This window comes from Eublepharis macularius, chromosome 5 (assembly GCF_028583425.1).
Source record: "Eublepharis macularius isolate TG4126 chromosome 5, MPM_Emac_v1.0, whole genome shotgun sequence".
NCBI classification, from domain to species: domain Eukaryota; kingdom Metazoa; phylum Chordata; class Lepidosauria; order Squamata; family Eublepharidae; genus Eublepharis; species Eublepharis macularius.
The window spans coordinates 104,841,707-104,945,260 of NC_072794.1; the positions used below are offsets into that span (position 1 = coordinate 104,841,707).

A 103,554-nucleotide genomic window follows, 5' to 3' on the forward strand; every position below is an offset into this window, starting at 1 on the left:
GAGGCAGGCCTCTCCCGCCTTCCCCTCGATAAGCTGGGTCGGCTACAAGACATCATCTCAGGTGCTCTTGTCCGGGAGAAGTGCACTCTCAGGGAGTTGCAGGCCATCATTGGGCACCTAAATTTTGCCTGCAGGGTGGTCGCCCCAGGGCGCGCCTTCTGCTCCCGCCTATCCAGGGCCTGCAGGGGGGCATCGGCGCCCCACCATCATATCCGCTTAACGGCGGCAATCAAGGAGGACCTCAGGGTGTGGCTCCAATTCCTGTCCCATTACAATGGGGTCTCCCTGTGGCAGACACCCTTATCCCCGGGCTCCGGCCTGCAGGTTCAATCGGACGCGGCCGGCAGCCTGGGGTTTGGTGTTTACTTTGAGGGTAGGTGGTGCGCCCAACGTTGGCCTCCCACCTGGGCCGGCTCTGGTATCCTGAGAGACCTCACCTTCTTGGAATTCTTCCCCATTCTGGTGGCAGTGACCATCTGGCGGGAGCAGTTTAGGGACAGGCGCGTCCTCTTCTGGTGCGACAATCAGGCCGCCGTGCAGGTTATCAACAAGCAGTCCTCTCGCTCTGAGCGGGTCATGCGTCTCGTTCGCCATTTCGTCTTATGCTGCCTTGACTTTAACATTTCCTTTTCGGCTCGCCATGTAGCAGGTTTGGATAACGGCATCGCGGATGCACTATCTCGCTTCCAGATGGAGAGGTTCTTCAGCTTGGCTCCCGAGGCCAGCCGCACACCCGACCCATTTCCAGCAGCTCTGTGGGCATTTGGCAACGCACCGTGATGGAGGGGATCCTGAATTCAGTGGCACCATCAACCCGGCGAGCCTACACCAAGGCCGTGACACGCTACCTGGCCTTCGCCGCAAGCAACAGCAAGCGGGCCCCCTGGCCGGCGTCCCGCACGTTGGTGCTGCAGTACCTGGCACACATGCGGGGCCAGGGCCTCGCGCCCAGGACCATGCGGGCGGCCCTGGCAGGCATCTCCTTCTTTAGCAGGGCAGAGGGGCTCCCAGACCCCTGCGATTGTTTCGAGGCCCGCCGGGCCATAGAGGGGTGGGGGCGGCTTTCCCCTCGCCCCCCCCGACCAGCGGAGGCCTATTACCCTCCCCATCCTGGGAGCAATCCTCAGGGCGGTCCCCAGCATGTGCTGGTCCACCTATGAGGCCCTGCTCTTCAGGGCGGCCTTCACGATGGCCTTCTTCGGGGCCTTCCGGGTCAGCGAACTGGTGGCGGGTTCTCGCTGGGACACCTCGGGTCGGGCAGTTGCCCTCAGGGACGTTTCTGCTTCCAGGCACATCGTGGCCATCACCGTGCGGAGGTCAAAGACGGATCAACAGGGCCGGGGGGTTACGGTGCGCCTACGGGCCCTGCAAGGCCAGGCCCTGTGCCCCGTTGCGGCGGTCCGGGCCTACCTGGCGGTCCGCCCCCCCCTCCCAGGCCCATTCCTGGTCCACAGCGACAGCGCCCCGGTCACCCGTTTCCAGTTTGTCTCCATCCTGCGCGCAGGACTTCATGCCGCTGGCCTTCCCCCCGCAGAATTCGCCTCGCACTCCTTCCGGATCGGGGCCGCCACTGCAGCGGCAGGCCTGGGTCTCCCCGATCGGATTGTCTGCCGACTCGGGCGCTGGAGGTCCAGGGCCTTCCTTTCCTACATCCGCCCCGCGCGGGTCCTTACTTGCTGACTTTGTTTTGTGTTCCTCCCGCCTCCAGGTCACCGAAGGAGGGTGTGGATTTGCGGCCACAGCATCGTTCACTGGGCCGGGAAGTACGCAGCGACGTCTGGATGGGGGCCCCACCTTAGGCTGGACGACGCCATCGACATCCGCTGGATGGGAGCCCGCGGCATGCTGTGGGAGGCGCTGGTACCCACCTTGGTCCACCAGGCACGCCGCCTGGGGCCACCCGACGCACTCATCATCCAGCTGGGCGAAAATGACCTCGGACGGCGGGAAGGACCAGAGCTCCAGCGGGCAATGTGCAGAGACTTGGACTACTTGCGGGGCCTGTTCCCGGGGACTTTCTTCCTCTGGTCGGACCTGCTCCAGAGGCGGGTGTGGCGCCATGCACGGCATCCAGAGAAGGTTGATGGAATCCGCCAGAGGGTGGCCCGGGCCATGACGCGATACATCACGGAGGGGCAGGGCCTGCCGATTGGGCACCCGGACATTTCTTTCCGGTTGGAGGCGCTCTTTCGCCCAGATGGGGTTCATCTGTCTTCCTGGGGGCAAGACATCTGGCTTCAGGACCTGAGGGATGGCCTGTTGGAATGGTTGAGGTTGTAGGAGCGTTGGCGGGAGCCCCTGGGGTGGCTCTGGTGGCGGTGGTCATGGGATCGGATCTCTTTGCGGGGATCAGGGCACGCCCTGGTCCCCTGGAAGGGGATCCCCTTATGGGATCTTGGGAGTGGGCCGGAGGTGCATGCCCAGCTCAGGGGCTGTCAGGGCGGCCCCACTCCCAGGTGGCAGGGGGGATCATGCAGGGGTGTACACCCAGATGATCTCCCCTCCGAATGCCACTCCTGGTTTACCCCCCCTTCAGCACGGGTCTGAAGGGGGAAGGGGTCATCGGCTGGCAGGCGGGCCAGCCGATGCTTTTGCGGGATCCGATCCTCATGACTGCCAATGCTCCTGCGTTTGCTGTTTTGTTCCTGTCAATAAAATTTGGCCAGTTTCCCATATGTACTGCGTCTTGGTGGTTCTTGCCGCGCCGCTGCACTCCTTGAACCCTTAGCAATAGGCTGCAAGCGCGAACGCCCGACTTACCGGGCGTGGAGTTTGCTGCCGAGGGGGAAAGGAGGGCGGCGCGGCTGGCTGCCTGCGGGGCCGGCCGGCCCAGCATGCAAGGGGCCGGCCGGCAGCCAATAGATTTAAACCCAGGCGGCCAATCAGGGGCTGCCTGGGGGGGCGGGGCCCCGGCCGGACCTGGGGGAGGTAGTCTTCCCTCAGGTCCGGCAGTGGGGCATATATACCGGCGCCGCCCCCTCACCCCCGCATTCGGTCTCGGCGGCGACAACCCACCCTCCGCTCCCCTATTTTGTTGCGTTTTGGTTTCATGCTGTGTGTTACAAGTGTTCGGCGGTGGTCATGGGATCGGATCTCTTTGCGGGGATCAGGGCACGCCCTGGTCCCCTGGAAGGGGATCCCCTTATGGGATCTTGGGAGTGGGCCGGAGGTGCATGCCCAGCTCGGGGGCTGTCAGGGCGGCCCCACTCCCAGGTGGCAGGGGGGATCATGCAGGGGTGTACACCCAGATGATCTCCCCTCCGAATGCCACTCCTGGTTTACCCCCCCCTTCAGCACGGGTCTGAAGGGGGAAGGGGTCATCGGCTGGCAGGCGGGCCAGCCGATGCTTTTGCGGGATCCGATCCTCATGACTGCCAATGCTCCTGCGTTTGCTGTTTTGTTCCTGTCAATAAAATTTGGCCAGTTTCCCATATGTACTGCGTCTTGGTGGTTCTTGCCGCGCCGCTGCACTCCTTGAACCCTTAGCAATAGGCTGCAAGCTCATCTGATTTGTCAAAGAAGCTCCGTGCAGATATAACCTAAATGTCCTCATGGCCAAAGTTAATCAGTTCAGTGCCTGCTGCCGCTTATGCAAGTCCTCCTCACCAGTGCATGCTGAAGGAATGAGAACTCCATGGACCTGATTTATGGATACCTTCAAGCATTCATGATTCTCTCTTCTAAAACTATGGGATTTGTTTGAGAAACATGGTCTCCATTTTGTTTCTTTTTTCAGATTTCTAGCCCTTTTGAGTTGTAGAGAAAGGTTGCATACAAGAGGGTAATATGTGTTTTTCTAGGCTCAGAAAGCAAATAAGAAAGGATGAACTAAGATTCTTCACTTTGCTCAGACCCAACAAAAATAAAATGTTCAGGGTAGCTGGGACTATCTTAGTTTGAGAGAATCTTGATAACATAAACTGGGTGATATGGCCAGATTAGATTGAACTAATTTATCCTGGGATTAAAAAAGGAGTGCAATGGAAGCAAGGGGGGGGGGAACTAATATATGTGAACAATGTAGAGTTGTACTTTGATACACTCACATACAGATGAGCTAGACTTAAATGCCTTCTATAGAAAGTGATATAGATTCCACTGGAAGGTGGCAGTGACAGCATCAAAGAAATCTTATTTGTTGGCACTGGCTAGTTCCCAGTCAGCTCAGGTATTCAAGGTATTTTGGTATGTCTAGGTCAGAGTTCTAACTCCCAGGAAGTTAGTATTGTGCGAGTTTTACAAAGTTTTTGTTCTGACAAAATGTCTCAAATATGCTCTGTTTTGGAGAATGGTTATAATTAGAGATGGGCACGAACCGGGAAAAAACCGAACCATGTGGTTCGTGGTTCGTCAAATTTCACGAACCACGAGCTTTCACGAACCTGCTCCTGGTTCGCGAATGATTTCGTTTGGTTCGTGAAAACGTCATGCCCAGGTCAGAAAATTGTCACTTCCGGGCCAGCAGAAGGTCACTTCTGGGCCAGCAGAAGTTCTCTTCCAGGTTAGCAGAAGGTCTGCAGGAAGTCCATCCTCTGTTGCTTAGGAAATTGATTGATTGGCACCAGGCTGTCTGCAGTGATGAACCAAAAAACGAACCAAACAAACCAGCCTAAAAGTTCATGGCGATTTGTCAGAAATGGGATCTGACGAACCGTGGTGCGCGAACCACAAACTGGCCTGGTTCATGCTTAATTTTGGTTCATATTTTGGTTCGTGCCCATCTCTAGTTATAATACATTCCAGGCAGTTGAAGCATCCACAGTTTCTGGCCTGTTTGTGGATTATTTCAACTTAGTTACCATGTCAGATATTGACAGGATATTGGTGGTATGAAAATTACCCCCTGTACTCTTGATCCATGTCCATCTTGATTTCTGAAGTCCAGCAAAGAGTAGATAAGTGAGGTCCTGTTATCCATCATCAGTCAATCCCTGATCGAGGGTGTGTTTTCCTCAAAAGGAGGCAGTTCTTTGTCCATAACTTTAAAAAATCACTAGTGACTAGTAGACACAGTAGAGACTACTGTGGCCAGTTATTTTGCAGTTTCAAATCTGCCCTTTCTGGGCAAGATAATTGAGAGAGTGGTGGCAGAGCAACACCAGATCTTCCTGGATGACACCTCTGCTCTATACCCTCTCTCTTGACTAGTTTCAGACCTGGCTATGGGACAGAAATGGTATTGGTAACTTTAATTGATGGAATTTGTTTGAATGTAGATAAAGGGTGTGCTTCTTTACAAATTATTGACTCTATCTGCAATCTTTGATATATATGGTGGACCATGCAATCCTGCTAAATTACCTGGAGGCAGAAGTAGGTATCAAGGGTTGTGCTCTAGAATGCTTTTAATTGTTTTGTAACAGCTATTCCAGTGGGTGGTGCTGTTGTACATCTGAGTACTTGTGCTGGTTCTATATTAGCTCTGGTTGTTCGGTGTTCTGGGGAAGTTGACTGTTAAGACGGTTTTAAGAGCTGTGCTGGAGGTTGTGCAGACTACCTGAAAATCTTTATTCCTTAAATAAACGTGTGTTACAGTTCCTTGAGGACAGGGCTTGAAGGTTTTCTGTTGGAGACCAGTTTCAGACTTGACCTCTGGAGTTCGACAAGGCCTAGTTTGATCACCTATAAGATTTTATTTGTATGTAAAGCCCTTGGGAGAGATCACGCATGACTGTGGAGTCCGGTGTCATCAATATGCTGATGTCACCCAGATCTACATTTCTTTGTCTAGGCTACCTAACATAGGTTTAGCTACCCTGAGCAAATACTTAGTTGCTATGATTAAATAGCTAAATCCAAACAAGTGGAAACTGAATCCAGACCAAAAAAAAAAAGGTGATGCTACCTGGGAAGGCTTGGGGGGCATTGTACTTCCCACATATAATGAAGTTCAGTTGCCCCTTGCTGGCTCAGTTAAGAGTCTGGGAGTTATACTAGACCCAGCATTATTGCTGGAGAAGTAAGTTAACTTTGCTGCAAAAAATTGCTTTGTTCCATCTTCACTTAGCCTGGATAAATGGATCCCTGCCTTGACCCAGCTGATTTGGCCATGGGGATCCATGCCACAGTAACCTCAACGCTAGACTGTGGCCGTTTCCATACACGCTGCAAAAAACCATGGAAGATAGCGTCTTCTCGAGCAAGTTTTGCACGATGTCGCACAAAACACGTGCGAGAAGATGCTATCTTCCACGGGTTTTTTGTGACGTTCTGCAGCATTCTGGATTAAGGTAAGTGGTGTGGAAACGGCCTATTATAATGCACTCTACATGGGTAGAATGAAGACAACTCTTGAAAACAACTCAGAAATTACAGCTGATTAATGCCACAGCTTGTTTACTATCGGGAATTGGGTGGGGTAAGCACATTACATATATTCTGCAGCCACTCTTATCAGTTAGTTACTGATTAATTTCCTTAAGTTGAATGTAAGGTTCTGGCTACTGTCTATAAACCCCTCCATGGCTCAGACTCACTTATCTACAGGAAGGGTTGCCAATTCCAGGATGGGAAATTCTTAGAGATTTGGGAGGGTGGAGCCTGGGGAGGGCAGGTTTTGCAGAGGAAAAGGATCTCAGCTGGGTATAATGCCATAGAGTCCACCCTCCAAAGCTGCCATTTTCTCCAGGGGAACTGAGCTCTGTGGTCTGAAAATCAGTTGTAATACAGGGGATCTCGTGATAGCTCCCATGTGGTGGAATACCCTGCCTGATGAGGTATGAAAGGCTCCCACATTTGTATATTTTGCAGTTATTTTGTAACTGTTCAGGAGGGCCTTTAAACAGATGGAATAGGCGTGCAGTAAAATGGAATTGTGCAGGAGGGCAATTTCCCTACAGGTAATAAAGTTCTTTCAATTGCCTATGACATTGTTAGACAACCTTCCATTCAGTTTCTACGGCTTTGTTTACTAGATGTATTATACTGTCTGTAGTTCAGCTTCCTGTCATTGTGAAATCCAGTTGATTGGATTTTGGTTCTCTAATTGTGAGATCCAGTTTATATAATATATTCTATTGTTTCTATGTCATGATACTTAAATTTGTGTAATCCAGTTTTATTACATTATTCATGATATGCAGTATACTGTATTCATTCCCTTGTCTTAATTCACCTTGAGTCTTAACAAGAAAGGCATATGGCAAATGAAGTAAATATGTCCCAAAGTGTCATATTACTGATGAAAGCTGTTCACACAGTTCTCCCCAGCAAGAAACAGCATTTGCAGGCAGTAATGACGGGGGGCGGGGTCACCATGTTGTGAAAAGAAAAGTTCAAGTTAGATTACTCTTGTCCATCAATCAGTTCAGGAAGATAAATATATTTGTGTAAAAGACAGCTTCCCCAGCAGTGGTAGTACCAATACAGGAACCAGAATTACCTCAAAGAAAAAGTACTGATTTTTGCAGTGGTTTGGCACTACTCTTAATTGTTTTGCCCCCTAATGACTTGGCTATTTGTGCTGATCCTGCTAATTGCCAAAGTCCTCTTACATTTCTCAGCTGCACCACTTCAGTGTGTCTGACTCTCACAATCTCTTAGCTACAGTCAGTAAGAATCATGAATTTTAGACGTCCTCAGCCATGGAAGACAGGTAGCTGGATTTGTCTTCACAATTTGATCTACTATTATACTAGGGAGTAATCTTCTCAGTTCAGTGTGTATAACCCTTGAAATTCAGCTAAGATAAGAAAGTCCCTGACTAACCCTCTGCTCCCTAAAGCAGGAGGTTTTCCTCAATCAATCTGAAGATGTGTCTGTCTCCCACTTTCCTTTTATCTTTGGCCCTGTCTTATTTTAGGTAATTGGACTAGTATTTCAAGAGACAATTATATCAGACACCATAATATCTTTGGGTATGAGTACTAGGGGAAGAAATTTGAGGACATCTAGATGCACAAGTCTTTGATGTGGCCAAAGTGCATGAACAGAATGGTTCTTGTTCCTTAGTTCTTAGCTTGTAGCATGTGTCCCTCAGGGAGCCAGGCTGTGTTTCTAGAATCAGTCCAGGATGTTGCACCCTTGTACTATATATATTTTTCTGTTTGTTTAAATTTAATTTTTGTGTTTATTTTGTAAACAGCTTTGAGCCCCTACTGGGGGAAAAATTGGGGTACAAATGCTCAAGTAAACATACAAACAAATAAAACACATGCTTCAGTGGGAATACAAATATAACCAAGAAAGGACTCATTCATTTATAGCCCTGCCCAATAAAAGTAGCAGAGATAGATACACAGAGATGAGCATAGAATGGAATCTGAGCAACAACCAAGAGAGACTGATGCTTTCCAGTGCCTTTTGCTAGCAATGGGTGCAACATCTATCAAAAACAGAATGAAGTGGAAGAAAACAGAGGAGGAGTGAACCATTGGTTCTGTTGTATTCATGGGTTGTTATTCAGAAATGCCTAATATTCTAGGCATGGGTGTAAAATAAAGGCCTACTAACCCATAAAATGCTTTTCAGTCTAACTGCATCATGGGAATGGATGCAAAAGTTTGAAAATATGGCTGTGGTGTGCCGCCGATACACAACAATATATTGAAAATGTACTTTGATGAATGGAGTTTTGACTCTCAAAAGTTCCTACCTTGGAAATCTAGCTGGTCTTCAAGGAGCTATTGGACCTTGATTGTGCTCATAGAGAAAGACATCTGGCAGGTAAAGGCATATAGCTGATTATATATTCTGACAACAGAATATTTATGCAACAAGGACAAATGTATACACAGAAAAATCGAGAGTGATGGTGATGTCTGGATCTGTTTGGATCCTTGTAAGGTACGACACAAGGACAGGAATGGTTTTTGCTCTGGAAGAGGTTGACAGCTGCATCACTAGGGGAAGGAGAAGAGAAGCGGGTGTACACCTTTAATGACTTTCCTCATTGATTCTGTATTGTTTTGCTTGGTCCCGGCAGATGCCATAGTCGGTGTTGGTGATGCTCCCCACAATTGTTCTGTCAGCATCACAAGTCAAGCCGTTCTCACAGAGACACCTATAGTAAACCCCATAGATATGCTGCAATGGAGACAAAGATAGAGATTAGAGCACACTCCCTTTTCAGCCTAAAGCCTAATATGCAGCTCCTCCTCTGCAAACCTTAGACACTACACTGTACCCTTCAGCTTTTCAGAATATTTGCTATTAACTTTCTGATACTGTTGATTCTTTTCTGATCAAATTACACATCTCTAGGGTTGCCAGTTCTGGCTTGGGAAGTTCCTGGAGAATTGGGAGTAGTGCTGGAGAAAGAGCTCAGCAGGAATGTGATGTCACATCCAGGTCAAACAGCAGCTCATCCAACACCTCCCCTTCCTGTAAGGTCACTTCCCCCCATCAACATTCAAATTTTAAATTTGACTTCCGGTTTGGCATCCATGGAGGTCTAACGCAGCTCTAAGAGCTGAGCTGTCCGTGCCACTGTTTGGAAGGCTGGAGGGGTGCAAGTTGCCCGCAGCCACCTGTTCTCAGGCAGAGAACAGGCGAGAACACTCGAGAACCTGAGGGCACGTTGATCTCGGGTGAGGAGGGGTTCTACACAATGAACCCCCACCCGCCCTTGAGGTCCCCCCCTTAGAAAGGTTGCTAAGATCTCTGCAGTGGCTCTGGAGTCAGATTCTGGCATAAGACCTACATGCCCAAGCTTCAGTAAAACAGCAAAGGGATTGGATTCGATTAGACAACAGAAGCAGCGATTACAACCCAAAAAAAACGCTTAAGAAGGTAAAGATTGCTATCTGTCAGTATGGGACAGATTACAAAAAGAAATAAGTGGCTAAAGTGGACTTAAGAACTGCAACAGACTAGTTACATAAGGGGGAAGATTCCGGCAAGAAAAAATTTGAAAAGGTAATTTTGTAAAGAGAAGTTAGCGTGGAAATTGGATTATTGTTTACATACCTGCGGCGGTGAAGAGATAATGGACTGTGAGAAAGTTTAAAAACTGCGAGAACTGCTGTGCAACGTAGGGGAACAGGAAGTACGTCAGGACTATAAAGAGAGTGGCGAGAAGGGCCCTTTTTTTAAGCTCCGGAAGTAGGGTGACGCCATTCTGAAATAGGGCAAGTGGCGACTTCAATGAAAACGGAAGTAGGCCATCTTTGAAGAAGGTAAGGGCGAGTGCTTCAGTATAAAACCATAGAGAAAAAACGCCCGACATTTTGGACTGTTTAAAATAGCGTGTGACAAAAATAAACTGGATTTGGACTTTTAAAAATAATAGAAAGTATTAAATCAGCGCCATGGATTTAAGGAAAAGGGCGGACTCGTGGGAGCGAAGCAAAGCTAGCCCCACGATGTCGAAGAAAGAGTGGCAAGCTACGATGGAGAACTTGGATAAAAAAGTTTCAGAGGGAAATAAAGAGCTTAAGGACATGATGCAAGAGATGGCAAAAAAACTAAAAGACTTTAAAGAGACACTTAAATCGGAAATGGCAGAACTGACAAAAGGCATGGATAAAATACAAAATGACCTACAAGCTACACAGCAGAGAGTCAACGTAGTAGAGGAAACGGTAGAAACCCTAGCAGATGTGCAAAAGACTGAAATGAGAGGAATGAGAGGGAGAATGGCTGTTGCAGAATGCAAACAGATGGAAAAGCAATTAAGATTTCGTGCGATCCCAGAAGAAGAGGGAAAATCAGCACAAGACCAGATTACAGAAATTTTGGCAGATTACCTGGGGAAAGAAGAGGAAGAAATTGCAGCTCTTTTGGACGTGGTGTACAGAATTAATTCCAGATTTGCAGCCCAGAGGAAACTACCAAGGGATATGATTGTGCAATTTACGACTAGAAATACAAGAGAATTAATTGTGAGCAAACAGTTCCAGGATCCATTAGAAGTCGATGGAAAAGAGGTGAGAATTATGAAAGAGCTCCCCAGATCGGTGCTTTTGGAGCGGAAGAAATATAGAGAACTGGTTCAGATGCTAAAGGAACTGAAAATCAGATACAGATGGGAAATACCAGAAGGACTGGCTTTTGATTTTGGTGGAGTAAGAAAGAGCATCAGATCTGGCCATGAGATGGAGACTTTTATTAGGGAAAATGAAAAGGACTTACCAAAAAGTACAAGAAAGTGATCATGGAGTGTAAAATTATATCTTGGAATGTTAATGGACTAAATTCACCTTGTAAACGTAAGGCTACTTTCCACTGGCTATCAAAACAAAAATGGAATATAGTCTGTCTGCAGGAGACACATATTAGAAAGCAAGATGTAAAATATTTGAAATTTGCTAAATTGGGAAAAGAATTTGTTGCCGCTTCTAAAAAAGAAAAAGAGGGGAGTTGTATTGTATATAAAGGATGAGTTGCAGCCCAGACTAGTTTTAAACGATGCAGAAGCCAGATATTTAGCAGGGGAAATTATTTGGAATTCTAAGAAGACATTGATGATTGGGATTTATGCACCTAACGGTGCAAAAGAAAAAAATTTTAAGGACTTAGAGAAACAATTAGATGAACTGTCCTATGATCACATAATTTTGGCGGGTGACTTCAATGGAGTTACAAACTTGGAAGAGGACAAGCAGTCCAAAGTTGCTCACAAAAAAAGAGGACTATTGCCAAAGGCGTTCTTTACGCTTAAGGAACAAGAAAGCCTAGAAGACGTGTGGAGGAGACAATATCCTAAAAATAGACAATACACATTTTACTCTGCAAGGCATTTTACACTATCAAGAATAGATATGATCTGGGCCTCTAAAGAATTGGCACTATGGACTAGAGATGTGGAGATAATGCCTAAGGTAGGCTCAGATCACAATCCAATTATGTGGAGATTTGGGAAAAATAACAAAAGAAAAAGATGGAGAATAAATGAGGACCTGTTACAAGTAGAAGAAAATATTGCTTTGCTGCGAAGGGAGACCAAATTTTTCATACAATATAACCTGAATAAAGAAGTGCCGACTAATAAGGTATGGGATACATATAAAGCGGTGATAAGAGGCATACTAATGGACTTGAATGCAAGAAGCAGGAGGAAAAAGGAGGAAAAGATCTGAAATTTTGGACAAAATAAAAGACAAAGAGATACAGCTTAAGAAAAGATCGGGGGAAAAGAAAATATATCAGGATATTAAAATTCTGCAGGAGCAATTGATGGCAATGGACAATAAAGAATTAGAGTGGAATTTAAAGAGGATGAATCAGAGGTCGTTTGAAGGTGCCAATAAGCCCGGGAAATATTTGGCGTGGCAATTAAAAAAAAGGAAGGAGAAGAAAGTTATAAGTAAAATTCTAGAAGATGATAAGGTGTTTATGGACCAAGCTGCCATTAGTAGAGCCTTTTTCAAATTTTATGCAAAATTGTATAAAAAAAAAGAAGTGAGTAAGCATTCAATAGCGGAATATTTAGAGAAGATGAAAATTTCAACAATTATGGAAAAATGGAAAGAGAAATTAAACAAGGAAGTGACGGAAGAAGAAATAAAGGAAGCTATACAATCAACGAAAATAGGAAAGGTGCCAGGACCAGATGGACTAATGGCAAAGTTTTATAAAGTGATGGCCAATGAACTGGCGCCCTTCCTGAAAGATGCAATCAATGGAGCAATGCAAGATCAAAGGATCCCTGACTCATGGAATGAAGCCAATATATCACTGATTCCGAAGGAGGGTCAAGACTTGACTAATGTTAAAAATTATAGACCAATCTCGTTGTTGAATAATGACTATAAAATATTTGCAAAGGTGTTGGCAGAGAGATTGAAAGGATGGATGTCGGTATTCATTGCTGAAGAACAGGCGGGATTTCTACCTAATAGACAAATTAAAGACAACTTGAGGACAGTAATAAACGCTATCGAATACTATGACAAGCACTGTGACAGAGAGGTTGGTTTTTTCTTCGTAGACGCAGAAAAAGCATTCGATAATCTGAACTGGGACTTTATGTTTGCTACCATGGAAAAGCTGCAAATGGGAGAAAAGTTCATACAAGCGGTTAAGGAAATTTACAGAGATCAAAGTGCAGCAATTATAGTGAATGAGGACTTGACCAAAAAACTGAAAAACAGCAAAGGAACTAGACAGGGTTGTCCTTTGTCTCCATTGTTGTTTATTTTGATTTTGGAAATACTGATGATCCAAATACGTGAGGATGATACAATTCGAGGTATGAAAATAAAAGAGTTTTCCTACAAGGTCAGGGCTTTTGCGGATGATATAATGTTAATAGTAGAGGATCCAATTGAAAATATGTCAAAGGTAATACAGAAAATAAAACTGTTTGGAGATTTGGCTGGATTTTATGTGAATAAAAAGAAGTCAAAGATTTTATGTAAGAATATGACTAAACAGAAGCAGCAAGAGCTAATGGAGATAACAGACTGTGAGGTAACCAACAAAGTAAAATATCTTGGTATTGAACTGACTGCGAAAAACATAGACTTGTTCAAAAATAATTATGAGAAACTGTGGATACAAATAGAGAGAGATTTAACAAAATGGAACAAATTGAATTTATCATGGCTGGGAAGAATAGCAGCAGTAAAAATGAATGTTTTACCACGTGTGATGTTCTTGTTGCAAACTATTCCAATTATCCGAGACTCCAAGCAATTCGATAAATGGCAAAGGAAAATTTCAGACTTTGTGTGGGCAGGCAAGAAACCACGAGTGAAAATAAAAGTTCTACAAGATGCGAAGGAAAGAGGTGGCTTGCTATTGCCCAATATAAGACTATATCACAAAGCAATATGTCTTGTATGGTTGAAAGATTGGATAACGCTAAAAAACCGTAAGTTGCTGGCCCTGGAGGGACATAAAAAAATATTTGGATGGCATGCATACATGTGGTATGACAAAGTAAAAGCGGACTCTATGTTTTTGCATCACTACATTGGAGAAGCCTCTTCACGGTCTGGAAGAAATACAAGGTGTACATGGAAGATGGAATTCCTTCATGGGTGGTTCCGTATGAAGTAATAGATCCAAGAACTGTTGATAACGAACAGCAATGCCTAACCTACAAGGAGATTACACAAATACAACATTCAAAGCTGAGAATAAAGACAGAAGAAGAATTGTCTCCTTGTTATGGATGGTTTCAGTACAGACAGATCAGAGATCTTTATAATGCGGACTGCCTGAGAGGAGGTATAAGACTGGAAAATTCGGAGCTGGAGGAAGTGATATTACAAGAAGGCAAGAAAAAAATATCTAGGATTTATAAATTACTTTTAAAATGGTTTACGGTGGACGAAACAGTAAAAGTCCAGATGGTGAAGTAGGCAATACATTTTCATAAAGAAATAACAATGGAGGCGTGGGAGCACCTATGGAAAAATACAGTGAAGATTTCAACTTGTACGAACATTAAAGAGAATGTGTACAAAATGATTTACAGATGGTATTTAACACCAAAGAAAATTGCGCTAGGAAATACTAATATGTCAGACAAATGCTGGAAATGTAAAAAGCATGAAGGATCATTATACCATATGTGGTGGACATGTGAAGTAGCTAAGCAGTACTGGGGAGAAATAGTCGAAGAAATTAATGAGATTTTACAAATTCAAATAAATAAGAACCCAGAATTATTGCTACTGAACTTGGGAATGGAGGCAGTTCCAATGCAGTATAGAACATTATTTTATATGACTGCAGCGGCAAGACTTTGTATGCGCAGAAATGGAAGACACAAGAAATACCAACTGTAGAAGACTGGATTTATAAATTGCTGTACATGGCGGAAATGGACAAAATGACAAGGAAACTTAAAGATCTTGACCTAGGACAATATATTGTTGACTGGGGGAAACTGAAACAATTTTTGGAAAAAAAATGGGATGTGAAAGGAGAACTGTGGCAGTTTGAGAATTTTTAAAGAACAATGTTGTAAAGGGAAGAGAGAAGTGATCTTACCATTTAGGGGGAATGTAATTATAATCTAAGCTAGTATAATACTTAGGGGAATTTTACTCAGAATACATGGGACAATGAGAATAGTTAAACAGATATATTAATGTGGTATATTATATACAATACATTATGATGGGTTAGTGGATCAGATTTTATACTATACTATGTTGTTGTGTTATATTATGTTGTGTGCTGTGCTACATTGGTGGCATAGCATACAATATATGTTTTATAATATATACTGTATTGATAGTATATCTGATAGAGTATATGTTTAAAAGAAATAGAATATGTTTAAAGTAAGAGATATTGTGATCCTTGCTATATATTATACTACATTGTGTCATGCTACATTGAGTGGTATATGATATACACTATATTGATAGTATATTTGATAGAGTTTATGTAAAAGAATTAGAATGTGCTTAGAGTAAGAGATATTATGATTTATAGGTGGTAGGATAATATAAATGAAATAGATTTAAGTAATAAGAAGGGTTAAGGGTTGGAAAGCTGTTGGAAGTCGATAGGGAGGGGGAGGAAAAGGGTGGGGGATAGAGTAAGGGGAAAAAATGGGATTATATGTACTAAACTTGGAAATCTTTCTTTTTTTCCACTCACCAATAAAATTTTATTTAAAAAAAACATTCAAATTTTAAATTTAAAATCCCCACCACAGACAACTTCTCTCTCCTGCTTTTTTCTCCCTCCTTATATCACTTGTAGGCTTTTATATGCATATGTTCTGAACGTCATACTAACGTTTTTAATCCTAATTATTTGTGCTGGTGTCTGTTTATCCAGTTATGTTCCACTCAACCTAAAAAGCTCTCAAAATCCTGTTCAGGTTTTTCCTAAAGTTAAGGAGAAAAATCTACTCTGAAGACCCATAGGATGCTGCTAGATGACAGCAATTCCACCCTTCTTCTCAATCACCAGCCAGCCTCTTGCCTTTATTGTGTTTATAAGCAATGATCAATTTTGCCTAGTGTCTATGGTACACCCTTAGAGAAGCAGAAGTCCTAGAGCATCCACTCTCTGTAGCCACTCTGGGACCTTCAGTTTCCCTGGACTCTGTGGTAGACTGCCATTTCTTCCAGGGATCTGGAAGAAAATCTGAAGCAGTTGTAGTTCCAGGAAAACTCCAGGCTCTACTTTGAGGTTGGTAATTCTACTTTATGGGCTTCCTTTTTCTTCTTAAATGACCATTGGTGTTTCTACCAACTTTCTTCACTGCTGAATATGAAGGCCAGCAGACCCTCAGTCAACAAGTGCTAAGCCACAGGAAATGACACCTACCTTGCGGGAACACTCCTGATTCTCAGCTGCTTTACATGCACAACGAGCAAGACTGAACGCATCAGCCCTGTGGCAACATCCACTTTTGCACTGGTAACTATTGAAACATAACTCTCCATTATCCTATAATGAAAACACAGTTAAATTAGATTCAAACTATAGGACAGGTGTCCTACGTGCCTTCCTTCTTTCATTCCCAAGGCAGAATTATTTGATTATTTTTAGTTAGTAAAATGCCATAAACTATTTTCATTTTGGGATGTAGTGATCAATATACCAGCAGCATTCCAATACATCAGCTGCTGAAATTCTGGTTTAACACTTGGCATTTTGAATGTTAGCTAATTCATTGTCATGATTCAGTTACTATTATTTTTGTTTGACAAAAGCAAAACTACCTGTTTTATAACCCTTCGATACCCTAGATCTAAGTCCTACGTGGGAACTTATGCTGTTTCATAGTCCAAAGCCTGGTTTTTGCTCTAACTGCTCCAAACTCAGGATAAATAAAAAATGGGCACAGCTGCATCCCCAAATAAACCTTGAACCACTATCAATCATAGAACCAAAGGATCCCCAGACTAAAGCCTAGTTTGAGGGCCAACAGCTTCATGAGTACCCCCAGCAACCATTTTCAGTTGCATTCCTGATGTCTTTTAAGGGCAGAAGAAACTCATAGAAACACCAATCCAAGTAACCTTACCATTCTTGGGAAGACCTAAACTTCATTGGTACTCTCTAAATTGGGTCCATTGATGTCCTGGATAAGATAATAGAATGTGTTTGTATGCCATAGCTATAGTAGTGTGCTATTGTGCTTAATAAACTTGTTTGATTCATAAACTGACTGTGTGTAGTTTATCTTGATCCCACTGTGTGTGTTATGTGCCATCAAGTCTCTTCTGACTTATGGTGAGTATGAATGAATGCCCATAGAACCCTGGAGACGTGTGTTCAATTCAGGGCCAATTCACACATTACAAAGTCTGTATGCCCCCTAAATGTGCTTTCTGCAGATATGTTCTCTGCATTCCATGTTTGGAACTTAATTCCCACATATGTGAGGGCCTAATTCAGGACAGGACGACAGCAAGAGAGGGATAAAACATTTAAGCTGCCTCACCCTGTCCCATTTTCTAAACCCGAAATGGCCTCAGGGAGCTGCTATTTGTCCCACTGGAGACACTTGTACACTTTGGTTTCCCCAGTAAGTCAAATAGTGGATCCCTCTGGCATTTCAGGCTGGGAAAATGGTATGGGGAGAGGCTTAAGCCTTCTTTCTCCGTGTGCCAGGCTTCCCATCTGAATCACATCTCCAAGCACCTGGGAACTAAGTTCTGAGCACTGAAGTCCAGGTACATGTATCATCCAAAGTCCTTAAGGCAGCCTTATGTCTCCTATGTGTAGGGCCAGCCCAAGAGTTTTTGGTGCCCTAGGTGAAGTATGACTTTTGTTCTCTCTCCCATCCAGCATACAGAAAAAGAGATCTAGAAAGAGCTTTCACCTTGTGATGTGTCCGCCCCACCTTCTCCCAAGCATTCATGACCCTACGCTGCACAAAAAGCTTAACGGTCCAAATAAGACTCTCAATAAATCTCATTTACTCAAGTAGAACAACTCCTCTTAACTAACTGCAATGCCATTGGTGATCCAAGGATATAAAGAAAAGCCCACCCAATATCATGAGCTCCCTTAACAAACCTGTTTGCCTGAACATGCATCCCTGCCTTAAGCTGAAACCATCAGTCCATCATGATCAGCATTCCAGGATCTCAAATAGAGGTCTTTCATATCACCTCCTACTTGATTCTTCCACATCGGAATGCCAGAGAATGAACCTGCAACCTTCTGAATACCGAACAAGTTCTTTAGCCCTGAGCCAGAACTTCTCCCACTCAAGCCACCCAGCTCCACACCAACTGGTGGGTAGGTCATGTAAAGGTGACCTAAGCCTTTACATAAAAGTGAAAGGCTAAAAGGGAACTCACAAAATCCTGTGCTCCTACTCAAACCTTCCAAGATGAGCGAGGTGGAAGGACAGCTTGTCTGTCTGAAACTTTTAGTTGGAGATGCCAAAGGACTGAAAATCATTGAAACAAAAGGTATTCCCTTCACATCCTGAAAAAAGCTGGAGTTAAATTTCTGGTCTATCGACATTATGAATGGACAAAGGGACCTGGAAAGTTGAACACATAGCAGGAGACAAAGCCAAGCAATGGACACTAGACTAAGCTGGGACTCGAATGCACATCTCATGGGTCCAAATCCAACACTATCTACTGAATGGATAGTATATCACTCTTATTTTCATAAGTCTCAGATTCAGCTACTTAGCAATGCTCCCTTTCCAAGTTCTCTCATATTAGTGTTCTTCCCTGCAAGTTGAGAGATCAAGAACTTAATTTTTTGGATGCATTTGCAAACAGAGTTTCCAAGGGCAACAATTTACTCTGACATATTGATATCTACATAACCTGGCTTGACATATACTTTTCTGCCTCTTATAGGTAGAATTATACCTTGTGTGCCCTGCTTTTCATGTTGATACCCTTGTGCACTGTGAAGTTCCAAGCAAAATCCTACTCCTGCAGTGAACTGGAGTGCCAAAATATCTTTGAAATACATTGACTCATGCTCTGATGGGAGAAAAAAGTGCTTATACACAATTTTCCTCTGGGCAACAATCCTCACACTAAAGAGAGAGAAGATCCTGAGTTTCCAGCTACCTGTCCTCCTCATGAGGGTTTTCCTTGGTAAGTGTACTCTAAGAGCCAAGCTACAAGTGACGCCTGACACCAGTTGCACACTTGACAGCTTCCCTCAAGTTTTGATGGGAAATGTAGGTGTCCTGGTCTTGCAGCTGCAATGGAGAACCAAGCTGAAAAACCAGGACGCCTACATTTCCCATCAAAACTTGAGGGAAGCTGACAAGTGTCCAACCTGTGTAAGGCATCACTTGTAGCTTGGCTCTCAGAGAGCAATCCAAATGCAGAATCCTACTCAGGTCTATTCAGCGGGGCTTGTTAGAAATACATTCTAATGGAGGCTAGGAGATAGGGGAGAGGTCATAAAACTCTGCCCATCAACACATAGTCTATACTGTTGATTCGTTTTGAGCTCAGGTACTGGGACAGGGCTGTAGCGTGCTTTGAAAACCAGGCTGCAGCTCGATTGATCACAAACCCTGCCCTAGTGTCAAGCAGGTGCCACTCCCAAGCAGCACGCTCACATTCAAGCACCCTCACATTCACACTCACCAAAAGCCAGGTGAGAGCAGAAAGGTGATTACATGGGGCTGCATGAAGTAATTTCTTAAGCTGCTTGTGCATTTTATCAAATGCCAAATTTTCTGTCCTGTTGACTTAAACAGGAAGCTGAAGTGAACAGCCAGCCTGGGCAGCTTTCTATATGATGAAAAGATACATTATTAACTTCTGCTTTTTCAGGCTTCACATTGTTTCATCTATGAGACACTTAAAAGCTTGACAAAGTTTAGCTGGAATACATTAACATGGTAGAAATCTAAATTTAGTCCCAGAAAAATGTTCTCAGGATTGCATAGTAATAGTTTTCTATCTTACCAGATTGAAGATGATTCCCCTTGGGCTAGAACTGGGCTCTGCCAAGGCAAGTGGGAGCAGCAGCAAAATCAAAACTCTTTCCATTAGTTTTCAGGTGTCCACTGAGTCAACAGATCTGATGTTTTTAGGATAAGAATCCAGAAATACTGGTATGCTGGAGACTTATAAAGTATGTCATCAGAGTCACGTGAACCTCTCCTTCCAGTAGCATATGAACACATATTCCTGCTGTGGGTATGGACACAGCAGCTTGGGTTACCTGCAGCATTGGAGGCTTCAGCAAGCTAAGGAGGGGTCATGAGTCCATGTCTCTTTTCCTTCCCCAGGGAGCAGCCCCGCTGGCATCTGTTTCCAATCTCTGTTTATTTAGTCTGCGTTACAGATTAGTAGTTCAGCTCTTAGTTGCCAGGAGCAGTTTGTCACAGAGTCCCAGCAGGTGGCCTTCCCTCTTATCTAGGGTTGCCAGGTTCCTATATCCTCCTGGCAGGAGAGGGGGGCCCCGGTACTCACAGGGACAATCCTCCTCACGTCCACACAATCCTGGGGCTGATGCAGTGACATCACTTCCAGAAGCGACATCATTGCCTCTGTTGGGAATGCATGTTCTGCTGTTATGCCTGGGGTGCTTGCTGGTGGTGGGCAATTGCAGGGCAGCTTGCAACCTCCCACTAGTTTCCAGCAACTGGCAGGAAAGCAAGCAAACTGCTGGGAGATTGCCTATCACCAGTGGGCACCTGGGATCCCTACTCTTGTCTCCTTCCTTGTCCACCCTCACTGATGCCCAGGCCAGTTCTTTAATATTCTCCCCCACTTCTGGACTGACCATCACCTCCTTTCTCCATGCTTCTCATCCTGAGGGCAACACCCTCCAACCCAAGGATCCTCAACTTTTTTGAGTCTGTACCTTTAGAATTCTAACACAGGCAGGTCCCCCTCATGGGTGGGCAAAGGGTATACCTTACTGGGGGCCAAGGGGTTCAAAGGGCCCCAAACCCAGGATTCAATCCCTATTACCATGAGGGGAAAAACTGAGGTTAAACTGTAGATTGTGCTTGATAATATATATAGAAACTTATTTTCTTGAATCTGTGTATCTATTGTCCAGATCATGTCAGATTTGCTGGAGCCAATCAAAATCAAAGTTAGCTCAGCAGTCTCAAACAACATACTGAACTGCTGGGCCTCTTGGGTCTATCATGTCAAGAACTACAAGTCCCAGAGTTCATTTTGCGCAGGTGGGAAAGGGAGGGGTACCCGGTGGGTAGTGTTTCCAACCTCCAAGAGGAGCCTGGAGATCTCCTGGAATTTCAACAGATCTCCACATTTCAGAGGCCTGGTGACCTAATCTCAAGCAGAAAAAATGGCTGCCTTGGAGGGTGGATTCTTTGGCATTATACCCTGCTGAGTTCCCTTCTCTCCTCAAATCCTATCCTCCCCAGGTTCCACACGCCAAATCTGCTGGGAAGGGCAAAGCAAACCATCATGAGATAGTGAGAGCAAGTGCTACTGCTTCTGATAAGATTTGCAGGTCCAAATTATATCTAAGTGTCTAATTCTCTCATAGTCACAAACACATGTTCCATGTTGCCATGTCTGGAGGTGGGTATAAATACAAATCAGGCAGCCAGAAACATGAGGAGGTAAAAAGTAACAAAAGAAAGTAAAGGACACCAATCTATACTTCAATTTTTTAAATAAAAAAGGCAATAATTCAGTAACTAGGGAAATGAATAAAATCAAGATTAAAATTATTTAAATCTAGAGACCAAGTCTGTGGCAACTAATTTTCAGTGATGTGTGCATAGCTGTATAGATTCTTTGCATGATACCAGTGACTGTGGAAGAAGCTGAAAGAAGTTTCAGCAAGCTAGCACTCATCAAAAACTGCAGGGACAAGAATGGTTAAGCCATCTAGTCATCTTATCTATTGAGTGTGAACTTACAAGGGGGATTGACTTTGGGTGGCCATGATTTTGGAACAAAAAAGGCCAGAAAAATAAAACTTTTGAGTTAATTGGCCCAGTCTTTGTATCCACATTGGTCCTTTGGAATTTTTTTTAAAAGACATTGGCAGGATATATCTGTTTTTAGTGATCAAAAAGCTACAAAATAGTTAGCAAACTTGTAGGACTTTAAGGCTGGGCATTATTTTTATTAAAAATTGGCTTGCCAACATCCAGGTGGACAACAAAAGATCTTAATCCCAATAATTAACACAATACACTAACTTTCTCTTAACAAATGTTAACATTTGTTGAGAGAAAGTTAATGTGTATTGTGTTAATTACGGGGATTAAGATCTTTGTTGGCTGCTGTTAACCCATAATTGCCCTGTGTGCTAGTAACATCCAGGTGGAGCCTGGAGATTTCTCAGAATTACAACTGATCTCTAGATGACAGAGATCAGTTTCTCTGGAGAAAAAGGCTGTTTTGGACGGTGGGTTCTATGGCATTATATTCACTGAGATCCCTCCTTTCCCCAAAACCCTGATCTCCCCAGCCCAGCCTCCACCATCAAAACTCCAGGAATTTCCCAATCAAAATTTGGCAACCCTAGGTGTTGGATGGGTGGCCATTTTACCAGTTTGTACCAGACCCCCCAAAACGTTTAGGCCATGGACAGCAGGTAGTGGGTGCAACCACAAAATGGCTGCAACATAAGGCACAGCTATCCACAAAATAGCTACTGCAGGTGGGGGCAGCCTAGGGTTGCCAGTCCCCTGGTGAATGGGAATCCCTGGCTCCCCCCCCCCACCACTCACCTGGTTGTCAGGGGGAAATGGGAAGGAATGGGCCTCCGAGGGAGGGAGGGGGTGACACAACACTCACCTTTAGGCTCCCAGCACCTACACAATGATGTCACTTCCAGGTGAAACTGTTTCCATGCATGCAGCCTGTAGCCCAAGTCCCAACAACAACATCAGTGGAATGCTGCTGAAAGTAACTTCTCCTTTCTGATATTTCAGTTGCTGAATGGGGAAATTCTATAGCTTGGCCAATTCAGACACACAAAGTATCAGGAAAACTCTACTAGAGGTGTGTCCTAATATCCTGTAAATTACCCCAACTTCCCCAAGAGACTATGTGTGCTATGTTAAGCTACATCCATTGAAGAGAATATTTCCATACAATAGCAGAAACGTTTCCAAATGTGAAAGTTCTCTGAACCTTTGTAGAGAAATCTGCTAGCCATGGAATATCAAGCACCATGATGGGAGGAGGGAGATACTGCAAGACAAAGCAGATTGTAGCTCCCAGCATCTGTCTCCAGCACAAATCTATGCAGGCTGACTCAGCTTCTTCATTCTCTCCTCCAGAAGTCCAATTCCAAAATTCTACCATCTAGTCCCCCATCACTCCCATGGGCATATTGACTACCATGTTCTGGTCCAAGATGTCACATTTCCTGACAACTCAATGTAGCTTCCTCAGGAAGAGGCATGGAAGTTAACATGCCTCCTATTCATTTTAGCACTATTTGCAGCTGTTAAAGGTTTGACTTGTGATCTCATGTGTGTGTTAATACAAAGGAGCTGTGACTCCGTTGTATTGGTCCTTTTGTTTAAGCTGTATCTTTGTAACTTTGGGAAGAGCTCAAAGATTCATTCTGAGTGCATTACAAGCCCTCTGCTATCTTCTGGGTTCGAGGGACTTATACTTTCAGAGGAAAGGGTTACTTAGCTCTAAGGCAAAACAACAAAATGTACTGGAGGATTTAGAATCTTTCTCCCTTAATCATGTCATGGTGTTTTCATCCAGCAAGTCTAGTAGGGCTTTCCACATCATGAAAAGTGGGCAGAGTATAACAACAAGTGTTAAATTCTCACTCTTTTCCAGAGGTGTTACTCAGACAGCTAGAGATATGAGACCACTTTGACAAATAACAGGTGCAGCTCATTGGAAATTTCTTAGGACATGAGTGTATCTCAGTAACACCATGAACTGTGTGGTATACAAGGCCAGCTGCAGATGATCAGTGAGAGGAGTTGGCTGGATACTCCTTGTGGCCTGAAGAGTTTCATTGTAAGGACTTGGTAGCTCCTTGGTAGTATCTTGGTGCTCATTTTCAGGTGAACTTGGGTTTTCTGACATTCAATGCATAGGTCTTTCAGGTTTGATTTAAAACTCCCAATATAACCCAGCCAGATGCCATTTTAGAAACTATCAATCTTAGGAGGAAATACTACAAACCAAGTAATGTTTCTCAAGCCTTGACTTGAGGCCCAATTAAAAGTGGAGCTGGGCATACAGAAACAAAAAAGAAACTGCATCACTTTTGTGGGATATCACATGGCACGCATCACATGCCAATCATGCAGGGATGTGCAAAACGATTTTGGGCATTTGGCATTTTAGAAATGGGGTTTGAGCCCACCATGAACATGTTCCACTAGCCTTCCACTGATGTAAGATGGTCTTCTGCTGGCGGAAGGCTTCTTGCATTGGAAGAAAGCATCATCAGCACCATAATGGATTTGCAGGATGTACTCCTGTGTAATCTGCTTTGAGTCTCAGTGAGAAAGAGGGACTATAATAACAAATAACAATAAGCCCCTGAACTGGATTCTTTAATGGTGAATTCAAAGCTAGTTTTATAAGGAAATCATTCTGACAGTCATTTGTACTGATTTCAATGGGAAACACAGCTCGGTCCCCTCCAAGTCTACAGAGTGAGCAGGGTGCTTTTCACCTATCGGCATGAGCAAAATCAACCCTTTGCTTCTTTCCTGTGCGACAGGTGGGCTTGCTATCACAGGGCAGGGCAAACGAAGCCTGAGGCTTAGACTCCATTTCTATCCTTCCTCCTCTGCCTTGCCTTACAAGGTCTGCAAGCAGTGTGCCTGCTCCTGCCTGGCAGGTACAGCCCCAGGTAACAAAATTGCTCATGAAAACATGATGGGTGTTTATGTAGAATAAGAAAACCTTCCCAGAGCTAATGAGACACTATGGGTATTGGCAAAACATGGAAATGCTGTATATATAAATGCAAGCCAGAGTGATTTTTCCGATGGGAAGATGGGCTACCTGTTCTGGTTGGGAAGAATCTGTCAGGAACATCTCTCTCACAGGCTGTCCTCCCACTACCCAGGCTATTTCAGACCAGTCAGTGAAGGGCCAGAATAGCTCAAACTACGAGGTTTCTCATCACCCCCAAAATAATCCTGTTTGGATTCAGAATGCTTATTATATTTATGCGTGAACATTGGGTTGGATTTTGACTTGAACATTTCTAACTGCACACCCCTAATTCCTGCAGCAGCAGCAGCAGCAGCATGCCAGCATGGCATACATCTGGGCCAATGATCCCTGCTTTGCCGTTGCTGTGGATGTAAAACAACTGGCAACAGCACAGTGCTCTGGGCATGTACCAGTTGCATGAAACTAGAACCCACCCAGTTTTTTAAATAGAATTGATAAGAAGTATTAGCTCTTGCTGTTTCTTCACTTTTTCTTTCATTTCTGGAGTTGGCAATGCTCAGCTGCTGATGTGTGTCTTTTATTTGGCTGGTTGAACACCTGACTGCCAACATTGCACGCAAGTACAAGTAAAAAAGAATTATTGCTGCCTTTGGAACAACTCAGTTAATGAAAATCTATGGATGAAGGCTAGAACCTCCATTCTAAATAGCACTATCTATTCAATGAAAATACGAGATAGTCTTATATGGCTTCAGACCATTGAACCATCTATTCTTTTATTGTCTACTATGCTAGGAAGCATCTCTCCAGGAACTTGGGCAGAGTGGTTCCCAACTCAACTGCCCGAGATCCTTTTGAGTGGAAGAATTTGAAGCTGAACCTGTGTGTAAAGCCTGTGTTGTGTCCTCTACTCTGAAACCCCACATTCTCATTTTGGCCTGAATATTGTGACTTCTCTCCAGATTTGAGTTTCTTCAATGCGGAGAAGGAATCCTGGGAAATCCGCTCTATTGGTTTTGTTCCTCTGCAAACTACACGTTTTGTTATGTATGTCTCTGCTGTAAAAAATGTCTTCTTTGATGGCAATGGAATGTAAATAAAAAAGCTACTTGGAAATGATTGGAGTGAAATATGCTCACTTTTGACACAAGAACAGAAAGCAAATTCCCTTCCTAATTAGATGCTGTTAGATAATAGTTATTCCACTAGCAGTTAGGTGAAGCACATCTATACCATTTGAGGGTGTGTGTGTGTGTTTCTTTCCAGATCAGATCACCTGTTCCTTGGATCACTTCTTAGGTAAAAATAACCAGGAACTCCTGGTCAGGGGTTGAACAGATGTGGAATTTCCCAATGCACTTAGAGATCAAAACAGAGTAAGGCTTTGGCTTGTACTGTTTAATCAGTTGCCCTTGCCTTGAGGAGGGGGAATGGTTCTGTGGTAAAGCACGTTCTTTGCATGCTGAAGGTCTGAGGTTCAATCATTGACAACTCCAGTTAACACGATCTTGGGTAGCAGATGCTGGGAAAGACCTTTCTCTGTCTGAGATTCTGGAAGCTGCTGAGCTAGATGGACCAATTTGTCAGACTTTGTTCTATGACGTTAAGCAGGTGATAGCAAGATGGAATCCTTGCTTTGATGAGCTGTCTCCATTACATAACAAACTGGCCAGGTGGATGGGGTGCCCAGGAGTGTGGTAGAATTTTGGGAAAGTGCTCTGAAATGATAAACGTTGTTGTAATTATTGCTGAGACTAATGAACATGGGGCGTTTTGAAGGCACTAAAAACGTTCCAAAATACTGAAAAGCTTGACATGCTAAAACGGTAACGTGAATTTATTCTTGCGGGCCTGTTTGGACTGATAATCCGCAAGATTTTTCAGTCCAGGAAAAAAAATCTGGGAACGGCAGTAGTTCTTGCAACACGCTTAACTGGACTCCAATAAGTCCCTTTCCCCATCTATCCCACCCCCCGCCCCGGGCAGTTCCCGCCTGCCCTCTAACGCACTCCCCCCCCCCGGTAACGGAAACAGCCTCCACCCTCTCCGCCCGCCTCCTCCCCCTCCTTTAGTCTCAGATCTCGGTTTCTTGCCCAGCTGCTGTCCGCGGTGCTGAAATAGATACAGGAGGTCGCTGTTCTCTAACGTAGCCTCTTACCATGGTGAAGGGATCAATGCCCATAACGAATCAGGAGCGGCTTCACCTCGAGAAGGCGGAGGCGGCGGCGGCTACACGGCAAGCGCCAGTATCTGGGAGGAGGAGCCACGGATAAGCCCCCTCCGGGCGCTGACGGCCCCTCAAGGACCAGATCAGAATGCAAACGGAGCAGTATTCTGAAGAGCCAGCAGTTGAGCCCGAGGCAGGTCTCAGTGTCTGGAACCGCTTCCTGTTACATCGGATACATCTGCTAATAAGCTAAATGTGGAGTACAGAATCCCTCCTGCTCTTCAGTGTTTTCCCCAGAGCAGTGGAAAGCTTGCATTCTACTCACTGCTTATGAACTCCTACTGCTTGTGCTCCATGCTGAGCCTCATCACTTTCCCTAGAAGAGACAGCTTGACCTCAGTGACATCATGGCGAAGATGCTCCCAGCACAGGAGGCGGCAAAAATCTACCACACTAACTATGTGAGGAATGCGCGGGCCATGGGGATCTTATGGGCACTCTTCACCCTTTGTTTTGCTGTGATCATGATGGTGACTTTCATTCAGCCCTATTGGATTGGAGACAGCATTGATACACCACAAGCCGGCTACTTTGGCCTCTATTCCTATTGCATTGGCAATGCCCTTACAGGAGAGCTCATCTGCAAGGGCAGTCCTCTGGACTTTGGCACCATCCCCTCAAGTGCCTTCAAAACAGCCATGTTTTTTGTGGGCATCTCCACATTCCTGATAATTGGCTGCATCCTCTGCTTCAGCATGTTCTTCTTCTGTAATGCAGCCACTGTCTACAAGGTGTGTGCTTGGATGCAGCTGGCAGCTGGTGAGTTGCACAGAGAGAACCTAGGGGAGGGGTTATAACACCTACCTAAGAGTAACCCTTAAATTATAATTACCACAGGCCTAGGGAGCTCACTAAGGTCCCCATGATTATCAGAAACCCCCTGGAGGTATGAGAAATGAAGTGGAAAACCATCCCAACCATTGCTTGGGGACTGATGCTGGTGGAAACAAACTAATGTTTAAGGCCAAACCTGCCACTTCCTTTGTGGCAAGCAGGGACAATACAAACATCCAACATCATACCTATCCCCCTGCTGTATTCTCCAGATCTGCTCTGTAAAGATCACTTGTATAAAGGTTAAATAAATTTCCCAGTGGTCACTCTAGCTGGAAATTCATTAGCAGTATAAGGCCACGCATAGAATAATTAAGTTTTCTCTTGAGACTCCCTCTAAAGACATTATAAAAGAAAAAAGTGTGATAAAGGGGTTGCAATGTTCCTGTGTATTCAAGTTGTTAAACATTGGCCTAAATTCCCTAGAGAAAGTGATTAATACTTTGTCCTGAAATCATATTCTAATGACAATAAAAAATGACAATAATAACTTGTAGCAAGCTGTTCTTGGCCCATGGTGTTGGCTACAGAGTGTTTGATTGTCTGTGTCTAAGGCTCTACACAAACATAAAAGAAAGTAAAATTAAAAAACAACAATAAATCCATGCCTAGGCATCTCACAATCTAAACAGATAAGGAACTCAAGGGAGAAGAGGATATGAGAAGAATTATGCAATAGTGCTTGAATATGGAACTTTTGAAAAACCCAAACAAATCACTGCCTTCTATTGCATCCCCTCAGAACATGTACTTTCTTTATTACAATTATATCTCATTTTTCTGCCATATTGACATGCTAAACAGGATTCGCACAAGTTCTCGTATGCCAGATCCAGACCTGCTTGCTGTATTACGTGCCCAAAAACTCTAATACTCGTCATATTATGGAACATGCTAAGCCATTCCAGTTACAGATGAGGGAATCAATTATTTTAAAACAGAATCAAAGGAATGAAGGGAGAAAACAGGTAAGGAAGAAATGATGAGGTGGTTTGTTTTAAGGAGCTGGCTATCAGCAGCCAGAACATTTTGAGGCTATACAGAAACTTTTTAAAAATAGGGACAGAAATAAGAAATTGAGTGAGAAATTTGATGCCTAACAAGAAAAGAGGAGAGCTGGAATACACAGAGAACTATTGGCACTCCACAGTGGCCCAGCTGTGAAACGTTTTAAATAGCAGACACACAAAACAGATATTGAAAGATAATACGCCCCAGTCTGAAGCAGTTTCCAATTACTAAAAGTAAAGCTGGGACAGGGGGAAGATGAGAAAAACAACTACATCAGCAATGAGAATATCAAGCGATCAGAGTCTAAGAACTGTCTTTCGGTTCAATAAATAATGTTCAGGTGCACCTGGTGCACTCACCGTATTCATTGCACAGCATTTCAGCTCTAGTCATGTAAATGAGAGAAAGGAAGAAATTAAAAAGCTAAAATGGGCAATATATAGCTACAGAGTCAATCCGCTAAGGAAAAAATAGAACACATATTAATACTGTGAATCTAATACAAGAATGGAGTGCCCTATTTATCAATATTAAGTAAAAGAATTGTTTAGGAGAGATATTTATTATACCTATATCATACTTGATTTCTACCATGACACTCAAAGCAGAATACACAAAGTTCCCAGGAGATATTCCATTTAGACATAGATCAAACTCAGACCTGCTTATATTCAGCAAGGTTGCTTTATCATGTGCCTTTGGACCTTACTCTATCATCTATTATCTGTCTCATTCAGAATTGGCTTAATACGATATAGGCCAACCAAACAGAAATTAGTGGTGTGTATGGTACATCCAGAGTGATGCAGTGGTCAAAATGTTGCTGTAAGATCTGGGGCACCCAGGTTCAAATCTCCACTCTGCTAAGCAGCTCGCTGAGTGAACTTGGGCCTGCCATACTCTCTCCAACCATTTAGAACCAAGGGTGTGCCCCTGAGTTACTTGGGGGAAGGGCAAGATTAAAGGGTAGTCGATTGGTATAGATTGCTAAGAGAGAATTAGTATGTTTTAGGTACTTCAGAAGAACTAACATAGAAAGAGAGGAAGAAAATTAGTTAGATGTTTTTAAATATAGGGATGAGATTAAGATAAACAGATGATATTATCAAGCATCTAAACAGTGGAAAGAACTCCACAGGGACAGGCAGGAAGCCATATGAAACCCAGTTTGAAAACATTTCAACTTATTAGACAATTCATTTCAAAATGGGAAATTCATTTTGGGTGTGTGCAGTTAGGTATTTTTTCTCCTGAAAGACAAATCAGTTGCATTATTTAATGCATGTGATGGCATAGTGCTTAACCTATATGACTCTGGTTTATGTAAAAAAACCCAAACATTTAAATTAGGGCATGTACTCTGTGGCAACTTTCCACTTTGCCTAAGATATTCTGTTTAAGTTGGTAGTAGAGTAACTGTCTATGCCCTGTACATAGTAGCAAAATTCTAAGACAGGGCACAGCAATGAGCTTGTGCAGTTTTTGAAGTTCTGGGTATACCTGGGGAGCCAGTGTGCTCCACAGGGAGGTGATGTTGAAATCCAACAGAGACACCTAAAGCCACTTCAGTTATTCATGTCAAGGAGAAAGGCGACTGCCTTCTTATGTTGCCAGCATTGGTGTGTGTGTGTGTGTGTGGGGGAATGGGGCAAACCACTGTCAATATAAACTGAAAATGAAACTGCAGCAGCATTGACTTAGCATTTTAAACAAATCAGAAATAGAATAATCCAAGAACTGTGTTAGTCTTTAATTGCTACTGGACTCCTGTTTAACTTTACTACAACAAAATTATTCCAGCATACACTTTCATGAGTCAGAGCTCACTTAATCAGATGCATGAGTGTCTATCCACTGTAAGTCCAGCTGGTTCAAAAGGACAAATGAAGCTTAGGGTAAGAGGATTGAAAAGATCTCCAAATAGCTCTCACTGCCCAAGCTATAAGGAGCAGATGATCAGTGTAAGATGGGCTGTGGGTAGATGATTTCTTGAAAGCAGAGGAAAGCCACCAAATGTGATATGAACCACAGAATTCAGCAGCCTAGGAAATTCAGCATTCTTTCTTAAATACTTCCAATAGTTTCCACAACAAAGACTTATAATTAAAAAATTATGGGTAATGCCTGGTCAAAGTTGAAGCCCAAAGGGGGACTTTTTAAAGACAGATTTTTGTCCTTTTTCCTTTGCACAATAGGTACTTTGGTCCCCCTCCCATTGCATAAATATCAAAACTGCTTGGACCCTCCCTACATTTCAAAATTTGTTTGTCATGTGGCACAGAAAGCGTTCTGGCCAGAATTTCCCTGGGTGTATTAAATTAGTTGTGTGGGTCTTTGTTTCCTGATTGTAATGTAACTAGGAATTCTACATTAGTCTTACAGATTTTACTACCATAAATATAAAAGGGAAAACCAATATGTCTAAAGGAGCCTAACTTCTTGATCTCTTCTATTTCCCCTCCCCCCAGTTTTCTACCATTCTTTCCCTTTTTCTTCTCCCTTCAAACTAGGAGGGACTGGTATTGCCGTGGTTTTTTTTGTGCTATTTGATAGACATATTAACGAGATATAGATTATTACATGGTCTCTCCCTGTTTATCTTTAGCCAATCTGCCTCTAATGAAATAAAGGATTTATCTCATTAAGTTAAAAGGGTTTGTCTGCAGCCCAGAGGTTCCCTTTCCCTTTCCTTACCTGTATATCAGGGCAAGGTAATGGTGACTAAGCACACTAACTGCTTTGCATGTGACAGACAGCAGACAGGTAAAGCTCCCCCCCCCCGTGCAATCCCATTCTAGAAATTAGGACCGGATTATGCAAAGGGTTTTTTTTTCCTTTGGGGGGGGGAGAAACCCCTTTTCCACTTAGGCCACTTTTAAAAACACTTTCCAAGTATAATTTAGAGGCTGAAGTCAGCGGAATCAAGAATGCCTGGCAAGATCAGGAACTCGACTCGGCTCTTTTCACCCTGATATAAATGATCACATGAGCAGCAAGTAGCAAAATTGTAAGCTTGGGCAGGCAGACAAGAGAGTTCCATAAAGACACAAAAATAATTCAAGCTGGGCAGGAAGGGGTGTGAGTCTATGAGAAGCTGTGATCTTATTTTGGTAAGAAGTGGTTTATTCTATCACATAACAATTCTTGCAGTTGTGCAAGCAAACTTGTATGCTGGGGTTAGGTGGATGCTTGTAACCTGAAACGGTGTAATTAGCATCTGGTGAAAGAGAGCTTGTTGCATGATGCATAGCAAATATTGTGTTACAGAGAGGCTAACAAGTACACTCCAGGTGCCATCTCCCTCAAATTAGTTTTTCTACAAGGCCCAGGAGTCTTGAATAAATACTTCCTTTCCAGGCTACCATCAGTGTAGCTCTTGGAATAGTGAATCATACTGAAGTCACCTAAGGAATTCCATGGATACTGCTGAAAATACTGGATGACTGTTTACTAGCTGGTTAACTCTCAAAACCCAAACCTTGGACAAAAGCACATATCTAGTCATTGCTGGGGGCCAGAGACATCACTTCCAAAAAAACTAAGTGAACATTTGCAGAAAGGAATGACTGAGCCAGAGCTGAGAGTCAGCATGATATATTGTTTAGGGTGCTGGTATGCAATTTTGGATACCCTGAATTGAATCCGAACTCAGTCATGGAAGCTTGCTTAGGCCAGTTACACATACTCAGCCTAACCTACCTCACAAGGGGGTTGTGAGGATTAAAACAGAGGAGGGGAGAATGATGATGTAAACTACTTTGGGATTGTATTTGGGAGAAAGGCAAGGTATAAATATCAAAAGGAATCACCCACTCAGCAAACTTCTAAAAAAACCAGTGGTATTTATTTATCCCTGCTACACCACCAACATGCCCTAAACCAATTAATTGTACAGTCCTCAAGTTTAGGAAGTTAACCTTGTTCTTGTCAGTTATTTGTTTTATTCTGCAGTTCTCTTTTGGTCTAGAAGACTCTCCTTTGATTGGCTTGATGGATTCCTATTACTGCCCCTTCGGAGCTTGGACTAGTTACAGCCCTGTGAACCTAGTATGTACTGTTTCTGGCTGTGGGGGTGGGGGCGGGAGTAGCTAGGGTAACTAGTGAAAAAAGACAAGGAATGAAGATCATCACAGAGAAGTACAGATCAAAATCATCAACCAAATGGAGATGTTTTAAAGAGATTTCTCCCATTTAGATGAACTACAATAATCCATCTTTGGGGACCAAATATAACACAAAAGCGCTATATTTAATAACTTGCTCCCCAAAGCTGTTGTCATGTTAGTCTCAGAAAGATGCAAAAAAATGCCCTTGATGAAGCTGATTACCATTAATATAGGAGGTTAACAAGACTGTTTGTCTTTGTTTTGATTCTTAATTTTACATATGAACCCACTGAGCCCAAAGGAGCATGAGGGTAGGCCTGCTTACTATAACCAGATCACAATAACCAGAACTGCTGGAGTTTTGTGGCTGAAGGATGGGGCTCTGACTGCAAAATAGAGAGCATTTATATTTCACTGTGGTCTGAAAGAGAAAATCATATAATGGCAAGTTGTTTCCTTGCTTTAATATCTCTACATCTGCTAGTTCCAGCAGGGACAATAGCTAAGAGATATAAAACAGGAGACAGAGATTTTGTCAAGTTACTCAAATGAACATCTCCGTTTCTCTTCTCATTTCACACTGTGACACTTTAAAAAGACCATTCCAAGCAAAGTGCTAACAAAGCTATAATCATATGTTGAGGCAGACTATGTTCTAAGCTGGTTGTTGGGGGTTTTCCGGGCTGTATTGCCGTGGTCTTGGCATTGTAGTTCCTGACGTTTCGCCAGCAGCTGTGGCTGGCATCTTCAGAGGTGTAGCACCAAAAGACAGAGATCTCTCAGTGTCACAGTGTGGAAAAGATGTAGGTCATTTGTATCTACTCAGGAGGGGTGGGGTTGAGCTGAGTCATTCTGTAAGAGTTTCCCAGGGTGTGGAATGCTAATGGCGGGAGGCTTCACTGTATCCTGAGGAGGTTCTTTTTGCATATGGATTGGTGTTTGATGTGCTAATCTTCTCTGCAGGGCTATTGTCGGGTGTGGAGTGTTTTGTTGGCCTGGTGTTTTTCAGAACTGGAGCCCATGCTCTGTTCATTCTTAAGGTTTCTTCTTTCCTGTTGAAGTTTTGCTTATGCTTGTGAATTTCAATGGCTTCCCTGTGCAGTCTGACAAAGTAGTTGGAAGTGTTGTCCAGTATTTTGGTGTCCTGGAATAAGATACTGTGCCCTGTTTGAGTTAGGCTATGTTCAGCCACTGCTGATTTTTCAGGCTGTCCAAGTCTGCAGTGTCTTTCATGTTCTTTTATTCTTGTCTGGATGCTACGCTTTGTGGTCCCGATGTAAACTTGTCCACAGCTGCAGGGTATACGGTATACTCCTGCAGAGGTGAGGGGGTCTCTGCTGTCTTTTGCTGATCGTAGCATCTGTTGTATTTTTCGGGTGGGTCTGAATACTGCTTGAAGGTTATGCTTTTTCATAAGCTTTCCCATCTGATCAGTAATTCCTTTGATATATGGCAAAAACACTTTTCCTGTAGGTGACTGTTTTTCCTTGGTTGTTTGATTCATCCTGGGTTTGATTGCTCTTCGGATTTCATTTCTGGAGTAGCCATTTGCCTGAAGTGCGTGGTTTAGATGATTAATTTCCTCATTGAGAAAGCGCGGCTCACATATCCGTCTTGCACGATCCACTAATGTTTTCATTATGCCTCTTTTCTGTCGGGGGTGGTGATTGGAGTTTTTGTGTAAGTACCGATCAGTGTGAGTTGGTTTCCTGTAGACCTTGTGACCTAACTGAAAGTTTGCTTTGCGGATGACCAAGGTATCCAGGAATGAGAGTTTTCCCTCACTTTCTTTCTCCATTGTGAATTGTATGTTCAGGTGGATGTTGTTGAGATGATTCAAAAACTCCATCAATTCTTCCTCCCCATGGCTCCAAATGATGAATGTATCATCCACAAACCGGAACCATACACTGGGTTTGTGGGGTGCTGATTCTAGAGCTGTTTTTTCAAAATGTTCCATGTAGAAGTTTGCTATAACTGGGCTGAGTGGGCTCCCCATGGCCACCCCATCCATCTGTTCATAGAATTCGTTGTCCCATTGGAAGTAACTGGTTGTCAGACAATGATGGAATAAGGCTGTTACATCCTCTGGGAAAATCTGATTAATCAGTGCAATAGTGTCTTTTACTGGAACCTTGGTAAACAGGGATACAACATCAAAACTGACAAGTATGTCTTGTGGATTGAGTTTCAGAGAACTGATTTTGTTGATGAAATCTGCTGAATCTTTGATGTAAGACGAGGTTTTCCCGATGTGGTCCTGCAGGAGATCTGCCAAATGTCTAGCTAATTCATATGTCGGTGAACCAATGGCACTCACAATGGGTCGGAGTGGGACTGAATCTTTATGTATTTTGGGGAGTCCATATAGTCTAGGTGGCTGTGCTTCAGTCTTGCATAATGAAAACATTAGTGGATCGTGCAAGACGGATATGTGAGCCGCGCTTTCTCAATGAGGAAATTAATCATCTAAACCACGCACTTCAGGCAAATGGCTACTCCAGAAATGAAATCCGAAGAGCAATCAAACCCAGGATGAATCAAACAACCAAGGAAAAACAGTCACCTACAGGAAAAGTGTTTTTGCCATATATCAAAGGAATTACTGATCAGATGGGAAAGCTTATGAAAAAGCATAACCTTCAAGCAGTATTCAGACCCACCCGAAAAATACAACAGATGCTACGATCAGCAAAAGACAGCAGAGACCCCCTCACCTCTGCAGGAGTATACCGTATACCCTGCAGCTGTGGACAAGTTTACATCGGGACCACAAAGCGTAGCATCCAGACAAGAATAAAAGAACATGAAAGACACTGCAGACTTGGACAGCCTGAAAAATCAGCAGTGGCTGAACATAGCCTAACTCAAACAGGGCACAGTATCTTATTCCAGGACACCAAAATACTGGACAACACTTCCAACTACTTTGTCAGACTGCACAGGGAAGCCATTGAAATTCACAAGCATAAGCAAAACTTCAACAGGAAAGAAGAAACCTTAAGAATGAACAGAGCATGGGCTCCAGTTCTGAAAAACACCAGGCCAACAAAACACTCCACACCCGACAATAGCCCTGCAGAGAAGATTAGCACATCAAACACCAATCCATATGCAAAAAGAACCTCCTCAGGATACAGTGAAGCCTCCCGCCATTAGCATTCCACACCCTGGGAAACTCTTACAGAATGACTCAGCTCAACCCCACCCCTCCTGAGTAGATACAAATGACCTACATCTTTTCCACACTGTGACACTGAGAGATCTCTGTCTTTTGGTGCTACACCTCTGAAGATGCCAGCCACAGCTGCTGGCGAAACGTCAGGAACTACAATGCCAAGACCACGGCAATACAGCCCGGAAAACCCCCAACAACCATCGTTCTCCGGCCGTGAAAGCCTTCGACAATATGTTCTAAGCTATTGCAGTTTCTAGAGTTAGAGATCAATTGTGTCTGCAAGAAAAGAAGACAGAAAGAGGGCAGCAACTTTTTAATAAGCATGAACTATGGCTCTGCAGCAGAGGCTACAGTCACAATGCACCAGCCTGTAGTATATTAAGCTTAAATAACTATAAATGTGGCTGTTTTAAGGCATCAATTGCTGTATGTCACCAAAACAGTATTGAGAATGTAGATTAACAGTTTCTTACTGATTTTTCCTTCTACCTGCTTATCAGTAATGATGGGATTACTCCAGAAGCACTTAGAAGTTCCATTCAGAACTGGGTTGCATCTATCTGCCCCTACACGAATATTGAGCAATGACTACTTTGTTTTCATTTTGACTTTTTTGGATGTGATCTTTGTTATGGACAGATCTGTATGCGTTATGAAAGAAACAGATCTGTCCTGTTTAGTTTGCAGCATGGCATAAAATGCCATTTCACTGAGATGGACGTAACACACATATATATCTCAGAGGGAAGAGAGAGCACAACAAACAGATGTTGTATCTTAGTCACCTGTCACAATACTTTGTCCGATTAGTGGGGGTATCAATGAAATATTTTCAGTCTTAACACTTATCCATTCCACTTTGTATACTGCTTATACACCACACCATTTAGGATTCTAAAGGGAAATGTTTGATTAAATCCTTCTTTGGTGGGAGTTTGAGTGGCACCCCACTCTCTGATGAGTGCAAAAAGGAAATTGCCAGTCCATTAATATTCCAGAAATAGAGGCCAAAAAGGTGTACGCCTTTGTCATGTTTTGCCAAGTCCAGAAGCCTTGCTGGGATGTGGTGTGCCTGATCTCTCTGTCTCAGGTGGAGAGATGCCTGAAGATTGTGCTTAGTCAGGTAAAAAAAACGTGTTTTGTTTTCTGTAATTCTGTAGAGTTAAATCTTTATAGCATTGTCCAAAGTATCTATACTACCCCACTAGTTTTGACTGGTAGAGGACTTCTAGATTAGCTTCCCCATGCACAAACATCCCAATACATGCTTTCATATAAACAAGGAAAAGGCAGGTAGGGAACTAACTCACACAGATAAAATCCAGAAGCTGAGTTGGAGCAGTTTAGCTTTGATAGCTTTTAGGTTCAACTGTAAGTGGTGGCAGGCACATTACCAAGGTTATATCCCTTGGGTCAGAGAAACACAGGGATCTCTATGCAATGGGTCATCACATTAATGCACAGCACAGGAGATTAGAATCCTTTACTGTCTTAAGCTCATTGTTCTTTAATAGCTCTGTACGAAGTATCTGCTCTTCCCTTTCAGATTGCATAGAATGATGAACTGCAAAAGCTTAATTAATAGCTGGATTAATGTTGAAGCATGATAGATTTTTACTTTTGGTCCCATCCAACTCTATGATTCCGTTTTTAAATTACAATTTTATATCACTTCAATTTTCATGTCTTCTCTCAAAGAGTCTTGGAAGTTGATGTCTAAGAAATATTAGATTCCCAGCCACTTGTTACAGAACTGCAATGCCCAGTGTACCAGAGAGAGACTAGGCTAGGGCTGCCGTGAAAATATGCCCAAACAGAACCACTTTAGTAGCCAGTGATAACTCTCAACAAGATGAACTCCTTAAATTAACTAAAACAGGCTGTAAGCACATCCTATGCAGTGTTTTAAAAATATGCATCTACAATTCCGCTGTGGTATTTTGAATTCCTCTTTGGGCCAGTTCCTATGTTGGAAAAAGGTGCCATGACCAATCCTACCAATAGCTCAAGCAGTTCTGCAGTGGGACATTTTCCAGATACAGACAGTTCGGAAATTGTTTCTAGGAGGATGCTGTTGTATCCACCAAGGCATTGATCACGCAGCTTTCCATGTGAATGCATCTCCAGGGACTGATACGGCACATCTTACAAAGTCTTTTTGTAATGTATGATGTACTAAGTTTATGTATGGCATAGCAGGATTTCAGGTATTTGGGGCAGAGAGGGCTGTTATGGATAACTGGAGTAGCCCCAAGGGAAGCCACATTTGCAGTAAAATTACTGTTGCATATTCATAGCAGAACTGACAGGGGTTGCCAAGGCAACATCTAATATATGCCATATAGCCATTTCTAGCAATGCAAGGTTCCAAACAATCCAGGCTCTTTTATTCTCATCTTCTGGGCATGGAGCAGGGGTCACATAAGGGGTGTGGGGGTTAGTTGTGAATTTTCTGCATTTTGCAGGGAGTTGGACTAGATTACTTTGGAGGTCCCTTCCAACTCTATGATTCTGAGATGTTACACATGCCCATTACTTTTTTAAAAAGAGAGGCATGGCTAGTGCATAAAGTTTATGCTCAGGAACAGCCTGAATAAGTAAAAGCATGAGAGACTGTGCTCCAGAAGAGCAAGTGTTATTCCAAGGAGGCAATGGCTTCCTTTTGAACTAGCAGCCTCCTCCCTAATCTTTGGCACGCACAGAGTGTGGGTACTTGGTGCTGAGGGAAAGGTGCTGCCACTGAAAACATCACACACACACTGGCTCAAAACAAGGTGTGCTTGGGCAGGGAAGAGGTTGCACAAATTCAGATTACTATCTGTCCAGCTAAAATGTGGGTATGAAGGCTGTCCTGTGATGATCATCCCCATAATCAGTTTTTACATATGAAGGGAGAGTTGCAGCAGATGCAGCAACACATCCTGTCAAAGCTGGTGAAACATGGGCACAAAACTCCACTTTCAATCTGCTATCCACCCCCTCATCTGCTTGCATTGCTGAGGGCCTGCCAGCACAGCTAGAATTACATTCACAAACCCTTCTGTATAAAAGTTATCTCCCTTAACCAGGCACCTGTCTTACATACCACATAATAGGTGTTAACTGTCATATAGTATAATAATTAAACCATCTTCCTCTGCAGCTACAGGTCTGGCAATAGGTTGCCTGCTTTACCCAGATGGCTGGGACTCCCCAGAGGTGAAACGTATGTGTGGAGAGAAGACTGACAAATACACACTAGGAGTGTGCACAGTACGCTGGGCATATATCCTTTGCATTATTGGGATCCTCGATGCTCTCATCCTCTCTTTCTTGGCATTTGTGCTAGGCAACCGGCAAGACAATCTCCTTCCATCTGATTTCCAAGTAGATAACAAAGGTAATAAATCCTCATTTGTTAATGAAACCTTCCTTTCTCTGCACTGTCCTATAGTGACTAAAGCCAAATGCTTGGTTATACCCACTCAAGGAGGACAGCCCTCCACAGGCCCTGGTATCAGAATATTAGGCATATACTGAGAACAGTAAGGACTGTGGAAGAGGGCATGAGTTAGGCATTGTGCTCAGTCAGAATTGTATTATAATCCAAAGCAGCACTCAATCTTATAGGTTCTACCTGCCTGGCTTGTTAAGACTAGTGTTCATGTAGGACTGGGAGACATAAAATACAAAATACCTGGGGATACGGTTGTGCTTAGCTTCACTTGTGCAATTAGCATTGGCCATACAATGAGAAATTAAGCATTTAATGCTGAAGTCTTACTTATGGGGTGTACCCGTCTGTGGGGTGTACTCATATTTAAGAATCACTGAAAACAATCTTCAGTATAGTACTTCACAAACATTTTTAGATAAATGTTTTTCAGCACTTGTGATTATAACAAAGGACTATGAAAACTATATATAGTTTGCAAAAGATAAAATGACATCTCTACATTAGCACCAGGAATGTGACCACTGCCCTACATCCCTTTCTAAAGAGGCATACAATGCCATCAAGCCCAGTCAGCCTGATACACAGGCCCAAAGCAGTCTTTACTGGCACCAAGAGTATTAAGTTGCATTCACTGCCTCTTAATTGCAAATGCAAGGCACAAAGGGCTTTCACTATAAAGCTGCAGTGTAGACTGCTATTCACCTCTGCATCCATACGGATGCATGGCCAATAGTGGCTTTCAATTTAGCATTGGAAGGTCAGGAGCTGTGTCACTCAAGTGCTGGTAGATTCTACTCCATGTATATTATATGGCATCATGACTTGTATTCCTGGAGAGTCAGATGGTAAACAGGAACTGTTCCCCAAACAGCAGCCATGTGACCTGGGGCTACCAGGGAGAAACATCCTCATTCCTTATTTGCAAAAGTCATCATTTGAATATGTTTTGTCTCACAGAAGGAAATGAATGAAGATGAAGACTGAAGGAAACAGAAGGCTGTTGGACATTACAGCACCAACACCCATAAAATATTTGATCACAAAGACACAAGAACAAACAATGACCTCAACAAGGGAGGACTCTTTTTGCAAAACTGACTCTTCGTTCTTCAGAAAAGCCTAGTTGCTTTCACAAAACTTTTCCTTTGCTAAGAATGATATTCTGTACAACAATCAATGAGTTGGATCCCATGCTGCACCCTTCCCCAGGACATGGAATCATACTTTTGAGGAAGACAAGTTCTGCTGCAAAAGGGTTCCACGGTTAGCAGCATGGATTCATAGGCTCCAACTGTGTTAGTAAAATTATTTTGAACTGGGACTCAATCAAATGGAGTTAAACAGGGAGCACAGACACCTTTATATATACACATATGATCTCTCTCTCTCTCTCTCAGGTCTTTTGGGATCAAACCCATTTCGCAATGCCTGTGTTATTGACAAATGATATAATGCATTTAAATATGTGTAACTACACAAAGGATAACGTCTAATGTCACCTCGTATATTTTGTTGCAGTAACTGGGGGGAGAGGACGCTTTAAATTAAAATCTTGATTGTGATCAGTGTTTATCCTGTTAACCACAGATATATGTGATACTTGGTTAAAGGAATGAATCTTGCTTATTAAAAAATACATAGACATGTTGGCACTTTAAAAAAAAGAACGATGAATAAACAGAACCCTTGCTCATGTGCCAGAAAACTGAGAAAAAACACAATATCCATTAGACCCCAGTAACTTCCAGGTATGTTGAGGGGAACAATGTCTCTCCATCTTTGCACACGGGCACTGTAATCTGCCCTGCAAACTGTTTTTGAAACTCCCCAAACTTCCAGATTAATTTGCTCTGAATCAGACAGCACAGAAAGTTTGGGTGAGTGAATGTATACTTATGTTCACCATTTTCTAGATCTGAAATGTTGTTTTATTCTGCTTTTATGTTCACTTTTGTCTACTAAAGCTTCCCACAAAGTTAAGGTTAACAAAACCTGTATTCAAAAATATCCAGAAATACTAGTTCTCTACATTAACTGTTCTATCAACCAGCCTCAGAACTTTACCATCCTTCCCTCTTCTCCTCCAATCCTGCCCAAGGACAGTTCGGATCATCAGGAACAGGCACCATGAAAGCCACAGGATAAACTGGATTTGATTTGACAATCTATGGCAATTCTGCAGATAGTACAGAAAGGACCTTTTCCAAATACGGAGAAGCAGGCAACAGTATCAACTCAAATGCCAAGTCAGCCTGACAGAAAATATTTACCTTGAATCTGGATATTAATAGGGTTTCTCTTCAGGGGCGAGAGTCTGGAACAGTTCTAACAATCACCACCAAGATCTCCCTGCTTTTTAAGGCGAGTATTACAACAAGATGGCAGCTGGCATTTCCAAACTATTTCAGTAAAGTGTATTTAACCACATTGATTTTGATAATGCAATACCTGATTAACAACTCATCATGGTTTGAGCTTCTAAAGATTAAGTCAACAATTTTCTAGAGCATTATGAACAGAACCATAATTTCCAAATTAGTCAGCAAAATTCTGTGTGCTTCTTCCTACCAATAGAATAATTACATTACCATGTTATCCTCCTCTTTCCAAAGCAATTATACTAGCAGCAACCATTTAATTTGAGCTGCTTGCTATCCCCACAGCCCATAAGAGGCACTACAATATAAAATCTATAGATGAACACAGTGTATTAAAAAGTGCCTGTGGATTTATTTAATAATTTGTTTATTGTGCTGCATTTACAAAGAAAAAAAGACAATGCACACAATAGAAAGAATAAAAATGTATTTTTTCCTTCAGGTTTCAGGCCGACAAAACAAGTACAAATCTTAGTGAGCACTTTATGGCAATTTGGAAGTCGAGTGAACCTGATGTGAGCACAAAGTACTTAGGCAATCTTGACAAGTTCTCTTGTACTAACCTGGAACTGCTTTTGTAGTGCAAGAGAGGCAGCAGCAGCCTTCTTCTAAGGAGGGGAACTTATATTTGACTCAAGAGATGGATATCTCGCCCCCCACCCCACACACCTATAAGCATTTTGCTCCATTTGGGTAGTCAGGATGTTGAAGCAAAGGTTATGTTGACACCAGAAATTCAATTCTCCCTACCAGCAAGTCTTCACAGTATTCAAAGAGAAAGCATGTACTATACATTCTAGTCCCATCTTAAATCTCTCTCTAGATAGGCACAGAAGTGCTTTTGGAGGTTAAGAAGATACTCCACATAACAAGAGAATCATTACACTTTTAAAACTTTTTTTTCTTTTCACCTTAAGATTGTGCATAGAGAATTTTACTTCAGATTTCTTAAATAGACATGCAGCACAGATTCTGCTAAAGGCCTAGTCAGGCATCAAAAGATAGCATGGCCAGACTGGAAAGGAAAAAGGAGTACGATGGTTACACCAATTTTTAAAAACAAAACAGAACCAGATTTTTTTAAAGAGGGGAAAATGGAGTTACTATTAACTGGGATTTCAAAACGTACAAAAAACAACAACAGTGTCATGCTGCTGGCAGCTTTTGCAATGGACTGTCTCCAAGCCTGAGGCCTCCAGCAGTTTATAGCCATGGAGAATGTTCATAATCTCAAAGGCCAATTTGGTCCATAGTACAGAAGGGCTGTTGGGGATACCAACTTCTTGCAAACCTTACATTAGAGCAGGAGGAAGGGGATTTTTAATAGCTTAGGGAAGCTTAAGAGATACTCACTGTCAAACTACCAAGTGTTCCATACTTTTGACCTTTCTATTTAAAATAAAAAACCTACAAGAGTCAGTCACAACTAATCCTCTTTCCCTAGGAGTTTAAAAGCTTACATTTGCATCTTGCTGAGCAACCATGTTTGCAGTGATTCTAAAATAAACAAACAAAAATTGACACATTGTGTCTAAGGGGGAAGATGGAAATTACTCCATCCCCTATATTATTTGCCTTGGTGTTTATACTGAAGAAAAGCAATGCTATTAAGAAAGGTAATGTCAGCAAGAGTCCAGCAACTCAGACAGGGCCAGCAACAGCCTCAGAAAATATGATGACTGAAAGTCTGGGCATACAGCACTGCTGAAAAGGCAGTGCTTTTTCCTTATTGTTAAAGGGTAAGAATATATTCAATACAGAAAACTAACTACTCTCTACTGAAAATACAATTTCACGCAAGGCTGACATAGTGCTATTAATGGCATTAGACAGACCAAAATAAAAAATGGCCTGCTAGACGCTGGTTAACTACCCTGCTTTTGAGGTCTAATTTGAGTGACAGAAACCCAAATAATCAGCAAGCACCTACTGACCCAAAATACATAGCTGGCAGGCCACATACTGCCCCAGGCAGTATGGTGTAGAACATGGGGACAACCTGGCTGCAACTCCACAGCCAACAAATACTTAGGTCTGTCTGGTACAGACTGTTACTTCTACTAATTCCTGTTGTTTTCATCCCTCTTGCAAAATGTATTTCACATTCACATGCTACAGCATGGGAAAGCAGCTTATTTTACTGGAGTCAGAAACTCTCCAGAATATTGTGGAAAAAATAGTACTAAAATATGTTTCATACAGGCTGCTCCAAAAGATTCAATGGCTAAAACTAGAGAAAAAGCATGTCTGGGGGAAAAAAAAGATTACCCAAGCAGCAGATCAGACACCTAAGGAATGAATAGAGAATTTAGAGTTCAGTGCTCCACATGGAGCTACCACCTTGGTGCCATTTGCTATTTCTCCTCTTACTGTCAGCAACTGGATGTGCACTAGGAAAATGACTCCCAGAGTCAGTGAGCTAAGGAGGGATTCACAGCTCTTCACATCCCCCTCGGGATGTCTGCAATATAGTTAAGGGAGGATGTCCCAGTGGAGATTTCCCCACACTTTCAGGATAAGGTACTTGAGCAAGGAAGAGAGTCAGGGGTCATTTCACATTTCTGTAAAAACTCTTTGGCAAACCCCAACCACAGCAAAACAAATTGGACACCCACTGGCTGACAACAGTTCCAACAGAGCCAAGTACACAAACTCACATGAACAGTTAAGATTTATCTAAAATCTCAAAAGCCCTCGAGGAGAAGCTTCACTCTGAAAATCAACAGGGAAAAAATTGACTTGGGAAAAGGGGGGCCATCTAGGTGTGTGTATATTATGCTGCAAACCCGATTATAGGGCCATGGTGTCAGGCTGGAGCATTTTAAGAGTTAAGCCAGGGGTGCCTGAGACACTGCACTGCTGTGGCTCTCTTCTCGGGATTCAGCTCCAGCATAGGTAATAAGAAGTCTGTGAATGCAGCTGCATCATCTTGGGGCCACTCATATTTTTCCACCAGAACTTCAAAGAGACCCCATGGCTTCAGTTTAGTGATGTGCTTCAGATCACCTAAGAACAAGGACAGGGAAATTAACAGGATGTCATTAACATGAGCAGGAAGGTCAACTAAGCAGATCGCATGGCTTCAGTGCAGTCTTACTAACTGATGCTGCTCAACAGAAAAAAAGGTATTTCCCCCTTCTAAAGTTTCACTCCCATCATGAGATAAGTACATATATTAGAGGTTTTATCAGAGCAAGAACATCTAAATCATATTAAGCCAAATATGAGATATTGCTTGCTCAAGGGATATTGCATTTATCCAGATCATTTTTTTAGACTCCAGTTTTAGTATTTCCAGACAGCACTTTATAGCACGGCACTCCTAGTCTGGAGGTAATTGGACTATTCTATCAGAATACCAAGAAAGGACAACCAGTCCAAAAAGACCATCTAGTACTTATTTTTCACAGTCATACAAATTTCGTTAAACAGTTGGTGTACACTTTAAGAATCTGATCCACCAATTGTTAATGAAATTTGAAAAGAAAATAGTGTAAATGCTGTAACTTTTGGTGGATCAGATTCTTAAAGTGTACACCAACTGTTTAACGAAATTTGTATGACTGTGAAAAATAAGTACTAGATGGTCTTTTTGGACTGGTTGTCCTTTCTTGGTATTGTTAATTGAAGACCATTCCCTCATATAGTTGTTCTACTCTATCAGAAGACAAGCAAAATGCCAATCAAGCTATGCAGAATATGTCCAGACCTCACACGATTCTTAATTGTGATTTGGAACTGAAAAAATCCACAGAAAGCATAATAATCTCTCTTCGTTACAATACCTTTAGCTCCTCTTACATGCTGCTATTTTACACTCAAGGACTCTAAAAAGTTAAAGCTCATTTGAATTTTTTAACTGAATTAAAACAGAGAAGTATATAAAAACTGTGTAATTGTGGTTAGACTTAATAAAATGTAAAACACATCATGTGTGTTTGGATTTTTCTTTGGACCAACATGGCTACCTGGCACCAGAACCACTAACAAGTATTACAAAAAACTTTGATCAGTTGTATTAGGAGAGTAAAGAGGCACTTTCTTTTCAGTGGTGAAGAACTAGATACCATCAAGCACATCTCTGGATTAGAGCCCTTAAATGTTCAACCTCAGGTAACAGAGACATGAAAGTTTCTTTCCCCACTTACCCTTTTTGGTGAAAAACTCTTTGGAGTATTTTCCAGCCACAATCAGTTTGCGAGGTATTTTCCCCAGTAGTTCTATGATCAATGCAATGTGGTCTGCATGTCCCAAAAGAAAGAAGTAAGTAATGAACCCATGGCCCATGGTCACTTTGTGAACTTGGATGTGATACACAGTGGCTGGAAATCGTGGACTGAATCCAAACTTAGTCTTCATCAGTGAAGAAGGGCAGGTCAATTTTTGCCAGTTCCCCCTTCCCATTTTGTCCTCCATGCTGTTTTTGAGAACTGCCTGTCCCCTAAGAAACAGCATTTTGGAAAACTCAATACACTGCAGTGGGAGGGAGGAGGAAATTTTCTGTTCTATCAGTGCATTATGCAGCATGATTTTCAGACTGTTCCTATATTTTAAAGGTTATTCACTGGCTATTGGTTTAACAACCAGTGAATGGTTTTAACAGGATGCTGACATGCAAAAATTTATGTATGTGTAAACTGGACAAAATGGAATTTTAATTTGCCAGGTGAATTCACTCCATTTATACAGAATACACTACTGCCAACTAGCCTGTTTGTATTATTTTTTGCCTCTGTGGCAATGTCTTAGAAGTACCAAAACTGCTGGCAAGTTTAGCTTAGATCCATGGAGCTTTTTTCTCTATTTCCTATTTAAAAAGCTGCCTGGAAGGCTATGGTGTTCTACAAATATAGACACAATTCAAAAGAGCTGAAAGCGGTAGTGATTAAGCACATTTTGTGTTGGAATGTGGGCCTGTGTTCTTCAGAAGGACACTAACAGTAAAATTCTAAGCAGAGTTACTCCAGTTTAAGCCCATTTACTTCAATGGACTTAGATAGGAGTAACTTTACTTAGGATTTCACTGAAAGTATCCAAGAGAAAAGTAGGCTGGACACGCCTCACATCCTGTGTAGCCAAATTCCTCTAACCACTCTGAAGCAGGAAAAGTGGTGTGAAAATGTTTTTTAAAAACCAAGCACACCGGCTACATGATACCTCAAAGCACTCATGAAACCTACTCAGACAAATGAAAACAATAAAAATACTCCCTGCCTCAACTTCCTTTCCCATGAGATCAATAGGCCAAAAAAAAAAAATCTAACCCATTTGTAATGTTTACCTTCATCTCGTGAGTAGTCTTCACCAGAGTGAGGCTCAAAGAGATAGTCACCTGTAGCCAATTCAAAAGCCTGGGGGAAAAAGTCAGGCATATTACTTGGAAGCCTGGTGAGAACACCTTCCCTGTCCTCCTCCGTAAGCAGAAATTCTTCTGGTGCAGGAGCAGTGGAAGATGGCTCCACATGCTTCTTTACACACATGCTATGCTTCCCATAGGATCCAAGCCATGTATTTTTATCAGTACGTAAAAACCACTTGCACGTGCCTGAAAGATAGCATCCTGTATCATTTCTGGAAGATCTGCATATTTGGGCTTTCTGGGCCTATGACTGAGGAACCTGGGGCCCCTGCAGCAAGAACATCTCTCTTTAAGAGTCCTGCTGTTGCAGTACTATGCAAGGAGGACATCTCCAGGAGGTTAACTAATTAGCCAGTGCAAATGCTGAATCACAGATGAAATGTGCTCTGAAACCCCATCCTATTCCCAGGTGATCAATGACTGTCAGCACTAGTTGAGAGTTACACTTACCCGTAACTGCTGTTCATCTAGGTCTTTGTGCAGGCACACATGTGGGACTGCGCAAGCGCAGGCCAGCCATTCGGAACAGGAATTCTATAGCTTTAAGGCTCTAGGAGGGGATGACCTCCTTCAAACGGGCTTTTCCCACCAGCACGGCAACACAATAGAGTAAGGTCGTCCCCACCTTCCCTTAGTTCTTCTGTGCTGCCGCAAGCCCTCAATAGTTGGAACTCACAACCCAAAGAGCTCACAGCGGGGCAGGAGGGAGGGATTGTATACCTGCACGAAGACCTAGATGAATAGCAGTTACAGGTAAGTGCAACTCTGTTTTCATCTATGGTCTTTGATGCAGTCCCACATGTGGGAGAATAGCAAGCTACATACCATGGAGGCGGGGTGATGTTCTTAGTCAAAGAGAGAATGTAAGACTGCTTGTCCCACTGCTGTCTCTCTTCTAGAGTAAATGTCCATCACATAATGTTTCACAAAAGTCTCTTCAGAGGACCAGGTAGCTGCTGCACAGATGTCTCTCAATGGCACCCTACGAAGGAATGTAGCTGAAGTTGCTTGTGCCTTGGTCGAATGGGCTCATACAGTAAATGGACATGCTACTCCTGCAGACTTGTAGCACAACCTAATTGCCAAAACCACCCATCTAGAAATTGTGTGTACTGACACTGCTTTACCCTTGTTAGGACCTGAATGGCAAATGAAAAAGGATGTATCCTTCCTGAAAGACTGTGTTCTGTCCATGTAAAATAAAATTGCCGTTCGTACATCTAACGTGTGCAGAGTCCATTCCTGCTGTGTTAGGGGTTAGGAAAAAACACTGGGAGGGATAAATCCTGAGAGACATGGAATTTCAAAACTATTTTTGGCAAAAACTGCAAACTAGAGCACATAATAACTTTATCAGGATAAATCTGAAGAAATGGAGGGTCTACCCTCAAAGCCTGGAGCTCGCTCACTCTGCGTGCAGAGGTGATGGCCAGTACAGGGCCATTTTAAAAGACAAAATTGATAGTGGACAGGTCGCCATTGCTTTGAAGGGCTTCAACATCAGGCGTGACAACACTAAAGATAGTGACCACTGCGGAACGACTAGGGTCCTTGGGGGATTCAAGTTATATAACCCCCTCAGGAAGAGCTGGGACAGGCGATGAGAAAAAAACATTTTCCCATCAATATTTGAATGGAAAGCAGAAATTGCTGCCAAATGTACTTTGATGGATGTTGACGCCAACCCCGTATTACGTAGATATACCAGGTAATCAAAAACGGTGGAAAGAGAACACGTGTCTGGGAGCACACCTTTCATGTTGGCCTAAACAACAAATCTATTCCACTTAAGATTATAGGAATGCCGAATAGATGGCCGGCAGGCATTCAGTAGTATATTTGCTACTTCCTCTGAAAAATAAAGTCCTAATGCTCTAGAAGCCATGCTGTCAGACGCAACCTCGCCAGATCGTGGTGGAATGTATGATTGTAAGAAATCAGGTCTGGGACCAGTGGGAGGTGAATGTACCTGTCCCTCGCTAGGTGTTTGAGAGTATGGAACCAATGCTGACGAGGCTAGAAAGGTGTTATCAGAATGCATGTCGTCTTGTCCGCCTGTATCTTGCATAAGACTTTGTGTATTAGAGGGATGGGTGGAAATGAATAAAATAATGCCCCCATCCACTGGATCTGGAAGGTGTCCCCTAATGACCCCGTGTCCCTGCCTCCTCTGGAGCAAAACCTTTGAGCTTTGGCATTGTCCCTTGTTGCAAACAGATCCACTTCCGGGAACCCCCAAGTTTGAAAGATTCCCTGTATGTACTTGTTTGCCAGAACCCATTCGTGATGAGTACTGCTTTTCTGCTAAGCCAGTCTGCCCTGACATTGGCCGTCCCTGCAGAAAGCACAACATTGTGTTCAATGGCCCACTCCCACAAATGGATGGCCTCCAAGCAGAGTTTTCGTGAAGCTGTACCACCTTGCTTGTTGATATAATATACCGTGGTAGTATTATCCGGTAAGACCTGTACCCATCAGTTGGACACCATATCTGACAAACAGTTAAGGGCATAGTAAACGACTCTTAATTCTAACAAGTTAATGCAACATGTCTTTTCAGATGCTGACCACAGCCCAATGACTGAGACGTCAGCGCTATGGCCTCCCCAACCTTCTAAAGAAGCATCTGTTGTAAGCATAAGTTCGTGACCCAGTGTCTCAAAGGGAATAACTTTAGTTAGATTCACAGGACTCGACCACCAAGTAAGTGACCGTTGCACTTGTCTGGGGATTGAGAACTTCTTCTGAGGGGAGTGGTGCTCAGGGTAAAATTTCCTGATAAACCGTAATTGTAATATTCTCATTTTTAGTTTAGCGAAAGCTACCACTGCTGTAGTGGATGCCATAAGGCCCAGCAAAGTCTGGATCATTTGGGCTGTTTGAAACCTATTACACAAAAAATGATTAGCCAGTTGAACAAGCTTGGTAACCCTATCTGTAGGCAGAAAGGCTCTATTAGTGTTAGCATCCAGTACAACGCCTATAAACTGTATGGTACGACTCGGTTCTAATCTGAACTTTTCTGTATTTATCACCAAGCCTATCTTGGTCCACGTCCAAAATCATGACTACATCGGACTTCAAGGCCTCTGGGGAATTTGCTGTGATCAGCTAATCGTCTAAGTAGGGATAAATCGAGCAACCCAGCTTCCTAAGGTGGGCGACCACCACTGCCATGCATTTAGTATACACCCTTGGTGCTGTGGCCAGACCAAAGGGGAGGGTCGTGTATTGGAATACCTGGTTATTATAAACAAAGCGCAAATATCTCCTATGTTGTTTGAAAATGGAGAAATGAAAGTAAGCATCTTTTAGATCAAGGACGGCAAACCACGCATCCTGGAGGGACATATTTATGACCCATCGTAATGTTACCAACCTGAATTTTGTGATGATTAGATATTTATTAAGATCCCTCAGGTCTAGAATGGGTCTCTTCCTTCCATCCTACTTATCCAATAAGAAGAATCTGGAGAAAAAACCAAAGTGGGTATCTATCTCCGCCACCCTTTGTAGGGCCCCTTTCTTTATCAGGGACTGGATCTCCTCCTGTAATTCAACCATGTGTTATTCGGAGCTTGAGAAGGTAAAGAAGTAGGAGGCAAGGAATAAAATTCTAACCTATAACCAACTTTAATAACTGAGATAAAACAAACATCAATGGAAATTGCTTCCCAAGCCTGAGCAAAATGAGCCAATCTGTCCTCAAAACAGGGTAACTCTGGCCGCTGTCTGACTTTAGTCAGAACTGCTCTTTTTGTCCTTGCGAGGAGCCATTTGTAGCTTGAGCATGATGAGATAGATGATCTAGATTCCCCCCCTCCCCCGCTTCTTTCTGTACTGCAGAGGGCCTGAGAACTGGGGCTTACACCGATACTGCTGCCTGTATGGCTGGAATCTGTAGGATCTGTAATCCCTCCTCTGCTGGAAATCCCCCTTTCCAGGCTGCCTGTATCCCATATATCCAGGAAGTTGGGGAAGCACCCCATACGACCTTATGGTCTGACAGTCCTTTTTCTTCTTTGCTAGATACTTGTCAGTCTTTTCTGAAAACAATGTGGAACCCTCAAAAGGCATGTCCTCTATCTTGCTGCGAGTTTCAATAGGAAGTGCCGTGGCACGTAGCCAAGCGTGTCTACGCAGAACTATTGCTATGTTCAGCCCTCTCATGGAGACGTCTAAGATGTGAAGGCTAGCACTTATCTGTTGCCGGGACAACATCAATGCTTCATCCTGGAGAACTTTCACCAGCGGTTTCTTTTCCTCAGGCAACATATCCATGTAAGTGGACATCTGCTGCCAAAGGAAGATCTGGTAGCCCCCAATAATCTCCATGATATTCAAAGCAGAACCTGAATAAAGCTTTTTACCTATCAAGTCCAGTTTCTTGCCCTCTCTATCTGCCGGGGTGGCTTGAGAACCCTGGCGATGTCAAGCTTGTAACTCCTCAGCTATCATGGAAGACGCTGGAGGGTGAACAAAAAAGTATGGGCACTTGTCCGCCCTGAGCCTGCGAAAGCGGGGAGGGCAGAATATAAATATAATAAATTAATTCACTTTGTACAGAGTCTCTATTTTATTTGTAGTAGACGGGATAGAAGCAGGCTTCTGGTGTAGGTTATCCATAAGCATAACTAGCCCTTCAATCCTAGGAAATGCAGCTACTTCAGGAGTATCTGAGTATATGTGTTTCAGAATGCTGTCAGTCGGCTTCCGCTGAGTGGTGGAGACATCCATGTCCAGGGACTTAGCCATACGGAGCATCTGTTCAGCATAAAGTTTATGGATAGTAGAGGGTGAATCTCCCCCCAGGATTCCAACTGTCTCATCAGCAGATGGATCCAATGCTAAACTCGGGCTCTGATTGGAACTGAGCGCCTCTCCTTCCACCTCCGAATCGGATCCATGCCTTCGTGTCGATGCCTGCATGATCGGGCGCTTAGCCGAATCTGAGCCATGGCGGTGTTTGCTCGGCACCAAGTATGTTGAAGCAGGTGGCAGCGGATAATTAGGATAGTACTACCAGCCATGTGGATAGCCCGGGGATGGGTACAGTGGATACCACGGTGCTACATGGTGGGACTGCAAGATTCGATCTGAGGAGACCAATCTGTGTCGTCTCCGATAATCTGACTGCGACTCAGCATCATTTCCCTCCAACTCTGAAGATCTCTCTGAAGAGCCAGGTCCCTTCCCTGAAGCTGGTGACTGTCCTCTCTCCCATTCTGGAGGTTGGGACCGAGTGGGTGGGATAGACTGATTTTTTTGGTGGTTTCTCCAGATGCTTAGTTTTATCCTTTCTCTTCTTCGAGGCTTGGCTGTGATCTCTCCTCTTTTCCACTTGAATTGGGGGTTTGCAACTGACCCTCTTTGCTCCCAGCGAGGGGCATTCCATCAACACAACACTGGCTGCGGAATGAGCCGATGTCGATGTCTCTCTTGACCTCAAGCACAGATGATCCCAGTTCCGAGCATGAACTACCGGGTCCAAGAGTGGCCGGGCTGCTGGCACAAGATACTGCTTTTCCCCATAACATCGCCTTTAAGCAGGACGCACAATCTGCCCTGGCCTTCGGGGTAAATAGTTGACAATGCTTGCAACGCTCAACAATGTGCCCCTCACTCAAACAAGCCAGACACATAGCATGGCTATCGGTCTTCACCATTTTCGTCCCACATTTCTCACACTTTTTAAACAGTGCTTTGTCTGCCATTCCTGCGGTCGACTGAAGGTCACTCTCTGGGGAAGTCGGCTCCAGCTTCACGATTCAAACACGCCAATAAACAACTCTCAACTGTGAACTATAACTACTACTACTAACAATCTACTAAACACAAGTGGGACTGCACTGAAGACCGTAGATGAACTGAAAGTTCTTCAAAGGCAGCTCTACAGAAAGCACTGTTACATTTTGAGGTTATTAACTGAAAAATAGTTGTCATACATGAATCAGATGCAGACTTTCACAGCCTCAGCTACTGGACAGATGCTTCTTAAAGCAATGGATTAAGTACCATTTCAGTGTTGCAAGCTCAAGTGATCAGAAATTTATTAGTGGCTAAGCAACCTATTCCTTTTGGCTTTCATAATCTGCCAACTATCAATCTGGTCTCTACTTCACTGGCTTGCTCTTAAAAAGTCCTCAACCATGGCCAAATACTTGGAAAACAGGAGACCTCTTTTGTTGTTCTTGTTTTAGCAAAATTACTTAACATATACTGTGTAATAGCCCATTAAAAGTTCTTTACTTTGGATACACTAACCTGTAATCAACTGTATCAGGCTTAATTTAAAATTAATTGACATCTATTGCAGAGGAAGAGAAATTTCTACAGAACTTTGAAATTGAGAGCAGTTAAAACAATTCTGGGAACTTGACTGAATTTACCATACAGGCTGTGCTCCAAATATCAGCAGGGGTGCTGTAGCCTGCTCCAATCAGTACTTCCAAGGATCGGTACTGCCGTGTCTGAATGTCCTCAGTGAAGTGCTTATGCTGCAGAAGAAAAGGATGCTGTGTTAAACTGGAAATCAAGGTTCCATAAACAGTAAAAGCCATGTACTGGAATATATAGATGACATATATATAGATGACATATTGAGTGACTTCCTAGGTCTTTACATCCTAGCTTGACAATGTATGCTCTGACAGACAAACTATTGTATTTATATAATTAGTAATACATCTTTGTAAAATGATGTACACAGGCTGGTTTCCTAGTCTGTGTACATCACAAGCTGTGGAAATTCTTAAGTTGTGACACCATTATGACCTGCTCCCTCTACACTTATATAGAACTCTGCAATACTATGCAGAGTTACTCCAGTCCAAATCCACTGAAATCAATAGGCTTAGATAGCAATAATTCTCCACATGATTGAACTGATTATATCACAGACAAATGGAGGTCCAGAGTCTCATTCATCTCTCCCAACAAAACGATTCACATGAGATAAAGCATTCAAAAACATGTTTAATATCCTGCCCATTTAGAGCTTTATAAATAATAACTGCACTTATTTACCACTCTTATAGACAGATTAGTGCATCACCCAGAGTGGCGAACAAGTTAGTGTTATTATTCCCACAATACAGCTGGGGAGCGGGAACTGAGAGGAGTGGCTTACCCAAGGCCACCTACTGAGCTCAGGGCAATGATGGGATTTGAACCAGTAGAGTGCTGATTCGCAGCTGAACCACTTAACCACTATGCTACAGCAGCCTTCAGCCAAATTAAACTACATCCAAAGATAAACCAACAGTCAGTGCAACTGAACATGCTTCATTTGGAGACACAGGCTGCAGATATTTTATTAGACTGGAATCTGAACACCACCTGATGGTTAAGGGCCTACCTGGAGGAACAAAAGGAGGAAAGGAGCACAGGAGGTAGTAACTTCCTGCAGAATAAAACTTCCTGTAGAATAAAAATGTACTCAAAAATAATTTTTTAGAAGCCTGAACTGTTCCAAGGGCAAAGCTGAGAATTTGTGATGATATTTTAAAAATAATGACTGGAATGTTATTTGAAGCATTCACAGTGCTTCTCTAAAGCAAGAACTCCTACAGAGATAAAACAGATAGGCAGTTCTAAAATCAAAAGTTTATGGACAATAGTAATAAACTTATATGTGGTACTCTAAGTAAATCGTTTCCTCTAAGGATATAATTTATTACTATGTATCACCACCTAAAGGCTAAAGACACAAAAACATTCATTAAAAGGCCATAATGTTGAAACAACAGTAGTTTAAAAATACGCAGAAAAAAAATCAATGCGTTACCACAATGGCATATAACATGCAGCTACTCAAGCACGTGTGTGCTTACATTACAGGAGAGGTATGCAACCCTGTGGCTAGCATGATAAACAATAATAGGACTGGCCATTTTTCTCAGCATGCAGGGATGGCTCTCTCTCCAAGATACTGAAGTGAATCCCTGAGGTCTTCGCAGCACTTCTGAGCAGCAGCTTGAGAGAAGGCAACAGGCATAGCTTATGCCCATCATCCACCCATGCAGGCAAGCCAGTGAGACTCTGGCAACACCTCTTGGGCTTGTCTTGCTCCCAGCATGTCTGAACAAGTAAAAGCACCCATTTTCTGGCTCACAAACATCTACATAGGTAGATGTGATTTCTAGCAACCAGACTAAAAAGTTTACCTATCCATGCATTAGAGTGATCACCTAATTGAAGAAATCTTGGTTGACAAATTAACTACTGATTAACTGTACATATGAAGCATACACTTGCCACAGCAGACCCTGTCTTAGCAGCAGCATCCCCTCCTGCGTGTGAGAGAAGGAAGAAACCTCTTCAAAGATGGTACCTGCCATTTACAGTATTAAACTGGTCTTCTCCTCCAAGCCTGCTGCTTAATTGGTTAAAGGATGATCTCAAAGAGATGCTTCACTAACGAGTTCGGAGTCACATACTTCACCACTATGTTGCTGTATCTATTGCTTTAAGTATGTGCTCCCATGTAACAACAACATTCAATTTATATACTACCCTGCAGGACAAACCACTCAGAGCGGTTTACAAAGTGTGTTATTATTACCTCATGACAATCACCCTGTGAGGTGGGTGGGACTGAGAGAGCTCTGGAAGAGCAGTGACTGACCCAAGGTCACTCAGCTGGCTTCAAGCAGAGGAGTGGGGAGTCAAACCCGGTTCTCCAGATTATAGTCTTGCTGCTCTTAATCACTATACCAAACTGTACTACCTGCTGCTTTAAGTATGATCCTACTGGATAGTTCGATGATGTCTAATGTCAGTCCTAGAATTGTTTATGCTCTGTTTCAGCACTTCTTCAACTCTGTATCAGATTTTTGCTAATGTTATGTCTTTGTAAACTTGCATTTATTTATCCTATGGCATTGTTTTTTGAGAAGACCTTGATATTGACTGTGTTAATCTCACTCTATGAAATCTGCCTTGAGTCTCAGTGAGAAATGTAAACTACAAATGACATAATTTCAAAAAGTCCTGAAGGGCTCAAACACCAAGAGCACAAGGGTAAACCTGAGACCTAATAAATCCTGGTTTGATGGTGAGTGTAGAAAAGCAAAAAACTCTCTTAGTGTCAACTACTTTAGCTATAGATCTGAACCAGGGTCTGTATCCTTGGAGGAATTAAAAAACCCAAAATCACAGTACAAACAACTTCTCCAAAGGAAAAAGCAGGAGGTGGTGGTCCTAGTATGGGAACAACTTAATCAGCGACAAAGAACAATAACTCTACCCTATTCTGGATTACACATCGCTCAGGCAGTGCTCACAAGACGACAGACTCTATAATAGTGCCAGAAATATGGGGAAAACACTACAAGGAATTGTATAGACATTTGGCAGTAGATAATTACCAGATGGAAAATCTTAGCACCCTTCCAAAATGGCAGCTAGTGAATCCCACAGAAGTGAAGCATCTTATTGAATCTTTAAAGCTTGGTAAAGCACCTGGCAATGATTTGATTCCCCCGGAGCTAATAAAACAAAATATTAACTGGTGGGTTCCTTTTCTGATGGATTTACAATAATAGACTATACAGGCAGAATCCCAAGAGACTGGGGGGCTGCTGTCATCATTTCTATCCATAAAAAGGGAAGTAAAGATGACCCTTCTAATTACCTAATAGACCTATTTGTCTATTAAGTCTATTAATTATTCTAATAGACCTATTCGCTCTATAAGTAAGCTATACGCAAAACATCTTCAATGGAAACTTAGGGATTGAACTGAGGAAAGGGGTTGCCTAGCTGATGAAAAGCTGGGTTCAGAGAGGGGCACTCAACACTAAACCAATGTGTGATCTTTGACCACCTGATCACAAAATACTCCTCCAATTCAAGTCGTTATATGTAGCTTTTGCTGACTTAAAATCAGCGTTTGATTCAATTTCTAGATCCACCTTATGGGAAAAATTAAAATCTACATCAATAGACAGATGTTTATTACATCTGATCCGAGCCCTACATGAAAACACTATACGAGTTAGATACAGCCCCCAAGGTCACCTTTCAGGCACGACAGAAGTAAGGCAGGGAGTCAGACAGGGATGTATACTGCTCCCCCTTCTTTTTAATTTATGTATTAATGATATGATCTTATTTAAACAATCCAGATTTCCATCTCCCGAAAGATGGGGACATATCCCTGTGCTCCTTTATGCAGATGATGCAGTCATACTCTCCAGGACTCCCACAGGAGAGCTATGCCCTCACTTACGCAATATTGCCAGGATAACACTATAGAGCTTAATTAAGCAAAAACAAAGATAATGGTCTTTGCCCAGAGACCCAGAACACACTCATGTAACCTGAACTCAGTCCGTATAGAGCAAGTACAATGCTTTAAGTATTGGGGTGTGGTCTTCCAGGCGACTGGGTTGAGCAATGCGCATATTGCCCATGTTGCCTCAAGTGCTCAAAGGACTGCTGGAGCGATCCAAAAAATATTTGGGATGAAGGGAGGTAGATGCCTAACAGCTGCGCTGAAGCTATTCTCTGCAAAATCACTAGCTCAACTAATGGATGGAGTTTCGCTTAGTATTAAATCCAACTACACCTCGATGGAAAAAATGCAATCAAAATTCTATGCCTTATCTTTATAATCTGGCAAATCATGAACACAGGAGAATCTTCACATTAATGCAATGGGATGTTTTGCCCTGTGCTGTAATTGACGATAGATACAAAAGAATGCCACTAGAAGAACGTTTGTGTCCCTGTGGTGATGGAAAATAGAATCACTAGAACATGTCATCTTTGACAGTAAGATATATATACAGCTACGAGAAGATTACATAAGGCCTATGCTTTCTGCCCATCCAGGAAGACATAGAGCTTTTCTCCTTTCAAAAATTTAGATTTTACTGTATATCCATTTTTGTACTGTATTGCCTTTATTGCTGTGATTCTTGGTGGGTTTCTGTTTTATTTCTCTTGGGTATTAATTATGTATTTACCTTGTCTTTTTTTTTTACTTCTTTTATATGCCAATAAAAGTCTGATGATGATGATGATGAAGATGAATAGTTGCATTACAATAATCTAGCCCTGAGGTAACCATAGCATGGATGCACATGGCCAAAGTACCTGAGTCAAGGTACGGAACTATCTTCCAGGCTTAATGAAGCTGGAAGAATGGGGGGGGGGGGGGGTTTGCAGCAGCACCTTGCTGCTCCAGCAACTATGCCGGATCCAGTATAACCCCGAGGTTCTTAACTGAGTTGGCGAGTGTCAGCTGGACCTCATCAAAAATGGAAAGCACATGAACAATTTTTTCAAGAAAAGGCATTCAAAAGCAGCAAAAAGTCTTTCTATTTTTCAAGTACCTCCAAAGATCAGTGTAGGTACAAGGAAAAGCCTTACCCTTTTCATATGCCGCACTCATCAAGGAGTACTTGTGGATCTGAGTGGCAAGGAGTGGCAAGGAGTACTTGTGGATCTGAGTTTACAAACTTAAAAATAAGAGCTATGGAGTCTATGTTAACCCCACCTAACTAAAGTGCAATTAGCAGCTTGTGTCATGCATCATGGAAATGGTTTTAAACTTACCACCCAGCAAGCATTTCCTAAGTCTGCTATCTTCACTTTGAGCTTATCAGCATTCCCGGGCTCGAGAGGATTAAGGAGGAAATTCCCAGCAGCAGATTTTCCTAAATGCAAATGTATAATTGATAGTCAATGACACATGGGCAGAGCCACTTTTTGCCATACAAATCCCCCAAAGCATCACTTGCCTTAATTATACTAGTACTCCCTATCTGGATCAAGCATTAATTCACTTCCATGAATCCTCCACCACACCCCCACAGCATCCAAAAATATTACACTGTGTCATGAACCCAACAAAGTTTCAAACCCTGTTCCTCAAAATAGCAAACCAGGAAAAAAGTAGGGGGAGGGGAGGAAAACCTCAAAAGTACCGAAAATGAATCCCAACACATTTCCAAGTTTGTTATCAAGTATAATGTTTACTGTAAATGCTGTAAAAGAAAAGTTTGGTTTAAGGAGTTTACTTTCTTGCACAGCCTTTACAATAAATATGATCCTTGATAAAGAGAAAAAAAAATCTCAAAATATATTAGGATTTGTCAAAATTCATTTTCGGGAACCTTTTAAGGATTTTTTCTTTGGTTTCTCAAAACAGCAGCTCCTCATGATGTGCAAGCAAGCATATTTGAAAAATAAGGGAAAACTCAGGAATTTGTAATATTTGCTTCCAGGACCATGCTACATTCAGTCAAACATCTTGCTCTCTGTATGTAGATATTTTAAATAAAGCAAGGAAGGACAGATTCGATTTTGAAGGGAAACAGAAGAATGAAGAAGCATATGCACATGATCAACAGTGCTCATAATCAAAACAGTATTTGGCTAATTAGCAACTAGATGTTTAACAGAGGAAGAGATAATGGTAGTCATTTTTACACTTCATAATCCCTCAGAGAAAATACCACATGTTGATGTCAAATTGCAAGATATACAATATCTTTTAGAAATCTGATCATCAATTAGTTTTACTGGTAGGGCACTTAGAATGAAGGACCAGAAGTTGGCCCTTATACCAAGTGGTTTGCCAATAAATTTTAAGGTTAATACCCCCATGCCTCTTACCCAGCCATCCCTTAATACCTTAAATACATAGGGGTAGGGGAAGGGAGAGACTGGAGCATGCCAGAAGACAAGACATCCTCTTACTGCTGTGATCTGGTTTGCCTGGCTCCATTCCACCTCTGCATTCCACAGACAAACAAAGTCAGACTGAGGGTTGGGTGCGCTACTGAGAGGAAATTCATCTGCCATGGCTCATTTAAGTGGAAAATCAAAGCTGGAGTAGGTTCACGTTTTTGCCTTAATTTCTCCTTCCTGCTAAGCTGCTTCAAGTCTAGATGGGCCACTCATGGGAACTTACAAGCTGCCAGCAACTGTCCCCTATATTATCTATAGCTATTTACAATGCAGGACTCCATAAAGAGAAAAGTTATCTTTGTTTACAACCTGGGATACTTGAGAAAGGGAAGCTCTTCCTTATCAATAAAGCAGTACTGTGGTTAATTAAGTCATTTTCTGCCAAATCTCTCCTCAGCCATGAACTTGCTTGGGTGGCCTTAGACAAACCAACATCATTCGATCAGCTTACATATGGGGGCGGGGGGCTGGTGATATTAACCTGCTTTATACAGATCTGAACAAGTCTGTTAATATGACATGACATTTTGGATGTCTTTCCTTCATAGGGTTGCTATAGGTCGGAGGCGACTTGACGGCACATAACACACGCGCACACACTTGTACAAATGTTGTAAGGATTATTAGATCATTTTGAACACTTGGGGAAAGTTTTACATAAATTACTGGGTGGGAATCATAATAGTCCTCAAGATTTTAAGATTATACACTTCTTACACCAAACCCACATGTGGTACCTTTGCTACTCTCTGATGTTCCATTATTCTCATTTTCATCTTCTGAAGGTATTTCTGCCCTGATTCTCTCTTGTAAGTGGCTGATCTGTTGCTCATTGAAATACTGTTCTTCACTTGAAGTTGCCTGGCATACCATTGAATCCAGAACCTCTGAAATTAAGGGTACACATGAATCTGATATTGCTTCCTGTATCCTGTTCTCTGAGCCACCATTACTTTGACCATAAGTACAGGTCTCTTCCTCCTCCTTCTCCTGCTGCTCCTGAGAGGGACCACTGCAGTCATTGGCATTATGAAGGTCCTCCTCAAATCTCACTGACACTTGGTTGTTGGAGTCTGAGAAGGTATTCATTTGCACTACACCATTGCAATTGATTTCTGTTATGCATTTTTCAACAACTCCTTCCATTAAGATAGTTTGCTCGGATACAAGTGAGATAGCATCTGGAGAGAGGGAGAGAGGAAAAAAACAGGTCAGAAAACTTAAGAGGAAGGAATTGTAGAGATGGAAAATGAATATAATACACATTTTGTTGTATATTATCTCCTTTGATATCCTATGATGTTAAGTTTGATATCCCTTGATGTTGTTTGTTTATGTGTATATATCCTTATTGACAATTAATAAAAAGTATATGATAAAGAAAGCTTAAGGGGTGAGGGAAGACGAGCCTTAAGTGGAATTCTAACCAGAACATATTTTAGCTAGTGAGGGTTGAGTGTATCAGGGCAAAGATCTTGAAAGACATTGTACTTCCCACTTTTGATGGAGTTCATCTAACCCTTGCAGACTCGGTTAAGTGCCTAGGGGTTATACTGGATCCAGTACTACTACATGAGCCCCATGGCGCAGAGTGGTAAGCTGCAGTACTGCAGTCCAAGCTCTACTCACAACCTGAGTTCGATCCCGGCAGAAGCCGGGTTCAGGTAGCCGGCTCAAGGTTGTGACTCAGCCTTTCATCCTTCCGAAGTCGGTAAAAATGAGTACCCAGGTTCCTGGGGGTAAAGTGTAGATGACTGGGGAAGGCAATGGCAAACCACCCCGTAAAAAGTCTGCCAAGAAAATGTCGTGATGCAACATCCCCCATGGGTCAGTACCTTTACCTTAGTGCTACTAATAGAAAAACAAGTTAAGGCAGCCCCAAAACTGCTTTCTACAACCTCACTCTAGTCTGGAAGATGGCTTCTTACCTTGACACGGCCAACCTGGCCACCTGGATCCATGCTATGGTAACATCAAGACTCGACTATACATAGGTCTCCCATCTAAGTTAACTAGGAGACTTCAGTTGGTGCAAAACTCTGCAGTTCGACTGTTATCAGGAGCAAGCAGGAGCATGAATATAACTCCCATCCTGCAGTCACTCCACTGGCTACCTATCAGTTACTGTGCTCAGTTCAAGATACAGGCTATCACATACAACGCTCTTCACGGCCTTGGTCAAGCATACCTACGGGACTGCCTCTCTATGTTCCTCCATGGCAGCTTCGCTCATCTGAACATGGTCTCCTGCACGTATCACCCTATGTACACGTACATTCTCTGTGGTGGCGTCTACCCTGCGGAACAGCCTGCCTGAGGAGCTCAGGAAAACCCTCACTCTACTGGCTTTCCACAAATGATGCAAAATGGAATTATTCAAAAGGGCTTTTTACTCAGATAGGACTGCAGTGTTGTAGGGAAGAGGTCTCAGATGCTTCACTAATGAGTTAGAGACCATAGACTTCACCACTATGCTGCCTTACATCCTATCTATTGCTTTAAGTATGTGCTACCTGTGCTTCAAGTACAATCCTACTGGGTAGCTCTATGTTGTCTAGTATCAGTCCTAAAATTGCTTATGCTTTGTTTCAGCATTTCTTCAACTCTGTATTGGATTCTTGCTAATGATATGTCTTTGTAAACTTGCATTTATTTACCCTATGGCACTGTTTATGAAAATATCCTTGATACTGATTGTATTAATCTAACACTATGTAATCCGCTTTGAGTCTTAATGAGAACGGCAGACTATAAATAGTACCCTGGGACTTGCAAATGTTCTTGATAACAACAACAACATTCAATTTATATACCGCCCTTCAGGACAACTTAATGCCCACTCAGAGCAGTTTACAAAGTATGCCATTATTATCCCCACAACAAAACACCCCTGTGAGGTAGGTGGGGCTGAGAGCTCCAGAGAACTGTGAGTCGCCCAAGGTCACCCAGCTGGCTTCAGGTGGAGGAGTGGGGAATCAAACCCGGCTCTCCAGATTAGAGTCCCACGCTCTTAACCACTACACCAAACTGGCTCTCTCTGATGCTTGCTGACAATGGCCTAAGCATAGGCATCCATTAAGCCTGCTGAAGAAATGATAAAATGGGGACTAGCTGGTTCTTATAATAGTGTTAAAAACAATACAAAACACTGATTTGCCATATTTTATCTTTCAGAAATATCTATTAATGTCATTAGTAAAATCTCATCAGCTTGAGAAGATGGACACCCAGTGAGCACTTGTTCTAGAGACTAATACCTGGCTTTCCTGGTAGCCCTTCATCTGGGGGGCTCTCTTTTAAGAGTAACTCAAGTGGTCTTGGAATCTCTTGCTGATCTTCAGACTCGACTTGCAGAGGGTTTCCTTCCTTCTCCATTTCCTCAATTTCTTGGATGCGTTTCTCCAGCAGCTCTGCTTGTCGTTTCTGTTTTTTTTTCAATTTCTTTTTCTTATTTTTGGACATTTTGTCAGCCTGTATGGTAATTGCAAATACTCTCAGGTATCTATCGCAATATACTGCAACAACAAATAATTCAGTGGGCTTTGTTCCAGAATTTATGAAAAAATCGTTAAATAACAGAAAATAGGTGGACCAAAAATCCACCACCACAAAAAGAGAGATTAGCCAGCAACACTTAACTACTCTTTCAAACAGGACTCAACCCTGTTGTCTTCATTCTGGTCTGGTATTTATAGTGTGTATGAACTGTACAATATGGAATACGTCAAATAAAAACTCCATGTAGTGACTGTCCAATAGACATGGACCCCATCTCATCTCTTCAAGTGCCAAATATGTCTTTTTTAAAGAGATTTTTCTGAGGACCCTCTCCTAAAATTCTATGTGAGCATTATTCAAGCTGAACACCCACACAAGAGGTGAATTTTGCCTCAGTAGCAACTTTCTCCCTCGCTGCTGAGATTAGGCTGGAGGACAGCCTAGACCCCAAAACAAATGGGAAAGTCTGTAACTGTAAATATCTTTTTATTATTTTCATTCCATGACCAACACCTCAAACTCTTAACAATAATATGGCTCCAGAATATGAGGTGTGTACATTACAGTTAGATCTTACTAACCTGTCATTCAGGCTTGTTGGGTGCCATATATCCTGGGAAATGTAATTCTGAAGATATGTTTGTATTAACCTTTTTGATTTCTGTAAACAATTAGTGCTAAGGTATATAAGGTTCTTTGATGTAATTAGTGTTTATGCATATGAGTCAGAGAGAGGCAATATGCATTTGGGCTTTATTTGAAACACAATAAAACTCATATTTCCTTGTATCACTGTGATTGGAGTCTTGGAATATATTTGGGTAAGTGGTATTAGGAAAATTTATAACTGGCAGCACAGTACTATTAAAAATGTCCCCTAACACTTTTCATAGGAGGAGGGACAGAATAAATATTGAAATATGGTTATCTCATGAGGAGAAAAAAATTGCTGCTCATCACTAGTAACAGTTGACCTAATTTTAGATAAACTAAGAACCTTTGAGCACTACAGACCAATTAACATGAATTTGTTCACATGAGCAGTGCAGACCCATGAATAAAATGTTCCTGAACTAGGTAACTAAAGATATAGTCAGCAATTAATTCCAGCCAGTGCAATGACTAGAAAATAACCTGAATAGTCTCAGTATTGCTAAAGCAATGAAATGTTGACCATTAACAGAAAGGAAGGAAACAGTATGTATACGGCAACTAAAATAAATATGCTCAGAAATTACTGTGGGGTTTCCCTCCTAGTTTTAGTAGGCAGACTTCAATATTATAGAACCGTTTTGTAATACAAAGATGATATATGCATAAATACAAAGAGTGAATCCTAAAGGGAAAAGTTACCACACTTACTGGTTTGGGCTGTGGGGCAGTACTCACTGTGAAGCAAGAGAGAAACACAATTAACATATTTATTGTCTACGTTGCAATAATGCTGTAGAACATGACAAATTCCAGGTGCCAAGTCACCATGGCATCTAGAAGTTTAATGATGTACCTGTTTTCAACAATGATTTTACTCTTTGTGATCCTCAGTAGAAGTTCAAAGCTTGTTATCATTTTCTATCTTAATATTCTGATATATTACATAAAAATGCATCTACATGAAGTTTACGTCACTTCTTTACATGCTAGCTTTATACCACTCAGTGGAGACTGATTAATTCATTTCTTAACCTGCTGCTTTCTATACAGGCTCCTAGTCAATTAAATGGAGCTTTTTAAAATTAATGATGAAATTATGAGAAGTTGGGTAGAAGTTAGATTTAAGATTAGAGATGAACTTTTTGCTGTGGTGATGACAACCAGAGTTACCCCATATTTAATGATTTAGTATTTATATACTACAATACTTTTTCATATCTTTAATATTATGAAAAACTGTGAAGAGTTTAGGATTAGGATTTGTGATAGCAATAATAAGAAAATATTGTCATTAAAATACAAAACCCTGAAAGCTAAAGGATTCTGGCTTTTAAATGTTGGGCTGGTCTCTAGAGCCAAAGAAAATTTGTCAAGGCCTGCTGCAGAAGTAGTAGATTGCCAACAATAAAACTCTGGACTACAGAATAGAAAGAAGAAATTTTCTTTATCGAACTGAGAACAAGTTTCATTTTGTTCACTGTCAAAACCCTCAAAGCAATCTGGGAGTAGACATCCAATTAAATCACATTAGGAACAAAAAAACTGTTGAACAATAATGTTGCTCTTCTCACATAAGCAGAGAGAATACATCAATGTCAGATTTTTATAAACAATGGCAATTATGTAATCAGTCTTAAGACCACTTAACTCTTCTCTTTTCAAAGGAAGAGGCATAGTTTCCCATCACAGAAAATGTGACACAGCATTGAAGTTTGTCAGTGCTTAAGAATTGATAATATTCAATCTTGATGATTCAGGATTTTGAATCTGAAGAAGTGAGCTGTGACTCACGAAAGCTCATATTCTACCCCAATTTGTGTTAAGTCTTATAGGAGCTACTGGACTCTTGCTCTTTTCTATGGCTACAGACAGACTAACACAGCTACCCATCTTGATTCAGGATTGCAGTCCTACAGCAACAATCTATATTTACATGTGCAAAGGATTTTGGAATGCTGAGCCACAGAGCTATGTTCACTACCCAGAGTCATTTAGAGGACGCTGTTCATTTGTACTGAATTCTCTTCCTTTGCATATCTAAGAGAATGATCAAGCATTATTTTAAAAGGAGGCCATATACCCAGAGATGAAACAGAGGAAAGTCTATTGCACTTTTATTCTCTTTCAGCTCTGTGCAATCTCTGATTCATGTCTTGAACAAATAAACTAGGAAAGGCCAGCTAATGGCCATTGTCTGGCCGCAGCAGGCTGCTGGGCCAGGCAGCCCGGCATTACGGTGAGCCAGGCAGCTCGGTGCCACAGTGGGCTGCTGGGCCAGGCTGCCCCGCGCTGCAGTGGACCGCCAGGCTGGGCAGCCTTGCGCTGCAGCAGGCCACTGGGCTAGGCTGCAGTGGTCCCCAAGGCGGCAGGAGAGCCCAGGGCTGCGGTGCCATGTCTTCCTGCTGCTGCACTGGTCCTTCCCAGGCCTCCAGAAGACCCAAGGCAGTGGGAAGCCCCGGCAGCACAGTGCCAGGTCTTCTTTTCACTAGGCCAGGGCTTCCCAGGCCTCTGGAACTCCGAGGCAGTAGGAAGGCCCAGTTTGCCTTTTATGTTTTAGGATTATATTGCTTATTGAAACTGACTGAGCTAGCTCACACTGTGTAATCTGCCGAGTCTCAGCAAGACAGGTGGATTATACATAAATAAATAAGAGGGGTAAGGGAGCAACTGTTTTATTCTTTGTTCGTTTTCCAGTTATAGCTAGCATGGAATTTGCCTTCCAGATCTTGGCATCATGGGCTCCGGTTGCCACGTGCCCGCTCGACCCTCATCTCCCTACTCTTGGGTGCCTGGGCAGGGTGGAAGCACAAGGGTACTAGGACCTTACCCCGGCCTACAGCAGGGACCCATTGTCTGGCCATCCTGGTGGCTGGTGCTAGGGCCCAGGGATGGCGGCCAAGCACTTCCATTTTCTCAACGGCCGTCAGTGCTGTGCAGCTTGCGGTGGGCTGCCTCCTTCCCTGGGTGGCGGGCTGCGCAGTGGGGCAGTGCCTGGGCAGCTGCCCAGCTCTGCCTTCCCCAGCCAGGTGCCACTGACCTTGCAGAATGGGGCCACCGCTGCAACTGCTGCTGGTCATGTTCCTTTATACAGCCAGCGGTGCGGCACAGAGCTGCACTGAGAGCTGGTAGGTGCTGGTGGCCTGTGGCTTCACCCTCGCCTCGCTCCCACCTGGTCTCATTTTGGATGAGCCACATGCAGGCATGCTCAGAGCAAACTTTCTGGGGTAGCAGGCTGCGGCTCAACTGCCAGGAGTCCCTGGGAGGGATGGCCCTCCGTAGGCCTGTTTGGGAGGCTGCTTTTCCAGGCTTATCCTGGTGCAGGTACACTGTTGCCAATGAGTCACTGTGCCTGCACCAGGAAAAATGTGAGTCGTCGGCAACATGGTTTGCCTTTTATATATTAGGATAAGCTTTTCTGGGCAATGTTCACTTTGTCAGATACATGGAGCATTAACCTCAGCTGGTGTCAGTTGGCAATTAAGGATAACACTTCATACATCTGGAACGGTGGGCTCTGGCCCACAAAAGCTGATGCCACAATAAATTTATTAAGCCTATGCAAAGTATATTCAAAGATTCACCTCATTACAAAGGCCTCCTTAGAAGGTGGTCCTAGAAATATTTTCATGGAAAATGCTTAGCATTTCTAATCCGATTTTCATCACTTGAACTGAGAGCTACAGGACTATATAAACATACATCAAGTAATTTATGTTCTGCTCATGACCTCCTTAAGGAAACATATAGTTAGCATTAAAAACATGTTATTTAGTCGTCAGAAAAACTCATACTGATACAGGCAGTTTGCACTCATTATATCCTAACTAATTACTTTGGGAAAATCTGAAGGGGAAAAAAGCACCTGCAGAGCCAGAAGGAGGGGGGGCTCCAGATCTTTGCCACTCTGTTGCCTCTGCAGCCAGTCTACGGATGTACCGGTCATTTACACACAGCAAGATGTTTTCTGGTTTAATATCAGTATGGATAATCCTACACTTTGTGTGTAAATAATCCAGTCCCTGCAAAACCTGCAAAGAGCAAAAAACAAAGAAAACCTGCATTTAGGTGATCTGAAAATTCACCTAAATACTTAAATGTACCAGAATTGTTATGTGCGTGTCACCATGGTCCTCAACTGAAAGACACTGATCAACTCATGTCTCATACTACAGAAGCTATAATGAAAGGGTCCCCTTCCATTTAATCGTCAACCTACTGCTGTTTAAGCAATGATTCCCATTCCATTTAATGCTTTCTTTACTCTACCTGAGCTCTCTCACCACCTTATCCCCCAACTTTTTTTCTTTTCTTTAGTAACCTCCAACTTACATCCCCATTCAGCTACGTGTGGAAATGGTCCTGGTTTAGTCACCCACTTTCAATCACTCAACAACCCTATGAAGATGGTTAGGATAAAATGGGGAGAGAACGTAGTATACTGTCCTGAGCTCCTTAGAGGAAAAGCAGGATAAAGATGCAAAAGACAGACGATATAATACATGAACATGGCTCAAATTGATGTTCGGCAAAGGAAATTTTATCTTCCTTCTTGGAATCCCAGATAAGTAGGTTGACAACCCTTCTTCTAAACAGATGAACACAGTGAAAATTACGTCTACTCAATCTGGTGATATGGACTAACTACTAAGAGATAAAGCATCTCCAGCTGCACAACGAAACATCAAACTCTAAACAACGGAGCAAGAGTATCAAAGCACAAAGCCAAATGTTTATTTGTCTGTCTCAAGTAGCTTCTTACATTTGACAGTAAGTTTTGTCATAATTAACCCTAAATATAATCAGATAGTAAGAGAAACATGCCTGATGAATTATTCTTTTAACGCAGACCAGTGGAAGCCCCTGATAATTTGATTTGATTATCCATTTCAGAAGATGGTGCCCTAAAACTTCAAACACCATACAAATATCTGTAATTGAGTCAAGGTTGAACTTTCTATGATACTTAAAATCTAAGAGTTTACTCAAAATACAGCCCTTCTAAAATAAAACTGCATTTCCCTTTATATTTTCCTTCTTTCCCCAGACTTTCTGCATGTAGATTTCTGTAGCCCAATTAATGCCAATGTGTAACAGCATTACATCAGGCAAGTACATATATCCCATATATTAATAGCGCTGTCCACTTCCACCAGAAAGCCCTACCCACACTGTGATAAGGGAGATATCACATGGCAGAACAAAAGCATAACTCAGATCAAAACCACGTCAGCCTAGCTTAGGATAAATCAAACAAAACACCATTTCCCCCACAAATCTCTAGCCACCCACAAGTAAATAGTTAAAACAAACTGAAACATACAACAACATACTGTGGTAAACTATACTTCATATAGGACAGGAATCTTTCATTGTACTGTGATTTATGTTTTAGCTCAGAAATTTACTAAATGTTATGTTTAGATGGAAGATCACAGTGCCAAATACATTAAATGAAGGACCAATAATCCTTCTAACCACCATCCCCAAGAACAACAAGACGGACATCGGACACAACAGCAAAGCTATGAACAATCAAAGTCCCAAAGGGACTGTCAGGTTTTATTACAGATTTGTTGGGGATCATAAATAGACTACAGGGACAATTTTTGTCGCCCACTACAATTACACTATCAGCTGTATATGTTTTTATCCTTAAAAGCTCTGCCTTTGCGCCTGTTCTCCAAAAAGGATACGAGAACCATTCACTCCTGAGATTTTGAAGTCATCTAATAGCTGAACTACCCTCTCCCTGTTTGGGTCATCTGGGTCAGTGTTCCGAACCTTTGTAGAAGGAAAAAAAAAGAATAAAACATCACAAGGAATTGTTTAATGCAGATTGTTACACCCCTGTAAGATACTGTATTTCTGAGATACTTGCCAGATTGTCATTCTACAATCTATTTTAAGAAACTTCAGAATCAAATAGAGACTACTGCCCAGTAATCAGATTCATGGGTTCAAAATAATCGAGCTTTATTAGATGAAAAGTATCTTTTCATTCATTCTTACACTCAAACTATAATGCATCAGGAGCTACACTAATGCTGATGTGGCTCATTCACCTGTGTTTTCCTGCCTCAGGATCTTTATCAAAATGCTTTAAAATATATTATCAGATATATCAGACTAAGGTCTCCAAATAAGCTAATGTGATAACAAGACACCCATGGCTAGCGATCTGCAAAGCAAGACCAAATCTTAAAGTAACTGCCTACTTTCAAAGATTACAGTAGGCTGCCATCTCTAAATATACTCTGGAAACTAAGTCTTGAAATTTACCCATTGTAAATTAACACCCATAAAATATCTAATATCAACAGTTCTACACACAGTACCTCTCCCCTTCATACCCATCACGGAACAACAGATTTGACAGAGCCATGAGCCACTGTTTGATGTTTTTAAGGGACATACAGTGTAAAGCGGGGGGGGGGGGGAGTCCAGCCCAAGTCATTTGGACTGGCCTGTGGAGAGCAGCAGAGCTGCGGGTGAACCCCCCCCCACTCCCACCCTTCTCCCCCGCTCCCACTTACCCACTTGGCAGGGGGCACACTCCCGCACTGCAAGAGCAGGTGGCAGCGGCGGTGAAAGCAGGCCGCTCTTGCTGCCGCGGCCTGCTGTTGCCAGCGCTGCCCGCTGCCACCGCCAAGAGCAACCCGCAGCGCTAGTGAAAACGACCTGTGCCACCACAGTGAGAGCAAGTGGCGGTGGCAGCAGGGGGCACTGGCGCTGCCGTCACAAACGGGCCGCAGAGGTGGCGGCAGGGAGAAAGGGGACACAAGTGCCCTTTCTTCCGCATGTGTAACGGTGCTCCCGGAAGTGACGTCTTCACGCACGCTGCATGATGACATCATTTCCGGGAGCGCCGTCACGCATGCGGGAGAAAGGGCCCTTCCCGCATGAGACAACATAAAGTTGGCCCTCAGTGGGAAAAAGGTTCCCCACCTCTGGTGTAAAGCTACATCATAACCATCTGCCGGTGTATACTCACAGATTTCAGCAGCTTTATTTCATCCAGTGCTGTTTCTGTATAGTGTTCAGCACTTTTTACAACTTTCATTGCCACAAACCTCTTCCCCCTAAAAGGACACAAATTTCAGTGGGAAAAAGTTCCTGTAGGAACAGGACACGTACTCACAGCTAAATGCTCGGGATCATTTCCCCCCAAAAATAGAACAGGTTCTAGATTTCCCCTGAACAAAGTAATTGTTTGCAGGGTCTGTGCAAAAATAAACTAAAAGAAACTGTATGCATCGATATGAGAAATCTCTACTTAATCTCTACTTAAAATGACATAGTGCAAAGCTTATCAGGCCCTGAATTCTTTTCATCATTTTGGGGGGGGGGGTCAGAAAGTATTGATTCGCCCAACTTGTATCGGTTTAAGAAGGATGCTGAGCAAACTGGGCAATGTATGTAATGACAAGGCCTTAAACATCAGTTTTGCATAGACCAAAGTAAATGGTATTTGAGAAGAGACCCTGACGATTTAAATGGTCAACAGACGGCAATCCCATTAAACAATGCACAACCTTTAAGTATCATGGGGTGACTTTTAGTGAAACCCTCTCATGAAAAGCTCACATGGCCATAACAAAAGCCTTGGTTTTGAAAACGACTGGGGCCATCTTTTAAGTTTTACACTTTGAAAGGAGGATTTTTAGTTGAGCTTGCCTTGAAACTATTCCAGCTTCTGGATGGTGCAGAGATCTGTGACTGGAATGAACGTCTGACCTTAAACCTGGAATCAATTGAAAAACCTCTTTTTAAAGAGGATTCTAGCTTTGCCTCATGGCACTCCAACAGCTTTAGGGCAGGCTGAACTTGGGTTACCTTCTATCAGAGTCTGTTTGCACTTTGTCTTATTCAGTTTCTGGAGAAAGCAAAGGAATCTCTCTCTGAGTCTGCTCTTAAGGCGGACTCAGACTGCTGCATTCAGATGCCATTTGCTCCTCTGGCACACACTGCTGCATTCAGATGCCATTTGCTCCTCTGGCATTAACAATATTCTCCCTGGTGGATGCGTTTTAGGGTGTCCCCTTGCCTGATCTCAATACACGAGACTGGATCTTTAAGATGTATGCTGCATTGGACAGAACAACTCTCTGTTCCAAATTTTCTCCCTGGTTCTAGTTGTTCAAGAGGGACTATACAGAGCCTCTTATTTAATCAAAATCTCCTTTCCTAGTCTTAGAATGGCTTTAACGTCTCTGAGGTTTTAAACCATGCCCTCAGCCATTCTAGGCAGTCATTACACACAAATACCAATTGATGACTGATTCTGTATTTGTGGAGCTTCAGTCCCCAAAGACCTTCCCCATTATCTTTTGTTCTGCCCTTTGTATACAGAGCCCAGAATAAATTTCTTGGGAAAATCTTTAAAAACATTGATTCTCTTGGTGGAAAAATTAACCCTCCTCCTTTCTGACCTGGACCTACACATCTCTTATAGAACAGCACAGTTTGCCCTGGCAGCTAAGAAAATGAGGGCTTGTGTTTTGCTCAATGGTATAACGAGGGCTTGCACTGTGCTTATGTATAACGAAGGTGCTTATGTGTTTTAAGTAATTTATATGTTTTAAACATCATAGTTTGTTTGGTGTTTATGTTTTGCTTATGTGTTTTACTTAGTTATATTTGCTTAATTGTGATGGCATTTGCCACACGTAATAAATATTCTGGGGAAAAAAGGGAAATATGAATAAAATTGCAGTTTACAACTTGAACAATATCACCATCATTCTATTTATAAAAGGCATTAAATGAGAACTTTAAACACAGCAAACATTTTCTGAGGGGGAAAAAACCCTTGTGCTGATGATCTCTAACAATATCCTGAACAAATAGGAGACTTACTGGATGTCCCAAGATAACCATACTGTAGAGAAGTGTCCCCACCCCAGCTTCCGGATCACATGGTATCTTCCATTGAACAGATCTCCTATTTTTACAAGATGGTAACCTCCTGGGAACAGAAAGAAGTTATCAGGTTAGGGAACAGTATGTGTATACTGATGGATATAGGTATGCCCACATACTCAAGCCAGCTATCTATACACTGCTACTGGCAGAATCATAATGTCTTTATTCTGGGTATTGTGCAAAGAAACCCAAATAACTTTCTAAATAATAAAAGTAATCCCAGAACAGATTAACTAGTATATTTCTTTTATCAACTTCTGCAGAATAAACAGCCCCACAGTTACAGTATAACACTCTTCTCTGCAGACTGGCTGTAGAAATGACAAACAGACCAATATGACTATCTGCATGTTGGAACTGTTTCTTCTGGAAATTCTCTTGTCTGTTGACTGTATTGATAAAAATATTGTATAGGACAATAAGTATAACTGGAAAAATTTGCAAGTTTAAGAAACGTAACTGCTATATTAGCTAAAAAGCATCCTTGGGGAAAAATGAATAACGCTAACTGATCTCTGGCTAGTAACAAGACAAATCTGTAGGTAATCAAACTGTCCTGTCTCCTTAATGGAAGCAAAGCAACTGTGAGATAAACTTTATCTGTAAAGCATGCACTATTAGCTGGAAGATGTTGGTCTGCAAAGCCCAGTCAAACTGTTTAGAGGACCAGGAGCCCATTCTGCAAGGTTCTTCACAACATGCTATGAAATGCTGAGCTCATGAAACAACAGAGCTACTTCTGATAAAGGGCATGTTTTTTAAAAACATGGCTTTAACTACTCTGTACTTTCTAACAAGAACTACCTTAGCCATCAAAAAATGAAGATTTGATGGACTGTTTAGTATTATCTGCAGAAGTTGAAATATGTACAATTTGTAAACAACATATGGAGCTTGTATACATAACTGACATTGCCTTCATTAACAAAACCAACACCAAGGCATGCAAAGGAGTAGCAAACATTCAACCCCACCTTTTGTTCTAAGAGCTTGGTTGATATTCAGAGAAAATATGATACCCCAAATAAAAACAGACATGGTGGGATGGACTGTGGGGAATCGAGTTCTGAAGTACACTGCCTTTGAACTACTGACGTGACCTCCCTGGCAGTAAAAGCTATGACACATATCTGTGCAGTCCTATTAAAAAAAAGTGTTCAGAAGAAATTTTTTGGGGCATTCTGGCTATATTATCATACTGCTGTTGTGGTGAGATGCCACCACCATGATCATTCACCCGCAGATGGAAACTGCTTCACATACATGTACGTTTGGGCCCATACAACTGGGCATGATAGCTACATTTATACTGCAAAGGTAATGTGAAGCCTCAGAGATAAGGTAATGTGAGGCCATCCTTACTAGCTCCCAATCTAAAAATCTGCCACTATATATAGAGTATGGCAATTCTGATCCTTATGGCAAGTAGCTGACTAGTAGTTAGACTCTATCTCACTAGAAAACAATCAACACTCCCTTATTATAAGGAAACAGCTATAATTTATTTGCAACAAAAGAAGCACCAATGCATGTATTCTCCACACAGGTGTGTTGGCAAACCACCATAGTTAAGCCACAAGTACCAAACCACCTCTAGCTCTCCTGTCCCAAATGGGGTGCAGGGGTGTATATGAAGATGCACATTGGTCCCGAGACTGAAGTACACAATTTGTTCTGCTGTTTTGTAACTAGGGGTAAAGACATTTTCAGTAAGATAAAGGTTCACCAGGAAAAGGGCTTTTGCTACTCTACCTGCTCCACAAAGAACATTAGTTCCCATGCCATTCAGATCTTCCAGTTAACTCACCACAAATAAACAATAAATTCAGAAGTGCTTCAAAAGGGCAGAATCCCCCAGAAACTGAATTTGCTTTGTGTTTGCTTCAGCCAGTTAGAAAGGAACACTGTGATAAAGGACTATTGTCCCTACAGAAAATTAGAAAATGTCTTAGCGGCACTAAGCAGCTTTCTGTTCAACAACTTATGACTCAACATTTATGCTTCAAATGATTTTGGCATTTTCAGAATCACCTGGAACTTACTGTTCATACAAATTAATTTCTTCTCTCTTCTGTGTAAAAATATCCATACAAATATGATGAGCACCTCACCAACACAACAACATTACATACTAATCAGAACTGCTTTCAAAGGTCAAATTTTCCTTGCTATACAATCAAGAGCACATCTTGAGTGTATGCATGCATGTGTCCACACCCATACTACTACTTCTGAAATGCATGTCTAGAAAGTGGACCATTAAGTTTCATGATCTTGGGGTAACACATCCATTTTGTCCACTTTCTCGGACCTGTGTAAGTTAGACCTATGCACAACTATTTCATTTATTTAAATTTTAGTTACTGAATACTTTCTTTATAAGCTTTCCTCTCTGCTAGATAACTGGGACCCAAGCAGGTGATAACAATAAAATAAGCACAGCATAATATAACTCTAATAACAGAATGGAAACAACCAGCAGAAAAAATCTTTAAAATGTAGTGGAGACCATTGTCTTTCAAGATACCCACAAAGCAAATGTCTTGAAAAATCAAAGGCTCTTTTACAAGCCCTTTGAAAATGCAACAGAGTTGTAGGTCTGGGTGAGGCTACTCAACAACACAGCAGCCATTAAAAAGTCTTAACAGACAGAAGCAGAATGCGCCCTCAGAGGTTAGAACCACCATATGGCACTGCTGTGCAATACTGTACTGTTTGCACTTAGACTCCCTTTTTAAAGCAGGTGTACCACAGATTTCTCTCTCACACTAATGTCACTGCACCTTTGGTTCTAATTTGTACAGCTATGGCAGATAAAGGGTGACAACTTTCAAAATATAGAAAAAAGCATGTAACATCTTTAAGATGATACATGAAAAAGTTAACAGCAATTTTAATATAACTGGGAAATTGTATTTCATTATGCCCCACAGTGTATTCACAATATGTATTTATACATAAAGTGACAGGCTTGTTTAATATTTATACTTTTCTTCTTCCAAAAAGAAAGAAAATTATTCCATTCAAAGAAGTTTGATATTTCAATCAAGGAAATTATTGGCATTTGTAAACTGCCATCCTCTCCCCCCCCCCATAGTTTACAAACCAGGAACCGAGCCTGGGAGTGTGCCCCCTTCTCCACAATGAATTCCTATTCTCCTGTAAGGAAACTGTCAGCCCAAAAACAACCCTTTGGTGAAAATGGCTGGACTTAGGTTCAGAAAAGTAACTGTTGTCAGGTTGTGGCCTAGCTCAGGTAAGTGGTTGCTGGGCTGATTAATAACACCTGTGGAGTAGTCTCTGTGTTCCCCAGAGATTCGACCTTGGGAGACTGTTCTCACAGAGGCCCTATGTTCACTACCTAGATTTTCACACAGCTTAAACACTAATTAACAGCTCAGTCCTGATTGGCTCTTGAGTTCCCAGGTGATGCACTGAGTATCCCGAAAAAGATGGCTTCTTAGCTCACCCAGTTCTCTAATTAGCTTTCTTCAATCAAGCTCTGACCATGATGCAAGTATGCCAGAGAGAACCTAAAAGCTGCATGTTATTCATCACCTCAGCATGTCCCTATGTCAAACCAAGCTAGGCATGGGAGAGGGTTCGCATTCTAATGGACGCGTGAGATTAGCACTAATGGATGCCAAACAGAGATGCTTAGGTAGCTAGCTCTCAGGTTTTAAATAGGCAGATTTTATTATGCAGCAACAGTAAGATGTTCATGTTTTAACATCAGTTGCCTGTGTAAGAATGCTTTATGCTTTATGCAAACACTCCTTAAGCCAATGAACTCAACTTTTACTTAAGATGAGTCTGGAATTCATGACTTGGGCATGGGTACACCCAATGAACTTGGAGATTGGAAAGCCAAGGCCTTTGGGAAAGGAAGAGCTTTCAGTCTCACAACAAAAGGGAATGCATCCCACCTGCCTGATTGCAGAAGTGGTTGTGTTCAGTGCCCAGAATTAGGAGGAGGAGAGGCAGCATTCCCAATATTCCCCTCTGCAACAGTTGGTAAAAATTCCACCTTTTAAGGTGGATAATCCTGTAAAGGCTAAAATGGCTTTTTCTATGGCAGTGGGTGCTCTGGAACCCTCATTCCACACTTGCTAGGGAGCCCTTATGAGAAACTGCTTGGTTTAGCTTTAGATAAATGGAAAGGCTCTTATTCCATCATGCTTTTAGCTTTCCATGTTTTATTTCCTGTTATTTCAGGGGGCCCCAATCTATGGCCCATGGACTGCATACGGCCCCTGAGCTCTTTCTGTGCAGCCCTCCAACCTGCTTGTTTGCGGCTATCACCCTCAAGGCATTTTCCCTCAGACCCACATTATTCTTCCTGCCTCAAGAGGCACCACCTACTGCTGTTCTTCCTGCCCCTGTCTTACAAAAAATGCAATAGCAACATTGTTTCTTCTGGTCTCCATGGTTTCCTCTGTCAGCCCCCTCTTGGACTTATCCTCCATACTAACATTTTGGCCATTCTGGGTGTTTTCCTAGCGAGCAAAACTCAGGTAACTGCACCACTCAGCTTTTTCACTCTCTCTCTCCTTGCATTACCATGTTGAAGGCTATATGTGTGTGTAAGGGAGATAAAGCAGCTGTATGAATGGGTTCAAGAGATGTCTTTTGCAAAAAAAGGCAGGTGTTTTGCATACTGAACATTTCTAGAGGCTCCACCCATCAAGGCTCCTCTAAGTAGCTTCCAAGGTTACTGATGAGGTTGCTGCTGTAGGGAAAAGTATTCTTCCTTCCTCAACAAGAGCTGGTTGCTCTGACCTTTTGCCTTGCTTGCTTCTGCCTCTCCTCCCCCACCCACTCCAGCTAGTAGTACTCTCATGCGTCTGTGATCGCAGGAGCTGGTGAGAGCCAATGAATGGTAGGCCATTCACTGATGATGAATTTGTTAAAAAGTGCAAGGTTAAAGTAATGGAGGAAATGTGCCCTGATAAGGTATCTTGTGTTAGCCCTGTCAGTTTATCTGCATCTACAATCACCAGTCATGCTGAAGAACTAGGAGCAGAACTGCATATGTCATTGATTGTCAAGACAAAAAGTTTGATTTTTTTCCCCTATGGCATTTGATGAGAGCAATAACATTATAGACTCTGCTCAATTACTAATACTTATTTGGTGGATAGACTCCAACTTCAGAATTACAGAGAACTGTGTGCACTGCAGAGTGTGAAAGGCACTACAGCTGCAGAAAACATATTCTTGAAGGTGTGTGAATCAGTAGAAAATCTTGGTTTGAGTTGGATAAACTGAAAAGCATCACAACTGATGGTGGAAAAATATGGTGGGAAGTAAAACTGGAGTAGTTGCAAGAATCAATGAAGAGAGACTGAAATTAAATGGTACACTTTGCATGCAATTTCACTGCATCATCCATCAGGAAGCCTTGTATAGGAAGATTCTTCAGTGGGAAAATGTGGTAAGTATTGTTGTATCTAGCATTAATTCCATCAGGAACCATGGCTTTACTCATTGTCAGTTTCAAAATTTTCTCTCATAGATGCAGAATATTGAGATGCATAGTACCATGCAGAAATCAGGTGGCTTAGCAGAGGCAAAGTCTTCAAACATTTTTTCAGTCTTCGTTCATGGAAGTTGATGCCTTTCTCAAGGAGAAAAGAAGCATCTGAACACACTGACTCTAAGGTTGCATGGAAAAGGAAAGCTTGTGTGTAACATGTATTCTGAACTGAAAGCTTTTGAAGCAAAACGAAACATTTTTGTGAAGCAAGTTAGTGGAATTCCAGAACAGATTCACTGATTGCCGTAAGCACAGAAAGGAAATAAGAATGTTTCAAAATCCATTTGAAGTAGCACCAGAAGATGCAAATAATTATCTTCAGATGGAAATAATTGATTTGCAGGTCAGTGATCATCTCTGAGACATTTACTGTCAGATTTTGCACTGTGGTCATAGGAGCCTGAGGGTTGGGTGCCCTCCAGGGTTGCTCCTAAGGTGGCTGGACCTCTCTAGGGCTGGTCTTAGAATGGGGGAGGAGGGGGTTACAACACCCGTGCTCCCTCTCTCCCTCCTGGCTGAGTAGCTGCCTTTTCGCTCTCCCTCCCTCCTCTCTCTCTCTTGGCTGCTCCTCAGCCGACTTTCTCCCAGACCTGCCGCTCGGTCCCCCTTTATAGGAGTTCCCTGTTCTATGGACTGCCCCTCCCTCAAGCTCTGACCCATGCTTCCCCCCCACCCCGCAGCACCAGACAGGCACAGGGGCAACCCTGTACCTGGGGATGGGACGTCCCTGCTCCCCTTCCCCTCTCCCCGCCAATGGGAAGGACACTGCAGGGTAGAGCTGGCTGGGCTCCACCAGATGCCAAGAGAGCGTCCTCTTCCCCTCCTCGCCATTCCTGCCCTTCTGCGGTGTCAGACGCCTCTCTTGCTCTCCTGCTGGGGCCCTTGGATCTGGTGTGGGGAGGACGGCTGCTTGCTCCCCGGGGCCTCTGGCAGCGGGGGCATCGACTCAGGCTGAAGGGGGCTTCCATCTGCCGGCACGGCTGCTGGCACTGGCTCTAAAGCTCCGGGGCTCATCTCTGCCACTGCTGCCACCGCCGCGCCTCATCCCAGCCCTGTAGCTCCATTGTCGGTGGGTGCAGCTGCTGCTGGTGTTCCTCCATGCCCAACAGGGCCTCTGTTGCTGCTGCAGCTGGTGCCATCTCCCTCCGCACACTGGGGCTCCTGCAGACCATGGGGCTCGCCTCCTTTGCTCCTGGTGACGATGGGGTTAAGTCCCGGAGGAGGAGAGGGCTGCCTCTGACCTCCGGACATTTACAAAGAAAAGAGACTGTCATATTTCTTTTGTGGTCTGCCTGAAATATTTATCAACCTAAAGAAATCTTCTGCAGGCATGTTTGCAGTCTTTGGCACCACATACATATGTGAACAAACTTCCCAAGATGAAAACTGTGAAATCAAACAGTAGATCAAGACTTAAAGATGAGCATTTACATGACATTTTAAGGGTGTCTGCCATAAACCTTGACTTAGAAGGGTTCAACTCTGGTTAGGACTGCGTTTTAAGTGTAATAGACAGCTGAGTTCTAAACACAGGGAATTAGAGCAATCCTAAAGCTATTCTGTCAACTGCTTAGGATGGCAACTAAACCCTTACGTCATCATAATTAAGATTTGCTGGCCTAGCACGCTGCTGGATCTAAGCTGGTCCAAATATGGTAGCAATGCAACTATGGAAGTAAAAAACTGGCAGTGATGGGTATTTATCAGGGGAGTAGTGGGACTCAGTGATTTGCCCTAGCGCCAGCATAATTTTATACTTCAGAATTCACAGAGAATAAAAGAAATCTTCCCACCAACTTCTATAACACCTCAAAGTCATGGCACAGTTTAGGATATTAACCAAGTCCACAGCCAATCCACCAACCAAGGATAGAACAATGTTTTCCTGACAGCATCATGCTAACCGCCCCCCCATGACATTACCTCATCCTTAAACAACAACAGAAATGGCACCAAAAGTGTTTTTAAAATTCCAAAAATAACTAACTAGTTTATTTACTTTAGAAGGGGACGGTCAGGTGAAATCAAGGGCTGAAGATTTCTGAGGTTATTCAGTATCTCTCTCTTTATCAATCTGCGGTACAATCAGACACAAGCTTCAGTTCTTGTTCTTCACACATACTTAAAGGCTTCTGTTTTGAGGCTTTGGTTCCCTTGTATTTCCCCAAGCACTCTAATATATGTTCTTTTAGTATTCTTTTTCTCTTCTGGAGTTAGGAATCCCGGTACCCACTTTCTAGTACCCCAGTCCCCTTCTCTTTATGCACCAGTGCTTTCCTTCAATTGCTTACTGAATTTGAAGGTCTCCATAAGCAGTTTCCAACCACGCCCAATCAGGGATCACTCTCCAGAGCTACCTCCCTGCTTGACTGGGTACGGAAATCTCCTCTCCTTAGATCTATCCCCTTTCTTTGGCCTGATTGGGAGTCTGCACCTACTTCCCACACTTCCTTGCCAACTTTCCCCAGTTCTCCTGCCAATGTTAAAACTGCTCTCTGTTAGGACTCTGTTTCCCCCAACTCTTCACACTCAATCTCTCTCTCTCTGCTAGGACTGAAAAAAGACTCTTCTCTTTCCAGCTAATGCTACCCAATCAGATGCCTTGGAGTAGCCTGTCACTCAAAGCTCTCTGTGCCTGTGAGGGATTAACCCTTAATAGTCCTGTAGTTGAGTGTACAGCACTTCCAGGTTTTTTAAAAAGTGCAGTCATCACATCCCTGCATGCCCAGAACCCTTACAAGTGGTCCACTTAAGGATACAAACCCAAATGCTCTATTCTTTCAACTGGGGGTGCAAGGACAATCCTCCCCACACAACAACAAAACCACAAAGGGGGGGGGTCTTACCCTCAAAACCTGACTGCTGCAGAAGTCTCCAAATACACCATTGCAACATGTACCTATTCTGTATTGGCTCAAAACTCTTGCTCGTTCAATGGTTGCTAGCATAATCTTCTACACAGGGAGCATAAGATAGGCATATACAGTGTAGAAGTGGAGGCGGGAGAGAAAGTACTTTGGAGATATGCTGACAGAACATTATGATGTTGGTGCAATGCCTCAACAGTGTTAACTCATCACGTAAGTGGAGGAAGCAGGGAACACAGCCACATTTCTGAGTGACTATCAGTCACTTCAACTATCAATATTGCTAGCTAACACTTCTGAAGACTTTTGCCCTGCCTGCAGGAATGTAGCTCCTGCAGGAATGTAGAGCAGTTCTAACAGAAACTGTTAAATCAAATCCTTAGAAACGATTGTATTTGCCCATCATGTCCCCCAACAGGTGAATCCTGAAGTGTGTGGGCTTCCAATGGGGAAGGGAGAGAGGAATCAAGGAGCACATAGGTGAAGTAGCTCTCCCAAATGTATAGCCTGCACCACATGCAGAAGGTTTGACTCCATCTGCTGTTTCTTACTACTGTTAAGCATTGTTCATTCTTGTATTTGTCTCTGTCTCTCGCCAAACAGCTCTCCAACGGGAGTAAAAGCCAGGACGGACCCCCTCCAGTGCAGCGTCAGCAACCTGTTGAGACTTTAGCACAACCCACAGTTGCAGTGATTCAACTGTATATTGCTGTGGAGACCCCACTGCTCTTGTTCTAGCCTGGGTCCTGAACTGTTGCAAGCAAGCTTAACAGACAACTGTTCAACCACCACACCTGCAGCTGTTATGGGCTTGCAGAAACAGGAATGACTGGTGTCTGTGATTCTGCTTTCTGTCAATGCAGCTTTCAAAGCAGCAAGAGTCTTGCTAGACCAAGATAACTAGCAACCGTATTTACTGAGCAGCCACCAGACCCTCCATTCCTAATGCTGCTCAAGAAATGTGAGACCTCTGCCCACCACCTCAGCTGTCTGCAACACGGAACTCATACTAACAAGATGCAGGGAGGGTTTTCCAATGTCTGTACAGCTGTGTTCTAAAAAGAGGGAGGAGCAGATTCCTCCATGTTCACAATCCTCCTGATCACTGCTGATGTGTGATAAGACATGAAGAGAGCACTTTGCATATTCCTGAAGATCTGGAACCATCCTTTCTCTCTCCCCACTTTTGCTACCACAAAGTTTATAGCCTTAATTATCAATCCAAATGTGTACAAAGTCCTGAGCAATGATTTCTCACCTTTGCAGTAATCATTGGGATCTTCCTGTTCATCATCATCTGATCCCAGGATTTCTTCTTCCTGTTCAGGGAGGTCATTCTCTGAATGGGAAGCAGGGCCTCGAAGTTGAGTTTCAGGTCTGAGACAGATCATAAATGCATAAATTTAAGCTTTTTACTGTATGCAAGACCAAAGAAGATAAGAATATGCATTCTGTTTCAGGAAAGAGAGAGACAGGTTCTAAGAAGTACCTATTTTTAAAACAAGCCCTTAAATGCAAGATATACATCATCCGCCCTAGGTTACCATGGAACTACCTCACCACATATACTTTGAACGCCACAATCCAATAGGTGGTGTGCTAAACTCAGTGGCTTGTATCCAACAGAGCATTTCCATAGTCACTAAGACTTCCTTCCATTCTTGCTGCTCCCTTTCTTTTACAGCACCAAATTCTCTTGGGAGCAGCATTTCAGGGGGACATTTTCAGCTGGGGGGGTAGGTGAGAAAGTCACACTTTGTGGGCAGAGATCCTTCCATTGGTGTGAATGCCTCACTGGATCCAAGCTTATTTGTGCAGCAAGCCTCTTGAAGCCCCATTTCTGAAAACAGTATATTGAATCTGTCAAGAATCTGATCCCAGAAGTTGAAAGAACTTCAGGATGGTCTGTCTATAACATAAATAATAGGATTATAGTCACAGTGCAAACTGAACACTGCCTCATTGCCTAATAATGCCTAGACAGCTAATAATGTCTGAGGGCTTGTGTACCCCTCGCTTTCAGTTTCAGAGCTAAGCACAGTTAGCATTACTTGTGCACACTGTTTTCCTAGCTGCTGGTAGCCTCAGCATGCTTGTAAACTGTGGATAGGAACTAATGGTAATACACATGTAAAGTAACATAGGTAGCTCCTGTAGACAAAAGAAGCTGATAGCCGTATCAAAATAAAAAATATACAGTAAAATACAAATATAAAAGGTGTTACATGGTTATTATATGTTTTTGTTAAGAGCAATAATAATATTTATTATATGGATTTTGTTCATAGATAGTTCTGAAAATACAAGGGGACATCCACGATAGCAGAGAAGGGAGAACATGTTTGTGGGATGCTCCTGATTACAGAACAGATCGATAGCAAAGTTGCAATAATTTACTGCCATTTCAAGAAATGTGTGGAAAAAGTAGGTAAGCAATATATGTTAATTCTTTCTTTAACTTTATTTTATACAATCTCAAGCAGAACAAATAGAACTCTTAGAGCTGCTTTACATCTTATATTTTTATGTGTCCACAGACAGTACATGCAATTTTCCATAATACCAAAATTATTTGAGACATTAAAGAGACCACACATTATATAGCATTTATCCATGAATAATCTGAATCTGCACAAAAAATAGTACACTAATCACTATGAATATGCCAGATAAGGGAGAGCAATGCAGCCCTACTACCACATGTATAGCTGTGCTTCACAATACATTCTGCCTTTATTACAAAGATCAGCTACTAGAGGCCTTTGGGCCAAGCCCAGCCACTTGAAGAGCTGTGGCTGGCCATTCAAATGTGAAACTAAAGAGAGGGATGGAGGAAGCTTCAGTTGCAGTAACAGGAGCGACCATTAGGCCAATGGGGAGGCACCGTTTGGAGCTCTGGCTTGTACACCTTTCCTAATGGAGCCCTCCAAAAATGTTTTGTTAATTAGTGTTATAATGCAGACTCTTTCAGGTTACTCAGAGCTACTCAGCTGCAATAATATATGGCAGTTCCTACCTTAGGGTGTAAGTGAAGATGGCTCACAGAACCTGAAGTGAAAGCTTTCAGTTTGGATGGATGGAAATTCCTAATGTCTTCACATGAGCAAATGTGGTAAGTATTTCAATCACAGGAGGTATTTCATAGGAGGATTCATCTTATTCTTATAGGCACTCTGCCCTTGTGAATGGCTCAGCATGCTACTGGCCAGCGAGCCACTACCAAAGCAGCATTTCATGGAGAAGAATGGCATAACGTGACTGAAAACAAGACACTTTTGAAGGGGGAAAAAATGGCTGTGCAGCCTGCGAATGTATAATTTCAGCTCAGGCTGCAGAGATTTTGTGGCTTCTAATTGTAACAATGACCCAAGTCAGTTGTTAATGCTAGATACCAAAAGCAGCTCAAGGAGTTAAAAAAATAGGATTCCATTTTAGTCACTTGTTGGAGTTATTAAAGATGTATTCTTTTTATAAACAAATTATTGAATAGTGATTTTTGACGATTCATATCCATTTGCTGAAATATCCAGTTTCAAAATACATATCTTGTGAAGTTTGGTAGGTGAATGTTTAAAATGAAAAATTTGATGTATACGTAACAACATGGCAAATGTATTTTGATCTGAGAACTCCCCTGCCCCAAATATAATGTTAAGTTTACTTTAATCTTTCACACATTTCTTCAGAAATCATTAATTAGAATACAATGCACACAGATATAAACACAAAGTCACACTTAAAGTTACAAGGATTAATACAAGCTTTGAGAACTGTGGGTGACAATAAAAAATTAAAATGCTAATTAATAAATCCTAAACCTTGAGAGGAAAAAATAGTGGGCAAAATAAATCTCAAACCATAAAGCCACACCCATCACATCATAAGTATTTTTAATTAATTACATCATAAATGCCAGAATGCTGAATTGTTGAGGCATGCTATATAGTACTTTACACATTGCTTTACGGAAGATGCAAAAAAAGAAACTGGATTTACATAAGCTTCAGCTGTAGCCCTTCCCAGTCACAAAGATCATATGAATGCCATGAATATTCTGCAATCATTCCTCTTCTACAAGTGCAATTTTCCTGCAGCAAGGAAGTTACTAGAAAACCTCCATAAAGCTTTTGAGAACTACCCTTCTTCTTCATCTACAGAAAATCAAACTGTCATACCACTGATGGATGGCACAAATATCCAGAGAACTCAGCATCTTTGCAATTAAGTGTTTTTAACTCCGTATACTTTCAAAATGACGGCTCACTATTTTTTTTCAGGCAATGTAAGAAGCCACACGTAATCAAATTGTGGCAGGGATTTCAAAGCCATTGCTGTCTACCGTCATCTGGAATGCACATACACATTTACTACAAAATCCCTTAAAATAGTCAATGCAGCACTCCACACTTTTCCTGCCCCACCCTCCTAAAATGTTCTCCCAATCAGTATGGGAACAGGCCAGAATTGTAAAGCATACAAATACCATACAAAGACATTAGAACCATTCATCTTCAGACTCTCAGCAAGGGTTTATTTGCACAATTGTTCAACAGAAGACGGAGAAACCTGAAAGCCTCTTCCAATCTGTATGTTCTGTTCAAACAATACAGAAGCCAGATTGCAAGCAGGGACAAAAGGCTGACGGAGAGCTAGACAGCTTGAATTTCTACGACCAGGAACAGACAGCTGTCAAAATGCTACAATGCTAGATATAAATCAAATGCTAACAAAACCCCCGAAATAATTAATTTTAATATATCATAACACTATCGCCCTAAGAAGCACCTGGGGCTTCTCAAAGTCTGTCTGCCTTTACAGGATAACTTCTCTGAATTTGTTCTCAAGCTAAGTACTTGATGAGAGTACACAGGTGGGGGGAGAGAGAACTGAACTGCAATGTCCTCAAACATTTGTGTAGTTTCATGGAATTCAGAAAAGTCTGCACTGAGGGAATCAAATTCCCTTTTTTTTTCCTTGCTGGAACAAAAGAAAGGGATAACTTACCTGCACGAAGCACGGACTCCCATTGATGAAGGTATCTCTGAAGATGGACCCACAGTTTTCGAAAGAGCCATCAAAAATCAAATGGCACACTGATCCTAGTCAGAGGGGTGCATATATTGCAAACAGGGTACTAGCTGTTTCTGAATGTAGAAAAGCTTTGTGCAGAAGCTAGAGAGAAAAGAAATTTGCCTCCACCACCTAGCTGCAGATGCTTAGCACTGCATTGCAGGTAAACGGCTTGCAGCATTACTGGAGGGCCTCTCTCTCCGCTGATTTGCTTCTTGCAAATTTAGTCACACTTCGAATTGACCAGACATTTTATCATATTCCCCTGATATTTACCAACTTCCAAAATCTTCCAGATATACTAATTTTGGATCGAATTTTCTTTTTTATGCACTGAGAAACCATTCCGTTCTTATTCAATAAATTCACTTTCTTCAAGATATCCAAGAAACCTAGTACCACAGTAACTACTGACAGTCTTTTATTTTTACTACAGGAGCCCTGGGACCAGAGCTAGAATTTTTTTTTTACCGTTCCAAATTTACGAGGAGCCAGCAGCAAATGTTTAAGTACCAAGAACATTTCCTGCTGTGTCTGAGGCAATCCTATAGACAAGGAGGGATTTTTCAAAGAGTCATCCCAATCTTAACATGTTATTCATCCCACAAGTTTGCACAAAGAGAAAAACATGGTGGACAGTTGCAGCTACAGCATTCTCGGCTACCACACAGGTCTGGTGCCACATACCACTCATTTTGCCTCATTCTGGCATTGTAATGCTTAACTTTACACAGGACCAGCCCATGATCAGCAGTGAACGCCCAACCTATAACTGACTTAGCTCTATAAGCTACAACAGCAAAGAGCTGAAAAGGCTGAAAAGACATAACTGAAGTGAAAAGAACAAAGGTGTGACCTTCCAGACACTGAAACTCAGGTTCCAGCACACAAATCTTATTTGTAGGTATCACAAGTCTCACTGTCATTGCATGAGGAAGAATTCAGGCTCCAATTCTAGCCTGCCATTTCACACAGCTACTTGCAGTCATTCCTCTAATTCACATCTGCTTGCAAGGAAGAAATGCACCCTGCTGTGTGAAGAACCAGACTGGGTTCTTTTACAGAGAGTGGATCTATCTGCAAGGAAGTGCTACAAGAAAAGCACTCTGAGAGAATTCCTGGGCAGTTGTAGGTAGGTGTGGAATGCACATGTATCAAGAGTGGCAAAAGTAACTGGAGATAGATCAAGATGGGTGTTAATCTGTTTGTAGCAGTAGAAAAGAGCAAGAGTCCAGTAGCACTTACAAGACTAACAAAATTTGTGGTAGGGTCTGAGCTTTTGTATCTGAAGAAACTAGCAGTGATACACAAAAGCTCATAAAGGTACCTTTACCTTTATGAGCTTTTGAGAGTCACAGCTCACTTCTTTAGATACCAAGTGAGCAGTGATTTGCAAAAGCTCGTATCCTACCACAAATTTTGTTAAGTCTCTTTCAGAATGAGCATAATAACTGAAAGGATTTTCTTCCTTGCCACAGATAGAGTGGGATAGGGGCATTTCACAATACCAATATCCAAATCCCCTGGTGATGCTGTAGAGGTACTGCATCGCTGACTGACAGCTGTTGCCAATTGGTTGAAAGCAAACAAACTGAAATTGAACCTAGACAAGATGGAAGTGATACTGGTTGGAAAATCTTGACCCAATAACAACATTTATATGGTACAATAAAAAGCCAATAATTTCTTTTGAAACCCTTAGAAGGCATGAACAACAATGTTTAACGTACAAAGAAATAACTAAAACTGAAGCATCTAAACTTAGAATAAAGACGCAAGAGGAACTATCACCCAATTACGACTGGTTCCAGTATAGACAGATCAGAGACTTATATAATTCGGACTCTGTAAAGGGGGGTATACGAACAGAGAACTCGGAACTAGAGCAGACCCTTCTTAAAGAAGACAAGAAAAGAATATCCAAGGTATACCAAGTACTGTTGAAATGGTATACCGAGGACGAGACAGTTAAAACACAGATGGTGAAATGGGCTATAAATATTTAAAAATGGAAAATGGGATAAATTGTTTATCCAAGATGGAAACAAAGACTAACAGTTTGGGTATATAACAAGAAAAGTAGTTAAGGAGGTACTGCTTAACATAATGGAGAATGTATATCTGTTTTAGATAGAGGAAATTAATAGAAGTAAGGGAAAAGGGACAAAGGGTGGGAAAGCTGTTGGAAGTCAACAAAAGAGGGGGAAAGGGAGGGGGTTAGAAATGAAAAATTTGGGAAAAACTGAATGTAAATGTAAAAATAACGGATTCTAACCCAATAAAAAAAATTTTCAAAAAAAAAAAAAAAAGAAAAGAAACCCTTAGAAGGCCATCCCATTTGGGAGACCTGGATGTTCCAGATCTTATGTTATATTATGAAGTGGCCCATTTAAAAAATGCTTTGACGATAATGAATACATCTATAGAATTAGATTGGAAAGATATAGAGCAAATTTATATCGAAAATAAGAACCTACATGAAAGTAAATGGAATAAAATATTTGAAAGGCCAAACTCCATAGCAGAAAATCAGTTCCTCAACAGTAATCTGAAAGTCTGGGATGTCAATAGAACTAGACTAGTTTCCACAATCTCCCAGGTCCCTTCGAGGGCCAGACCTGGTTCAAACTGGCAGAGAACAAGCACTCGTTTAAATGGTGGAAACAAAAATATAAAATAAGATTAATTGATATAATTTATAAAGGCAGAATTTTAGAAAAAAGTCAAATAGAAAAAGATTTCCAATCCACAATACCTTGGTTTGAATATCTACAAATTAAGCACCTAACAAGATAGCCAAATTAAGGACAGTATCAAATTCCCCATTACAACATTTGAAAGATTAATAAAAAGAAAACACAGGAACCAAAAAGGGTTAATTTCCAAATTATATCAGCCATTAATAGAACTTAAACAAAAAAATAAACGTATATCATACCAGAAAATCTGGCAGAAGGAGTGCAAGGTTAACACCTCTGAGGAAACATGGAAAGAAATCTGGCAATCATATATTTTCAAGTCCAAAATCCTCAAAGTGAAGCTATAAACAATAAAGTTTTTAACCCACTAGTATATGACTCCTCTCAAATTACACCACATAAATCACACATATTCACCTAAATGCTGGAAGAAGTGTGGGGAAATAGGAAACTATATGCACTATTGGTGGGATTGTAAGCATAACCAAATTTTTTGGAAAACAACAATAAAGGTTGTTACGAGTTACAAGGTACCAATGACACCAGAAATTGTGCTATTGAATTATTGGAAAGACCCATCAATCCCAAAGATTAGGAAAAATCTCATCCTAATACTGTTGTCTATAGCCAAGTCCATTATAGCTTCTACCTGGAAATCCAACAACTCACTATTAATCACAACATGGTACAGCCATCTATGGGAGTATTTTACAATGGAAAAACTAGCAAACTGTATAACAATTAGAAATGGCAAGAGACAATGATAACTTTTTCAATCAACGGTTACCTGTACTTGAATTCCTTATTGATAATGAACCAATGAACCTATCAATTCCAAATGTAAACTACTATAAAGCACTAATATCTTACTGAAGTTACCAACCAGCTTATTTATTTATTTATTTATTTATTTATTTCAAATTTGTATTCTGCCCTCCCCGCGAGCGGGCTCAGGGCAGATAACATATTAAAAATACAATTAAAATATAATTAAAAATATATTAATAATTTTGTGAAATGTGATACCAAAACATTTACTATGATTGTCTACCATGATTAAGGTATTTATTTATCGTTTAATGTTAAAAATGTTAGTTGAAATTAAGTTTGCTTGTATTATAAAAGTATTTTGAAAAATAAAATAAAATTGTAAATTAAAAAAAGACTAGACTACTGTAATGCTCTCTATATAGGTCTTCCTTCAAAGTCAACTTGGAGGCTCCAGCTCCACTACCAGGAGCAAGACGGAGCATGCATATTACTACCATTCTGCAGTTGCTCCACTAGTTATCAGGCTAAATTCAAGGATTTGTCTATCACATAAAAAGCCCTCCATGGCCTTGGCCGCTCCTATCTGCAGGACCACCTCTCTCCCCATGCTCTGCCACAGCAGTTTCACTCATCTGAAAAAGGCCTTTTGTAGATGCCACCTACAGCTGGACAAAATCTACAGCTGCCTACATGCGCTTTCTCTGTGGTAACCCCCATCTTATGGAATGGCCTGCCTGAGGACTCCCATCCTATGAGGTCGAAATGACTAGTAACTACAGATGGAGAATAAATATCCTCAGGAAATCAGAGCAGAACCTCACGTTAAGAAACCCAAGAAAATAGGGAATACTGCACAACACTGTTTGATGTTCAACCAGAAATTCGCATTCTAGAACTGTGATTTTTATTAAGTACGTATGCTTATTATTGTCATAATAAACATATGTTTATTATGTTGTAACTCTTAACTAAAATCAAATTCCAGCACACAAAAGTTTGGACAGGAATCCAACAAACTATGTTATTAGTTCAGCACACCCAAGGAGTTTGTGTAGGGTTCAGGGGCTGAGTATCTTAGATGGTAACCCACCTTCCACTAAACCAAATACCAAAACAGTTTTGATATGGTACAAGTTGTTTAAAGAGGAAAAAGTCAAGAATTCCATTGGTATATGAAAGTCGTTTTTAGGATATTGAGCTTGCATAAACAATGCACAAAACCAACAGTCCTTTAATGCCAGCTACCTCCAACAGAGGTACTACCTCTTGGTTGTTTGGATTATCATTCTAAATAAGGCGTGCTTCTAGTGTGTTTTTGTACATATTCACCAAGATATACCATCATGTCACTTTGCAATAAGCATTCTTATGTTTTTCTTGCTTATCTATGTTCAGAACTTCTGAATATTTGAAAGAATAGCAGATACAATATAACAGTTCCTGTGAAGAAAAATTACTTCAATTCTTGTTTCTAAAAGTAATTATGTAAAATTCTTACTTTCTGCCCCACAGATGGGAGAGTAGATTTTACTGTCCATTTTATTTAAAAAAGAAATGTCAATTATAATAATTTTTTTTATTTCAAATTTGTATTCAGCCCTCCCTATGAGTGGGTTCAGGGCGGATAACAACATATTAAAAATACAATTAAAATACAATTTAAAATTAAATACAATTAAATACAATTTTGGGGCTGTGAAACTATATGAGTTCTATTACTGGAAGATATTCCTTGGATTATTTATTCTGTTCTTCGAGTTGTACTTTGCTTATACTAGCAGAATACGTACTGGAATATGTTGTTCACTACTTCTGCAGGCTTTCAAACTCATATTAGACTAATAGCAAGATATAAGGACATGACTATTCTCCCACTGTTCTATAACATTTAACAGTCTTACTAAGAATTTCTCTTAAGAAACAGATTAAAAGGGCAATTGTTGTTTCATTTTATCACAAAATGAAATTAAAAAATTAAAGTATTTCATTATGAATAATCTATGAATGCATGCTACATGTTTTTCAAAGGAATGGGAATCATTATGATCATCTGAGTCCTACATACAGGAATTTGGGGTTTAAGGGTTCTCCCACTTGTCCCTGTAAACCCTCTAAAGAAGACAGCTAGAAGAAGCAGAAAAACAAAACACTGTAGCACTAGGCCACGAATCTACTGCCCCTATATAGCTATGTTATCTCAATTTCCCTGTTATACTGATTACGGCAGAAAAAGAGAACATACAGAACACATACAGAGGTGACTTAAGACACTTCAATGAATGTTCTACGAATAATACATATTCCAGCAATCCTAAAGTTGCATATGCTTCACAGATCAGTAATCTGGACAAGAGACCACTAAAAGCCCAATATAAGGAAAGAATACATGAGAAATAAATACTAAGACACACTGCAGTGCAGTGGCTAGAGTATCAGACAATAATTGGGAAAACCGGTGTTCAAATCCTTCCCCAATCTGTGAATCAGCTCCCTGAACAGCTTTGTGCCAGTCACACTCTACCAGGGCTGGCCCGTCCATTGAGACCGGCCCGGCAGCCACCTCGGACACTAAGGTGCAGGAGGGGGCACCAGCCCGGGGGCGTGCGCCACGGAGCTCAACTGTCCTGTGCTGCTGAGCCCGGCCAGGACAGTGTGCTGGTGGCAGCAGTGCGGGGCCACTGAGTGGGCAGCCTCCCAGCCCTCCTGCCCAGTTGCTCTGAGCTGCCGCCGCCACCAGCACACACAGCTGCAGGCCAGGTGCGGCATGCGGCTGGGGCGACGCATGGAGCATCTGAGCCAGAGGGCTGGGAAGATGCAAGCCACCATGCGCCATACCAGCCGCCTGCCGCACCTGGCCCGCAGCTGCTGCGCCCAGCCAGGAGCGCGTGCTGGTGGCGGCAGCATGGGGCAGCTGAGCGGGCAGCCTCCTATTCAGTTGCTCTGCGGGCCAGACGCAGCTGGCCACCAGGGGCCCCCGTGCGTGCGCCCAGCCCTGCGTGATGATGTCATACACAGTGATGTCATCACACAGTCCAGTGCGAGCACAGTGGCAGTCCTTAAGCCGCCTCAGGTGCCAGCTACGCTGGAGCCGGCCCTGCCTAACCTACCCCACAGGATTGTTGAACACATAAAATGGGGGAGGGAGAATAATATATACCACTCTGGACTCCTTGGGAAAAGAGTGGGGTAAAAAACAAATAAATAGTGACAGGGTCAGGCTTTGAACCCTCCACATAATACGGCTGCATGCACAGGAGGGAAAAAACCAGCCCCAATTATTTCCATATCAGGAGTAAACATTTACAGACTTCATAAATGCACAGGTATAAATATTCTTCCTTGTAGCCAAAAAGCCTAAGTGGGATGAAATATGACTTCCTATGATTCCTCAAAAATAATAGATTGCCACACTCTCCCCAAACCGTAGAAGCAACTTCCGTAGAGAACAGCTTCACAGAGACATAAATTGAAGAAAAATGGGGATGATAATGCAGAGCAACAGATCTCAAGTCATCCTCTTCTCTCTGTCTCTATCTACATCATGACCATACTATTCACAATTCTTCAAGCCTTTCTCCAAACCCATTCAAGTGCCTGCCTAGGGAGGGCAACAACCTGGCTTTTCATTAGCTCCTTGTGAACACATCAGAAGTATCCAGATCCACGCCCAATTCTGCCTAATCTGTTTAATTCCTATTTGTCATAACCACTTCATTTATGCCCCCTAACCCAAGGAATTTTAAGGAAGGAGGAAGACATGCATGCATCCCAATCCTTTGGTGAACAGATTTCTTTTACTCTCTTGCTAAGACAAAGTACCCTAGGCTAGCAGCAAGACTCACAGGGAGATTTTCCTGAGTTGCAAATTCTGATCCAGACTAATTGAACAGTTTGTGGTATACACATGGAAGGAGAAAAAAGGATTCAAACAAATATAATCAGAATATGCAGCCACCCTTGCCTAAACAGCTGCAACAGTCAGGGCTCACATCTCACATGAGAGGCAGTCTCATAGGTTCCAAATGTACTGAGACATTTTCCCTGGGTTAAACAAGCCATTTTCAAGATTGGGGCAAAGAGAGGAGGGGGGTCACCAGACCAATCAACTCCTAGGAGACAGAGATAAGGTGCTGCCCTCTAATTAGAGGTGGCACAATTAGAGATTTGTCCTACAATCAAATGAGAGAAATTAGAACCACAAAATCCAACGGGAGGCTGCTGAACTGGAATTCATATGCAAATTTGACTCTGTCAAGCTGGGACTGAATAGGGACTATGAATGGTTATCACATTACCACAGGTAACAGATTTCCTTTACAGAGGTGGGGTCTGGGGGAGCTCAGTGGTACCTGGCGTGGGCTTTCGGGAACCATAGATCTCTTTGTCAGATGCATCTGGCAGGGAGAGCTGTGATTATCGAAGGCACATACTGCATTGGAATTGGATGGTCTAGCTGTTTGGCTTCTACAAACTAACAGGGCAAACTCCTTTGAAGCCAACTGATACACACACCAAAAGGAGATGTTTACATATACTAGCAAAGGAATGTTTTGATTGCTCCCTCCCCCTCCCCCCCTAATTGCCTCTTCCCTCTGCTCTTCTGTGTTTGTCCAGTCTCTGTATCAGGCATCTGACGAAGAGAACTTGATTCTCGAAAGCTTATGCTAAAATAAAATTGGTTAGTCTTAAAGGTGCTACTGGACTCTTTTTGATTTATGAACACTGATTCTTGTTTCTTTTAGAGGACAGGCAACTAAGATGCATGTGTAGGTGGGTTAGTAAAATCTTCTGTGGGCTTTTGCATACTTATATACAAGTAAGAATTATTGCATTATTCATTGAAATATTTTTATCCTACGTCATCTCTACACTTGAAATGTCTTACAATTGCAGATAAGTCTGTACATACTAGGACAACCATTTAATTTCATAAAAGATAATGTTTGAAGCCAGTTATGTCAGAGCTAAATGAAGCAAGCACATTAATTCCTCAGTACCATGGCTACAATTCTTCCTCAGTAAAAGAGCCTGCACAAGGAAGGATTCTTTTATTTTTACTCTCCCCTTCAGTGAAAAAGCAGATGGAGACATGGGAACTGGGCAGAAACTCCACCAGAATTTAAGAGGCCCTCCTATACACACAATGAACTATCTATTACATTTGTATCTTATCCTTCCTCCAAAGAACCATGGCCATGTATATAGTTCCCGACACCTTTACACTGAAAACAACCCTGTAAGAAAAATTAAGGTGAGTGACTACTCCAAAGCAACCCAGCGAACTTCAGGCTCAAGAGGAAATTTGAATGTGGGTCTCCAGAGTTGTAATTTGACATATTACCCACTAGACAACTCTGATGTGCTTCTTGTGTGTGTGCTAAGTGTGTGGAGGGGATGAAGAAAGATAAACTGAGATCTATTGAGCCCTGTAAGGATTCTTCTCCCCCCCCCAAATTATGTCCTTTGATGTCTGCTTTTGTTCAATAAATGTGGATGGTATACTAGTTTAATTTTCACTTCTCTCTTGCATCTCTTCCCCTGGCTGCTTTATCTTAAGAAACAGCTCTGGCTTATTTTAAGATTCTTCCATTTTTTTAAAACATTAAACAGATATGAAAATTAAGACCATGTATGATCACTGTATCTACTGTTTAAACAGAAGTAAACTATACTCCTGACATTCTCTGAAGAACACGTTTGGCTATTCTTCTATTCCACGCCTAATTCAAATAGGAAATAACTTGGTGCATTATCAGTGAAGAAGAAGAAACCTTGTTTAGATTAACATGTTGTAAAAGCCATTGCACTCAAGATGATAAATTAATGTATGAACAATGCTGTTAGGTTACATAACCAAGTTAACTAAAAGCAAACCAACTTTCTCTAAGTTTTATTAATTTGCCAAGATCTGCCATCTACAATATATGTGCAATCTTCAGAAAACCAAAGATTAATTTATAAAATTGGTTAGTCTTAAAGGTGCTGCTGGACTCTTTTTGATTTTGCTACTACAGACTAACACAGCTAACTCCTCTGAATCTGCAGTGACAGTCTACTATACAAACTCAAAGACCAGATTGAGGCAGAATCAAATATTTGAGCCACAAATTTGAGATGTGAGTTGAGGCTGTATTGAAAACAATACTATGGCTGTTAACAAACAAAGAATTAAAGCTTTTGGAGAATCAATTGATAGGACTACAAGTGGATCGTGCTCAGAAGGCATTGCGTTTACAGAATGTGAAGGAGGAGGAAAGTGAAAATTTAAAGGATTTGGTGTCGGAACTTTTGGCGTCATTCGCAAAGGCAACTAAAGAAGAGTTAAAAAGCGATATTCTGGAAGTCCGTCGGACATCTTCAAAATATGCAATGAAGTGTCAGCTGCCTCACGAGATTATTATTGACTTTTCATCTAAGAAGACTCGGGACACCATTTTATACAATTCGACTAACGTGGACTTGGACTTTCTTGGCAACAAGGTTAAGATATTGAAGGACGTTTCATTTTTAGCTCGGAAAAGAAGATTCAAATACAAAAGGTTTGCAGCTCTTCTGAGAAAGCGTGATATAAAATACAAATGGTTATTTCCCGAAGGCATCTGGTTTAGATATAAAGACCAAGCCTACAAGATATCGGAAGTACAGCTGAGGGATTTTGTGCTTAATCATCAAGAGTTCGAGTAAGAAGATCCAGAATCTGAAGGGGGGAGTGGGGAGGAGGGAGTGAGCGCAGCTATTGTAGCTGTTCAAAGAGAACTGAGACTGAGACGCAGGGGGGGGGAAGAAGACCTGATCCTGACTGTAGTTCGTATCTTATAAGATCTACCAATCTAATAGCATATTAGAAAGTTTAACTTTAAATAATTGTATTATGAAGGGAATTCAATACTTGTAGTTGTAGTCTGTGTTCTTATGTTGTTTTTTCCCTCTCTGCTTGTTTCCTTTTTCCTTTTTCTGTTTGTAGTTTTGATGTTAGTAATTAAAATAAAAAAATAAAAAAATACTATGGCTGTTAATGTTATAATAATAATATTCTTTCCAACTCAAATTTTCTATGAAAGTGTTAAAAGGTGGTAAGTATCACATACTAGTGAAACAAACTGAATAACAAATGAAAAAAAGATGGGACAGGCAAAGAATACTGGTATTCCTATTAGAAACGGTCCTCCACAATCTAAGAAGCAGAGACCTTTCCCAGAATGGCTGGCTGCCAAAGATCTTTAGGAGCAGATGCCATGAGCTGAACCTGCTGCTATAAAACTGTACCTCACCACAGAGCTATGACTCCACCTCTCAGGTCTTTATTTGTGCAAAGCATGAACTTGGGGCCTGCCAATTCAACTACAGGTACAAATAGGGAAATGTATTGGAATATTTCATAGAATATGCAAACATAAGTTCTAGAGGCCTTTAAAAAGCTTCCAAGACAATTAAGCATTCAAAATCAGCATGTATTAACACAAAAGTTACAAAGTACTGTATAGTCAAAACTATGGACAATTTAACAAAAACCATAGTAACAGAGCGAATATGGAAAGACTTCTCTCCTCTAGCTGGACGCCAAACTGTTTACAATATTTTTGGTTTTTCAGCTCAAGAAAGATGTTCCTATACATGCCCAGTATTATACAGAATTACAAGCATAGCCTATTACTTACATGATTGTTATGTTTACTTACAAAGATTTCAATTCAGACTCCAATGTATTATTTGAAACTTCCTGAAGTATTTTAAGGTGATTGGTTGTGACCCCAATCCTATGTAAATACTTAAGAAAATCTAGGGCTGACCAGAAGAGCCCACTATAGTAGGCAAATCTAAGCTTCAAGATTTTCTACATGTTGTACCTCGTTATTCATGCCTATACTTATTAAGTTAAACGATGCTTTTGTAATGTTTGTGATTTACATCAAAGAAATTAAGTGAATAAACAAAATCATGATCCATTCATTTTATAAACCTGTCAAAATCAACATATTTAAATCAGCGCATTTGCATTGGAAAAGGTGATAGTTGAGATGAAAAGTGCTATCACTACCAACACATTTTCTACAGTGCTCTTTGTGTGCTCACAAAACATCACTCTCAGAGGCTGTTTTAACTGAGAAGTAAGGAGCCTAGTAAAGGTGGAAGGTGTGGGAGAGTGCTTATTTCATTCAACACAAAGTCTACTAGACTATCTTGCACACACCAGTTCAGAAAGTAACCATTAGCAATAACACCACCTCATCTTGGTTTGAAATCGCAGTGGACCCATACTTACTTCCTCTGGGCTTTTTCCTTCTTAGCTTTGGTCCGCTTCTTCCGAGCTTGCAGTGCTAGAACTGGGGAAAAATGGACAACAAAAGAAAGAGAAGCATCAGGAAATTTGGATACAGAAAAAGCATCAAACCTACCAGGTTTCCCTGGCTTTAAAACATTCATTGTCAAGCAAGCTTGGTAAGAGTCATAGGCTTACTCCAGAATATTTTATCCTCATTTTTTTAAAAAAGCCAATGAAGATAGGCTACAGCGGTCGCCCTTCTTTTTCACTCTTAATCTCGTAGTCAGGATTCCCGGGGTGAGGGGGGACGCGTATCACGATGCCCAAGGAACAGGCAGTTATTCCCAATAAGAACTCTAGGAGCAACAAGAAGATTCAACAGGATGGGAAAGTCTGCTCGTGTGAAGCGAAACAAAGCTAAGGGCGGGGAGGGTCACGAACCCCGAAAGCGCCGGAGCAGACGTAGGCGAGGCCTGTCTGGGAGGACGGGAGGGGACGGCTGCCTGGAGGGAGAGGGGGCCCAGAGGGGCCAAGCGCTCACCTTTCCTCTCCATGGCGGCTAGCGATGGCAGCCCCGCCGGCCCCCCGCGCGTGCGCTCTAAGGATGTTCCCTGCGCTTGCGCCGGGCGCGGGCGAGCCGGTCGGCGCGTGCGTACAGCCGGTATCTTGGCGCGCCGTTGTGCGCGCCACCAAATCTCTTCGACGCTGCCGCTGTCACTTCCTTCCGAGCCGGGGCTGCTCTGGAAGGTCTGTCCCTCCGGCTCCTCGGAGCGTGTGCGGCGCCGCCCCCGGCTCTGCATGAGCGGCAGGACTCGGAGCCGCGCGTCGGGCGCCTCCCCCTGGCCCATAGGCGCAGCGCGCGCGCCGCCCGCTGCCGACGGGTCTCTCTCTTTCTCCCTCTCTCCGCTTCGGGGCTGCCTCCTCCCTCTCCCGAGGTTTCGCAGGAGCCGCGGGGGGCAAGGCAGCGGGGCGACGTAAAATATCACGCAAGCTGTACCGGCGCTCTGTTGCTTGGGAAGGGATTGTGACCTCATGTCGCTTCGTCCTTCATGGTTCCGGGCGGGCTCTGATAAAACGCCCTTTAGACGCTGCCTCGCGTCCCGGTGGTTGTATTGTATTAGGTTCATCTCACACCAGTAGATGTCGAGGTGGATCGCGGCGCCGAAGTTTCCTGCGAATTAGAATAAGACTTGTTAAAACGTATATGCGAGTGACATTTGGATTGTCGTGTCAACATGGTGTTTTCTGTGGCACAGTCTCTTTGAATGTGGCGTTTAGCCCCTTTGTTATATTCTTGAAAAATAATTTTCAGGGTTTTTTTCCTGCTTTTTGTTTTTGAGTTCACCAAAGCATTATCTTATGACTTATAATGATTTGTATACATTTTAATCTTTTGAATGGGTTTGTAACAAAGTTTATGAGTTAATATATACATCTTAAACTATGCCAATATACAGACAGTACTGGGATAGGCACAAAAACTAGCATGTAGAGTCTACAGAGTCTGTTCACTATCAAGAACCAGGATAGGCACAGATGATGATACCAGCTTGTCTCTTGGAGCTATGTAGCACAATCCTTGTACATGGAACAGAAGTGACTTACTGTACAATTGTGTGCATGCAGAAAAGCACAGGCTGCAGCTGCTTTCACAGCTAGGGTTCTCCATGTTGCTTTCACTGCAGTGAATGCAAAGACATATACACTGGCCATAGAGCTTCTGCAAGAGAGTTTTCTGTACACTGTACCCTGCCTGAGGAAATAGTTTCCCCAAACGCTGACAGTGGAGAAATGATGCTGATGTGGGTAGGATCTTTCTGGGGCTGGAAAATGTGCATTTTCTCTTCCTGGTGGTGCACTTGAATTGCAGTACTTCCAAGAAAACTGAAGTAAAGCAGATTTGGGAAAGAGCATAATGAGAATGAGGGAAACTTTGTGACGGAGCAATCACAGCACAATGTTGTGTGGAAACTCCAAAAAGTCACTGCATAAGCTCCATGTGGAAGCAGTCAATAAGTGTTCAGATTGGTAGTGCCCATGTGGAATGCTATCTTTTTCAAACATTAAAGCCATTTATAGTATATTCCTGAAATGGTGCACCACACCTTTAAAAAGCTAAGCCTAAACTGAAATCCACTGGAAACACACAATCCCATAGGCCAAGCAAGGCACATAGTTCCTGCCATGTGCTTTTAAAAATTGTAATTATGCTATTTATAGTCCACCTTTTTCACTGAGACTCAAGGAGATTCTGTATTTGATAGGTGATATAGTAAGACTAGCATTACAGAAATCTGAAAACAAAGTATAATTATTACACATGATACGTTAACAGGAGCAAAAGGTGGAATTACATAGATAACAGTGCTGTGAAAGCAAGATAATACATGCAGCAAACATATGCTGTACAAAGTAGTGTAGCCCATAGTCTTGTTCCCTTTTTTAAATCATCTTTTTGAACATAATCCTTCTTGAACATCATAACACAGTCCATCAAGTGTGTATGTTATGCCTCCAACCTATGGTGACCCTATGAATGAAAGACCTCCAAAACGTCCTATCATTAACAGACTTGCTCAGATGTTGCAAACTGGAGGATGGGACTTCTTTTATTGAGTCAAGCCATCTCTTTTTAGGTCTTCCTCTTTTCCTACTGCCTTCCACTTTTCCCAGCATCATTGACTTTTCCAGAGAATCTTGTCTTCTTGTGATATGACCAAAGTACAGTAGCCTCAGTTTTGTCCTTTTAGCTTCTAGGGAGAATTCAGGCTTGACTTGATCTAGAACCCACTTATTTCTCATTTTGGCCATCCATGGTATCCACAAAACTCTCCTCCAGCACTGTATTTGAAATGAATCAATTTTCTTCCTCTCAGCTTTCTTCATGGTCCAACTTTCACATCCATACATAGTAATGGTGAATACCATAGTCTGAATTATCTTGATCTTGGTCCCCAGAAAGACATCTTTAAGGAACTTTTCTAGCTCCCTCACAGCTGCTCTTCCAAGTCTCTGTCTTCTGAGTTTTTCACTGCAGTCTCCCATTTGGTTGATGAATGAGGCAAGGAATAGAAAATCTTTTAACAATTTCAATTTCTTCATTGTCAGCTTTAAAATTGTGTAATTCCGAGTCAGTAGTCATTACTTTTGGCTTCTTGATGTTCAGCTGTAATCCTGCTTTGGTGCTTTCTCCTTCAACCTTCATGTCATTTCACATCTTAACAGTTTTCTGCCAGTAACATGGTGTCATCTGCGTATCTCAAATTGTTAATGTTCCTTCCCCCAGTTTTCATTCCACCTTCTTCTAGATCTGAACCAGCTTGAACCAGAAGTTGAACAGGTAGGGAGATAATATGCATCCTTGTCTGACACCCTTGCCAACAGAAACCATTCTATTTTCCCATATTCTGTCCTAATAGTAGCCTCTTGTCCACAGTACAGGTTGTGCATCAAATCAGATATTGTGGCACCTCCATTTCTTTTAACAATATAACTTTTCATGATCCACACAGTCAAAAGTTTTGCTGTAATCTATAAAACACAGACTGATTTTCTTCTGAAATTTCCTGGTATGTTCTATTAGCCATCACATATTTGCAGTGTGATCTCTAGTGCCTCTTCCTTTTCTGAAACCAGCTTGAACGTCTGGCATTTCTCATTCCATATATGGTAAGAGTCTTTACTGTAGAATTTTGAGCATCACTTTGCTTGCATGGGAAATTAATGCAAGTCTGATAGTTGCTGCACTCTTTGGCATCACCTTTTTTGGAATTGAAATGTAAACTGAGCATTTCCAGTCTGTGGGCCATTGTGTTGTTTTCCATATTAGTTGACAGAGCCCCGTGGCACAGAGTGGTAAGCTGTAGTACTGTAGCCCAAGCTCTGCTCATGACCTCAGTTCGATCCTGGTGGAAGGTAGCTGGCTCAAGATTGACTCAGCCTTCCATCCTTCCGAGATCAGTAAAATGAGTACCCAGTTTCCTGGGGGTAAAGTGTAGATGACTAGGGAAGGCAATGGCAAACCATCCCATAACAAAAGTCTGCCAAGAAAACATGTGATGCAACATCCCCCATGGGTCAGTAATAACTTGGTGCTTGCACCTTTACCTTTATTTGTTGACAGATTCTTGTTAAGATTTTGAGGAACTCAGTTTCTGAAGCTTGAAATAGCTCTATTGGTATTCCATCTACTCTAGGTGCTTTTGTTTCTCCCAATTGCTTTAAGTACAGCTTTTACTTCATTGGTTGTCTCAGCTTTGACCATTTTGCCTTGAATGACTGTTCCAGGAGTTTAGACTCTTGGCCAAGCCTGTGCTCCTAACGGTGTTGCTCTCAGCTTCACAGACACATTCAAACCCCCTCACCATGTTAAGGTGTGTATCCAATAGTTCTATTGCCTTTATAAAAAGAACAAAAACAAGATCTTATATTCTTGGCAGTGTAACTTTAACAGCCTTATGACAGAAAGTAAACCCTTAGGGTGCAGCTTTTTCTGGCACACAGATGCACATGAAACTGCCTTCTAGCAACCCTGTTCACAAGTTACACTGAATGTACATACAATCCATGTACAGCGTACACTGGATTTTTAAAAATGTGTGTGGAGTATTTCTCGGGTAAAATTCAATGTCGGTACAGCTGAACATGTGATTGAAAGCCCTCATTTATCCAGGTACTGCTTCTGTTTCATTTGTAAACTGAATGCTTATTTGCTCTTTCTTACAAACAGGATGTACATATGTTCACTGTAACATGCGACCAAGGCTACAGAGTCAGACCAAGGTCAGTATTGTCAGACAGTTCTCTGGGGTCTCAAATCTTTGTGCAGTGAAGCAAATAACAATTTTTCTTGATGTTCTGCATGCTGGTCAGTTAATGACAAGGCTCTGTTAAGGAAAAGATGGCAACCTAAGGTTAGGCAAGCTTAATGCATGATAAAGTTGCAAATCAGATTTAATGCAAAGGAGAAAAAACCACAAGGTGTTAGCTATTGTAGCGTAAGCTTTCATGAGCTAGAGCCTAGTGTGTCCTCATTTGGCAGATAAGTATATTTTGACATAAAAATGTAAACCAGAAGTTCAAGGCAATTAAATGGAAAACGTGAATTCGGTAAATATTTTTATGCCAGGCTCAATTTTATAAAAAATAGGCACAATAACGACGATTGTAGTAATAAGACAGCACAATCTTCCAAGACTAGCTAAACTACTGCAGCACTCGTAGGGAGAAAAATACTTTTGGACATTAAAACCGCTATCGTGGATCTCCCCACCATGTAGTGCAAGGCACAATTGGAGGAGGGTACACGAGATTTAGAACGTCCCACTCCTTGGCGCAATTACAGAGGAATGGTCTTGAAGGGGATTTAA

The 103,554-nt window shown here is 42.2% G+C and overlaps 3 protein-coding genes across 3 annotated transcripts; 1 reads left to right on the top strand and 2 right to left on the bottom strand.

The window, feature by feature from the left end:
* Positions 1-8,038: 8,038 nt before the first annotated feature.
* On the bottom strand, positions 8,039-19,909 carry CLPS (colipase). The gene is made up of 3 exons (XM_054981380.1): positions 19,758-19,909; positions 16,177-16,299; positions 8,039-9,024 (listed from the first exon to the last, which is right to left on the bottom strand). The coding sequence occupies exons 1-3, from the start codon at positions 19,839-19,841 to the stop codon at positions 8,875-8,877; spliced, it is 357 nt and encodes a 118-aa protein (XP_054837355.1). The 5' UTR covers positions 19,842-19,909; the 3' UTR covers positions 8,039-8,874.
* Positions 19,910-27,251: 7,342 nt separating this feature from the next.
* Positions 27,252-39,552, top strand: LHFPL5 (LHFPL tetraspan subfamily member 5). Its single transcript, XM_054980413.1, has 3 exons — positions 27,252-27,663; positions 39,176-39,238; positions 39,362-39,552. Exons 1-3 carry the CDS (start codon positions 27,252-27,254, stop codon positions 39,550-39,552), a joined length of 666 nt encoding a protein of 221 aa, XP_054836388.1.
* Positions 39,553-42,259: 2,707 nt separating this feature from the next.
* SRPK1 (SRSF protein kinase 1) lies at positions 42,260-99,033 on the bottom strand. Its single transcript, XM_054980584.1, has 16 exons — positions 98,727-99,033; positions 98,186-98,246; positions 82,641-82,759; positions 72,914-73,022; positions 71,049-71,136; positions 69,751-69,838; positions 68,879-68,985; positions 67,920-68,085; positions 64,766-64,791; positions 63,163-63,376; positions 60,643-61,086; positions 58,769-58,869; positions 53,596-53,703; positions 47,129-47,198; positions 45,996-46,088; positions 42,260-44,853 (listed from the first exon to the last, which is right to left on the bottom strand). Exons 1-16 carry the CDS (start codon positions 99,031-99,033, stop codon positions 44,669-44,671), a joined length of 2,286 nt encoding a protein of 761 aa, XP_054836559.1. The 3' UTR covers positions 42,260-44,668.
* Positions 99,034-103,554: the final 4,521 nt, after the last annotated feature.

Coding starts and splice junctions, on each gene's coding strand:
- CLPS (XM_054981380.1), bottom strand. CDS start 19,841: ATGGAAAGAGTTTTGATTTTGCTGCTGCTCCCACTTGCCTTGGCAGAG. Junction 16,300..19,757: donor GGGGAATCATCTTCAATCTG/GTAAGATAGAAA, acceptor TTTTCATTATAG/GATAATGGAGAGTTATGTTT. Junction 9,025..16,176: donor ATCAGGAGTGTTCCCGCAAG/GTAGGTGTCATT, acceptor TCTCCATTGCAG/CATATCTATGGGGTTTACTA.
- LHFPL5 (XM_054980413.1), top strand. CDS start 27,252: ATGGCGAAGATGCTCCCAGCACAGGAGGCGGCAAAAATCTACCACACT. Junction 27,664..39,175: donor TTGGATGCAGCTGGCAGCTG/GTGAGTTGCACA, acceptor CTTCCTCTGCAG/CTACAGGTCTGGCAATAGGT. Junction 39,239..39,361: donor GGACTCCCCAGAGGTGAAAC/GTATGTGTGGAG, acceptor CATTTGTGCTAG/GCAACCGGCAAGACAATCTC.
- SRPK1 (XM_054980584.1), bottom strand. CDS start 99,033: ATGGGCCAGGGGGAGGCGCCCGACGCGCGGCTCCGAGTCCTGCCGCTC. Junction 68,086..68,878: donor TTAAAAGAATAATTCATCAG/GCATGTTTCTCT, acceptor TGCTCTTTGCAG/GTTTTGCAGGGACTGGATTA. Junction 53,704..58,768: donor TAGGAAATGCTTGCTGGGTG/GTAAGTTTAAAA, acceptor TTTCTTCTGCAG/CATAAGCACTTCACTGAGGA.